The sequence below is a fragment of the Mercenaria mercenaria genome, chromosome 8 (genome assembly GCF_021730395.1).
Source record: "Mercenaria mercenaria strain notata chromosome 8, MADL_Memer_1, whole genome shotgun sequence".
Lineage (NCBI taxonomy): Eukaryota > Metazoa > Mollusca > Bivalvia > Venerida > Veneridae > Mercenaria > Mercenaria mercenaria.
Window position 1 is genome coordinate 23985896 of NC_069368.1, and position 119262 is coordinate 24105157.

Below are 119262 nucleotides of genomic sequence, written 5' to 3' on the forward strand. Positions count from 1 at the left end.
GGGGGGGCGTTTCATTGTATGTTCTAAGATTTTCTCTGTCTAATTCTAACTCCGAAAATACGCACCTGCAGCCATAAGGTTCTGCATCTGAAATTCAAATTTTTCATCTGGTTCTTCTTTACTATATTTATTTAAATTACAGTACACTTCTTTAAATCTTGGTAACCTCTTCCTGGTTTTTATCAATAGTCATTATCTTTGTTTATTGCTAACTCTGATAATGTGGGTAATTCCCATTCTGATAATACATCTTTATCGATATTTACATTTAAATTTGCATCTTTTGATTCATCAGTTGTTTCAGTTATTCCCATCTTTTTTCTTCCATAATTTTCTAATCTTTTAAGTTCATCTTGAGGAACCCATCCACAGATTTCATCTCCCCATCGATCGGTATATAATGAAGCTGATTTTTAAAGCTTTGTTCTTTTTCATAAATTTACCAGTGTTTTTCAACTCTTCTTCAGTAGTTCTCATGTTTATTCCTGTATTTTTTATATTCCTCGCCAGTTTTCAGGAGACCATTTTATATGATGGTGGTTCTGAATAGCTGCGGTAAACCCTGGTACGTTTGTATGTCTTTCATTTCATCACCTAGTAACGCTAATTGCTCCCTTAATTCCAGGTAAATGTTTTAACTGACTTGATATTTTTACTTTTTGACTTTCTATTCCCTTCAGTAATTGGTTTATAAATTTCAGTGTACATATCACGATTTTTTAGCTACTTTCTAATTTTTCTTTCATTATTTCTTCTCTAAGAGCCCTCATACTTTTGCCCGACTAAGTTTTTTCTTATACTATTTCATTAAGTATTTATGGATTGCATTTATATAATAATCTAAGATCATGTAAAATAATGTAAATAATTAAATAATGTATTATTATTATATATATAATATACAAATGGAAATTCAAATTATGATACACAAAGTATAAATCCAATAACTTTAAACAACATATAGTCCTTTTATGCCGGATTCATGTTTTTAGAATGTTTTATATGTGGGTCTTCTTCTGGATCTGTAAAAACAATACATAATGCATATACGACGAAAACCTCTTATATATATGATAATTATACCTATATTTAAAAATTTAGAACAATTTAAATCAAGATTTAATTAACCACTTAAGGCCCAATTGCAAAAAAAAATTAAAGAAGATCCAAATGAAATACTTGAATATTCATCTGATCCCCAGCCAAATTTGAACCATGTGAGATCTTGAATCAGACAAACAGAAAGTAGTAATATTTTGATGATTTTGTATGGTAAGATAAAAAGGTTCAAGAACGAAATAACAAAATCCGTTCATTTCAAGGACGTCACAAAAACTGTTGTGTTATTTATTTAAGTCAGTATTATTATAAAACACACAAAAGATATTCGGATAACTGTTCACGATTATAGTTTATTTGAAAGTCCCAAGTAAACGAGAAAATGATATGATTTGTAATGAACAAAATATAACCCTAACTCTTTTGCTAATGCAACATATTCAAAAAATAAGATTTCTTATATATTTACAAACCAAGAAGTTTTTAGGAAAAAACTTTACAGGAATTATATAGATGGGAGTTTTTTATGATGTAAAACAAATTAATCAACCAGACAGTATTAGTAAAGTTAAATTTTGATATTGAATTTAAGTGATTATGCTACTAAAAAACATTAAAAAACTTCAAAAAGAATCGAATCATATCTATCTTCACAGAAATATGGAACTTGATAACACAATGAACAGAGCCCTGGATTATGGGAGGTAATAACCTTTTAACCTAGAAATCCAGATAAACCCAACGATGCAGTATCAAGAACGGTTATGTTTAAAAAAGTTCAGGGTGTAATAGATGACTATAACCTTGAAGATGTTAAAAGTATAAAACCAGACACCTAGAAACGGAAGTAAAGAATATTAAGAATTAACAAAAGATTTTTAAAAAGAATTCGTTATAAATAGTTGAATTACCAAGATACATTGGGAAAAGAAATGAAAGCATGGTTGAATTCAAATAAAGAACTTGAAGAGAAATCTGATTTAACAGACAAAACATAAAAGAAGGTATTTAAAAAACAATTTTGAAAAAGTTCTACACTCAAAATCAAGAATTAAAAGATAGTAGATTAACATGAGAACTAAAAGACAAAGATTATTGAAGCCGAGACAAGTACAAAATTATGTTCAGTTAGAAATCCAGAACAGAAATAAATAAACCTAAATACTGGCTTTACAGAAGAAACACCAAGATTTACTCGATACATTTTTCAAATAATTTTGCGAATATAAATCCTGAATTGGCAAAGGCAGCTTCACAAAGGTGATTATCATGACACAGCATTAGATAAACCATAAAGAAGAGCTTAATTCCTAAAATAGAAGAGTTTTTTAAAAAACAAATTCGAATTTGGATAGTACTGTTGACATCGTGTCCATAATTTAAAAATATGCAGACTTAAGTAAAATTACAAAAAAATTACAAGAAGTAAACGCAGTTTAATGTTAAAGTTGCGGAAGAACATAAAATGAACAGACCCTGTAGTTGAAAATCAGTTAAACCAGGAGAATCAATTAATCACAATTATGGTCAGCTAGAAAATTTTAAAGAACAACTCCGATCTTCATTAGTAACTGTTTGACAGACGTCTCATCATTTAAAGTATGCGGTATTTAAGTAAACTTACAGTTTATACAAGAAGATACAACGAATTTAATGATAAAATTAAAAAATAATAAATGATCTGGACTCTGTAAGGTGAAATATCAGCTAAACAGGAGAATCAATTACTGCTAATACCCAAGTAATTACCACCAATGCAGAATAAAATTACAGAGGTAAAAAATGTATTCTAAAACAAGAAACACAATTAAGCTAGAACAAAGAATACTCTTGACAATTTGTCCTGCTTCTGAAGTTGGCACAACAACACGAGTTTTGATGATTTAGCTGAAGTAATTCTCGAACAGAAAATAAATTACAGAATATAAATCTGAACGGGAAAATAAAAAACGTGAAAGTGTTTTCTTTTTTGAATATAACAGTGTTATAAATAATGGAGAACTAACTACAGTTCCTGGGAACACATTCATATTTAAATATGAAAAGTATTTTGATCGCCACAGTGTCTGGATATATTCATTATATGAAAATATAATAATAGTGGTGCGGGGCTAAATTTATTGCATTTAATATTTAAAATCGGTATTGTCGTAGGATTATAAAGATTTTATAAACACAAACCCAAGAATATAAACTAGCTGTACCGGATGTGCTATTAAAAAATTGTTTCAGTCAAAAAGACTGGAATTTAAAAAGATATTAGGTTTTATTTAATTGCCGTTTATCAGGTGGAAAAATGTCAAATATCAACATTTTCTTTTTATGTGGTGGCAAGATGGTTTTACAGGTAAATTTTCCCGGTGGGAATGTAGGATATAACAACCCGAGATATTGCAACTAATGCCTTCCAAAACATTTATGTAGATTCAAAAAAAAATTAAAATTTATTTAACAGAAAGGATCAAAGGTTGACATTTCCTCCTTATGACGACTCATCAATCTACAGAAGTATCATTTAATCTTATGACGGAGAGTCATGACAAATTCTACATAATTGGAGGAATATGGTAAGATATATAGAAAGTAAACTTTGAATAAAAAAACTTAAATAATGTACTGTATTTATATTAACTAGGAATAATTAATATAAAGGAATATTCCAATAATATACAATGAAAAAGTAAGTAAAATAGAAAGACAAATAATAAGAAGAAAACCTCCGTTTCTAACATGTTATACCGAAGATACTGATAGTGGATTATTTAATGGAAAACTGTAAATCTAGTCCTGGTTTAGTTCAAAAATGGTAATAAGTAACCAAGTAAAATTAATTTGTAATTTTAATTATTTTTTCTTTTTGGGGGGGTTTTTGGGATGCAATTAAATTAGTAAGGAGAAGCTAAATTACAACAAAAAAACAAAGAAAATAAAATTCTTCAAAGTGACGGATGAAAAAAATAAACAAAAAAATGAATCTATTTCTATTAATTAGCTAATATATTTACATGAATGAGATATTATTTCTATACTGTTTAAATGTTAAAAATATCAATTAACAATTTATGGTTCTATCATTAAGTAGAAACTTATGTTCTCCTAAAACAATTATAAAAAATCACATCATAAAATGTTTTAAAAATAAAAACTATGTTTCATTTTCCTAAAATTAAAATTAAATCATAAAATGTTTTGAAAAAATCAAAATGTCACATCATAAGATGTTTTAAAAAATAAGAAACTATGTTCTTTCTAAAAATCACAACATAAAGATGTTTTAAAAAATAAGAAATCCACATCATAAAGACGTTCAAAATTAAAAACTAATGTTCTTTCTAAAAACACATCATAAGATGTTTTAAAAAATAAGAAAACTATGTTCTTTCTCAAATAAAATTAAATCATAAAGATGCTTAAAAAATCAAAAATCACATCATAAAGATGCTTAAAAAAATTACATCGTAATGAATTTATAAATCTTTTATTTATTGTAGGCTTGGGTAAGTAATCCCATCCGTAAGAATAAACTTGTTATCGTACGTACATGATAACGACGTTTTATTTAACCATAACTAGAAACGTATATGTTTTTTTGATCTTATTGACTTTAAATTTATGAATTCTTTGTGTTGAGTTAAACCAAAGTATCTTATAGAATTTTTGTGGGTACGGTGTTTTTCACAACACATCTTTATTTTATACCCTTACATATTTTTTATCTTAATCGAACAGCTTTAATGCTCACATGAGTCCTCTATAAATAAGAAATACATTTACTCCGCAATCCAACAAATCGGTTATCGAGTACCGCAGGCACTCATCTTTAATTTTTCCAATGACTTTTTATTTTCATTGAAAAAAATTTTGAATTTAATTGATAATCACTGTTACAAACAGCTCTTTATCTTTATAAAAGTCCTTTGTAGACAATCTTTTTAGTTTTTATTCAAAACACAATGAATCAGTATCATAAATAATAACTTCGCTGATTCATGATATTTTTCTATTTATAATAATTGTGTAATGGAAACTCGTACATTAGATATGTAGATAAATCTATATACACTCCAACATAAAAAAGGGTCTGTTTAATAACAAACTTTCTTTTATTCTATGAATACCAAATAAATTCTTGTAACATCGTGACTAATAAATGAAGGTTTTGCTATATACTATCCATAAAATATTTTCATCATGGTCAGTTTAATATTAACACCTCTGCGTAAATTCTCCATAGTCTTACGAATACAGAGTTGTTCCATTAACTTAAAAAAGTCCTTTTTCAAAAGAATTTTTTGACTCAGATCTTTTCTGATGTATTGAATCTATATATTTTTTCAACCAAGACTTTTCATCAAAGGTATAAAATTTTATGTATTTTGGTTACTTTTTAAACCTAACTGAGTTACCATTCTAGGTTTTCTGTAATGTAACCGTAATAATTTTTTTTTCTTAACGTTTTGGAACTAGTTTTTTTTAAACATCCTATGTCCTGTTTCCAAATTTTTCTTTAATAATTTTTACTGTAATTAGATAACCATTCATCTGGTATAATAATTTTTTCTGGAGCTAGTGGAGGTACGTGTATCATTATGTAAAGCAGTAATTCTTTCTGGATAATCTAAATCACACTCTACTATAAATTACTTATTACCCTTTGCTATTAATTTCTTAAATTGTTTTTCGGTTGTCCATTTAAAGTTACCTGTGGGTAAAGACTGAGACATGCCCAACCAATATAATTATTAGCATCGAGATACATAATATATTTATTTTCATCTTGGATTATAATTTTTTCATATATTTATTATTAGCTTTACTTATAGCGATTGCTATATAGCTAATTCCGCACCTAAAACCTTTTTCAATAAATAGATTACATATCAATATCTGTTATCAAATCATATTAGTTTTGTCATTTTAACATAGCACCAGGCTAATCCAGGACTACTAAATAATGACAGGTGTCTAATTTGTAATATTCCAGACATATTTCCTAAAATTTTTAAACAAAAACGTCAGTCAAAAGTAAGACAATCAGTTTTTAAATATAAATTCATGGTTATTCGCCAAGATTTTTAATTTAAATTTTTTCCAAATATTTACCCAGCGAGTTCATATTCTTGTATCATACAATGTAGAATAACATTCTTCATTTGGAAGGTAATTTTTGTATTATTAAAATTATTCAAATGAATCCATATAATCATACGGATAAACACCCTTTGTTTTTAATAAATTAGATTTTACTTTGGGAAATTCTTTCCCGAAGATATTTAAATCTGTAAAAAAAAAAATCTGGTTGTGTTTTTTCCTAAGTTATCTAACGACTGAGAACATAAATTGAAACGAATAAATAATACTAAATCGCTAATCATAAAAGCCATATAATTTCCATTTATAAGAATAACATTGACTTCTTTTTTAAATTACCCCTATTTGCTGCATAATAAAATGGCTTGTCATAACTCTTAAATTATGAAAACCAACAGGAATTTTAGCGTTAGTCTAAAATTAATATTACACTCTGAGTGAGCGCTTCCTCTTAATTTTCCAGTTATATGACAACTGGTCCCGGACTTTTATTGAATCTTTTGTGTATTCTTTTCCACAGATGTGGCAAGATTCTGCTTTTTAAATACAGATTTCGTCTATTTTTAGACATATCTAATTCTTTGTTAAAGTGCTCTTTAAATATTTTCTTCCAATATTCCTCTTCCCTCGAGCATTTTTTCTATAAAATTTATATACTGCATTAGTCCTCAGTAGAACCTGGGTTTGGTTAGTATATTGTCATCATAAGCACAGACGACTTGATATCCATACCCGCAGTCTATATGTCTTTGATATTCTCAGTAAATGAAGAATCTGGGTTGGCTGAGCACCTGACACGTTTTTAGTTATTGCTTCAAAATCAGCATAAATTACAAAAGGTCTCTAAACCTTTATGAAAATTTTTAAATACCACTTTACTACCTTCTGGTGCATTTTTAAACACCTTGAACACCATTGGATAGCTAAACAATTTGAATATGTCATTAATATTCTTTCTTGTGAAAAATTTTGTAAACAACTTTTACAGAAGTGTTTTTTATTTGCATGGTTTTGTTTTGTTAAACATTAATCTATAAAATTCTTATTATCCAAACATTAATGTGAATTTTTTATTGACTTTCATCAGCTCCCAGGGACTCGCGTCCATCATTATTAATTAACAACATATCACATCTTTCAGAATAATGAATTTTTGATAGATACAATGGATAAACTCCACCGGGTTCTTCGAACCAATACATTAAAATTGAAATGCCATTTAAATTTCTATTTAGGTATTTGAGTTAATGTAACAGGAAGACTTTATTCCTTTATAATAAGATCGTTTTACCTGTTTTTTATATTTTGAAACTCTTCAGGGTTTTGTATTATAGACAATTATAAGCCAAATGGCACCACCTAAACTTCATTGTCTTATTTTTTATATTTATTAAATCCTTTCTTGGATTATGTAATTTCTTTGGTAATTTTAAATAGCTTGAAGCTTTTAAAGGATTATATTGGGGGTGAGCTATTTATATAATGAAATCGACTGACTCTATTCTCCAGCCGCTTCTACGGAAATCCCACCAATTACCGATTCTATTTATTATATCGTCAAAGGCTTGACGCAAAGTTTTTTATTTTCGTTTTTTATTTTTGTTAATAACATTCTAAGCATTTGATTTGAAATAGGCTGATTTATATATAGTATCAGCCTTATCCATTTTTGCAAAAGTTAATTTTTAAAACAACGTTTATTTTTATTAACCTTTTAAAAGATTTTAAGTTCGAATTAAGTATTCATAAGATCGTTTTTAGTTAAATATAAGTGTTCTTTGGATACTTGTCTATATTCAAATTTTTATTTCAAATTGTCTTATAATATCCTTTGTGAGTCTCTCGAATTCCATCATATATTAAATTAGAAAAAAATCTCTAAGGAAAAACGCACATAAAAAGAAATAAAAAAATAAAATTTAAGAAGACATAAAATATTTAAACTATTATATCTTTTTTTCCCATTATTTTTTGATGTTCCACATTTTACTCGTCGGTTTTTTTTGCTTGTCAGCACATTGTTATTAACCCAACTAATTACTAAGTCTTTAGAACACTGCATAATTGCTATATATGTTTTTTCTTCATTAGTATCACAATCGGTTACAATAACTTTTTTAGGAGTGGTGGTCGATAATTATTGGTCTGGGGCAATCACCATAACTTTTTAAAACAGAGTTTTAGTATACCCGAGGGTACAGTATTTCTTCTTCAGTTACATAGACAACCAATCATTCCCATCAAATAAATTCCTTTCTAATAGATATGACCTATAACATTTGGTAAGTTTATCAATATACGTGATTTTTATATTCATCGCTAATTATTTATGAAACAAGTTTTGATTTAATAACATTTCTTCTTTTAAGATCTTTTTTATATGAAGTTTTTGTCTGGATTCATTATTTCTCCTAAAGTGCTTAGATAATTTTGGTATTAATCATTCTTATCTACCTTTCTATTAACCACTATATTAATATACTTATAGGAAAAAAATCTTTTAAAATACACCTAAAATTTAATACTACTCTTCTTCTTTTTTACATTTCTATCCGGGAAGTTTAAATTCTTTCATATATCTTTTCAAGGGCATTAAATAATTGTTTCTCTTTCTGCATTTCTAACAGTATTGAAAAAATAACTTGAAAACTTTTTTCTCCTTCTTTTCTAGGATCAATAGGATATGAACACAAAAGCCGCAATCCGTGCTTTTGTTATTAGTTGTTTTATTTTGTGGGTGATTGTAATTTTAAAATAGTTATCTTGTTGTTAAGTTTTAGTCTATTAATAAATATTGTAATTACTGATGGGAGAATAACACAATATCTGCTACAAATATAGGAATAGCTGGAACAAGTGCTAAGCAGCTGCACAACAAAAGATATTTGTTTGATAATATATAGACCAGATACTTACTCTCCCACAAATTTATAACTTTTTCTGTAAGCACAACTAGTTAGTTAGGTAATAAGTAATTGATCTATTGTTTCTATTCCATTATTAGAAATTAAAATTTTTATTACTCATTTATATAATATATTATTCAATTTAAATTCTTCCATTCACTAAATGGAACCCAGCTATTTAAATTTTTTCATTGTAACCTTTGTCCCATTTACTAAAGCTTGTTTTTCTTATAATCTCGTCTGATAACTTTTTCTATTCTAAAAACTTCTTGTGTAGTAGGTAAAAGTTCTTGTTCGTAAAATGAACCTGAACAATTTCATTATTTAAATCTTTAATAGAGAATGTTCTTGGATTTAGTATTAGTAATTTTATAAATTATAAATATTTCCACTGTCCAGTTGGGTGTATATCCTTTTACAAAATGTCTTTTAATTTGCTAAACCGAACTCGATCACCAATTTTAAATTTGCTTTGCCTTTGGTACCTTTTAAATTACCATACAACAGTAAAGTAAACAGTACCTTTTATTTAGCTTTTACTGGCTTTGGTTGGTGTCATTTTATACTAGAGTGTTTTGATTTGTTATATTTTATCAACCTATCCTGCAAATTATCCTAAATAAGTAAAGGTATTATTTGCTGTAAAAATATTTCCACATTATTCTTTTTAAACTTCTATTAAATCCTTTCGTTACTACACAGCTTACCTTCATTAAATTGTATGGTAAATGATAATTTTATATTTTATTCCAAATATGTTTCAATTTTTTATTTATAAAACTTCATTTCCTTACACTACCCATACATATTGTGGAATCCTTGCAGTCTTCGGGACTTTTGTCCCCTGAATTTCTTACCTTCTGAAACTATTTTAATTAAATGCTTCAAGTAACAATTCACCAGTTTTATTCGTTAATGGAATAACCAAGCATATTTACTGAATATATCAATAACGGTTAACAAGTACTTTACTCCTTGATTATATTTTGAAAAAGCTTGCATTCACTAAATCGCAGACCAGTACATCAATATCATTGACAATCACGCTTTCGTTTCCTAAATTTTCTTTTACTGGTTTGTGTAATTCTTCTGCTAATTCATCACTCCAAATTATTTCGGTGGCAGAAGTATAATCCCCTTTTCCCCTTTTTTGACTTTCGTTTTTTGTCCGAGACAAAGTTTGTATTTCGTTTTGATTGGGGGGTTTTTACAATAAAATGTTTTGCAATCTTTCCTCCAAATGTTTTTGATTTAGTATTCTTTAAATTTGATAGCATTTCTGTCACATTTCTTTTTTACTTAGTCACTATCATAACAAATTAATCATGTTCCATACATACTGCATCCATTTCGTTGATAGGAGGTCCATTATCTAAAGGATTTCCTGCCCACAAATAGTTATATCCCTGGAAGTGTTAACCGCCTTTTTTAGTAAATTAAAGGTTAACATTCTTATGGATATCTAAATTCCCCCCTGTAATTTTAACAAACTTTGATTTTTTCATCTTTCCACAAGACGCACAAGTAGCCATTTAACATTTTCTCCCGTTTTTTGTGTAACATAATGAGGATTTATATTATCAGTAAATCTTCTTTCATTCAAACAATATATTTTTTATTTTGTAAACTCATCTATATTATATGTATTTACAATTTAATTCACACAATGTCAAGCCAAAACAGTACACTTTGTGGTTAATATTGTTATTTTTCATAAAAATGTTACAAAGATAAAGTACCGTTGTATAATTTAGTGTATAAAAAAATAAAGTTAACGATCAAGAGCAAACAACAAACATTATAAAATTATTTTAATAGGTTTTAAATTGTTGTTTAAAAAAATATATGTTTTAATTAAAAAGTTGTTGTTTTAAATTAAAAAGTTGTTTTTAAAAAATATATATATATTTTAAAAATTGTTGATTTTAAATTAAAAAAGTTGTTTTAAAAAAAATATAATTTTTAAAAATTGTTGATTTTAAATTAAAAAGTTGTTGTTTAAAAAAAATATACGTTTTATTTAAATAATTTATAAAAATTGTTGATTTTTATAAATTATATTTTTTTTAATTAAATTTAAAAATTGCACCAGAACCATCCTTTTATATACTACTTTTACTCGAGGTAAATTACCTTTGTATTTAACGGTCGTTAAGTTTTTATTACCGTGGCTCTCTAGGTTCGAATCTCGACTCGGGCATTTTTTTCTCTTGATTATAAAATTTTAAGACAGTGTAGAAAAAGAACTCATGTTCGTAATACGACTAAACTTCAGTTTTAAAGAAAGACCAGTTTAGCAAAAAAAAAAAAAAGAAAAAAAAAAAAGGACATTAGAATGATAGGATTATTTTGTGTTCTTTATTTTGCCGGAAATTTGTACAATTTGGACAAACCATTGAAGAAATTTCTTAATTGCTTAAATTAACTCATCGCCGCCATGTTTGCCTTGAATAACATTTTTCTGCGCGTGATTTAAACATAATAATTTTTAAAACAGCATAGAATTAGATGACAGAAAACCTCTAAACTGAAGATGTGAAAACAAAACAAACTCTTAGATTAGCATTATCTATTATACGTTTTTTGGTTCTGACAAGGATAATATTCATGAAAGAAATAATTGAAACAAGGTAGTAAAAATGTAAGTATTTAAATGTGGTAAACATCGTTATTATGAGGAAGTGTGGATGAGGTGCGTTAAATTCAGTAGGGCATATTTTACAATAATATACATTGTACCGACAGTCTGTCATATAGGATAATGATTTTAGTTCACATAGCATGTAAACACTATGTCGCATACGAACATTTGACGTTGCTCCGCTTCCGTGTTACTAAAGTAGAGCGTTATACAAATATCGTTACGTCTTTCGTTTAAGTATGTTTTAACTTCGAATTTTATAGTTTTGTACATTACATAGTTAGATATGCTACTAAAGTTTCGTGTGTAGATATTGAACCGTTTTTGATTTACAGACGTCTTCCGTGTAATTCTTCATTCGAACATTAGTATGTATAACACAATCAAGTGGACGTGAATAGTGATACTTCACAGAAAGCAACAATGTCATAAATTACATTTCTTTACCGCTGCTTTCAGGTATTAATGATATCATTTTATGATTTAATAGCTGAAAAAATCGGTCCATTAAATATTTAATGCACTGAAAAAGATCTTTATTGTGACATCCAAAGTATAAAATGAGTAAATGTATATAAAATGTATTTTGATCTTTGTTTGTGAAATTGAATACAACTGCTCCAATGAAATCAAAATTGATTTTACAGATAATTTAGCTCAAGAATAAAAATGTCGGATCATATGCGTTAAATTTTGAAATTCCGTAACATTAAAAGTATTTTATTTTTTAGACTTCCTAGCTCTTGTAGATAATGGCCATTTTAGCAAATCACTTTCACTTCCGAAAGATTTTTTTTTAATCAAACCTCTATCGAAAAAGTTGTGGTTGCTTGAAATTTAAGAAAATGACTGATCACGGAATCGGCCATTCTAGTACGTTTGTCACGTCATCTACATGTATAAAATGCCGAATGATTTATTTAGCAAATAATCTTTCTAATATAGGCCTATTATTTTTTATGAAGTTTCAGTTCAATATGTAAAACATTGTAATTTCTTCAATAAACCTGGAAAATGAGGAGAAATTATAATACAGAAATAGGGAATTAAAGTTAGGAAATTGATGAATCCGCCATTTTCCATTTTGCTTATTTGTTGTCAGGGAAAAAATTGCTACAATATTGATCAAATTTTGAAATGTTGTAATTTTCTCATTTTAGGCCGAGTTTGAAAATACTTTCACTTTCTTAAATAATTCAAGAAATCATAACAGATCTCAACAGATTTAACGTTAGAACAACGATGCCTTACCCTTTAAGAAGGACTAAAGGTCCTTGTTTCGATTTCAGGATAGACCGAAATAATAGCTTAGTAGTTTTATGTGTCTAATATTCAACATGCTACAACATATTTGTATAGCTATTTATATCACATGAACATTTGTATAATAAACAGTAATAGAGGTAAATAGTACTTACCTAAATATACAGTCTTATTTCCTTATTCCAGGGCTCATTTCAGCCATGTCTACCTTGGGGGAAATACAATATTGTTTACGCATGTTTATAATTTGAAGTCCTGCAGTTGTATTATGTATAATGTGCTTTTATGCTTGATAATTCATGTGCTTTTCTATGTGCTTATTTGTTTGTATTGTAATGTGACTGTTATTTGTTAAGTCGGCTAATAGCTATTCATAGCTAATGTTATTATTGTTTACAACCCGACTATAAATAAAAATTTGTATCTTGTATCTTGTATCTTGTATGCGCGGGTGTCTCACTGCGCATGTCAATATTAATATATCAATATGTAATAGATACAGTACGAGTTTTTCTTCAAAAGTGTCCTCTTACAGACGTAAGAAGCCGTTTCGCTGGGACGAACACCAATATTGTCCGAGGCGAAGCCGAGGATAAAATTGGTGTTCGTCCTAGCGAAACGGCTTCTTATGTCTGTAAGAGGACACTTCTGAAGAAAAACGAGTGACTGTATCTGACTTATACGACGATAAGTGTAATGAATATATTATTGAATGAATGAATGAATGAATGGATGGATTAATGAATGAATGAATGAATGAATGAATGAATAAATTTTATTTTTCGAAAGATAAACATTAAATTATTATCGTGTGCCTTTCTAGATATCTTGTATCAGCTAGTGGTTTTACCCGAAATTTTCGTGTATTCAAATTTCAAACAGGTGGCTGTAAATTTGTTTGTACATCACTACATGATACAAATTGTTAAAATGACAATTAAATGCTTTTTTACGAGGAAACGAACGAACAACACGAAATCCTAGATCTCTTAATACCATCCTTTACTGTTTACATTGAGGCTTCGGAGCTCCGTTGCTGGATGTCAATGTGTCATTTTGTAATGTAGGTACGATATCTTTTACTTGTTTATATATCATTATTACGTTTTATAATAACAGTTAAATAGAGGTTTGTTGTAAATTTGATTTTGGACTTTGTAAAATGTGTCTATAATATCTGTTAGCAATACACTCGCCTTAAATGTTTTTAAAACAGACAGTTAAACGGAAAAAGGTCACAAGAGGTCAAGTGAGCTATGTATGCTTACAAAAAGAATGATAACTAAGCTTACCTGAACACATAATGCTCTTTAAGGATCGATGAATGCCTTGTTCACCTTAACCAAAAAAGAGCGCTGCTAAATTTTTCATTTTATCTACTGTTTTAGATTAAGGGGACGCATATTGCTACATTCACAGCTCATACAGAAATGAGGAAGGGGTGCATATTCAAGAAATCGATGGTGGTAAGATAAAAAACATATTCCTAAAGTGATATAATACTGATGGACACCTGTAATATTCAGTAGTTTGTGGATAAGGATGTGGTACTATGAATGTAATAAGAAAACGGAGGTCTTTGTGGAAGTACATTCAACACAAAATATTAAGCTTTTGTATAAGGAAAAAACAGGTTTTTTACAATAACAGTGTTACAAATAATGTTGAAGGGATGAAATTTTCTTTCTAACACACCAGGTTTGCTTAAACATGTAAAAATTTAACGCCACGTCATTTCAGCTCGGGATGGACGCCATATTTCTCATTGATAAAAAATGTAAACAAAAAAATCAGAGTGGGATTAGCATTGCAAGGGTATAACATGACATTCTACACAATGAATACTTTAGAACAGATATTTAAGATGCTACACAGGTCAGGCGGGTTAAATGCATAATGTCGATCACTTGAAATTCATCTTGAAAAGGTGGTTAATTTTAGTTTATTTACATGGTTTTTAATTTTCCCACGACTTCTCGGCGATTCACTGCAAAAGTATTACTGCGCCGGACGAAAGGTAACTCTAATAAACAACGGGAGACAACTTAGGTGTCAGCACGTGTATGATTTTTAAAAAAAACCATGTCGATGATTATAATTTCTTATCAAATAATGAATCCTATTCAAATATTCGTCTTTAATATTAGAAAATTATTAATTTCTGTGGACATTTATCAAAAAATATTACTTACAGTGGACTACTTTGCGCATCAAACTGGTTTCCGCTTCAGTTGTGAGGCACTTCCGTTATACTTTTTGACAACAATAACAAAACACAAAATGAATCAATAAAGTCACTTATAAACCGACTGCTACTTACATCAGTGTAAGTATAGTTGTTGTTACAACAATATACTTGTTCATTACGTTATGAGATAAAGTTTATCTTGAACTGCATAATCAATTAATTACGTTTACATGATATTGCATTTACAACTTATCTGACCCCGTTTTTTTACGTGAATGACAGTATTCTCGTGCAACTCGTGCAAACAGAGTTATGATAAGTATGGTGGAGAATTCAAGGACAAATTATAAATGACATTAAAGTGAGGATAACTGTATATTCGTCCAGTTTTGATCATTGACATTCCTGCTGTGTGTTAGAAAGTTTTGTGAACAAGATTAGAATGTTACTTTTGCACATATACACACTGATTCGACCTCTCAACCAAATTTCATACCTTATTTTAGGGATTTTTAAGACAATACATTTTCAAAAGTTTGTTGAATGTGTTTTGATATTTAAGTGCATTGTAGTTCATGAATACCAAGTTGAAAATTAATAATGGCAACATTTCTAGGCCCTTATTGTAAGCCACTCGACTTCTGTAACGATAAATGTTTAATGTATTAAGGGGAATATACTCTTTTAGTTTTGGAATGTGGCATTCCTTGACCACCGTATCTTTTCTTATGCACTACTTTGTAAACAAACTAAATAACGTGTTTTAGCTTACATATGCAAAATGAAAAGCAAGACAGTGAACTTATTTCATTTTTTTTCTTTAAATTAGAATCTGTAGGAGATTGATAAATGTTTGGACAAGGTGAAGCACCATTATTTTCGCATAAAAAAAGTATTAATTGTTGACTTTGAATGTACACAATAAGTCTTATGTAATTCAACAATAACTTTCTTGTTTCAGTTTTTCTCATTTTTATTTTAGTGAGCAATCCTTTGTGTACTTATAACAGTTGAAACAGTATCCATTGCATGTACCAAAACCTTGTACTTTTTTGCAGGTAAATTTTATCATACCCCACCCACTTTTTTTCTAATTTCAAAGTATGCGTTCCCTTAGGGGCATATTAGAATCGAAATAATAAAATATATAGCGAACCGTGTTTTAACACTGTTCATGCACTTGGGCGGTAATAGGCCATACAAATAAGTTCTGCACAAGATTGACAGAAAGGCAACAGTACGATTGTGAAGAACGAAGATGCGATGGCGAAGCGCGACAGTACACGTACACAACAAGTGTACGTGTGTGATGGACTGTCACCATCGCGCTTCGCCATCGGACTGTTGTGTTATTGCCATCGCACTGTCGCGCTTCGTCATCGTTCACTCGTACATTCGCTTTCATAGGTAGGGAGCTGGCCCAAACGAAACACCGTAGTTTTCACATGGCGCGGCCCATAAATTTTTAATTTGTCAGGTATTGCAGATGTTTTATGATGACTGTGGTATAAAGCTATCATTTCCGTTCTGTTTATAAGTGGAAATTAATATTTCTTTGTGTTGTTTAAAAAGCTTTATTTATATTGCAATTCTAAAATACTGATATACCTTCAACAGAAGATAGCCACAAATTAATTCACCTTGTAAACGGACATTCTTTACATCAGGCACAGTTTATGACTTTGTATAATAATTACAGGCAGTGGTAAACGTGTTAAAGGTGCAAAATAAAGACAAATGAATAGACATAAATCTTAAAAAAAGACTACATATTTTGTAATATGGTACTAAACCTTATGATAGCCGTGCAATATTCCCTTGAAATCAACACAAGAACAGAGAAACAAATGATTGTTTCTGTATTTTCTTAGACTGACATGGGGGGTCATTTTGTCCTACTTTCATGTTTATCGTTTTTCCGTAATCGGTCTGAAATTCTTCGGGATCACGTGATTTTAAAATTGTTTCAAACGAATATCCGTTTAAAGACGCGCGACAAAATAACTGTATTTCCATGATGGTAAATATACACGACTTGCACGAAAAATATGAAATGTACAAAAATTATGTTTAAAATTGACAGTGACATATATTAGGCCAAGACAATGTGTTTAATGTCTAAAATCTTATTAAATTAATGTAGCCATATGTACATAAATCAGTGTATTTAGGTAAATTTCAATCACATTTTGTTTCGGCAGTGTAAGACAGTTATTCATTTATATTCTTAAAACTATACTGAAAAGAGCTTAACTGAAAAAGTTTGCAGACGAAGTTGTAAAAACACGTTTATTCGGGAAGGGCCTGAATTGTCCTCCCGCAAACTTGTAGTATAGCTGTTTATTACCTGTATTATAAGAATGATTTTCATGAAGGTTTTGTGAGTTACAAAATTGTTGAATTCCATGTGCTAAGTTTGTAAAAATCACGTTATCGTTTGGGCATATAATATATTTTGCATCTATTTATAAATTATAGCCTCGTTTCGGAGGATTCTTCCGAAAAAATCCGAAGATGCTCGACGGGTTCGTAAGCAGTCGGAAAACATACTTTCGGTTTGACATAGGCAACATTTTTTGTTTATTTGTTAGTTATTCGTGAACATATTCATGACTATTTGGTCAGATCTGATGCAGTGGGCCATATTTTCAGTAAATAGGAAGGCTCAGCTACAAACTCTGGTTTTCATATAATACTAGTTCGGGTTTTAGTAATGGTCCTTTAAATAAACTGAGTCATTGGTGTTTAATATATATTTGAAATATATAAATACAAAGGGGCGTAACAAGGGATAAAAGCAATTTTAAGTAAACCGAATTGTTTACCATTATCGGTGTACATGGCGAAGTTGTATGTTATCCATACTAGGACCATACTAGGGTCATCCGACAGGGGTATTTGCACATTTGGAGTTAACGTTGCACCGACACAACTATCGGCCATAAATCGACTTTGGAGGAAGACCCCAGGTGCCTCTCCGTGTATTATTTCATCATGAGGGCACCAGAGTAGAGCCAACATCCTTTCCACAAGCCAGCTTGATGGCTTCCTCACATAAAAAATTCAACGCCCCAAGTGAGTTTCACATCCACATCCGTGAGGGGCAAGTGATTTAAAGTCAGCAACCTTAACCACTCGACCAAGGAGGCCCATGATAACACTTATCTGCTGGATAAAACAAATATGCGAACACCATTACACTCTTTGAGGCATAGAATATAGAACTTGAGATGACATTTGATACCCCTCCCACTAGTTATTTTTTTACACTTATTTTCTGAAAATACATACCTAGAGGTATCTTTACTTGAATTTTGCCTTCTTTGTCTATTTATACGTTACCAATAACATGTCTAAGAAAATACTGACATGAACTGTTGTTTGTCATCAGTGTTTTACAAATTACAGAATATGTTACATATACATGGTATATAGGGAATCGTATAAATTATATTTAATCACAAAAGTTAAAAAGCAGGAAGAAATTCGGCGGGGCGATGTTCGGCGGAGCGTCATTCGACGGGGCGACATTAGGCGGGGTGGCCTTTAGTTTAAACATACTTATTTTATAATGTACATTTATGCATGACAACTGACAAATATACATACAATAGGAAAAGGAACTGAACGATAGAATTAACTAAAATAACTCCTCGCTTTTCAGATGAATTTACATACAATGACGACAGGCATTGAATATACGATCTTAAAGACATTACATTGAAATAAGCTATTTTATTAAACTATGAAATTAAACAAGAGGGCCCTGAAGGCTCTGTATCGCTCACCTGAAGAAAGTAGGTAAGTAGGTCACATTCATGGTCACTGAAGTCAGTTTTAAGATCGATGTGCAAAACTGTACATGTCATCCAAATTTAAATGCTGTGTCTTAAAAAACAAAACAAGTAGGTCAGTAGGTCACATTCCACATCAACCAGATTCGAACTTGACCTAAAGACATTATGGTTAAATTCTGACCAAGTTTCATGAAGATACATTCATAAATATGGCATCTAGAGTGTTAACAAGCTTTTCCTTTGAGTTGGCATGGTGACCTAGTTTTTTTACCCCACCTAACCAAGATTTGAAATTGACCTAAAGATCATCAAGATTAACATCCTGACTAAGTTCCATTAAGATATAGTCAAAAGTGTGGTCTCCAGAGTGTTAACTAGCTTTACATTTGATTTGACCTTGTGACCTAGTTTTTGACCCCACCTGACCCAGATTTGCACTTGACCTAATGATCACCAAAGTTAACATTCGGACCAAGTTTCAATAAGGTATGGTCATAAATGTGACCTCTAGAGTGTTAACTAGCGTATGCTTTGATTTGACCTTGTGACCTAGTTTTTGACCCCACCTGATCAAGATTTGATACTGACCTAAAGATCATCAAGGTTAACATTCGGACCAAGTTTCAATAAGGTATGGTCATAAATGTGACCTCTAGAGTGTTAACTAGCGTTTGCTTTGATTTGACCTGGTGACCTAGTTTTGATCCCATCTGCCCCATATTTGAACATGACCTAAACATCATCAGGGTAAGTATTCTGACCAAGTTTCATTAGGATATAGTTATAAATGTGACATCTGAGTGTTAACATCCTTACCTTTGATTTGACCTGGTGACATAGTTTCTGACTCAACTTAATCTAGTTTTGAACTTGACCTAAAGATCATCAAGTTTAACATTCTGACCAAGTTTCATTAAAATATGTGATCAATGTGGCCTCCAGAGAGTTAACTAGCTTTTCCTTTGATTTCACCTGGTGACCTAGTTTTTGACCCAACCTGACCCAGTTTTGAACTTGACCTTAAGATTATCAAGGTTAACATTCTGACCAAGTTTCATTATGGTAAGTCATAAATGTGGCCTCTAGGGTGCTAACTAGCTTTTCCTTTGATTTGACCAGGTTACCTAGTTTTGACCACAACTGACCAATATTTGCCCATGACCTAAAGATCATCAAGATTAACATCCTGACTAAGTTTCGTTAAGATATAGTCAAAAATGTGGTCTCCAGTGTGTTAACTAGCTTTTCCTTTGATTTGACCTTGTGACCTAGTTTTTTACCCCACCTGACCCAGATTTGCACTTGACCTAATGATCACCAAAGTTAACATTCGGACCAAGTTTCAATAAGGTATGGTCATAAACGTGACCTCTAGAGTGTTAACTAGCGTTTGCTTTGATTTGACCTGGTGACCTAGTTTTTTACCACACCTGATCCAGATTTGAAATTGACCTAAAGATCATCAAGGTTAACATTCGGACCAAGTTTCAATAAGGTATGGTCATAAATGTGACCTCTAGAGTGTTAACTAGCGTTTGCTTTGATTTGACCTGGTGACCTAGATTTGATCCCACCTGCCCCATATTTGACCATGACCTAAACATCATCAGGGTAAGCATTCTGACCAAGTTTCATTAGGATATAGTTATAAATGTAACATCTGAGTGTTAACATCCTTACCTTTGATTTGACCTGGTGACATAGTTTTTGACTCAACTTAATCTAGTTTTGAACTTGACCTAAAGATCATCAAGTTTAACATTCTGACCAAGTTTCATTAAGATATGTGATCAATGTGGCCTCCAGAGAGTTAACTAGCTTTCCCTTTGATTTGACCTGGTGACCTAGTTTTTTACCCAACCTGACCCAGTTTTGAACTTGACCTTAAGATTATCAAGGTTAACATTCTGACCAAATTTCATTATGGTAAGTCATAAATGTGGCCTCTAGGGTGTTAACTAGCTTTTCCTTTGATTTGACCAGGTTACCTAGTTTTGACCACACCTGACCAATATTTGCCCATGACCTAAAGATCATCTAGGCTAACATTCTGACCAAGTTTCATTAAGACAAAGTTATAAATGTGGCCTGGTGAGTGTTAACAAACCTAACCTTTGATTAAACCTGTTGACCTAGTTTTTGACTCCACTTGACCTAGTTTTGAATTTATGCAAAGGAAAATCAAGATTAATATTCTTACTAAGTTTCATAAAGATACAGTCATAATTGTAGACTTACACAGTCTGTTGAGATTAAACATTTCCCATTTTATTTATTTATTTATTTTTTTTAAATATATATCAAATTTTCTGTAGCTCCCTTTTACTGTGGCTTATCTCAACACAGTCTGTTGAGATTAAACATTTCCCATTTTATTTATTTATTTATTTTTTTTAAATATATATCAAATTTTCTGTAGCTCCCTTTTACTGTGGCTTATAGAGACAGAGGCTAGAGATATTGTAAATTTTATGAGAAAGTGGTATCAGAGAGGATTTTATGGCCAAGTGCTTTACAGGTAATGACTCTAACGACTGATGCCAGTCTATCATAATTGTGGCCTCCAGAGTGTTAACACGTGTTTCCTTTGACCTGGTGACCTAGTTTCTTACCCTACCTAATCCAGATTTTAACTTGACCTAAAGATCGCCAAGGTAATATTCTGACCAAGTTTCATTATGGTATGGTCATAAATGTGGCCTCTAGAATGTTAACTAGCTTTTCCTTTGATTTGACCTGGTGACCTAGTTTTTAACCCCACCTAACCCAGATTTCCAGTTGACCTAAAGATCATCAAGATTAACATCCTGACCAAGTTTCATACAGATATGTCATAAATGTGGCCTCTGGGGTGTTTACTAGCTTTTCCTTTGATCTGACGTGATGACCTACCTTTTACTCCACCTGACCAATATTTGACCAAATTACATTAAGATAAAATCGTAAATGTTGCCTATATAGTTCAAACAAACCTTAGCTTTGATTTGACCTTGTGACCTAGTTTCTGACTCAACTTAACCTAGTTTTGAACTTGACCTAAAGATCATCAAGTTTAACATTCTGACTAAGTTTCATGAAGATAAGTCATAAATGTGGCCTCTAGAGTGTTAAAGGTTAACAAGCTTTTCCTTTGATTTGACCTGGTGAACTAGTTTAGACCCGTCCTGATTCAGATTCAGACTTGACCTAAACATCATCAAGATTACATTCTGACCAAGATTCATAAAGATATGTCATATATGTGGCCTTCAGAGTGTTAAATAACTTTTCCTTTGATTTGACATTGTGACCTAGTTTTGGACCCCACCTGACCCAGATTTGGACTTGGCGTAAAGATCATCAAGATTAACATTCTGACCTAGTTTCATTATGGTATGGTCATAAATGTGGCCTCTAGAGTGTTAACTTGTTTTTCCTTTGATTTGACCGTGCAAACTAGTTTTGATCCCACCTGACCCATATTTGACCATGACCTAAACATCGTCAAGGTCAACATTCTGACCAAGTTTCGTTGAGATAAAGTCATAAATGTGGCCTCTAGGGTGTTAACAAACCTTCCTTTGATTTGACCTGGTGACCTAGTTTTTGACCCCACCTGACCCATATTTGAACTTGGTGTACAGATCATCAAGGTTAACATTCTGACCAAGTTTCATTATGGTATGGTCATAAATGTGGCCTCTAGAGTGTTAAAGGTTAACAAGCTTTTCCTTTGATTTGACCTGGTGAACTAGTTTAGACCCGTCCTGATTCAGATTCAGACTTGACCTAAACATCATCAAGATTACATTCTGGCCAAGGTTCATAAAGATATGTCATAAATGTGGCCTTCAGAGTGTTAAATAACTTTTCCTTTGATTTGACATTGTGACCTAGTTTTGGACCCCACCTGACCCAGATTTGGACTTGGCGTAAAGATCATCAAGGTTAACATTCTGACCTAGTTTCATTATGGTATGGTCATAAATGTGGCCTCTAGAGTGTTAACTTGTTTTTCCTTTGATTTGACCGTGCAAACTAGTTTTGATCCCACCTGACCCATATTTGACCATGACCTAAACATCGTCAAGGTCAACATTCTGACCAAGTTTCGTTGAGATAAAGTCATAAATGTGGCCTCTAGGGTGTTAACAAACCTTCCTTTGATTTGACCTGGTGACCTAGTTTTTGACCCCACCTGACCCATATTTGAACTTGGTGTACAGATCATCAAGGTTAACATTCTGACCAAGTTTCATTATGGTATGGTCATAAATGTGGCTACTAGATTGTTAACAAGCTTTTCCTTTGATTTGACCTGGTGACCTAGTTTTGACCCGTCCTGACCCAGTTTCAAACTTGACCTAAAAATCATAAAGATTAACATTCTGACCAAGTTTCATGAAGATAGGTCATAAATGTGGCCTCTAGAGTGTTAACTTTTTTTCCTTTGATTTGACCTGGTGACCAAGTTTTTGACCCCAGATGACCCAATATCGAACTCGTCCAAGATTTTATTGAGAGTAACATTCTGACCAAACATGTGACCCCGCTTTTTATTTTTTAAATGCTTTCCCAGGGACGTATATGTGTTTCTGCGCAGATTGACATCTGGTATCTGCGTCTTGTTTCTTTCATAAAAACCTCTTCTTGGAGCATAAAAGATGCAATCTAAACCATAGAATGTTTTGCTGTATCAGTAACTAACGCCAAATGCGCTGCCCCCAACAATGTTCGTACTCGTTTCTTCCCTTGTTTATTCCTCTTTTAGAACTCGGCGTCGATTCAGATTTTTTAGACAACCGTGAATATTAAAGAATTGCGTGTAACCTGTGCGATTCTTTGTTTTTAGGAATCATATTTATGATTTTGGTAAGTATCAGTCGGTATGTTTTTTTTATTCAATTTCTCGAAAAATTTATATAAACAAGTTTCAAGTTTGTTTTTGTTTGGCCCATATGTGCATCAACATTTACAATGTTCACAAAATACATGAAATACAATGCTAAAAGTAGTCAGTCTATCATAAAGCACATTATACAATGTAAAACAGCTTCATACTTTCTTATATTGTGAGATGAAGTATCATTATAGAATATTGCCCAATGGTAGTTAAAGCATATCATATAATGTAATATACGTTGGAACTTTCTAATACAGTATGGAAAAATGAAATGTCATTATAGAATTTTGCACAATGACAGTAACATTTAACAAGAACATTTAAACATTCTGAGACTCATGTTCGTAAAAAGACACATTGTCAAACTTTCAAAATATCTTTATTATTTGATTAAAACAGTTAAAAAAAATTAAAAAAAATAGGGAAAATTGAGGGAAAGTGGTAGATCATTTTATTTTCGACATTATTAACTTGACAAATACTGCAAGCTTGTAAAAAGTTTTTCAAAATTAAACATATTGGGTCTCCTATGAATTAAGGGAAGGTATTTTTACGACCAGCCTTGAATAATTCACACTCATATAAATAATGAAATTCATCTCCTAATCTATCGTAGGAACACTGTTCACAGACTCTCATGTTACGGTTCAAACCGATAGAACTCCCCTTTTCTATAGGAAGTTTATGACTACTGCATCTAAAATGACCTTGGTAAAACTTTTAAATAGTGTTCAAGCTCATAAGAAGATTTAAATACCTTATAAGTGGAACATTTACTTGAATTTGCCAGTTGCTCATTCCAAGTTTGCACATACTGATCTTTTATCCTATTTTTAATAACATTTTTATAAAACGGACTGATCTTCCCAATAGTTAGCAAAACCTGTCATTATCATATTTTCCAACAAGAATGTTTGCTTTAACACGTTCAATATCTCAGATGTTATTATGGCTTTGATGGCGGGTAACAAGATCGCTGCCATTTCTTTTGCAAGACATTTCATATCTTCACTTGCCTGACTAGTGTCCGAGTCATTCATCGAATCTAATATATCCTGCAAGAGATCGTCTTTATAATTATCAGCTTTTTGAGATGCATTCTGGACAGATTTACCTCCACTGGGATGCAATTTTTGGCAATTTCTACTGTTTTTAGGTGGTCTCGTGCTTAATCACCACTATAACTTGAGTAAATATGATTACGGTAAGTTATCTGCAGTCGAGGCTTTTGTTTCGAAACACTTTCAGCACAGTATTTCCTGAATTTATGTTTAAAGTTCAAATTTCGGACACGTTTTTTTCAACCGAAGTTGCGGAAACAGCTTAGAAGCTTGATACTACGTTCGTACTCATCCGTACTCCAAACTGTGTCCGTACTCAATATAACTCGAATGTAAAGTTATAATTCTTGAAATTATGCTCGAGTGCACCAAATTGTGAAGTGATATGAACAATCATTAGTAATTTTATATTTGTAATAACGGGAGATAAAAAATTCGTTTAAAAACCTTCAGGATGCGCTTTTGATAGTGTTGTTTATGTACCATCTTAAAGAAAAGTACAAGTTAATGATTGTGATGCATTATATGCCTTTTTCCATAGGGGGCTCCCATCTTGTTTAGTTTTGAATTGTTTCCAGATCATCTTTCACGTATTGACTACAGTTGTCTCAAACTACAACTGCATATTTTATAATTTGGCGAATAAATGAAAGATAAATGATTCAAAATGATTTTCTATTAATTAGGTATTTCAGCCGTTTCATGATGTTGTTTCTAGTCCAGGCCTTAGATTTGATCAAATCAAATGAAAGGATGAAATGATTTTCTCTTTATACGAGAGATTCCGATTTAGCATGCCCTTTTTATTTCTATATAGAAATTATGACCGCTGTCGATTATTGTTGGGAGGGATATTCTTAGGTATGTAAAGTTCACAGGCCATGTTTCAGCCCCTTCCGTAATTCCTGTTAACATCGAATTTTAGTTGAGTAGCTACTACAAGAGGAAATTCCACAGCCATAAGCAGACTGGTGTCGTCTGCGAAAAGGTTCGTATCGGATTCAATTTCGGTGACTATGTCGTTGATATATACCTGGAAACCAGTATAGTTAAGCCTTATGGGCGCTGGCTTATATCTTAGCGATGTTTGAAGACGCTCTAGGAATTACGGCCCGTTGACACCTGTGTCAGAGATATATAGAAAATCAATGCAGCAGATTCCCGCGGATACTAGCGCTCTTGAGCTTGTAGAGAAGACCCCGGTACCAAACCTTATCAAAAGTCTTGCTTATGACAAAACTATAACCCTTTCTGCGCCTAGCACGAAACCAAACATGTAACAAGTGAAAATAGTAGTGTCTCGGAAGAAATTAAACAGATGTTAGAACATGTTTTTTCAGAGACTTTCACAATACCATAAGTGAAATGGGGTAATAGTTGGATTTTATAGACGGAGGCGGGTGTGTGCGAATAGATAAACAAGAAAGAAATAAATACGCATGTAAAATGATAGAATGGAATGAATGAATTTTAATGTGTTTAACTTTGTTCGTGTATTAATTTAAGGCAGCAAGAAACAGTAAATTTGGAAATTCCACATTTCTGGGTTGATACCAGTGTGAAAAAAATCATAAAAAGACCAATTTTGAGAAATGCCAGAGGAGTGTAGAATGGATGTATACTTAACACTAGCACTTCATCATGTAACTCTTCCAACCTGCCAATTTCGTTGTCTCTTTGATAAAGACGAGGAAAGCTCCGGTGTTAGGACACTAAATATTGAGGCAAAAATGACCGTAAATGCACACCTTACGCTACCTGTGCTTTATTCATCGCCAATGTCTGACATAAAACATGTGTGTATTTTTAAAGTATGTGACCAGACGAAAATAATGGTGGTAAGAAATGCGTCTCATTACAGGTTTTTTTTTTTCGCAAATTTGAGTTGAATCTAGATGGATTGATGACCGTTTCCGTTTCGTCCTACTTCTGTTACCTCAAACTCCCCGCAGCGATTACTGCATCTTACGGTACATTAATCACTGCTATTACGAGTTGTTTAAATCAGATTTGGTTAAAAAAACAGAACAGAAAAATGGTGAATAATAATAATTTAAAAATCACAACCAGATGTCCAGATAACTTTTGAATCTAAAGGGTACAGTGTTCCTGTTTTTTCGGGAAGTTACTCATTAATATGTTTTTTTTATTATTTATTTGCCGTGTAGTCTGTTACACTGATCTTATCAAATACAGATAATATGTAGTATTTAACGCGTGGAAAAGTCTACAGTTTTATGTACCTTTCTCATCGTCACGTGGTATCTCGTGAATGCAGCGGTTAATCATCATCATCATCATCATTTTCATCTTCAGTAATCGCCTCACTCTAGAAGAGTCATAATGAACACAATGTAGGTAACCGCTGTGGGGAGCTTGCTGTTATAACTCAGGGAAGATTTTAGACCTGACCGTCTGCACGGAGCTAGGAAAATCGATTGAAGCACTTATTATTTTTACACAATAACGAGTTAAACCTTTACTAAAATTAAACATTTGCTGCAAATTTGCATTTATGTTGTGTTAAATTTGCCACAAACATTTTAGTTTACCAGAACAGAGTAATAAATGCTTGCAGATGTCTGTCGTTAGCGGCGATCTTTCAGCAAACGTTTCGGTAACTTTGCAAACTCACCAGAGACTTTACTGAATAAATAGTTTGCCATAACATCGCCCGAAACTTGATCACATGATTTTGATCACCAAAACGTCACCAGAATCTTTTATCTATATTTTCTTCTTCAAAACATTCTGACCAGATGTAAACGTTCGCCTGAGGATAGTCAGAACAGCATGAACAGTATCACATGACTTCTTTATTTCTATTGGCTGTGTAGAGTTTGGCCCCATTTTCAAACTGCCAAACAGTAGTTGAACATAGATGCAAAATGCATCAACATGGATTATTTCTGTTTCTATACTTAAATTACAAAATGATGGATAAATCACGGAAGAATACCGTGTTTAATTCCATGGATAAATGTTGCGGTGTAAGGTTAGATTTGACATTTTTACGCATGCAAACAACTGAATGATTTTTAACGGTTTTTTGTTTATTTTAGACTTTTTTTATCTGAAGACCACTTGATACAATAGATTGCAATGAATAATTATGTGAATCTGTAAATTAATTAAGACATTTGCACACAAAGGAAATTTTTGCAAATCAGTTATCGGCGTTCATAACCTTTAAAATATTTAAAGAGTTTCAAACCCATGTAAACATAAAACATATTTACTAAGGACACACTGTATAATTCTGTATTTCTTTCTGTATGATTATTTAGAAAAGATACATCATTATCAGCAGACGATATATTTTGCCAATTTAAGAAACAAATATGCCTTTTCTTACTTTTCTTGAAATTTTTATGCTGAACCCAGTTTTTGTTTTTGTTTTCTAAAAAAGTGCCTATTACTTTAGCGCCAAAAGTTTACAAGAAATAGCAGTCCAGATATATCTTTTTGACCAGACACCTATAGCCACAGTCAATTGACGTTTAAAAGGCACCACAGATGTTTGCGACCAGACATGCAACTATGGCTACAGTCAGTTGACCTTTGAAAGGCACCATATACCTTTTTGACCGGTTACTTATAGCCACAGTAAAGTGAGCTTTGAAAGGCACCATACAATGTATAACTACTTCACATTCACCTATGGTCGCAGGCATTTGACCTTGAAAAGTCACTATATAGAGCTATATGACTGGTCACCTATGGCCACAATCGGTTGACCTTTAAAAGGCACCATGTATCTTTTTGACCAGACACCTATAGCCACAGTCAATTAACATTTGAAAGGCACCATAGACCCTAGATGTTTTTGACCAGACATGCAACTATGGCTACAGTCAGTTCACCTTTGACGAGCACCACATACATTTCTGACCAGTTACTTACAGCCATAGACAATTGAGCTTTGAAAGGCAGCATAAAAAGTATATCTACTTCACAATTCATCTATGGTCACAGGCATTTGACCTTGAAAAGTCAACATATAGAGCTATAGGACTGGTCACCTATGGCCACAGTCGGTTGACCTTCGAAAAGCATCATGTATTTTTGATCAGACACCTATAGCCACAGTCAATCGAGCTTTGAAAGGCAAGTAGATGTTTGGGACAAGGCATGCAACTATAGCCACATGCAGTTGACCCTTCATAGGCACCATATATATTTTTGACCAGTCACCTATTGTCACAGTCGTTTGAACTTTGAAAGGCACCATATAGAGCTTTAAGACAAGACACCTATGACCGCAGTCAGTTGACCTTTGGAATTTACCACAGATGTTTACGAGCAGACATGCAACTATAGCCATAGTCATTTGACGTTCAGATAGGCACTATATATCTTTTTGACCGGACACCTATAGCCACAGTCCATTGAACTACAGTGAATATCTACAATTGACAATTTACCTACAGTCACAGTCAGGTGACGTTTGAAAGACACCACATACCTTTTTAACCGGTTACTTATAGCCACAGTCAATTGTTCTTTGAAAGACACCATACAATGTATATCTTCTTGACAATTCACCTATGGTCACAGGTATTTGATCTTTGAAAGGCACCATATAGAGCTTTATGACTTTCACCTATGACCACAGTCAGTAGACCTTTAAAAGGCACCATATATCGTTTTGACCAGACACCTATAGCCACAGTCACTTGATCTTTGAAATGCATCATATATTATTACGAGCAGTCAATAATGGCCACAGTTAATTTACCTTTGACAGGCAACAGTTATCTTTATTACAAATCACCTAGGTCACGGTGTGTTAACCTTTCAAAGGCATCATCTTTATGACCATTCATATATGGAGAAAGTTAATTGACCTTTGAAAGGCATCATAGATGTTTGCGACCAGGCATGCAACAATTGACCTTTTAAAGGCACCGTATACACGTATCTTTTTACCGGATACTAATAGTTACAGTAAATTGAACTTTGAAAGGCACCATACATTGTATATCCACTTGACAATTCACCTGCGGTGACAGTCACTTGACCTTTGAAAGGTACCATATAGAGCTTTCTGACTAGTCACTTATGGCCATAGTCAGTTGACCTTTGCAAGGCACCATATATGTTTTTGACCAGACACCTATAGCCAGTCAATTGACCTTCGAAAGTCACCATAGATGTTTGCGACCAGACATATAATTATGGCAAGAGTCAATTGACCTTTCGAAGGCACCGTATATCGTTTTGATCGGATACTTACAGCCACAGTCAATTCAACTTTGAAATGCACCATACAAGGTACATCTACTTGACAATTCCCTATGGTCACGGGCATTTGACCTTTGAAGGGCACCATTAAGAGTTTAATAACTAGTCACCTATGGCCACAGTCAGTTGATCTTTGAAAGGCATCATATATATTTTTTGACTAAACACTTATAGCCACTGTCATTTGAGCTTTGAAAGGCACCCTAGATGTTTGGGACAAGGTATGCAACAATAGCCACAGTCAATTGACCCTTTATAGGCACCATATACATTTTTGACCAGTCACCTATGGTCACAGTCGTTTGACCTTTGAAAGGCATCGTATAGAGTTTTATGACCAAGTCAACTTTGAAAGGCACCATACATTGTATATTTACTTGACAATTCACCTATTGTGACAGGCACTTAACCTTTGAAAGGCACCATATACAATGTAGAGCTTTATGACTAGTCATTTATGGGCATGGTCAGTTGACCTTTGCAAAGCACCATATATCTTTTAGACCAGACCCCTATAGCCAGTCAATTGACCTTTCAAATGCACCATAGATGTTTGCGACCAGACATGTAATTATGGCCAAATTATGAACTTTGGAAGGCACCATATATAGTTTTGACCACACACCTATAGCCACAGGCAATTGGCATTTGAAAGGTACCATATATGTTTACAAGCAGACATGCAACTATGGCCACTGTCAGTTGACCTGGAGAAAGGCACCGTATATCTTTTTGACCGGACACCTAACCACAAGTCAATTGAACTTTAAAAGTCACCATTTATCTTTACGAGGTGTCAATAATGCCCACAGTTACTTACCTCTGACAGGCAACAGTAATCTTTATGACTAATGACTAAGGCCACAGTCTGTTGACCTTGTCATCATATATCTTTATGACCAGTATATGGCCAAAGTTAATTGACCTTTGAAAGGCACAATAAACTTTTATGACCAGTCATTTATTGGCATAGTCTCTCGGACTTTGTAAGGTGCTCGTGATCTTTATAACCAGTCAGCTATGGGCACAGTCAACTGATTTTTGAAAGGCATCATATATTTCTATTACCATGTTGCTATGGGCAGAATCACTTGACATTGGAAAAACATAGATTAATCCGATTTCAACTATGGTCAAAGGCAGATTACATTAGAGAATCAATATAGCTCTTAACATTTTTTAACATTTGAAAGGTTACCTAGAAATTCACTGTGAATAAATCATGATGACTAGTCGCCCATTTCCGCAATCAGTTGACCCGTAAAAGTCACCATTGATGGGTATGACTTTTGATCTATGGCCATGGGATAACAAATCTCAGAAAATTACTTGAGATCTTCGTAACCAGACACACAGTCAATTATCAGCAAATCAGACTATTTCAACATCTCTTCAGGCTGGTCTATAACCAATTGATTCACAGGTTATACAAAAATATAAGAGAGGATGGTCTTAAATTGCATCTCGGATCTTCTATATTATCATTATTATACCAGATGTATATCTTCTTGTTCTTAACTTACAACTGTATACCATGTAAAGACAGTCCAAATTCCTCATCCAGCAAACAAGCGGTAAATCAGAGTAATATGACAACCAGGGACAACAATTACAAGGCCTGTTTTTGCCTAAACGAAATTCAAGAATGAATGACCCTTTATTTCTGTTGTTGAACAATTTAGTCATGAAGAATAGGTGGACTTACTATGCTGAAGCTGATTTTTCTTCTGTATGTTGTTGGTGAGGTGACCTATATTAGACGAATTGACATAAAAGTAAAACCAGTGCTTAGAATATCTAGAATGTCATGTGACTGCGGCAAGAAAAGCTTCTAAGAATGTCATTAAACACCAGCATGTTATACCAATTATGAAAGCCTGCTTAATGATCGGTTGTCACCTCTACAAGCTGGTATTTCTCATTATCTTTCGTTTTTATGATGCAGAAGCTGGCATCCCCTTTACTTTTCCAAGCAATTCTATGAATACAGATCTATATCTGTACCGTTTTATAGCAAGTAAAACTCAAGGGAAAGCCATCCTTGTATTATACATTTTTTTCGGAACCAAGAAAGTGTCTTTGGGATCATGAAGTCCTATGGTGTCAACGAAAGGCCATTTAATGGTTAAATTGACTGTAGCTGTAAGTAAGTAGTCTAAAAGACCTAGAGTGCTTATCAGAAGTCAAATAACTGTGACTATAGCCGATATCCCTTGAAAATATATCATGCATTTCAAAGGTCAAATGACTGTAGTCATGGACAAAGTTTCATGAAGATGTAAGTTGATAAGTAATAAAGATACCTAATCCCTTTCAAAGGTCGATTGACAATGACTACCGGAGACTGATCATAAAGATTCCTGGTGTCTTTCAAAGGCCGATTGACAGTGGCCATATGTGACATTTTACAGCTCGATTAACTGTGGCTATAGGTCACTGGTCATGCAGATCTACGTTGCCTTTCCAAGGTGGATTGACTGTGGCCATAGGTGACTGGTCATCAACATCAATGCTGTGCCTTTCAAATGTCGATTGACTGTGGCAACAGACGACCAGTCATCAAGATATCTGATGCCTCTAAAAGGTTGACTGACTGATTATTCGTGGTTGCGCAATATATGCATGACGCATGCGCATAGGTGAAAAGTTATAAATGCGCATATAATGCTAAATTAAAGCAAACGAAATTAATCTGTTTTTTTTTTTTACTTATGGATGATTCTTATATTGTTAAACTTTAGCCCATGAGGTGCTCGGGCACCAGTCAATCACAAGGCATGTTATGTGCAGCACGATGTTCGATGTTATGTCAGTGACGCACGAACAACCTTTTAAAATTAAAGGTTGTTTTCTTTATGAAATCAGTTAAGTAAAAGGTGAAATACGTAGTCGAAGGTCGTGATTACAGACTGAGACAAGGAAACATTCTTTAAGATTGCACATGTTCTGGACTTAACTGGAGGCTGTACCTTTAAAAGCAAAACAGAATGTCAGCAGGTCAAGGTCAAAGTCAATTGATCCTAATTACTTAGGGTCATAAGGTAATTATAATTAAACCCCAAGGGTATGGCCTCGTTTCACACCAGGGATATTATTTGACCAATCTTGTTAGAGAACCATTATAGGCAATGCTATATCAAGTATCAAAGGCCCAGGCCTTTGACTCACAGACAAGAAGAATCTTAAAGTTATTATCTATATAAGTCTACGTAAAACTTGGGACCCATGGGTGGAGCCTCTTTTAACCCCTTGATAATAATTTGAGCAATATTTGGAGAGGAACATTAGGCAACGCTATATGTATACCAGGTCTTATGTTTTTAGATAAGAATGTTTGTAAAAAAGATTTCCTACATAAGTCTTTGTAAAACTTGGGACCACAAGCGTGGAGCTTCATTTCACCCAGGGGCATGAAAAATCTTGGTAGGCAGTGCGGACGGATGGACAGACGGACACCGGACGGTGAGCGATCACAATTGTTTACCCCGAGCACTTTGTGCAACATTCTGAATAATGAAAGGCCTAGGTCTTGAACTTTCAGACACGAAGAATTTTATTTTTTCCCTACATAAGCCTATGTAAATCCTTCGGGCGAGGCCTCTTTGACCCCAGGGTAATAATTGAAACGATCTTGGTATAGGACCACAAGGCAATGCTACATAACAAATATCAAAGGCCTAGTCCTTATGGTTTTGGCAAGACATATTTTTGTAAAACTTGTGACTCCTGGGTGGGGCCTCTTTTCATCTCAGAAGCATAATTCGAAAAATCTTTGTAGAGGATCACTAGGCAATGCAACACACCAAATCAAAGCCTAGGCGTTGCAGTTTCAGAAAAGATGATTTTTAAAGTTTTTATTCCTATATAAATCTGCGTAAAACTTGTGATCCATGGGTGGGGCCTCTTTTCATCTCAGAGGCATAATTAAAAAAAAATTGGTAGAGGGTCATTAGGTAATGTAACACACCAAATATCAAAAGCCTAGGCCTTGCAGTTTCAGACAAGAAGCTTTTTAAAGTTTTTATTCCAATATAAGTCTTTGTAAAACTTCGGATCCTCAGGACTGGGCATCTTTTCATCACAGGGTAACAATTAACCAATTTTGGCCACCAGACGGCGCTTTTTTCACCATAGGGACATAATTTGAACAATCTTTATAGAGGACCATTAGATTATGTCACATGCCAAATATCTAAGTCTTACGCCTTGCGGATTTTGAAAAGAACATTTAAAAATATTTGCTTTCGGTTGCCATGGCAAACATAGTTCTGTGTGGATTTCATTTCTTTAAACAATATTTTAAGAAAGTCATCCAAGAAACATTCCTGTGAAGTTTCATCAAAATTGGCCTGGTGGTTTAGAAGGAGATATTGTTCAAAATGAAAGTGTGGACGGATGCCGGACGGTGAGCGATCACAACAGCTCACCCTGAGCACACAGGGAGCTAAAAATTGATATGAAAAGAAACTAAATCAATGTTAGTTTTCTGTTACTTTATTCAAATGCTCAAAATATTATCACGTGATTTTCTAAATCGCAACAATGTTGATAGTTACCACTGATATAATCAATACTTGTCCTTTAAAACTTTAGAAACCCTAATGTTACAATTTCAAGTCACTTTTTAGTTGCATATACATTGACCACTGACGACTAAATTAAGTGGATATTTATTGTTTTCATGGTGGAAATATAAGCTAGTACAGAAAACATATTTTGTATCTTGATTAATATAAGTATTATCATTCAAACTGCGTTCACATTTTCAAATTAAACGTGTATTTAGTACTTTGTAAAAAAGTGAAACGTTAATGATTATTTCTACATCGTTTAAAACAAAGTATGTGGTACTGTAAACTACATTTATTTAATCTACTGTCCTACTTTTCCTCCTACATGAACTTCGTGCAAATCAATGTGATATTACTGGTATAATACAGCTACATGTATTCTACAAGATCACAGGTGGGCAATTTATGTATAATTACCATCAAGGAAATACGAAAGAATACAGTTATTTTGTGGTGCATCTTTAAAGACCAATATACATGCATATATCGACTGATTTCGCATATAAATTTATAATATACACGTTTCATTTGAAAATGAAATTTGTCAACATTTCACACATTCAATATAAATAAACATTCACCTCAATCTAAATCATTACGCTATAATGGTTGTTCGTCTCTTGCATGATTCTTGACGTTTTTATCACAGAAACTATGCTTTAAAGGCTCATATCAAATTCCTTTTCACTTTCATTTCCTATGCAATAGTTTCTTGAAGAAACACACATTTAGAAAATTCACCAAAGCGTGAGTCGCGCATCATAATCATCAAATATCAACGACATAAATAATAAGTATTTACATATCTTTTAAAAATTATGATGCTCTGATTTGAATACAGGATGTGGTGTATGTTTGCCATGATTTGAATACCAGATGAGGTGTATGTTCGCCGTGATTTGAATACCGGATGTGGTGTATGTTCGTCGTGATTTGAATACCGGATGTGGTGTATGTTCGCCGTGATTTGAATACCAGATGAGTGTATGTTCGCCGTGATTTGAATACCAGATGAGGTGTATGTTACAATATACATTAAAGAGCTGTTCTTTATTCTATGTAAAACTGCCATATTTCTAATGACTGCAGCACACATCATGACACATTTTATTTAAAGATCTGTAACTTACATTTTCTTGAAGAATAAATATTTTCAGTGCTAAATGAAAACCAAAAGAAAAGTGGCGGTTACGTTTGATGCAAGAAAAATATTTTCTGTCAAACACACAAACTGCAAAATCAGCTAAAAATGAGACCCGAAATTGTAGTGGTGGTATATGATCCAAGTTTCCAAGACACATTCTTTCAAGTTTTTATTTCATTAAGAAAATGCTACCTACATAAATAACAAGCATAGATCTGCAGTGTGATTTCAGAAGAAAAATGCAAAAAAATAACGAAAATAGGTCTACAAAACAAAAAACAAACAAACAAACAAATTGACTATTTTAATCCACCATTATGTGGCTACCTATTTTTCGCCGTGAAAATACCAGAAGAGGTTATATTTGCCGTGATTTGAGTGAGGAGGCGTATGTTCGCCATGATTGGAATACCGAATGAGGAGCATACTCACCGTGATTTGAATGTCGAATGAGGCGCATTATTTCGTGATTTGAATGCTGAGCGAGGAGGCGATTTGAATGCCGGATAAAGCACATTTTCTCATGATTTGAATACCGAATGAGGGGTATGTTCGCTATGATTTGAATGCCAGCTAAAGCTATGTTCGCCGTTATTTAACTAACGGATGAGGCTATGTTCTCTTTAAATTGAATAACGGATGATGCGTATGTCTCCAGGTTGAATGGCTAAATATTGTTACAGACACTGGCCTCCAGATCGAACGACAACAAAAAAGAGAAAATGTTTAGGTATCATGAAATTAATGCTATATTTCGTAAGAGAGCTTTGAAATTCAATTACAGGCAGACTATTTGTTATGGTACACATGAGAATTAATTGTTGGAAGTTCACATTGAAAATGGAAAAAAAAAACGTTTGTAACGCTTTACTGGAGCTAAAAAGCTTTAATCAAATATATAGTATAAATATCTATATTTAACGCTCGGTTATACATAATCCTCTGCAGATTTTTTCCAAACTTAAATTTTTAAAGAAGATAATTATTTAGTCAAAATCTGGAGGTCAGTGCCTTTAACAAGTTATAAAATGTTTTACATACCAAAGTGAGCAAAAAGTGACACAGGTATTCAAAATAGAAAAACAACATAACATATACACAAAACATAAAATATGTACAGTTTTCAGAAAATCCTAATTTCTACACTTTTATTACTTTAACAAACTTGCCAGTACAACTGAACCTGCCTTAACGGCCATCTGCATTTAAGGAGCCACTTGCTTAATTAAAAACCTCATCTTGAGCAGTGACTAAATGTAGTTGTTTCAGAGGATGAACTGGTGCCATCTTTTTGTATGTCAGCCTTCTTATTAAGTCAAAAGTTAAGTAAATGTTAAGTTACACACTTTGATAATGTCTACACAATGGCAAATCAAATGTTTAACAATGTTTTCTCCTTTTCTCCTTTTATTATAAAACACTGATTTGTAAAAGACTACATGAGAGCTGGTTTTAAAAAGATCTAATTATATTTCTGAGTTCAACGTTTACAGTGTATTTAGTTTAAGTATACTCTAATCATGTCTTTTATGTGCAGGTTTGACTGTATATCTGTTCCACTCATTTTTTTTCACTGTCAGAACAATTCAAGAAAATCACTAATAACTTATGCAGGTTGATACATTGTATCACTAATTTGTTAAAAAATATAACTGAATATTAACCTTCATATGTCACATTAAACAACGCATCATGTTTGGTATAAAATAACTTTGATATTTTTACTGTGAAATATTTATATCTCATTATGATATTTCAATTATCACATGAAAACACGTAATTAAATAGTTTAGCAAATTGAACATAAAATCTTTATTACCTGACATGATTATTTTACTCTTCTAAAACAAACATTTCATTGGAAACTGGTTACATGTATATCTACAACTTTGATAATCTGTCCTTATTTCAACCATCAGTACAACATAAGGAAATCAGCAGTATAACAACAGTAATAATTTATACAGATGGATATTACTTCCTTGTTGAAAAAGAAATTGAATCATTTTCTTCTCGTTCCACAATGAACAACTTCTCCTGTTCTCTAACATACTTACATGCAGCTGCTTCCTCTTCTCCTTCTCCTCTACCAGGCTTATATTCCTCTCCATCTCGTGTTATAGACCTCAAGCTTGCTCTCACCTTAACAGGTATCGGTATGATAGGAAGACTATCAACAAACCGCCGCCATGTTGTCAAGCTCATTGTGACTCTACAAAGCTCAATGAACTTCATATTCTTCATCTCAGAGGGACGTTTCATTATATTGTCAGTAAATGTAAACTTACTTAAAGTAAGTTTACGGAGCTGGTTCAATAATGGTAACAATGTGATCAATATGTCTGTTACAGTATGCCATGAAAGAATATTGTCAAAATCAAAATGATACCCACACGTCAAGTCAAGTTCTGTTAAATTGTAAGCTGTACTAAGATTATCAAATACTTTCACACACTTTGTGCTCTCCAATGAACATTTAAATATTTCTAGATTTGATGTGTTTACACAAATCACAGTGAAATGTGTACCGTACTTCAGGCACTGTAGTTTATGATGCTTGGATAAATCTACTTCATGCTGGCCAAATCCAATGAACCCACAGTCTGCATCATCAATCACTATCTGTTCAAGTTGACTGCTACCTGATAGGAAAGTGCATAGTGAGATAAAGTCTTTAAGTGACACAGACACAGGGTAATATTTTATCTGTAATGTGACAAGACGACTCATCTCAGGCAGACGACGGACAATTGTTCTAAATATACGTTTCCCTTCAGCTTCTTTTAAAAGGCCTACACAGAGTGTTTTCAATGTTGAAGTATTACCTTCAATTACATCACAGATAGACTTAGTATCTTTACCATTAATCTTCGCGTGGAAATCACCGATATTAATTGCTTTAAGTCGCTGATATTTCGTAAAGTATTTCAATACTCTCATTATATTCATGAAGTCAAATGCACCTGTATAAAAGTTACACGAAATGACACTGTCAGGGGAAATAACATTTGTACATAAAAGATGATAATCTGTCTGAATGTAGTGTCTATTACCGACAATAATGTCACCTAAATAAAAGTTAGACTGTATACGAGTTTGACATGCTTGTACTTCTTCTATACAGTTAATAATACATTTCTGGATATTTGTTATAAGATGAATATGTCCAAAGTCAACATATATTTCTCTTCTGTACTCTTGAACGCGTTTGTCTACCGTAACGATATCGTATATATACTTTGAAATGAATGTAGCAATTCTAGGCTCTAGACCGCATAGCATAATGAATACATTTGCTTGTTCTAATACTTCATCCAAAGTCGTGCACTTACTGAAAATGTCTTTAATACGTTGTGCACAATGATCAGATAAATCTGCGTTTCCTGAATCTGCCGACGGCGCGGTATGTTTTTCACAACGGATAGCAATATATACAGCAGCCAAATATTCTTGAAGTGACTTGTGAACAAATGCAATGGCCGACCTTCTACTTTTACTTGCAGAGAAACTTATACATTTATCTTCAGACAAGATTCCCAATTTCAGACAACAGGATTTTACTTCTTTTGATATTTTCAGTCGTTCAAATGTAGAACTATCAAATGACAAAGACGTTTCTTTCGTGTTATTGAACAGTGTTTCATACGCAAGCTGCGATACGTCTTGAATGATATAACTATATGATTTACAGACTTCAGTATCTCTCAAATACCGAGGAAGTTCTACATTTTTCAGGTCTTCTGATTTCTTCATCATTTCTGTGAAAAGGGGATCGTCGGGGTATTTCTTCTCATGCCAGTCAAAGAACAGGTCAAGCATTTCAGAGTATAAGGCACATCTGGAGGTTTCACTACGAAGTTTGTCATCAAACCACAAGCATATCAACTGTTGCAGCATAATCGCTGTATGTTTTAAATTTTCCACAGACTGGTTTTCAAGCGCCATTTCACAATCACTAGAAACTTTGTCTTTCTCAAACGTTTTGTTTAATATCGGAACCGTCTTTCCAATCATATTCTTTAAAGATGCTTTATCATCAAACCCTTTAATGATAATCTTTTGCCGTATCTCATTATCGCTTATTCCTAATGTTGCAATTTTCCAGGGTCGTGACGTAATTAGGACGGTATATTGCTTCAATGCATCGCGTTCAGGAGGACGCTTTGATGGTGTAGAAGCCCATTCATCAAGACCATCAAGAATGAAGAGACAAGTTCGAGACTCGATTTCAAGAAGCTTCGTAAGAGCAGGGTGCTCGTACTTTTCCTCCAACATTTCTTTAATCCTCGTTTTCTCTGTATAATGACGGAGAGGAAGGTGAAACAAAAAATTAAATTTCTTCATTTCCCTGACACCACTAAACTCATCTTCAATACTTTGTTCTTCTTCAGAATGTGCCAAACACCAGTAATTAATCAAACTTTTACAGAAACTACTTTTACCGGAGCCCGCTTCACCAAGAACGTAAATTGATTTTATTGTTTTGTTGTCTTTTGTAAAAATATCAGACATTGATAGAACATCAGCCTCGTTACCCTTTGATTCAATCACCATTCGTGGTCTAACATACACGTCTTTAAAGTCACATAGATTACCCTCTTGTTGTTGTGGAAGTGCAGACATGCGTAGTATATCTTCTCTGTAAAACTCTATCAAACTTTTCTGTAACTCTGTAACGGTAAAAAAAACCTAAAGAATAAACAAGCACGCCGGCTTAGCTCAATAGGAAGAGCGCATACCTATGGATCTTGGGGTCTTGAGTACGAGCCCTGGGTGTGACGCATGTTCTACGTGAGGATTGGATAAAAGACATTAAATCTGAAATCATTCGTCCTCCACATCTGATAGGTTTACTTAGACGGATTTTCAAACATATTGTTATGAACAGTTTTAAAGTCATTTATCCAACATATGTTAGACCATTAATGGAATATGCTGTACAATCATGGAATCCCTACTTTGTGAAAGATATTGAATGTCTTGAGAGAGTACAGAAATATGCAACAAGGTTAGTGCCCGAGTTTGCGGATTTAAATTATGAAGAACGTTTAGATCTTTTGAATATGTACAGTTTGAAAGAAAGGCGTTTAAGAGGTGACTTGGAAGAGCGCATACCTATGGATCTTGGGGTCTTGAGTACGAGCCCTGGGTGTGACGCATGTTCTACGTGAGGATTGGATAAAAGACATTAAATCTGAAATCATTCGTCCTCCACATCTGATTCATGTGGGGAAGTTGGCAGTTACTTGCGGAGAACAGGTTTGTACTGGTACAATATCCAGGAACAGTATCAGTTAAGTTTACTGACCGCAATTACATAACTGAAATACTGTTGATAAAACAAACAAACAGCAGTGAGAAACCAGCGTATAACAGGTTTGTTATGGTGGCATATTTCTGCCATGTATTTGTAATAATAAGGGACTATTAACTACCTTACTGGGTTATGTCCAAGATGATAAAATTGTAAGAAGGTCCATGATCATTTGGAATCCTCTGACTTTATCGCTTTTTTGTCTATAAGATATCTCAGTCTAATGTGTGAGATCTCTTGCATATTTGTTAATTTGAATGTATGGAATGTCAAAATTAAGACACTTCTGTGTTTGTAGAATATGTAGCTGAAAGTATTATTAAATTCATAGTCATGATTATCAATATCTTAGATTCATTTACACACATGACCATCTAGATAAATGCAGTCTTCAAAAAGTATAAAATGTATTCTAGTATGAAAAGAAGCGTGCCATCTCCATTAAAAAGATGGACGCAAGTTTGATATCGTTTTTGATACCTGACAGGCGCCGAGAATGAGTGATACCACATTTGATTCCTAACTTTATAAAAAAAAAGATGTTTCAGAACAAAAAATTGATATAACAGGTACGAAAGACCCGTGGTGACATTTCCTATTCATTATTTCACGCTTTCTGCATCGCGATTTCCACGTCACAAATTCACGATTTCTGCCTGCTGATTTTAAGATTTCCACTTCACGAATTCACGATTAAACTTCACAATTTCACGATTTTCACTTCCCGAATTCACGATTAAACTTCACGATTTCCACTTTGCGAATTCATGATTTCACCATTAAACTTCACTATTTAACACTTTTAATCATTACATGTAGTAGCCGGGTATCCGCAGATACGGTAGAAAATCCGTACATCCGTACCCGGGTACATACTTGTCAGAAACTTGGCTTCTGAAATTCAATGAACAAAAGTGTAAAACAATACAATTTGGTTTTAATAACCCAAGGAAGTCATACTTTTTAAATAATGTTGAAATATCTTCTTCTGAAAAAGAATCTGATCTTGGGATTATGATAACTGAAGACTGTAAACCAAGTGAACAATGTGCAAAAGTTGCCAAGCAAGCATTAAGACGATTAGGTTTACTTAGACGGATTTTCAAACATATTGTTATGAACAGTTTTAAGGTCATTTATCCAACATATGTTAGACCATTAATGGAATATGCTGTACAATCATGGAATCCCTACTTTGTGAAAGATATTGAATGTCTTGAGAGAGTACAGAAATATGCAACAAGGTTAGTGCCCGAGTTTGCGGATATAAATTATGAAGAACGTTTAGATCTTTTGAATATGTACAGTTTGAAAGAAAGGCGTTTAAGGTGGAATGCGCCCCAAATTTTTTTTCCGAATTTCGTCCTGAAATTTATACTGTAAAAAATTCAGGATATATGCAATTGAATACCGATTTTATTTTGATGCCATTTTGTTTGAGGTTTTTCCTATTGTGTCACAAACATGGCCCCTGACGTCGCTTTTCGTGCAACGCCCTGCTCCGAGTGCTCACGGCATTTTTCCTTTCCTGCGCTCTGAATGTCAAATAAATGAAAAATACAAAATAGTTGTCACTTTGCATGCAGAAAATGCCACTCGATGGTATAAAATTTAGCGAAAAAAGATTGACGCTTAAGACGTCAGAGGCGAAATTGTCACGTCAAAACGGAAAAACTCGCATCGAGTTTTGCTGCAAATTTTGCCTTAAAATCCAATTTGTGAAAAATTGGCTCGATAAAAATACGTATTACTTTGGTATGTTGTTTAACGGTATTTGTACTTTTAGCCAACACAAAGATAATTAGGGGTCACCGACTTACATTTTTCAATATTTGACAATGTTTTACCCCTACCCCTACATGGTTTGAGGCTATGCGACGTTAGCGTTTAAAACTATGTTTTCAGCTTTCACAAGTCACGTTCGTTAATCTTAGAGACAGTATTTTTAGTTAAGACTGTGACTCAGTCCAGACTTGAAGCACCGGCATAAACTACAGACTCCGGTATATACCGGGTTAACTAAATTTGAACGAAAAATATCTTAAATGTATATATTTTGTAACCATGGTGATACTAACCCTAACTTTTAGTCAGTATTTTATGCTTATTACACTAAATGCGTGCGGACATGCAAAATTATGCATATTTTTGCCGTGAGCTACAATTAATGATACCATTAATGGTGAAAGGAAAACACTTGACACAATATATGTTTTGTACTACCCACTATTTATTTCCTATTGATGTTTTCAAAATGCAGATTCAAAGCTCGAATAATAGTTGTCATTTCGGTTACTCTCGCTTTACCGTTAACCTTTTCTCCTAAAACATACCGCATAAAACATAAAACAGTCCCTTGCAAATGCTAGCTGTAAATGATCATAAGAAAGTCCGGTGACAGCTATTTTCCTTGCTAAATACTTGGAAATTATTTTGTTCTCCACGCAGAGTTTACGCTCAATTTGGTTGCGATTTCTTTTAACAACACTTACATTTTTTAAATATTTCAAAGCATGATCAAATTTTATGAAAGAAGATGATGCTCTTTGTTCGAGATTTTTGTGATAAAACAAATGCATAAGTGCTTGCGTATCTTCACATGAGTCATGTGCGTTGTATTTACAACCGAACTCCCTCTGATATATATTTACTAGCGATGCTGAAACTCCCTTTTCTGATATAGATCTAAACAGTGGTAAAGTGTCAACAAATCCATAAATCTGTTCAGATAGCTCGTCCAGACATCCGGCTTTAATACAACTTTTTACCAAGATTCTCATGTCGAATTGTTTTCCATTATGGGCAACTAAAATGTTATGTTTTTCATCCAACAACCGAATCCATTCAATAAAACTTTTCAAATCATCACAAATGGTGCGCCCGGGGAGCGGTTTTCCTTCTTTGTATAAAATCTTTTTATCGTTTATTACAGAAATCGTAATTCCGGTAACTGCCGACGTTTGTTTAGTGATGTACCCGTCGGGAACGACATACTGGTTGAATTTTGTGCCGTTCCTGGACATCGCAAAAAGTTGCACAATTTCAGCTTCGTTCCCTAGTGACGTAGTTTCAATGTCGTAAAATATGAAATTTCCGCCAATGGTTCCTGCATTTTCGTTTGCTTGGCAAAAGTCTGTAGCATCCGGTTCTTATTTACATATATCAGTTTTCTTCATTAAGAGGGAAGTAACTCCAGAAGGTAGTTTCTACATTGAGATTTTTTATTCCCCTGGCTCCGAACATAGGTATGTATGGTTCAGCCATCAGATAAAATTGTGCTATTTTAGAGGCGTAAAATTTTCTTACAAAATGTTTCCAGTATTTATATAAAAATAACCATGCAGCCAGGGAGCCAGGCTAGGGATAAACAGGAGACAGGGAAGTTCCCGCACGTACGCGCTATAACTCGCTTAACCAGTGCGCGTGATTATAGCACGTGGTCGAAAACCATACAGCTGATATATTGATTTCGGTGATGCTTTAAGTTAAAATATTGTTTGCTTTTTTTTTTAAATGAAAGACAGTTTTAACACATTTTTTAAGCTTAAGCATTTGCATAGCATCTGGTATATTAGGAATAAGGTCAGTAATTCGGTCAAAAATGTGCTTCCTCGATGTAATCGAAAGAAGTCCATAATAAATAAATCCTAGTTTTCCCAATGTTTGCGCAAAGTCGTGTAGAATGAGTGCTTTAATCACACTTTTCAGTGCTAGAATACATTCTGCATGAAATGAGACGGTGTAGGCAAATCGTACACTAGCTCCTAGACTATGATGTACCTTTTTACACTTTTTATGATTGAATGAATTGGACAGAGCCAGTCTATATCACATGTCTAATATCATAGTCTGAAATTTCAACAACATTGTGAAAATATCTAACATAGACTGGCTCTTGTCTCTATGAAATGGAATTAGAAAAATAAAAAGGAGAAAATGTAGGAAGTATGTTAACTGTCAGTCTAGGGGGCAAGTGTATGCAATTCGTAGACATTCGTCTCATATAACAGAGATAATAATGATTTATTACCATATTCTTCTAACATAGCCATTGCCTCATCAAAAGTTATTTGATCAGTGTCGGTGTCATCTGCTGCACAGATCTCTTTGTCGTCTGCTGCAACCTGATCAGTATTTGGTTCATGCAGGAACGTGTCTCTTATGTTATCGCCATCACATCGTTCTGTGACAGTCGCTGGTAACATACAAGCTTGTGATGCCGCCTTTTCCTCTTCGCACGCATGGGCACATGAATCTCGTGTATTTTCCTCCATAACTTTTCCAACTTTCCGTTCATGTTTTTTCAATGTTTTATGGTGTATGGTGGTATCCCTAATGTCACAAGGAAGCCATTCATGTGTGTTTCTCCTATACCTGCGTGGATCATGCCTGTTCAAATTAATTACAATAATGGTGAATTAACGTACTCTTTGTGTACCTACGGAAAGATCGGGAACTGTTAATTTCAATAAATACTCTTTTTAATTTTCTTAATTTCATTTGTTTTACATAATCAAATTTGCTCCAAAAATCACGAATTTAACTCAAACTTCCTACACAAAAATCTAAAACATTTTGGGAAGCGCAGTGGTGTAGAGATAGAGCTTCTGACTCCTAAATCGAAGGTTGCGGATTTATATCCTGTCAGCGGAATTTGACCGTAATTTCCACATTTCCTTCTCTCGGTGCGAATCCTGGTCAGTGTGTCATTATTGGTTATTCAGGGTTTACTTCATGGTAAGTCAGGGTTTCCTTTATAGCCATACGATTCAAAGTAGTACAACTATCAGAGCCTTCGGGTGAGACAGGAAGTACAATTACAAAGATGTACAAATGATAGGTAAATAAACTATTAATGAAGTCATAAATATTAGAAAAGATGTTATAAAACTCTCACCGATTGCAGCTTTCAGATTAACTGAGTACGGAGATTTTGTCAAAGTCTTATCAGTTTCTCCGGAAGCCCTCGATGTAGAAATTGTAGTTTCCTGTCGACATTTTGAACACTTAAATTTCACTAATGAACAAAGTCCATAAATGTTTTCTGCGATCCTTGAATAAGAAATGTCGTTTACATGATTTACACCCTTTATCAAATATCTCGCCAAAATGTTTCATATCTACAATTCTTCTTTCCGGAACATGTCCGTAATCACATGAATGTTTCAGTTTATTACTTGTTTTTAAAAAATCTGACTTTTTCTTCAACACTTTCTTAACAAATCTCCCCTTATGTCTCTCAATACTTCCATGTGGATCCATTTTATCAATCCGTTAAATGTTTACGTGTGAAGGAAATTTGACATCAAATGACGTAAGATGGAGAAAATGACGACATATGCAGTTTCGCGGATTTTTTTAGATTAATTTGTCAGATAAAACAAGATTTAGCGTGTCATTTCTTAATGGGGGTAGGGGTAAAACATTGTCAAATATTGAAAAATGTAAGTCGGTGACCCCTAATTATCTTTGTGTCGGCTAAAAGTACTAATACCGTTAAACAACATACCAAAGTTATACGTTTTTTTATCGAGCCAATTTTTCACAAATTGGATTTTAAGGCAAAATTTGCAGCAAAACTCGATGCGAGTTTTTCCGTTTTGACGTGACCATTTCGCCTCTGACGTCTTAAGCGTCAATCTTTTTTCGCTAAATTTTATACCATCGAGTGGCATTTTCTGCATGCAAAGTGGCAACTATTTTGTATTTTTCATTTATGTGACATTCAGAGCGCAGGAAAGGAAAAATGCCGTGAGCACTCGCAGCTGGGCGTTGCACGAAAAGCGACGTCAGGGGCCATGTTTGTGACAAAATAGGAAAAACCTCAAACAAAATGGCATCAAAATAAAATCGGTATTCAATCGCATATATCCTGAATTTTTTACAATATAAATTTCAGGACGAAATTCGGAAAAAAAATTTGGGGCGCATTCCACCTTAAGAGGTGACTTGACTGAAACCTATAAGTTTTTGACTGGTAAATACAATTCTTATCCTGACAAGTTTTTTCAAGTTATCAGATATTTCATCTAACAGAGGACATTCACTCAAGCTCTATAAACCAACTCTTAAGAAAGGACTCCTTCTTCAGAAAAAAATTTTCTCCATCAGAACAGTAAATGCATGGAATGGATTGCCCGAAAGGGTTGTAAGTGCTCAGACAGTTGAAACATTCAAAAAAAGATTAGACCGCCACTGGAATGTAACTAAGAGACATGGGACACATGAGGCTTTGCCTAAACCTTAAACTCCAATCAAAACTGTAAATGTAAATGTAAATACTTATTACCTGCTTCTCGATGTATACATTTGTTCTTATAGTATATTAAATAATCATTAAATGGATAACAAACATGAAAATATGTTCGTTTATATGGCTGATCTATTTACATGGGCGAGGTCTGCATCCTGCTGCCTCCTATACAGAATAATTTTATGCCATCTAAGTTGACATTTTTATGGTGTTTATTTGGAAGAAATATAAACTACTCCCAAACATGGCTGTCTGCTACATGTACAAATATCCTCATAAATAAGGATGACAATCAATGATTATAAGGCACATATGTCGTATTTTCAATATTAGCCCTGGTACCCGGGTACCCGTGAGTAATTGTTCAATGGGTACCCGGGTACAAAATCTGTACTCGTTTCGGCCCTAATTACATGGAGTTGACCTAGAAAACTTTAACAATAGGGCCTTGTTTGTAGATACTAAAAGACTTGATTTTTCAAAAGTGTCGATATGTAATTTGTTATAAAATCAAAGATTAGATAGTGGTGAAGAAGTGGAGTTCTTATTTTGTGCAGCTGAAGTTTAGTTTTTTTAGTGCATGACACATTCATAAAGTACATTGATACCTTGGTGATCCAAGCTACACTGAAAAGTATCCCAGGAATATCTTGCACGGGCGTGATTAGAACCCGCATCACCAGATTACTAGTTCTAGGCATTCCCACTGCACCAGCGTGCCATGCTGGAGAGTTTAATAACAAAACAAACTAGAGCTATCACTAAAGGTGATGAATGTACCCCCGAATGCACTGACACAGTACATTGCAATTTGACGCACACAAAATTGCATAATTATGTGGACTGTATGTATATAGTAACAAAAACAAATTCCAATAATTATGCAGAATATTTACCTAAAAGAACGTAACATGCACCATGCACAACTAGGGTTGGTACTGATCACTTGTTTGAAGTTTCATTTAATTGTGTGCAGGGGTTCGGAAGATTAGGCGCGCACAAGTTTACAAATGCAGACTGTATGTACATAATATGTTAACAAGATACAAAGTCCCATAACTCTGCAATTTTTGTTGTTGAAAGAACATAACATGCCCCATGCACAACTACTGTTATTACTGATCACTTGTGTGAAGTTTCACTAAACTGTGTCAAGGGGATGAGGAGAGATGGTGCGCACAAGATTGTGTCTATGTATATATAGTAAAGTAACAAAAAACAAAGTCCCGTAACTCTGCAATTTTTTTTTCTGAAAGAACCTAACATGCCCCATGCACAACTACTGTTGTTACTGATCACTTGTGTAAAGTTTCATTAAATTGTGTCAAGGCGATGAGGAGAGATGGTGCGCACAAGATTGTGTCTATGTATATACTATAGTTACAAAAAACAAAGTCCCGTAACTCTGCAACTTTTTTCTGAAAGAACCTAACATGCCCCATGCACAACTACTGTTGTTACTGATCACTTGTGTGAAGTTTCATTGAATTGTGTCAAGGGGATGAGGAGAGATGGTGCGCGCAAGATTGTGTCTACGGACAGACAGACAGACAACCTGAAACAAGTATACCCCCCTCGTTACAATTCTTTGTAGCTGCCAGGATAATTTTACCTCCAGGACCACTTTAATAATATTCATAACCCAAAAGCTTTCAAAATTCAAAATTCAAAAACAAAACACGGAAGCTCTAGTTTTTAGCCACACTGACTATAATTCTGCTTCCTTCTTTCCCACATCTGAACACGTTCTGCACCCTGCCTTCTCCCTGAAAATGCACCCATTCTCAAATTTGAAATCGTGAATTCGTGAAGTGGAAATCGCAAAATCAAGAAATTGTGAAGTTTAATCGTGAATTCGTGATTGGAATTCTTGACGATCAGGAGGCAGAAATCGTGAATTCATGAAGTGGAAATCGTGAAATCAGGAAGCTGAAAGCGTAAAATAATAAGGGTGAAATGTCACTATGGGTCTTTCGTAAACAGGCCAGTGTCACACTTAAGTCACAAATGTTGTACCTGTTATTAGGCGCACAGACCCTTTGCACTCCTGAATTATTTTTTTGACGAGTAACTTACCTCCGGTGGTGGCATAAAACTGCCACAACTTAACTATTAGTTTTCATGAAAACTAAAATATACACGTATCTTGAAAAGAGATGTTTTTTCATGAATGCAAGATAAATATCTTGACATGAAAATTTGCTAGTTAATGCTTTAAACTGTCACAACATACCAGATAAAATTTCATGATAGCAGCTAACATTTCATGAATGTAAACTTTTATGGAGATAAATTTAGCATGAGCAGATATATATTCGTAAGGGAAGAGAGCGGTCCAGTGGTAACACTGTCTGACTACGAAAAACGTGTTCGCGAGTTCGAGCCCCAGCTCTAACTAAATTTACTGTTATATTTTAGGTGAAAACACGTGCCCAGTGGAGGAATCAAACTACACCTCCTGCTTACAAGTCGGGTGCTCTACCAACTGAGCTTATCGGGCTCCTGATTACCCAGAAGCCTCGAATCACTTTACTTCTCATTACTTTAACTGTGAAGGCTTAACCTTAAGCTTCCAACAGAGTATAGCCCTGCAAACCGCATGCTCTTTCATAACCCTACCACTCCCTTACAGTGAAATCGCAGAGCAAGGCATCAACTGTTCAGCTTCTAACATGCCAATGTAGCCCGCATTTTCCAATTTAACTCGTCACTAAAAGTTGAGTTTTCGGAGAAAACATCTGCCAAGTGCAGCTCTCGAACTCACGACCCTTGCTTGCTAGTTAGGTGCTCCACCAACTGAGCTAATCGAGTAAATATAATTTTGTTTTTATGACTAGATGCCCACGGGCAACATGTCGATCCCGCCAGCTGTCAAAAGGACTGACAGTTATGATACTATTTAAAGAGTGCTTTCGAGTGGAATCCTATGATTTGTCAGATGTCAACACCGATGCCGACGGGAGTATAATAGCCCAAACTCCAACACAGTGTTACTTCCCCTTATCGGTACAGTATGATTCTTTGACAATATTCCTGCGCGGAGGTTGATAATAGCTCTCCTTAAAATTCAAACAGTTAAGCTATAAATGGCATTTCTGAAATTGTCCAACCACATTTGACCTTAAACTCCAAGTGTGACCTTAACCTTTAAGATATTTACACGGGTTTGCGCGCGACACGCCGTCTCATGATCATGATCAATTACCCTAAGTTACTTTAAAATTCCACAATCAATGACAAACTTATACCCTATTTTTGACTTTTGACCTCTAAACGTGACCTTGACATTTGAGACATTAACACTGTTGTTGCACGCCACACACAGTCTCATGGTGGTAGCCTAAACAATTGTGCCAGATTATTTTAGAATCCCACAATCAATGACAAAGTTATTGTCCGTACAATGTCAATTATAGCCATATTTGAGCTTTAAACTCGAAGTGTGACCTTGACCTTTAAGTTATTGACGCCGGTGTTGCATGCGACACACCATCTCAAACAATTGTGCCAGGTCATTTTTGTAACCCCCACATTCAATGACGAAGTTATTGTCCGGACAAGGTCAATTATAGCCATATAATATATAAAATTATATATATTACAATCGTGACTTATTATTTAATATTAAACCGCGATGCACGATAGTACGATGACGAAAGCAACAATTGCGCGATGGCACGATGATGAAACAACATACGATGGTGAAAACGCAAGGGCACGATGATGAAATCGCAATTGTACGATGGTGAAATGTCAGTGTAATATCGCGTTTTCATCATCGTGCCATCGCGTTTTCACCATCGTATCATCGTACCTTCGCGTTTTTATCATCGTACCATCGCTTTTTCACATCGTGTTATCACCATCGTACCACCGCATTTTCACCATCGTACCATCGCTTTTCTGTGGTCATGCGCAGTGGTACAGTATATGTGTCAGTAAAGTACAGGCTTGATGCAATCTCATTTTCACATTGCACTATTCCTTCTACATACCATGTGACTATTAAACCAAGCTTTTTATTTACTTTCATGCATATTGAAAATACAAAGGACGTGGCCTTGAAGATTTCACAGTTTAAATGAACTGAGCACTGAACATTTTGTTTTGCAAAATAGCAGAATCTAAATGGTAAAATTCTTCTCACAAATTAAATTGAGAAACATTCATCTATTGTTGACAAAAACACAAGTGTACGGGACTACGCATTTCTAACCGATGGGGATGGTACGACGGTGAAAACGCGATGGTATGATGGTAAAAACACGATAGTACGATGATGATAACGCGGTGGCACGATGATGAAAACGCGATGGCACGATAGTACGATGATGAAAACGCGATGGCATGATGGTTTGATGTTGAAAACGCGATGATACGTTCATAAAAACGCTATATCACATCGACATTTCACCATCGTACCATCGCGTTTTCATCATCGTTCTATCGAGTTTTCATCATAGTACCAATGCGCTATCGCGTTTCCGTTATCGTGCCATCATGTATCGCGGTTTAGTATTAAATAAAATGTCACGATTGTCCAAATGGAACACCGTAGATACGCCAGATGGCACAATGGTAAACGCGTAATGTCACGATGGTGAGAACGTGATGACGCGATGGTACGATGATGAAAACGTGATGACACGATGGTGAAAACCTGATTGTACGATGACGAAAACGTGATGGCGCTATGGTACGATTATGAAAACGCGATGGCAGGATAGTGAAAACGCGATGGTACAATAATGAACAAGATGGTCATGATGACCCTGGATCGCTCACCCGAGTAATAATTATGAGTCATGTTTTTTTTTCAACAATTTTATAGCCGTTTTTCGGCTATGTTCCCAATGCCAAAAGTATATTTTTTCCTAAAATGAGTGCAAAATTCCCAATCTATATCCTGAAACAAATCATCAAAATTGCACAAACGATACAAACGTTAAAGATGTTGTACAATGTGAAACAAGTGTATGAGAAAGTGCTTAAACACATCCTTAATATATCCTATGGGACTACATATTTCCCAATTTGGAACATTTACGCGTCAAAATTCCCAATTTTTGGGGTAAGACTATGTTCTCAAAATAGCAAGAAAAAAAACTGTGAGCTACAGGGGTCATAATTTGAACAAAGTTTGTAGAAATCTACTAGACAATGTTACATATCAAATAGCTAAGGTCTAGGCCTTCTGGTTTATTTTAAGAATTTTTTTGAAGATTTTCCTATATAAAATCAAGTGAACCCTGGGATGGGGGTCAATTTTGACTCCGGGGGTCATGATTTGAACAAAGTTTGTAGAGGTCCACTAGGCAATGCTAAATATCAAATATCTAAGCTCTAGGCCTTCTGGTTTATTTTTAGTAAATTTTGAAGATTTTTCTATGTACAATCAAGTAACGTCATGGGACGGGGGTCAATTTGACTCCGGTGGTCATGATTTGAACAAATTTTGTAAAAGTCTACTAGGCAATGCTACATGTCAAATATCTAAGATCTAGACCTTTTGGTTTATTTTTAGAAATTTTTTGAAGATTTTCCTCTATAAAATCAAGTGACCCGTGGGGCGGGGTCAATTTTGACCCCAGTGGTCATGATTTGAACACATTTTGTAGAGGTTCACTAGGCAATGCTACATATCAAATATCTAAACTCTAGGTCTTCTGGTTTATTATTTTTTTTTTGAAGATTTTCCTATAGATATCTATGTAAAATCAAGTGACCCCTGGAGCGGCGTCCATTTTGACCCCGGCGTCATGATTTGAACAACAAGTAGAGGTCCACTAGACGATGCTTCATGTCAAATAACTAAGCTCTAGAGCTTCTGGTTTCTGAGAAGATTTTTTTTTTTTTTTAGATTTTCCATATATCTAATTATTACCAGTATCATTTGATTAATATTACCTAATTTGGACTTTTCATATTCTGATTGTTCCTTTTGAGCAGAATCATCTGTCTTGAGTCGTTTTATCTCCTTAAAAGAAAAAGTAATTGTTGCACCAGTTTTATACACATACACGTATGAAAATATTGTTAATTTGCAGATTTCAATACACTGTAGACTGATATTCGGTACATCCTCATATCTATGGAAGGGGATCGCCGCCAAAATTATTGATCAACATTAATGCTGCATGTGGTGAATTTTCATCCAAAATGTTCGACATGCATACTATAAAATGCAAACATACAAACATTACAAATGTCTGTCTATCAAAATCCTAAAATGCATTCTGTAATTCTTTAGGTTAGTACTGCAATGCGTATTGTATATAAATGCAAATGTCACAGACGTCTCCTGTATAATAGTTTTGAAATTCAAGACCGATGTTCATTATTGACATTAATGTAATCCATAAAAGTTATTAGGCCTCTTAATATACAAAGTTTTAAATCAGGATAAGAGTTATACAGATCTAATTCAAAAAGTTAAAACCCTGATTGATAACATGTTGCAATGGTGAACATTCCAAGCTGAAAATGTTGCTTAAATTATGCTAATGCAAAAAAAAAAAAAAAATGCAATGCTCTAACTAGATACATATGTATCTAGATTTAGAAGTCTCTCTTTGGATGATTTGTTTAAAATAATATTTTTTTTAGACTTGATGCAAAAAACATGAGAATTTTCCGCTCATTCATTTCAGTGTTTGTAAAAACTGACATGTAAACATGTTGCGAGTTGTCGTTTCACAATTCAACATTATACTGAAAACAAGCTGGCGAACATTAAGCTAGCGAACGTTAACAGCGAAAATTTATTTCTCCAGCCAACATTAATAATTTCAGCGAACATTAATAACTTCCCTTTATTTCTTTGAGAAAACAATTGCAAGACATGTTGACATGCGTTTTAGGTGTTTTAATTCTGTATTCCAATACGCATGTCTACTGTATCATGTTCATAAAAAGTATTACTAAATTCTGTAATCTTTATGAGAAATAGTTGTTTTAATGTAGAATAATTGACAGCACTAAACTGCAGCCGTGCAGCAGCTTATACCGTCCGCAAAGATACTTTGATAAACACTACTTTCCGACAAAACAATCCTATCATTTATCAAATAAACAAACAAACAAACAAAATGCATTAGAAAGCATTATTTAACATTAAAAATTGTAAAGATATTCATTTTGCTCCAGTGGGTACCATTTTTCTGGTTTTAGCTAAGTTTTATTTTCAAAAAAATCTTTCAGTGTTTATTTTTTTTTTCTTTTCATTTTCGTGTGTGTGCCCGAAGAATGGTCTAAAGTGGTGCATTTTTGCATTAAAAAAAAAGTGTATAGTGATTCTGATGGTAGAATTTTATCATCTACTTGCGAATTTACTCTGATGGAATTCTGCAAACAGTGAAAATATTTTTATTTTTCACTGGTATGCAACTACACTTGTCAGAATGCTAAACAGATCTAATATGAATTATAAATGACAAAAAATTCCTTACAAAATATTCTTCAGTAACGGTATAAATGCATACAAATAATAACAGGATCATAAATATTTATATTCCATCATAAATAAAGGTAAAATCAGGAAACATAATAGAAATAGTTATATTTTTCTACAAAGGTATTCTGACGTCACGATATTATAAATGACGTCGTGATGCGACGCAGACGGTTAATCGGCCGCCATTTTGACGCTGTTTTCTTTCCTGACGACTGTACCAAGGAACTCCCAGCAACTGATTACATTAGGAACTTGCGGAGTTTATCGTTTACAAGCAGTGTGATGCAAGCAGTGTGATAATTAATAATTCATATTTTAGTGCATTTTATTCTAAACATATCACGACAAGCAAATCCGAGACTATTGACTATGCTGAATTTGTTTTAGCGGAAATATACTGCGGGTCTATGTGCTAGTCAAAGAAATGTATAAAGATAAAGTACAATTCGCGATGTTTATTGTTTAAGAGCGATAAGCGGTTTTGTAAAATCGAAACCGGTTTCTACTAGTAATCAAATCGGATCCGATTACCCGAGTAATTGTCCCAGTCCTACTTATGTTTATCTGTCATCACTTTCTGTGTGACGTCACAAAGTTGGTTCCTGGTGCATAGGAATGGTAATTCTGTCACGCATTGGTTCCTGGCCGAAGCGAAATGAATTTTTTTCTGCTACGCTATTCATTTATTTCTTTGCAAAGTATGTCAAAACGAGACATTGTTGCAACCAACGCGTTTGAAACTGATGTGCTGTTTATCTTATAATTATGACGTTGTTGAAATGAACGTCTTGGAAATAACGTACACACACAATTTATCTAGATCTATATCAACTTGTAATTTTGGCATTAGCACAAGTACTGCAATGAATAAATTTTTCCGAAAGAAACTATTTTTTCAGTAGTTGCTAAACACACTTTTATAGGTTGCACGTGTATACATTGATGATTCCTGCATAGGCATGTCTATCATTCAAATTATCAGCGAAAACGTAAAACAGAAGGCCCTGTCATGTTGGCATTTTTTTTAATTTCGGTCAAATAACATGCTTTAAGTTGATTTTCTACACATAAGACCTTTGTGAAACATTATTTCTGTATTACGTATGTTCCATTTCTGTGCACACTGGTATTTAAAACTTCTGCGTTTTGAAATTTTGTAGACTGTAGACAGACATTTGTAAAGTTTGTATATATGCATTTTATAATATGCACCGTCGATATCGACTGAAAATTTACCAAGTGCAACATTAGTGTTGATCAATATCTAAAGCAGTGACCCCCTTCAATACATATCGAGCTACCGGCCTCTCTAAATGGTAATAATTGTATGATATTCGATAATTCATAATTATAGAGCTACAGTATAACATATTTCATCAAGCGCAGACCTGCTTTTGTTCATCCATGAACACCATTTTGAACGGTTGGTTATAAAGCAGGTACCTCCGTATGTTCAGACATTTAAAAGTAATAAAGCATATGTCTCTGTTTAGCCATGAACAGCATTTAAAAGTTACAAGAGGGCCTAGATGGCCCTACGTTGCTCACCTGAGTAACACACCATAACAGCGTAAACATGGTTTACCCAGTGATTTCATGGAGACAAATATTCTGACCAATTTTCATTAAGACTGGATCTAAAAACATGGTCTCTTGAATGTAAACAAGCATTTTCTTTAATTTGACCTAGTGGCCTAGTTTTTTGCCCCATGTGACCCAGATTTGAAATCCTCTGAGACTTCTTGATAACAAACATTTTGACCAAGTTTTATGAAAATAGAATAAACTAGAATGCGTCTGTAGGACACAGGGTGTGCCCCCCACTGGTACATTTGTCACAAATAAGGAGAAATAATTCAATGTTTGCAGTCTTAATGGGGTATAGCCTCAACAAACATTTTATGAAAAGGATTCATTATTCTAGGCCATATACTTCTTGAGCTATGAGCATCACAATAAAAAAATCCACTGTTTTGGCTATTTCAAGGGCCATAACTTTGTAATAAATGCAAAGATTCTCAGGAAGAATGCCAAGTGTGCAAAGACACATCATGATAAAGACCCAAGCAAGGTTTCATAAATTTACATCAAGTACTTTTTGAGCTAGGCACATAATTAGCTGAAAATGTGCATTTTTTTCAGGGGCCATAACTTTAAAAAATAGGTGGTGGAGCCAGCCAAAAAATAAGAGGTTATAAGTTTATATCATGATCAAGACTTATGCATGTTTTCAATCATTTATATCAAAATACTTTTTGAACTAGGTGCATCACAAAGGTGAAAATGTACATTTTTGACTACTTCAGGGGCCATAACTCTGAAAATAGGGGGCGGAGCCAGAAAAAAAATAGGAGGTGCGCAAGTTCATATCATGATAAAGACTCAAGCAAGGTTTCATCAATTTACATCAAATACTTTTTGAGCTAGGCGCGTCACAAGGTGAAAATGTGCATTTTTGACTATTTCAGGGGCCATAACTCAAAAAATAGGGGGCGGAGCCAGATGAAAAATAAGAGGTGCGCAAGTTCATATCATGATAAAGACTCATGCAAGGTATCATCAATTTATATCAAATACTTTTTGAGCTAGGCGCGTCACGAACTTCGGACGGACAAGACCAAATCTATATGCTCCCACCACTCATGGGGTGGGGGGACAAAAATGTGCTCCCTAGAGTGTAAACACCCTTATTCTTTGATTTTACTTGGTGATCTAAATTATGACCCCACATGACCTAGATATAAATTCATATATATTTCATGCAGACAAACATTTTGACTAATTTTCATGCACATCAAATGAACAAGAGTGTTAACAAACTTTTTCTTTGATTTGACCGTATGACCTAGTTTTTGACCCCATACAACCCAGTTTCAAACTTGGCCTAGAAATCATCAAGATAAACATTCTGACTAAGTTTCATGAAGACTGGGTCACAAAAGTGCCATAGCCTCTATGTTGTAAACAAGCTTTCCCTTTGATTTGACTGAATGACCTTGTTTATGAAGCGATATGACCCAGTTTCAACCCAAGCCTAGAGATCATCAAGATAACTAATCTGTGCAAGTTTGTATCTAATCAAAGTATAAATGAAACTTCAACATGGCTGAAAGGGCCAAAATAACTCTAGCACCCATGATGGAATCTAGCTGGATTTCTAAAGGAACCGAGATCTTACTGTGACTAAAGTTCTGTGCAAGTGTAGTTAAAATCAAATATAAAATGTCACTTCAATCGTGTTCACAATGTAAAAAATAACAAATTTGGCTCTTTCAGGGGTCATTCAGGGACTGTTACTCCAGAACCTTTGATTGGATCAGACAGATTCATTATGGAACCAAACATTTATTGTTGTTGAAGATACATTTGTATTTTGCAAGTTTATATCAAATCAATTCTCTAAATGGATGCAAAAGCCAAAAAAGCTAATTTTGGTCCTTCAAGGGGCTATAACTCTAGAACCCATGATGGGATCTGGTCAGTTTTCAAATGAAACCGAGATATTATGCCAATACAAGCTGTGTGCAAGTTTGACTGAATTTGATTGCAAAATGTGGTTTCTATTGTGTTCAAAAGCCAAAAATAGCAAATTTTGGCCCTTTTAGGTGCTATCACTCTGGAACCCATGATGGGATATGGCCAGTTTTCAAAAGGAACTGAGATATTATGCAAATACAATTTGTATGTACGTCTGATTGAAGTTGTTTGCAAAATGTGGTCTCTATCCTGTTCACAAGCCAAACATAGCAAATTTAAGGGTCCATAACTCTGGAACCCATAAAGGGATCTGGCCAGATTTCAAAAGGAACCAAGATATAATGCCAATACAAGTTGTGTGCAAGTTTGATTAAAACTGAGTGCAAAATGTGGTCTCTATTGTGTTCACAAGAAACTAAGGACAGACGAACAACGGAAGAACGGACGACAAAGGGTGATCACAAAAGCTTACCGTGTCACTATGTGACAGGTGAGCTAATAAAGCGTATACCTCCGTATCTTCAGACATGAACAACAATTTAATGTTAAGACAAGGCAGTCTGAAAGACAGCTGAATTGCCTGCCACTGTTATGGATAGTGGAAGGTAAACTTTTGACTTTGAGCTGTGACCTTGGATCTTACACTGACATGACTGACTCGTGAATTTTGCACATCATGAAAATTCTTCAAGAGGTTTAGGAGATACAGAGCTCAAACCTTTGACCTTGAGTTGTGACTTTGACCTTGAGTTGACATAGCTGAATCATAACTTCTTGATGAGGTGATCATTTGACTCACGTTTACTGAAAATCCTTTAAGGGGTTTAGGAGATACAGAGTGGACACAAAATAGAAGGCTCAACCTTTGACATTGACCTTGAACCGACATGGCTGACTCATGAGTTCTGCACATTGTGCTTATGAGGTGATCATTTGACCCAGGTTTCATACGAATCCTTCAATGGGATTAGGAGATACAGATCAGACACAAAATGAAAACTCAAACCTTTGACCCCGAGTAGTGACTTTTTGACCTTGAGCCAACATGGCATACTTATAAGTTCTGCACATCACCTTGATGATATGATCATTTGACCCAAGTTTCATAAAAATCTTTCAACGAGTTTAGGATATACAGAGCAGTCACAAAATGGAAGGCTCAAACTTTTAACCCTAAGTTGTGACCTTGACCTTGAGCAGGCATGGCTGATTCATCTCATAAGTTCTGCACATCCTCTTGATGAGGTGATCATTTGACCCAATTTCATAAAATTCCTTTAAGGGGTTTAGAAAATACAGAGCGGACACAAAATGGAAGGCTTAAACCTTTGTCCTTGAGTTGTGACCTTGACCTTAAGCCGACATGGCTGTCTCATGACTTTTGCACATCATCTTGATGGGGTGATTATTTGACCTAAGTTTCATGACAAGAGCACCGCCTTGCAGGTGCTGCATGACGCTCATCTGATTTTTTGTATAATAGAAACATTCTTATACCCATGATTTTCTAAGTCTAAAAAAGGCCATCATTCTTGCAAAAAGCAGGATAGAGTTATGTTTCTTGATGTACAACCTCCGCTTATGATGTTGAAAAACTGTTGCAAGTTTTAAAGCAATAGCTTTGATAGTTTATGAGAAAAATTGACTTAAACATAATACTCAACCAAGAAAATGATTTTCTAAGTCCAAAAGGGGCAATAATTATTGCAAAAAGCAGGATGGAGTTATGTTGCTTGCTGTACAGGGTCAGCCTATGATGGTGAGCAAGTGTTGCAAGTTTCAAAGCAATAGCTTTGATAGTTTAAGAGAAAAAGTTGAAATAAACATAAAACTTAACCAAGAAATCTGGTATTTTCTAAGTCAAAAAGGGCCAAAAATCTTGCAAAAAGCAGGATGGAGTTATGTTTCTTGCTGTATAGGGTCAGCTTATGATGGTGAACAAGTGTTGCAAGTTTTAAAGCAGTAGCTTTGATAGTTTAGGAGAAAAGCTGACCTAAACATAAAACTTAACCAAGAAAACTGATTTTCTAAGTCCAAAAGGGGCAATAATTCTTGCAAAAAGCAGGATGGAGTTATGTTTCTTGATGTACATGGTCAGCTTATGATGGTGAACAAGTGTTGCAACTTTCAAAGCAATAGCTTTGATAGTTTAGGAGAAAAGTTGACCTAAACATAAAACGTAACCAAGAAATCTGATATTTTCTAAGTACAAAAGGGGCGATAATTCTTGCAAAAAGCAGAATGGAGTTATGTTTCTTGCTGTACAAGGTCAGCTTATGATGGTAAACAAGTGTTTCAAGTTTCAAAGCAATAGCTTTGATAGTTTAGGAGAAAAACTGACCTAAACATAAAACTTAACCAGGCAACGCCGACACCACTCAAGTGATTACTCATCTTTTTTTTCAAAAAATCAGATGAGCTCAAACTCCTTCAAGCAGTTTAAGAGATATGAAGCAGACACAAACATGTTACGGACTGACGGAAGGACAGACGGGGGCCATTCCTATACCCCCTCCCCTGGCCACGACTCTCCCACCACTCATTGCGGGGGATTAAAAAGTTATAACTCCATTTGTTCAGGCATGACAAACATTTTAATGTTATAAAGCGTCTCCGTTTTTTTCGGACATGAACTTCATTGAAATGGTTTTTATAGGTTACTAGATTTGTATCGAGAAATATGCACAAGTTCTGCAGCAGTATCATTCCGCGAAGAACAAGTGCATATTTCTCGATGCAAATCTAATCTTTTTATCACATACTTATACTAAACAAGTCAACTTGACTAACGTCTTCTATACTAGTATAAACGACGCTGACATCAAAGCTTTAATACACACAAGTTTAATGTATTATCATTGAAAAAAATTATGTAATGGTTTTATTACACTCCCACGACGTCAAACATGTGATAAAAGATAAAAGTGTATACCTTCGTTTGTTCATTTATGAGAGATTCCAGTGAAATCATTTTCATTTCCAGTGCAGATATCTTCATGTTAACTTCATCACAACTGTCCTTAGTCGCCAGACCTTCTGTTGATCTTTTTAAATCGCCCTTAGTCGCCAGACCTTCTGTTGATTTTTTTAAATCGCCCTTAGTCGCCAGACCTTCTGTTGATTGTTTTAAATCGTCCTTAGTCGCCAGACCTTCTGCTGATTTTTTAAATCGTCCTTAGTCGCCAGACCTTCTGTTGAATTTTTCAAATCGCCCTTAGTCGCCAGACCTTCTGTTGATTTTGTCAAATCGTCCTTAGTGGCAAGACCTTCTGTTGATTTTTTCAAATCGTCCTTAGTCGCTAGACCTTCTGTTGATTTTTTCAAATCGTCCTTAGTCGCTAGACCTTCTGTTGATCTTTTTATATTCTCGAATTCTTCTCTGATATCTCCAAGAACCTTCTTCATATTTTCAGTGGTTACAATGAAATCTTCATTCTTCAGCTGTTCAGATATATATAATTTTATGTTAAATTCTGTTAACAAGGGATGCTTTTTTTTCAAAATTGGCGGCGCTATAATTGGCAAACATTTAACGCGAATACTAAAGCAAAATAGTCATATAGAAAACAATCCTTTAAGTTTCTTTTACTTTTTCTGGCAAGCCAATTGTTGCATATTTATTCTTTATTATTTGACTCAAATTTGCCGCCAGATCTTTGTAGAACGTACAGGACCTGATAATTACATTAGCTATTTAGCATAAACTAACTGGCACATATTGATATATTGGATCAATATCGGTAAACTGATATCTGTTTATGATATTGGTTCCATGAGCCCGTATCAAAATCTTTTTATTTTGGTGGACAATGGCCTACATGTACCTTATAATAATACAACTGAAAGTTCACAAATTTACAACCATCTTAAAACCCAACATGTTTTGCAATTCCATCCCAAATCAAAAACACACTTATTTTGTAATGAAGAATATTCATGTATCCAACTCCTCCCCCATCCCCTCTCCTCCCTCCTCTCCCTCAAAAAAGGAGTTTGAGTTTGTTACAGGTCCCTGCGATCAGGATATCAGACATCAACATCTTAAGATGTCTGTCGGGAATACTTGCAAAACTTATATTTGCCAAGTAGTTATTGGAGGTAAACTAAAATAACAACAGAAGTTAAGAACACAAGTTTGTATCAACACTTTCATCAAATTTAGTTCGGACTGTTATAAATACGAATACAGTTTACATTTACTTATTTTTTAATCTTAATATAAAAATGAGAACACATATTTCACAAGGTCAGACAGTTGCAAAATGAATTGTACCAACCGCTTCAAGTTTCTTTACGGCGTCCTGGGCATCTTTTCGGTTGATGAGTTCCTTACCATCTTGCAGCACAGCAATCATATCATCTATGTAAGTATTTGCATCTGCCTCTTCTAGTTCCATGGTACTCGAGTGGAATATCTCGTTTCTGTATTGCCTCACCTGTTTCATTGAAACATGAGAAAGAACATTTATTTCGGTACTGGAATCTGTTGAAATTCTTCAAGAACACAGCTGTGTAAGTCCGTATGATGCGACTTTCCTCTCAAATACGTTTTACAGATGTAAGAGACATGTATTAAATGTTGCCAGAATCTTAGCTTGTACACAAAGCTAACAAAACAACAATTAACATGGATCTACACGTGTATATCTTTGTAAAAGTGCCTGCTTCAAATTTGTTATAATACAGGGACCACTATCTCGAACAATGTTGGTAAAGGACCCTCGTAGCAGATCTTACCTTCATCTCGAAAACCCCGTTAGTTAAGACCCCATATGTTAAGCCTCTTGACAGTTCTTGCAGCTTATAAAAACCTATCTATTTATATCTTTCAAAAGGTAAAAGTGTTAGTTTCTTATTTTTCCAAGCCAATATATGCGCAAAAGTAATTTTGAAGTTGTCTGTTCGCGCGTCCGTCCCTCGTCCGTCCGTTCCAACGAACATAATGTAACTAGTACATATTGTTGAATTTAGAATTTTTGTCAGTTATTGCTAGATAATATATACAAAAGTTTCATTTGTATCACCTGAACATTTAAGTAAATACAATTCAAAACATATTAATAACTGTTTGTGTGTTCGTCTGGGTCAGGTCATCGTTTCAGCAGTTCGTTTCGTATTTGTATGTATCGGCCTACGACGCCGTCTGAATAAAGTTATTATTACGTTGGGTATTTGATTGAAATCAAGTTTAATCAAAGGCCTGAAGGGTCTGAGAGTCGGCTAATGATTGATGTACTGGTAGTAGTCTACCAGTGTCAGTTTGTTTTTAGCTGTTTTTCCAAACTGAACAGAGATTTTGTTACAATAAATATCAATGAAGTGGACATTCAATCGATGCATAGTAAAACTTTGATTGCCATTATACAAGTATTTAAATCAAATATATTTCTCTTAAATTGAAGAGTGGTTCGCAAAAATAAAAATGCTGAAAGTACACAGAGGACATTTGTTTGTTTATCGTGAATATGGAATATATCTCACTGAGAAGTGAGAAAATTTCAAATATTTTCACGAGCGCGTAGCGCGAGTGAAAATGTGAAAAAAATTAATATGCAGCTTTTATTTGAATTTGTGAACATCATATTTGTTATTCTGTGACAAAAGGACATAAAATTAGTCACCTTAAACATATGCGCAAATGTATTACCAAATTCCCGCAGAATCGTTATTCGTGTTTATGCTTAATGGGTTACCGCTGAAGAATATACGTGGCTTTATTCGAGTATTGCACAATTACACTTCATAAATTTGACAGCTTACATCGTATATTGGTCATAGCAAATGGGATTGATGTAACTGAACTTCATCCGATCAATGCACTCTTTGAAATTAGAGACAATCTAATGAAACTACATCAATTCGCTGTGTTGTGAGGCCATTTAATGAGAATGAGAAATCGGGCGATAGCAAGGACTCGTCAAACGCTTTCAGCGTTTAGCCGACTAAAAAAAGTTGTCTTTTTACAACTGCTTATTTGAATAAATGTCAAAATTTGACGGGGATGTAATTCATCCAATGATCTCGAAATATTCCTGAATGCTGGAGATAATTTTCTCAATATGATCCTAAAATTAATTATATACTCCTGAAATGGTACACATTACTTTGATTCAAAAACATATAATATATCCGTTGATCTATATAAATTTCACAAACTGTGGTGGAACTATAATGCATAATTATTATAGAATTTCTATGAAATATACATATTTAGCCATGATCTGGTTTTAATTATATATCTAGGTAACCGTTTACGCACTAATAAACAAACAGAAAAATATTTCACAGCGAAAGCTATAGTTACAAAGAATTACTTTTACCCGACTATCATTAGCTGGACTTGCTTGAAAATGTATTAATTCGTTGAAGTAAATTCAACCACAAGAGTCGCCTCTAGATAATATATTTTACTTTATACGAGTGAACAGATGAAAACATGAAATATATGTTGTAACCAACATGTATTACTGCGGAGCATGACCATTTTATTCAAGATAGAGCCCCAAACTTGAAAAAGTTCGAATGATTTTCTTCTAAGAGATAAGAGTTATACGTGATTTGGAACAGATCAATTATAGTTACACAAAGGTTATAAGTGAACATATTCCTTACAATGCATGCATTACATGGTGTTGATACACGCACTATTGTGCCAGTGTTTGCTGGGACGCATATGTAAAAGTATTACAGGGATAACCGGCCGTCCGGTGTAACAATTCTAACAAAATTAGGTAAACATAACATACACCTTTACCTTAGAAAATACATTAGCAGCAACGAAGTTACATTGAACGTGCTTATGAAAATATTTGTTGTTGATGATCACATGCAGTAATCCCGTGCAGTCAGTGTCGGCTGCTGATGTCTTCTGATCATATCCCGGGGCGTTGATGAAACATTTAGCTATACTCCATGGATCTACAGTCCACTGCTGAGTTTTGGTGTTTTTCCAGGTAGGAGCTGGTGGTGCGGACGCATGGTTAGTTACAATATAGTCATAGATGGCGCTACATACGTTGTTTGGACAAGCAATTTTACCCTTCGTATAGCAGCAGTTACAGTTAGCTTGACCTAACGGACATTGATTCTTTCCTGTTTTTACATGGTCTGGTTTGAGAGTTTTTAGACCGCAATGACCACATGCCACAGTCGGTAGATTCTTTGTCTGTTTAATGTTATCTAAGATGTCTTTGTGCTGCTGTTTGGCGATGTCGTCACAAAAAGGCGCTAATCCTTCTTTTAAGTACCCCAAGCCAAGTCCGGCCTTCACCCATTGTCTGTACTCTTCTTTCTCTAATTGGCGTTTATGTGCCATCCCTATACAGCATAGACAAAACAAGTAATTGTTACTAAGTAATTACAACACACAAAGTATACAAGGTTTTGATAACATCATACGCAGTTTACCGGTCACGATCAGTCTACATACATGTACCAACTCTGAGCTATTTTCAGTTATTAATTAATCGGAAACCAATGTTCAGCTCAAGGTCACTGCGACCTTGACTTTTGAGGAACTAACCTCAAAATCAATAGGGGTCATTTGTCAGTCATGAACAGCCTAGCTAGGATATTTGAGGTACCTTAGATAAAGATTTCTTGGGTTATTGATCGGAAATATCCTGCTCAAGATAACTGCGGCACTGACCTTCAGGCAGCCAACCTCAAAGTCAATACAGATTGTTAACCGGGAAGATTGATGTCCCTACGCCGAAGCATTCTTCAGTTATCGACCGGAAATCAATTTTCTGCTTAAGATCATCACAATCATGACCTTAGAGCACAACCGGCCGCTATATGCATTGTTTTACTTGTATTTATGGCGTATAATTTTTATGTATATGTGCGTCCTTGCACATAATGTGCGGTGTATGTGAATTTCTTTAAATTTACACGCAGTATTTTCAACTGCACAGTCGGTGCTTTTGATCTTATATGTGGCGCATTGTAATGTACATATCCGGTGCTTTCAACTATATATGTGATGCATTTAAAATTATGAGCAAACTGCATTTTGAGCTTGAAATGTTACGAAAGTATTTTACGAAGTTTGCCGTTAACACTCGACATAGGATATTATTTGAGGGCATTCTGCCTCTTCAACGCCATTTTCTTAGCCCTATACATTCAAAGGCATGCAATGCCAGTACACAAACAGTCTCTGTGCTATTTTTTCCGCCGGTGCAAACATTTGAAAAATACTCTTGTAATCTATGCCAGATGTTTTCGGAAATGCTCGTTATTTTTTTAAATAAACTTGCTCTCATATTGTTGTTTTACCATAATGAAATAAGAACCACATTGAAATCACCGCAAATACAGTTGAAAGTACTGAGTATGAAAATCGAACCACTACGACTGATGCTGTTGAAACAATCGCATATAAAGGGTACAAGGAAAGTTCGTTCCAATAGCAAAAACATTGTAAGTATTAAATGTTGATATGTTAACGTAATTCTGCTATAGAAACTTGATTAAGTTCAGACTTTCTCTGGAGAAAAAAATTATTCTACGTAGTTCAGTAATGTTCAAATTTTGAAAATAAACCAGCATTTTTTTTCTTTCTGAATTTCGTTGACTCTAACACAAACATTTTATGTCAGATTTTCATATAGTATTGGTACAATGCCAATTTATAACTACTATAATGTACAACCAAACAAAAAGCTTCTAAACATTTTGTAACATACACATGTACATGTATATATTGTTAGTATGGAATTGGCCTACCCACGTAAAGATTAGTGAAAATGCCATTTTCTACAAAAAAATAAATATTAAAGGGCAATTTTTCACCGAATGTCGTACTGAATTTACTCAAAAGCAGAACCTAAAACATGGTCATTTGTAGTCTTTTAGTTAATAGTACGTACCTTTCCTGTTATCTGTAACGCACATTATTTACACCCTTTACACGTACCTTTAAATACATACACACAACAGAAACCACCACATTTAATTTAGGCCTAACTAAACTAAAGGAACCAGCGTTGGAGCCATCTGATCTAATCGCGTAATGGCTGCCAGGTATTTGGACACTAATTTTTCACTTGGCATGGCAACAAAGGTCTAAATTGATGCTAGTTTTTGTTTAAATTTCATTGTGGATGTATTGTTGACATTTTGGTAGGAAAAATGGGAGAGCAGGTTGTATTTAGTGAAGTCAAGCTCCATTTTAGTATGAGTAGTACTTCCAGGTCACAGCAGTGTGATTTTGATGTCAGTTTACAGTAAGTAAATGTGATCAGAGAAATCTCTCTTAGAAGATATATGACCCCTACTTTTCTCTTCTTTTTATATCAGTTTTATCATAACTCTTTAAAATGAGGTAAGGATTTGTTCTCTGAAATGGGTCTAGCTATGTTTGGTAGCTCTTTGAAAAAGGTCAGTTTTATATAGAATATATACTGGTTGGGAACCATTTTCCGGACACATTTTCATATTTCGGCTCCATTATTCCCTAAATAAGATATCTGACACAAATGAAGCCCATACTGCACATACTTCAGCTCCTCCCACATCCGATGTTGTAATCAGCATCGCGTTGTGACGTAAAATATGGGTTCCATGGGCCCTCAAATGGGGTCACTAAAATGAGTTATTTTTCCCGTCAGGTAAACCAGTTTCCGGACAAATATTTTGACGGTGTTTTGTTGTTAATTTGATATCAAAATAAGTAATTAAACTATTTCTACACATTTCTTTATCATTCAACTCTTCAAAATTACACATGAAACATAACCCGACTTTCAATAGCAGCTATGAAAGCAAACCGAGGTTGACTATAAAAAACTCGAATTTCGTCTTATACGAATTCTTGCTAATTCCAATAGATATAGAATAAAATTAGTGCAAAAATCGACAGACCTGCATCTTACGTAACTTTTAGCGTGAAATTAAAAGTAGAACATGTTATCAGCAGACAATCATTATGTAGTTTGAATATTTCTTGATACCTCGGCATGTGTGAACTACTGCGCATGCGCAATGCTATCTTCATGCCCCGTTAAGACAGAAAGTTGTTTTGTAAACGCAGGTGAGTTATCACCAAAAACCCTAACATTACATAGCCTTATAAAATAGTGGTTTGTTGTAGACATAAAGACTAAACATCTAAATTATCTAGAGGAAACAATTCCATGAATAACAACGAAATAAAGCGGATATTACACGTGTCCGGAAACTGGTCCTGTCCGGAAAATGATTCCCAACCAGTAGGGAAAACTATTTAGGCTATTGTGACCTTTAAGCTGAGATGACTGCATATGTAGCTCAATCCCACCGTATGAAAACCAGCCGATATACAGTTGCAAGTACCTCGTATACAACAGGATGCATGTCGTATAAAGTTAGAATTAGTATAAATATAGATGATAGCTATCCATATACAGAAAGCATCACATATACACCTGAAAGCACTGCATATCAAGTTCAAAACATCGCAAATATTGAAAAATAAAACACCACATAAACAGCGCATTGTTTTGCGAGGCACTGTAAATACTCATACTACATAAAGTGTTAAATCAATATCAGAAGACCGCTATGTCTTTCCATAAGGAAATAATGCTATTATACCATTGTACCTAGCCCGATCGATAAACTTTTTGTGTGACAGGTAAAATATAAATCAATTCAGTATTCATTACATGTTATTTGATACATAACTACGTGCGATTTTGTTCAGAGATCTCAATATTTTGAATAAGAAATATAACAACTAAAGGGAGCACAAAGCCAAGTTAAAAGCAATGGCCTACAGATCGTGCGACAAGAAAAAGAAAAAAATAAGGTATCAGGAAACTAATGCTATATTTCTTAACATGGCATTGAAACTTAACAACTGACATACTATATGTTAAGGAAACATGCGAATCTGTTGTTTTACTAAGTTTTACTTTGAAACTTTTGTAACGCTTTACTCGCGGTACCGAAGTATTTAATTTGTATTGCTGTGGCGCCCAAGGTTCGACTCCCGAACTAGGCATTTTTCGTCTTGATTTGAAAATTTTAAGAGAGTGTAGAAACAAAACACTCATTTTCTAATGTTCTAATGTTCGTAATATGACCAAACTTCAATTCTATATAAAGACCATTTAAGCCAAAAACAGAAAAAGGACACACATGAGAATTTGTTGTTTTTACTAAGTTTTACTCTGAAACATTTGCAACGCTTTACTATTATCGTGGCTCTCTAGGTTCGAATCCCGACTCAGGCATCTTTTTCTCTTGATTATAAAATTTTAAGAGAGTATAGAAAAAAAACTCATGTTCTAATGTTTGTAATATGACTAAACTTCAATTTTAAAGAAAGACCATTTTTCGCCAAGAAACAAAAAAAGGACATTAGAATGATAGGATTATTTTGTATTCTTTATTTTGCCGGAAATTTGTACAATTTGGACGAACCATTGAAGAAATTTCTTAATTGCTTAAATAAACTCAGCGCCGCCATGATTGCCTTGAATCACATTTTTCCTGCGCGTGCTTTAAACATTAATTTTCATGACATCATAGATTTAGATGACAGAAAACCTTTAAACTGAAGAAGTGAAAACAAAACAAACTCATAGACAGGTTTTATTCGTTTTTAGCGCTGACAGAAATTATTGAAACAATTTAGTATATAGTATTTTAGTAATATGTAAGTATGTTAATGTGGTAAACATCGTTATTATGAAGAAATACCGACAGTCCTTCATATTGGATAATGATTTTAGTTCACATATAGCATGTAAAATTACGTCGCATACGAACATTTGACGTTGCACCGCCTCCGTGTTACTAGCGATATACAAATATCGTTACCTTTTGAAGTATGTTTTAACTTCGAAATTTATATATATATATATATTATTTAACGTCGCACCGATACATGATAGGTCATATGGCGACTTTCCAGCTTTAATGGTGGAGGAAGACCCCAGGTGCCCCTCGTTCATTATTTCATCACGAGCGGGCACCTGGGTAGAACCACCGACCTTCCGTAAGCCAGCTGGATCTGCAAATAAAATTTCGTTTGTAGATATTGAAAAGTGTTTGATTTGCAGACGTTTTCTGTGTAATTCTACATCCGATGTATGTTTGACACAATTATGTGGACATGAGTAGTGATCCGCCATTTTCCATTTTGTTTATTTGTTGCCAGGGAAAAACATGGTTACCATATTGATTAAATGTTTAAATGTTCATATATTTTTTCATTAAAGGCCGAGTTTGAAAATACTTGCACTTTCTTAAATAATTCAAAAAAATCATAACAGACAGATTTAATGTTAGAGCAACGATGTCTTTCCCCGCTTTAAGGAGGGCTAAAGTCTTTGTTTCGATTTCAGGTAGGCCAAAATAATAGCTTTGCAGTTTTATGTATTAAATATTCAACATTCTACAACTTATTTGTATAGCTACTAACATCACATGAACATTTTTATTATAATTAGTAAAGGTAAATAGTACTTACCTAAATATACAGTCTTATATTTTTTTATCCAGGGCTCATTTCAGCCATGTCTACCTTGGGGAAAATACAACATTGTTTACGCATGCGCTAATGTCTCACTGCGCATGTCAATATCAATATATCAACTGATTTTAATCATATTAATTACAGGCACCGTATGCATGTGAAATGAACTGTTTCATTGGTGTATAATAAATTCTACAAAAAAAAAAAAGATTTTAAAGTATAATGTAAATATAAGGGAACGTAACAAGGGATAAAATAAGTTTTTAAGTAATTCGAGTTGTTTACCATTGCCCTTGTCCATAGAGAAGTTTTATGTTCTCCATACTTGGACCATCCGAAAGGGGTATGTACACATTTGTTTTGCTTTTGTTTTGGTTTAACGTTGCACCGACAAAATTATAGGTCACAAAGCGACTTTACAGCCTAATGGTGGAGTAAGAACACATGTGCCGCTCCGTGCATTATTTCATCACGAGGGATCACTAACCTTTCCGTAAGCCAGCTGGATGGCTTCCTCACATGAACACTCCGACGCCCGTAGTCAGGTTCGAACCAACACCTGTGAGAGGCTAGTGATTTGAAGCTAGAAACCTTAATCACTCGGCTGAGACCCCTGATAACACTTTTCTGCTGGATTAAACAAATACGCTAACACCCTTACACTTGTTGAGGCATTGAATATAGACATTGAGCTGACAATTGACACCCCATCCATCCCATTAGTAATACTTCTTCACTTATCTTCTAAAAATACATACCTAGAAATACGTATCTTTCCTTGAGATTTGCCATCTGGTGGCTTTTTTTACGTTACCTATAACGTGTGTAAGAAATTATTGACATACACTGTTGTTTGTCTTCAATGCTTTACAAATTACAGAATATGTTACGTATATAGGGAATTGTATAAATGTAAATTTAGTTATAAAAATTGAAAAGTCGGGCGAAATTCAGCGGGCAGATGTAAGGCGGAGCGACATTCTGCGGCGCGACATTAGGTCTTAAACATATTTATTTCATAATCTACATTTATGCATGACAACTGACAAATATACATACAATAGCAAAAGGAAGTGAACGATAGAATTAAACTAAAATAGCTCCTCTTTTCGCAGATGAATTAAATACAATGAATGCATTGAATATACGATCTAAAATACATTACATTGGAAAAAGCTATTTTATTAAACTATGAAATTAAAAAAAAGGGGTAGACAAAACAATTTTGAAATGTTGTGGCAATGAGTACGGAATGATTAGCTAATAATCTGAAATTTATTCAGCATTCCTATTGAGCAGTAGTAGTTAAAAGTAGTAACTATGTATGGTGTAAAAATGTCACTAGTTGACTGCATACAGAATTATGAAATAACTACCGCAAATGCCAACTAGCAGGAGATAATAGCAAACATTGAAGAATTGTGGCGTGTATATTGAGTATAGAAGGGAGGTAATTTCAAGAAAGAAGATTGAAAAGTCGAGGAATGGTTAGGGTTTGTGTGACTTATTAGAATGAAAATGTACTATTTATTGTCACCTCGCCATTACGCTTTATAAAGTGATGTACAGCATCAAATATCAGCTTGTTTTGTTGCAAACTTAAGTTATCATCGCCGTAGAGTAGATTCTTAGCGAGATGTCCGCTAGAGGTCTTATGCTGTCAAAGGGTACTGTTCTGATATCGTTGAAGTTGGAACAAAGGCATAGATAATGGTATATTGTTTCAATACCTCAAAATGTATAGAGAGGCGATCCGAAAATAAGTCTTGGTTGAGACCCAAAACTCAGTCCTAAGACAAGTGTGAATAACTGCTCACCAGGCACCATAAAGAACAGGGTATGTTGGTATTCTTGTAGGGTTAGCAAGAGTCTAAACTTTTGACCTGTTTGTCCTCGTAGGATAGAGCAGCCTTGCTGTCAACTGCGGATCGAAGAAAGGAATTTATATGTTGGACGGTTCTACCACGGTTATTGAGGAGATTGTCGCATCATTTCATTATCACGTTTGTGTAGCCTGTCGTACAGTATCAGGGACAAGGAACCACAGGTGCCATCTTAAAGAAAAGTGCAAGTTTATGTTTGCGTTGCCTTTTCCCATAGGGGCTCCCATCCTGTTTCGTGCTGTAAATTTCGAAGATGGAGCATAGTTTGGTACAACCAGTGACAATACGGGCAACCGTGTTTTGAATTGTTCCCAGATCATCTGTCACGTATTCACTACAGTTGTCCCAAACTACAACTGCATATTATATAATTGGGCGAATAAATAAATGAAAGATAAATGACTCCAAGTGAGTTTCTATCAATTTGGTTTCTCAGCAGTTTCATGATGTTGTTTCTAGTCCAGGCCTTAGATTTTATCAAATCAAACGAAAGGATGAAATGGTTTTCTCTTAATACGAGAGATTCCGATTTTGCATGCAGTTCTTATTTCTATATAGAAATTATGACCGCTGTCGATTATTGTCAAGGGGGGGGGGCGTATTCTTAGGTATGTAAAGTTCACAAGCCATGTTTCACCCCATTCCGTAATCATGTTAACATCAGATTTTAGTTGAGTAGCTACTACAATAGGAAATTCCACGATCATAAGCTGACTGGTGTCTTTTGCGAAAAGGTTTAAATTGATTCAATTTCGGTGACAATGTCATTGTAAATATATCCAGAAACCAAATAGTTGAGACTTGAGGGCTTTGTCTTAGCGATGCTTGAAGACGCTCTAGGAATACCAACAGCAGTAAACCAGTTCCAGGAGGCTTGTCGCATTCTATCAAAAGCCTATGGTGAAACTGCAAAAGAATGTGCAAATGCATACTTCTGTTATGGACAAGCTTTGTTAGATTTGGCTCGAATGGAGAATGGAGTGCTGGGAAACGCCATCCTCTCAAACCTGTTTGAGAGATGCAGCAGATTCACGCGGGTACTAGCTGTCTTAAGCACGGTGACAAACCCTATCAAAATTCTTGCAGATGACAAAAAATATAACCCTTTCTTCGCCAAACACAAAAGCAGATTAGTAACAAGTGAAAATAGTAGTGTCTCGGAAGAAATTAAACAGACGTTAGAATTTTTTTTCCAAAGACTTTCACAATACCATAAGTGAAATGGGGCTATAATTGGATTGTATAGAATCTGATGGAGGCGTGTGTGTGTGCATAGATGAACAAGAAAGAAATAAATGCGCATATAAAGTAATAAGCTGGAATGAAAGAATTTTAATGTGTTTACCTTTGTTCGTGTATTAATTTATGAGAGCAAGGGACAGTAAAATTTGAAATTCTACAATTCTGCGTTGATATCAGTGCGAATAAAGTCATAAAAAGTCCAATTTAGAGAAATACCAGAAGAGTGTAGAATGGATGTATTGCATATACTTAGCACTTCATCATGTAACATTTCCAACCTGCCAATTCCGTTTCCTCTTTTATAAAGACGAGAAAAGCTCCGGTGTTAGGACACTAAATTTCAAGGCAAAAATGACCCAAAATGCACACCTTACGCTACCTGTACCTTATTCAGCGCAAATGTCTGACATAAAACATATGTGTACTTTAAAGTACGTGACCAGGCGAAAATAATGGCGGTAAGAAAAGTGTCTCGTGACCGTTTTCTTTGCAAATTTGAGTTGAATCTAGATGGACTGATGACCGTTTCCGTTTCGTCCGTTACCTCAAACTCCCCGCAGCGATTACTTCCCCTTACTGTTCATTAATCACTGCTATTACGAGTTGTTTAAACCAGATTTCGTTATAAGAACAGAACAGAAAAATGGTGAATAATAATAATAATAATATAAAACAAAAATCACAACCCAGAGGTCCAGATATAACTTTTGAATCTAAAGGGTACAGTATTCCTTTTTTTTTCGGAAAGTTACGCATTGATGTGTTTTTAGCTCACCTGAGCCAAAGGCTCATGGTGAGCTTTTGTGACCGCTCAATGTCCGTCGTCCGTCGTGTCTCGTCCGTCCGTCAACATTTTCTAAAAAAATCTTATTCTTTAAAACCACTGAGCAGAACAATACCAAGCTTCACAGGAATGATCCTTGGGTGGCCCCGTTCAAAATTATTCAAAGAATTGAATTTCATGCAGAACTCTGGTTGCCATGGCAACCGAAATGAAAAACTTTAAAAAATCTTCTCATCCAAAACCTCAGGGCTTAGGGCTTTCATATCTGGTATGTAGTATCATCTAATGGTTCTCTACCAAGATTATTCAAATTATCTCCCTAGGGACAAATATGGTCCCGTCCCAGGGGTCACATGGTTTACATAAGAGTTATATAGGGAAAACTTTGAAAATCTTCTTGTACAAAACCGCATGGCCTAGGGCTTTTATATTTGGTATGTACCATCATCTTGTGGTTTTCTACCAAGAATATTCAAATTATCCCCCTTGGGTCAAATATGGCCCCGCCCCAAAGGTCCCAAGTTTTACATAGACTGATATTGGGGAAAAAAGTTTAAAAATCTTCTTGTCTGAAGCCACAAGACATAGGCCTTTGATATTTGGTTTGTGGCATTGTCTTATGGTCCTCAACCAAAATTGTTCAAATTGTACCCCTGGGGTTAAAAGAGGCCCTACCCCGGGGTCACTTAGTTATTATATGAGTTATATAGGAAAAATACTTAAGAAATTATCTGATCCTGTTTCAAAGACTGTTTAATTATAATTACCTGATGACTCCAAGTAATATGATGTCACTTGACTGTGACCTTGACCTGCTGACTTGCTTTCTTGTTTTTCAAGATACAGCCTTAAAATTTGGATGACATACACAGTTTTGCACACCTATCTTAAAACTGACTTTCATTGACCATGAATTTAACCTACTGACTACTGACTTTCTTAATATTTTAGCATCAGTTTGACATTTGAAACATGTAGCTCATATTTCTCAGGTGAGCGATCCAGGGTCATCATGACCCTCTTGTTTTTATTTATTTGCAGTGTAGTCTGTTACACAGATCTGTCTTATCGAATACAGATAATATGTAGTATTTAACACGTGGAAGAGTCTGTTTGCAGTTTCATGTGCCTTTCTCACTCGTCTCGTGGTATCTCGTGAATGCAGCGGTTCATCATCATCATTTTCATCTTCAGTAATCGCCTCACTCTAGAAGAGTCATAATGAACACAATGTAGGTAACCGCTCTGGGGAGCTTGCTGTAAACTCAGGTAAAAGTTTAGACCTGACGATAGAAGCACTTATACTTTTTGCACAATAACGAATCAAACCCTCACCCTTACCAAAATTAAATATTTGCTGCAAATTTGCCTTAATGTTGTGGTAAATTTGCCGCAAACATTTTAGTTTACCAGAACAGAGTGATAAATGTTTGCAGGAGTCTGACGTTAGCGGCGATCTTTCGGCAAGCGTTTCAGTGACTTTGCAGCAAACTCACCACAGACTTTACAAAATAAATAGTCTGCTATAACATCGCCAGAAACTTTATCACATGATTTTGCATGACTTCTTTATTTGTATTGGCTGCGTCGGGTTTGACTCCATTTTCAAACTGCCAAACAGTAGTTGAACATAGATGCATCAACAAGGATTATATCTGCTTCTATACTAAAATAAACACAACAAAATAATGGATAAATCACGGAAGTATACTGTGTTTAATTCCGTAGATAAATGTTGCGGTGTAAGGTTAGTTTTGACATTTTTACGCATGCAAAAAAAAAAAACTGAATGATTTTTCACGGTTATGCATTAGCTTTTGTTTATTTTAGACTTTTATTATCTGAAGACCACTTAATTGATACAACAGATTGCAATAAATAATTTTGTGAATTTGTAAATTAATTTAGACTTTTGCACACAGAGGAATATTTTTGCAAATCAGTTATCGGCTTTCATAACCTTTAAAATATTTAAAGAGTTTCAAACCCATGTAAGCATGAAACATATTTACTAAGGACATACTGTATAATACCGATCTCGTACATTTGTATTTCTTTCTGTATAATTATTTAGAAAAGATAAATCATGATCAGCAGATGATAAATTTTGCTAAATTAAGAGACAAATATGCCTTTTCTTACTTTTCTTTTTAAGGCCGAACCCAGATTCTTTTGTTCTCTAAAAACAAAGCGCCTGTTACTTTAGCGCGAAAAGTTTGCAGCAAATGTAGTCCAGATATAAATAGTTCTAAACTTTCTCCCTTTCTTCGTCACCTTTCGCAATAGTATCGTGTTTTTTTAATTCTACTACGTTTTAGTATGTATGTATAGCATTCTATCGAAATCGGTATGTTCCTATCGCATGCACGGTAAATATGGCAGCGTAAGAATTTAATGTCTCGAAACAAAGCGAAAAGAAGTCAATTCAGAGGATTGTATATCAGGAACTGTAAGTTTCTTATATAAAAGTTAACACCCCTTTTTCTTTTTCTTTTTCTATAATGGTGATATAGTTCTTTATGCCAAAATGGGAACTTAGGTCTATGGAAATATGAATTGCTACAAAATGCCGAAAGTTTATTCCATATCAAGGCTTTAATAAGAATAAGAAATACACAAAATGAAAAACAGTAGCAAGATGTGCGTGTGTTAAAGTAAGTTAGCCGGGTACACTTCGAGTTTTTGGCCCCCGTCAATATTTGTAATAATTAGAACTTCGTGATTTTGGATGTCTGTAAATTAAAGTGAGAGGTAATGATTGTAAATTCTTTAGAAAATTTGAACAGCTGATACATGTAGAATGCTGATGTCAGTTGTAAAACTAATTGCTGCTAGCTTTGTATGAATCGATGAGTCACCTTGGCGCGGGAAATTCAAATTATAAAAGGGTTCCATGCTTGGTGATTGATACTCAGGAACATTTTTGCTATTTTGTGAAAAAGAAAAACGAGATAGATCATGGGCCCCCATTCCATTATTATCCTGTACTTCAGTAAGGACTATTAAATTGAGAAATTCAATAAAATTGGATCTTGTTCCTGCAAGGGATCATTGCAGGTTGTTCAAAAAGTGAAAAATTGATGATTTTAGCATGGTATTTTAATAGATTGTGTAAAACTTTCGTTTTTGATCACTTTCTTTAGTTATTCTTGTATGAGAGTCCTAAACTGTCATTGATTAAAAGCACAATACATGCACACAATTTATAAGATGGCCACCCAAATTCTGCTCATTAAGGAAGTGCAATATTACGACTCGCTACATGTAAGTCTGGTCTTGTACAAACTTTTCGAATCTAAGGGGATTTAATAGCCGGATTTAGTGGTGTATGGCCTTACGGCTTTTTTCTTCTTTTAATTATTATGACTGTGCGAAAATAATGCCGTACACCGATTAAAATCCATCATGGCTTCCATGTGGAGGGTCACGCCAAAAAATTTTCATTCGAGAGAAAGTACCAAGGCAAGTACTAAAAACTGATATCATGAATGGAGTTTAAAGTGAAGTATTTAAACATAGTGTAATACGGTAATTCAGTCTTATGCCATTCAGTATTTACCGTGAAATTCGCGATTATTTCATCATATTGGCATATTCAAGGACGTTTCACCCTGTTCACAAATCGTGCGTAACGACACGCTTGTGGTATGCAGATCATTGAAAGTTTTGTTTCCAACGGTTATTACGTTTTGATGATCTATTCACGTCTGTGTGAACAAGTATAACAATTACGATTCTCAAAACTTGCAGTTTTGTCGTTTTTTTATTGGAAGCACAGACACTTGGGGGTCAGAACCTGTCCCCTCTCCCAATCCGCCCCTGCCAACCTTCAACCAATATATTTCGCTTTTTAAATCAAACTGAGCACATGTCTCGATCATACAACAACTTCTGTTACCATTTCAATATGTTTAAAAAATCTCCCATATGCTATCAATGCTCAGAAAAACTAAAGACAACTTACTCCGAGCGTTTTCAACACAAACTAGCTTGTCCAAGGAATAGGAGAATAGATCCCAGCTTGATGTCAAATTTACTACACAGAGCCGGGACACAGACAATATCGTTAGTGGTTAAAATAAAAATAATTGCCCATGATGTCAACTGCCGCGGTGGCCGAGAGAGTACAGACGCTGGTTCTGTGAACTTATTTTTGGGCAGGGCCGCGGGTTCGCTCCGCGCTATGGGCGATCTTTTTTTCCTTTTTTAGGTATTTTTTTTTATATCTTGAGAATATATTGTTTAAAAAGAAAATGAAAATATTATATTAGAAAAAGAAAAAAAGAATGCCCGAAGCGCGGAGCGAACCCGTGGCCCTGCCCAAAAAACTTCTTTCAAATCCAGCGTCTGTACTATCTCGGCCATCACGGTTGTTGACTTTTTGAGCAAGTATTTTTATTTTAACCGCTAACGATATCGTCTGTGTCCCGGCTCTGTGTAGTAAGTCTGACTGCGCAACATCAAGCTGGGATCTATTCTCCTATTCCTTGGACAAGAAAATCGTGTTTACATTGCGAAGTAAGTTGTCTTTAGTTTTTTTGAGCATTGATAGAGTATGGGAAATTTTCAAACATGTTGAAATGGTAACAAAAGTCGTTGGATGATCAAGACATGTGCTCAGTTTGTTTTGAAAAACAAAAATGTATTGACTGAAGGTTGTCAGGGGCGGCATGGGAGGGGGAGGGGTGCTGACCCCCAAGTGTCTGTGATTGGAAGTGGCTATTCCTACGGTCCCGTTAGAATAGCCTCACAGGCTATTCCTACGGCTCTCCCGTAAGAGTATTGAAATAGCCCACAGGTGGCTATTCCTACGGCTCTAAAGACAGTTTTGTATGTCCATCTTGAACTGCATTGTACGGAATTAATTTAAATGATATATTTTCGAACAAATTGTTTACCTTTAAGTAGCACATCAAGAGAGAACTTTGCATGTCAATTTTCAAGAAAAAATAGTTATATATAAGGTGGTTTTGAAACGAAAAACGTATACGGGTGTTGATTTCGCCAGATTCTACTGTATACGCAGAAATTTTAAATGACAGGCAAAATCAAGATATAAAATTTAAAGTGATGATTTTTTAAAGGGTCACACATTAAACCGGAATCCACCTAAAAAACGGAATACACCGGAATACACGTTGAATAACCGGAATACACCTGTATATTTTAATTTAAAGGTATTTTTGAAGTGTTTTTGATATAATTCAATCATATATATCATAAATAATTAACATACGAAAGGAAAATAAAATACGTTCACGCAAAATGATTTTATACGAGATTGAAAATTGGCGACCGCGCAGGAAATTTTCATAACCGAAATACACCCGTATTTTATTAATAAATGGTATTTTCGTAGAGATTTTTTGCAGAAATCATTCCTGTGTAATATAAATAATAATATTAAAAAAGGAAAATAAAATACTTTAACGCAAAACTATTTTATACCAGGTCGAAATCTGGCGACCGCTCGGGAAATTACCTTAACCGAAATACACCCGTATTTCTTCAACAAATGGTATTTTTGAAGTGGTTTATGACTGAACTCAAACATATATATCATAAATAATTTATTTTCAAGAGGAAGTTAAAATAATTTGCGCATTACGTCTTGTACACGATTGAAAATCTGCGAGGGCACTGTAAATTTGCGCATTCGTGAATAAATTTCCATGTCCTAAAATTCTCTAATATACACCAGTATTTCTGTAATAAATCGCATTTTTAGGGTTTATGACAGAATTCAGTCATATCTAAAATGAATAATTAATTTAAAAAAGCAAATTTATTAAAACACGCAAAACGTTTTTATACGAGGTTGAAAATTTGTTGAGCGCACGTGAAATTTGCGCACTCGTGGATGAACTACAATCGTTATTATTTTGTTAGCTTTTAACCTAGGTAGGTAAATTTCTTTAAAATTTTGATTTTTTTGGTTTAAATTATTTCAAAATAGTCTTTAAATGGTATTATATAATAATAATTGAGCGCAGATGTACTTATAATTAAATTTCATATTTCAGATAACGGGAATTATTTTAATGCCAAGAATGAATAAATAATGATACTTACATAAATACTGAGTTGTTAAAATCCTTGTTCTTACACCATCATCCAAAGTGCATGTAGACCCATGACCCTTGCTGCAGAGTGGTTAAGAATGCTTGCTTGAAACAGCTGTAACCACTCACTGATTGATATCAGACATTGGTTCGAGACTCACTACCGACCATGATACCATAATTGATGGAAGTTGGACAGTACCATAAGAAGCATATGATAATTAGTACAAGTATCATTGTACTGATTTCGTCAGTTTTTTACAAATGAAGAAACAAACTGCCTCTCTTAACATTTTTATTTCACACATTTAACAAGTAACATTTTCATTTTATTTCGTCAAACATACTTTCAACAGAAATAGTATTTCTACAGTACATAATATTTACATAATTAACAAATCAATATGGAGTGAAGTATTGAATATGAATATAAATATATTAAATAAATAATAAATAAATAATAATAATAATAATAAAATGTTGTAAAGAGTCGGTGTGTACAACACCCGGCGAAGTTATATAACTCCCCTTCCCGACTACAGTACATAACATTTACATAATTAACAAACATAAACATAGTAAATAAATAATAAATAAATAATAATAATAAAATGTTGTAACGGTGTGTACAACACCCGGTGAAGTTATGTAACTCCCCTTCCCGACTACAGTACATAACACTAGGGTAAATCATTAAAATCATGGAGAATCAATATGTGGTTCTGGTTCATGTTTTTTCCTTTTTTAGCTAAGAGTTACTGTTTTTGGTTTCCTCTTTCTCTGACCTGGCTTGCGCCCATTTGTCCTTGGGGCCAACACTGTTGTCTTGCCGTCCGTCGACGTCACTTGTGTGCTGTCTATTGGGACGTGATGTCGAACACGATTGTAAGTATTGACCTTTTGTTTGTCAGTCAAGGAAATCCAGTCAGTCTTTGACCTCTCGAAATGTCGGTACATGTCCGTAAGCCGATAGTCACCAACTCTGACAATTGCGCTGCGAATGCGCTTGAACTGTCCATTGACCAAGTTCACAAGTTCGGGCAGGGGCTTGGACTTCCAGTCAACAGTCTGTTTCAGGACATGATTCATACTTTCACAATTGTTGTTGGTCCAATGTTGTATAACCTTATTTTGACGCTGTGGGTCATTAACCTTCTCTTTCAGTACGGGTATCAGTTGTCTTTGGAAGTATGTCAGGAATTTGCTTGAAACCTCTGTCAGTTCTGTCTCAATCTCCTTAACCTGTTCGTCGTAACAAATACTGTCATCTGCGTCAATGAGTCCGTCTTGTCCGAAAATTTTGTCGAGCATGTTTACCCTCTGTGTCTTTGATACCGTGTCGTCCGTCAGTATATGTCTAGCATTCTCCTCGAGATGTCTCGTACAAAGAACATGAGTTGCCTCTGGGAAAACAGTTGTAATGGCTTTAACTAAAGCCTTTTCGTCATCTGAGCCAATCACTAATTTTGATAGAGGGGTGTCATGCAATTTCAGCTTCAAATGATAAAAAAAATGACTGAAAGTTTCAAAGTCACTGTTATCGTGAATGAAAAGGGGCCCCAGAAAAATAGGATTTTGGTTTGTCCTTACATGTTCAATAGAAAGTTGTTTGTAACAAGTAACAGTGACATGCATTTTACATAACATGAACGTTTTATCAATTCCTAAAACTGTTTTTCCAGTGCAACACATGTTCTTCAAGTCCGTCAGTTGCTCGTCGGTATAACATATAAATGCGGGGGGCTTTCCACTAGTCCTTATTACAGATCTAACAAAGGGATTGTTGTCCGCCACAAGATTTTCTAAATGTCGTACTTGGTCCGCGAAATTGTCATTGTGTCCGTCTACTGTTTTGTCTTTCTTCCGTTGTCTATACTGTCTGTCTAAAACTTGCCTGTGGGAGGGTAAATCTAGTACGTCATATTTGTCAGCGAGATGGTTTGCAATCTGATGAGGTTTCATCTTTTTACCGTTAGGTCGTCTATCTCCGTCATTACTTTTGGTGGTATCCTGTGGTATTCAGTCGTACGGTCATTCGCTTTACCATGGGGGGCAAGTCCAGGGAATTTACCTATATATTCCACAAGAGCGTTGTTGCTATGGATACCACCATCTGCAAGCCAGGTCACTTTTTTCTTATACGTTGAGTCTTTTTTAAGAACTGTGTAGTACCTGTGAACCCCAATGATTACCGACTTATCGGGCTGCTGTTCAATGGGGTGATACTCGGGCTTGCCTTTGACTTGTTTTTTTATGCAGTAAATATCATTCCGTAAACATATCTGCCTTAAGCCATTGTCTGTTTTCAAGTAATAACCTTTTGGGGATGATCCCTTTGAGGTGTCCCAAACACCACAGTCATCTTTAAAATTACTCCGTTTGCCAGTTTTGCGGCTTTCCATGTTGCCTGTATTGTCCAGTATAATGTAAACATTTTCTTTAATACCAGACGGAATGCAATCTCTGCCTGAAACACCATTAGTCAGTAGATGCACTATTGCCTCAATGCTTAAGAAACCATCTGATAGATTGCCTGTTGTTGGATCAGACTCATTACTACAGACTCGGAATCATAACTGGCAGACAAGGAATCATGACTGGCAGACGCAGACTCATTACAGGCAGACATGGAATCATTACTGGCAGACACAGACTCGTTACAGGCAGACAAGGAATCATGACTGGCAGACGCAGACTCATTACAGGCAGACATGGAATCATTACTGGCAGACACAGACTCGTTGCAGGCAGACATGGAATCATGACTGGCAGACGCAGACTCATTACAGGCAGACATGGAATCATTACTGGCAGACACAGACTCGTTACAGGCAGACATGGAATCATGACTGGCAGGCACAGACTCATGATTATCAGACACGGACTCAGGACTAGCAGACACGGAATCATTACAATCAGACATGGACCGATGACTAGCAGACACGGACTCAGACTCATGACCAACAGACATTGGTTTGAAACTTGACACGGGTACTGCACAGTTCTCAAAAGGTTCCTGATCAACGAATTGTAAAATGGATATGAACTCTCCCAGGTAATTAATTTTGAGGGGTTCAAAGTTTTTCAGTTAACATTATATGGGTATAACGGAGCATTTCATGCGTAATCCAATTTATTACCTTAGTAAGCTGAAAGATAAATGAAACAATAACTTACCGAACTAGAGCAGCACTGACATCGTACTTGTCGCCATTAAATCCACATGATTTGCACACAAATTTCAAAGAGGCAGGAGACCAAGATTTGGCATCCTCCTTGGACATACCGCAACAAGTGTGGTGTGTCCACCTTTGACAATAGTCACATTTGATTCTATTAGTTTCACAAGTTTTATTACATAAAGTACATAGATCCATATTTCTGAATATTTTAGCAACAAGAACAATTATAGTTTTATACACAGACGTATGGTTTACCAAAATGGTAAATTGCATGGAGAAATGCTAGGTATAAATACAGGTTTAGCTGAGAAATTATAAGGGGGTGTTAATACTCATTTAAGGTAACTTTTTACCATATCAAAGACCCGCAGTTTCGTGTGACAAACAGCAGTCGGCAATTCAAAGACTGCCGTGTCAACACTTTTTTATTACAAGACAGCAATTAGCAGCCGTGCGTCGGTATTTAAAAAAACACATTTGAACTTATTATGTCGGTATTTCGTCATGGACTTCAAACCAAAAGTTTTTAAATCATAAATAAAAAGATAATTGTTTTCAGAAAAATCTAAGGGCATTTATTACAAACTACCAACTATTGCAAACGAGGTGTCAATTATTTTGCAAACAACTTTCGCTTTATGAATTTACTTTTTTAATTTACATCCCGGTTGCAATTACTGGTAATTGAATTGATTGTAACGGATTTGTTTATGACGGACGATTAATTACAATGATCAACTAAAATGGTTTAGAATAAAAAAGAATCAGTGCATCAAATTTTTCTAAAAATATGCCGATTTGGAATCGGTCTTGCAGTCAATATGAATGCATGACAACGTTTATTATTTACCTAAAAAGCATTTGACCGGTTTAAAAAATCTTTCAGAAAAAACCCGATTAGGCCAGATGATTATCATAAATAAATAAACTTTATTTCTTGGAGATATGTATACTCTAGATTAGGGTCATTCTCGTAAGCGTACATTATTTCCGTAAGATCGAGAGTTATAATCTCGTATACAGAATTAACTTTTAATTAACTTCTCTCATTCATGTTTAATCTGATTGAGCATCGTTCTACATCTTACAAAAATTATAAAAATTGTTCATATAATAAAATACTATTTACTTTAAAAAGAAAGGCCGAGTGCATTTCAGTTATGGAAATTTCCCGTGCGCTAGCCGAATTTCGATCTCGTATAAATTCGTTTTGCGTTAATAAAGTACGGTAAATAAGTAAGTTAATAAAAAAAAAATATTTTCCATTTGTAAACTTATTATTCATAATATATACGAATGAGTTCTGCATTAAACCCTACAAAATACCATTTATTAATATAATACGCGTGTATTTCGGTTATGATAATTTTCCGCGCGATTGCCGCATTTCAGTCTCTTATAAAATCGTTTTTCGTGAACGTATTTTATTTTCCTTTCGTATATTAATTATTTAGGATATATTTGATTGAATTATATCAAAAAACTTACATAAATACCATTTTTTAATAAAATACGGGTGTATTTCGGTTACGATAATTTCCCGCGTGGTCGCCGAATTTCATTCTCTTATAAAATCATTTTGTGTGAACGTATTTTATTTTCCTTTTGTATGTTAATTATTTATGATATATATGATTGAATTATATCAAAAACACTTCAAAAATACCTTTAAATTAAAAAATACAGGTGTATTCCGGTTATTCAACGTGTATTCCGGTTTTTAGGTGGATTCCGGTTCAATGTGTGACCGTTTTTAAAGAATCATTTTAAGCTTTAATTCACGAAAAACGTTTGAGGGTGTTGATTTGGACAGAATTTATATGCGAAGAAATCTCAAGTAAAAGGCAAAATCAAGACATAAAATCTAAAGTGTTGAATACTTTTTAAAATCCTTTTAAGCTTTTATTAAGTATATATTTCTACGTGTGCATGCCAATTTTCAAGAAAAAAATACTTATACTAAGTATTAATTAGAAACGAAAAGTATATACGGGTGTTGATTTTGCCAGATGGTCATCGACATGCAAAATCAAGTCATAAAGTCATAAAGATTTAACAGGGAGCACTTTGGTAAAAATTATTATCATTTCATTTCAAACCACAGTTTGTGGTTCCCATATCTTGCCATCCAAATTAATTGCCTTATTTTTTCAGTCACTTAGAGATAATCGTCTTTAAGATATGTAAGTGCTATTTTACATTGTAGTAATATTCAAATCACTGAACTTAGCGCAAATATCGGTTAAAAACCAATAATTACCGGTATGTTGTTAGTACCAGGTAGATAAATGGTTTATAGCAGTGGAAGAACAATTCATCAAATAATAGTTTGTACTGTTTTTCAAGGAATTTGTTTAATTTTTCAAAGTTTCTTTTTAAGAGTTTTATTTCAGTTTAGACCACAGTTACTGCCTGTGCTTGTGAACATGTAGAAAATATTATAAGTCTTCTTATAAAACAATGCATTAGATAAGGGGTTTCACATTCTGAGTACATTTTCATGTTTTTATTGAAAAGGGGAAAATCTGGGTGAATTCGCCAATTCACAATAGATACTTATTTGGCAGATGTGAAATAAGTACATGCACTTGTTAAAGGACGTGGCTTAAAGAAGCTGCATAAAAATTTGATCTTTTCAAGGAAAAATAAGTTTTCTAATACCACTTGCATTTGGCCTCCATTACATGTTCATTATCATTAAGTCACTGGAAGGTAGGTGCATTTTCTTTCGGGTGGTGATCAAATATTCATGCATTAAGGCTTTCATTGCCGGACAGCTACATATTGTGTGTGAAAATGCTTAACATAACATTGACAGGAAAATGTGTCATTTGATGATTTTCCAGTCTTTCTGGTACTAGAGGAAGAATCCAGGCGTTTACCAGGCATTTTTAGAGTGGGGAGCTAGGGCGGCGTACATTTTGAAAGTCAGCCGACCTATAACAAACCCAGTTCCATAAAATGTTAAACAACGTTTTTTAGCTCACCTGTCACATAGTGACAAGGTGAGCTTTTGTGATCACCCTTTGTCCGTCCGTCCGTGCGTCCGTCCGCCAACAATTTCATGTCTGCACGATAGTGGTTTCATTTATGATTTTATTTTAACCAAACTTGCACACAACTTGTATCACCATAAGATCTTGGTTCATTTCTTGAACTGGCCAGATCCCATTATGGGTTCCAGAGTTATGGCCCCTGAAAGGGCCAAAATTAGCTATTTTGACCTTGTCTGCACAATAGCAGCTTTATTTATGATTTGATTTTTACCAAACTTGCACACAACTTGTATCACCATAAGATCTTGGTTCCTTTCTTGAACTGGCCAGATTCCATTATGGGTTCCAGAGTTATGGCCCCTGAAAGGGCCAAAATTAGCTATTTTGACCTTGTCTGCACAATAGCAGCTTCATTTATGATTTGATTTTAACCAAACTTGCACACAACTTGTATCACCACAAGATCTTGCTTCCTTTCTTGAACTGGCCAGATTCCATCATGGGTTCCAGAGTTATGGCCCCTTAAAGGTCCAAAATTGGCTATTTTGGCTTTTGCAGCCATATAGGGACTTCATTTATGGTTTTATTTGATACAAACTTCCAAAATATCTTCAAGAACAATAAATCTTGGATTCCATGACAAATTAGATCCAATCGTAGGTTCCAGAGTTATTTTATATCTGATTACCTCCCCTGATTATAATCAAAATGGATTTATATCAGTAAGTACTTATAGGACTTATTTGAAATTTCATTATTGTAATGAGTTGGACTGAGACAATCAGGGTAGATAACTATGGACTGATTTTATGTCAAATTACCTCCCTTTATTTCATATTAAAATGGGTATATCACCGTAACTAATGAAGATACTGATCTGAAATTTCATTTATGTCAGCAGATTTATTTGGCAGATCCTTCTTTTGTTCACTTACAATATATTTTTTTTTTATTACTTCCCTTTTACGTTACTATAAATAGCTTATTTTTAGTAACTTTTTTATTATTGGCCGTAGGGAGAAACCGAGACCACTTTTCTGTGGTACAACATGGATGATACCTCCAATTTTTAGGTGTATTTTGACAAATCTATACCTTGTAAGAATTTTTTTTTTCTTTTTGGTTAAATTTCTTCCCTTTTTAGCTCACCTGTCACATAGTGACAAGGTGAGCTTTTGTGATCACGCAGCGTCCGTCGTCCGTGCGTCCGTTCGTGCGTCCGTCCGTCCGTAAACTTTTGCTTGTGACCACTCTAGAGGTCACATTTTTCTTGGGATCTTTATGAAAATTGGTCAGAATGTTCATCTTGATGATATCTAGGTCAAGTTCGAAACTTGGTCACGTGCCGTCAAAAACTAGGTCAGTAGGTCTAAAAATAGAAAAACCTTGTGACCTCTCTAGAGGCTATATATTTCACAAGGTCTTCATGAAAATTGGTCAGAATGTTCACCTTGATGATATTTAGGTCAAGTTCAAAACTGGGTCACATGCCATCAAAAACTAGGTCAGTAGGTCTAAAAATAGAAAAACCTTGTGACCTCTCTAGAGGCCATATATTTCACAAGATCTTCATGAAAATTGGTCAGAACGTTCACCTTGATGATATCTAGGTCAAGTTCGAAACTGGGTCACGTGCCGTCAAAAACTAGGTCAGTAGGTCAAATAATAGAAAAACCTTGTGACCTCTCTAAAGGCCATATTTTTCATGGGATCTGTATGAAAGTTGGTCTGAATGTTCATCTTGATGATATCTAGGTCAGGTTCGAAACTGGGTCACGTGCCATCAAAAACTAGGTCAGTAGGTCTAAAAATAGAAAAACCTTGTGACCTCTCTAGAGGCCATATATTTCATGAGATCTTCATGAAAATTGGTCAGAATGTTCACCTGGATGATATCTAAGTCAAGTTCGAAAGTGGGTCACGTGCCTTCAAAAACTAGGTCAGTAGGTCAAATAATAGAAAACCCTTGGGACCTCTCTAGAGGCTATATTTTTCATGGGATCTGTATGAAAGTTGGTCTGAATGTTCATCTTGATGATATCTAGGTCAAGTTCGAAAGTGGGTTACGTGCTATCAAAAACTAGGTCAGTAGGTTAAATAATAGAAAAACCTTGTGACCTCTCTAAAGGCCATATTTTATATGGGATCTGTATGAAAGTTGGTCTGAATGTTCATCTTGATGATATCTAGGTCAAGTTCGAAACAGGGTCATGTGCGGTCAAAAACTAGGTCAGTAGGTCTAAAAATAGAAAAACCTTGTGACATCTCTAGAGGCCATATTTGTAAATGGATCTTCATGAAAATTGGTCAGAATGTTCATTTTGATGATATCTAGGTCAAATTCGAAAGTGGGTCACGTGCCTTCAAAAAGTAGGTCAGTAGGTCAAATAATGAAAAAACGTTGTGACCTCTCTAGAGGCCATATTTTTCATGGGATCTGTATGAAAGTTGGTCTGAATGTTTATCAACTGGGTCATGTGGAAATAGGTGAGCGATTCAGGACCATCATGGTCCTCTTGTTTGTTCCTGTCCTTTGGACTGAGATATCTTTTCTGAGGACCGTCTTGTCCTCAAGTGCAATGATAACAGGTGAGCGATATAGGGCCATCATGGCCCTCTTGTTTTTTTTGTTAACCAGGTTTTCAACGAAAACCTGAGTTATTAGATTGGGGTAGATGTCGGTCGGGCGGGCGGGCGGCGGCGGCGGCGGCGGCGGCGGCGTCAAACTGGTGTTTCCGGTCAATAACTTTTGTTTCGGTAAAGATATTTGAATAAAACTTGGTATGTATGTAGCTTATATCAAGACAAAGGCAGGGATTGATTTTGGGGTTTCTTGGGTCAAGGTCAAGGTCACTGTTACTAAAAATAGAAAAAGGGTTTCCGGTCAATAACTTTTGTTTCGGTAAAGATATTTGAATAAAACTTGGTATGTATGTAGCTTATATCAAGACAAAGGCTGGGATTGATTTTGGGGTTTCTGGGGTCAAGGTCAAGGTCACTGTTACTAAAAATAGAAAAAGGGTTTCCGGTCAATAACTTTTGTTTCGGTAAAGATATTTGAATAAAACTTGGTATGTATGTAGCTTATATCAAGACAAAGGCTGGGATTGATTTTGGGGTTTCTGGGGTCAAGGTCAAGGTCACTGTTACTAAAAATAGAAAAAGGGTTTCCAGTCAATAACTTTTGTTTCGGTAAAGATATTTGAATAAAACTTGGTATGTATGTAGCTTATATCAAGACAAAGGCTGGGATTGATTTTGGGGTTTCTGGGGTCAAGGTCAAGGTCACTGTTACTTTAAATAGAAAAAGGGTTTCCGGTCAATAACTTTTGTTTCGGTAAAGATATTTGAATAAAACTTGGTATGTATGTAGCTTATATCAAGACAAAGGCAGGGATTGATTTTGGGGTTTCTGGGGTCAAGGTCAAGGTCACTGTTACTTAAAATAGAAAAAGGGTTTCCGGTCAATAACTTAACTTAGGAATGAGCTATCATGATGAAACTTGGTGTATAGAAAACTATATAAAGTTGTAGCTTGGGATTGATTTTGGGTTTCTGGGATCAAGGTCAAGGTCATTGTTACTAAAAATAGGGTTAGGGTTAGGTTAGGTTAGGGTTAGCATATCTTCTACATGCATGGAGGGATTTTGATGAAAGTTGGCACAATTGTTCACCATCATGAGACGGAGTGTCATGCACAAGAACCAGGTCCCTAGGTCTAAGGTCAAGGTCACACTTAGAGGTCAAAGGATACAAGAATGAAAACTTTGTCCGGAGCATATCTTCTTCATGCATAGAGGGATTTTGATGTAACTTGGCACAATTATACACCATCATGAGACGAAGTGTCTTGCGCAGTTCCCTTCTTTAGAATTACTTCCCTTGTTGTTACTATAAAAGCTTATATTGTAACTTTTTCATTACTAGACGTAGGGAAAAATCGAGACCACTTTTCCGTAGTACAACATGCATGTTACATCCAATTTGAGGTGTATTTTGACCAATCTCTACCTGGTAAGGATTTCTGTGTGGACTTACAATTTTTCTTTTTGTATTTTTTTTTTTTTTTTTTTAAGATTAACTTCCCTTAGTTGTTACAATAAATAACTTATATTGTAACTTTTTTATAATTGACCGTAGGGAAAAACCAAGACCACTTTTCTGTGGTACAACATAGTTGTTACTTTCTAATTTTAGGTGTATTTTAAGGTATCTCTACCTGTAAGGAGTTTTTTTGTGGACTTAGAAAACAAAAGAATTACAATAATAAACAACCACAAAATTAAAATTACATCTGCAAATACAGGTGCTAGAGTAAAGAAATTTGCTGTGACGGGCGTATATTGTGACATTCTGGCACTCTTGTTTATTCTTATGAAAAGTGTTGAAAACCTGGTTTCGTGGCATTGCCGCGTTTCTTGTTTTGTTTTTTTCTTTTTTTAAAAAAAGTGGTTGTTAAAACCTCAAAAACAACTACAAAACTGCAGGACACAGCTAAAATTGACTCGTTGTCAAAAGATTGTTAAGAGAATTAGCTTAATTGGTCAAATTATTGGGAGGGGGCGCCCTGGGTGTGAAACTGAAAAGTAAACAATTTGTTCGAAAATATACCAGTTGAATTAATTCAGTACAATGCAATACAAGGTGGACATACAAACTGTCTTTAGAGCCGTAGGAATAGCCACCTGCGGGCTATTTCACTATTCTTACGGGAGAGCCGTAGGAATAGCCTGTGAGGCTATTCTTACGGGACCGTAGGAATAGCCACTTCCTTTTTAGCTCACCTGTCACAAAGTGACAAGGTGAGCTTTTGTGATCGTGCGGTGTCCGTCGTCCGTCGTCCGTCCGTGCGTACGTGCGTCCGTGCGTCCGTAAACTTTTGCTTGTGACCACTCTAGAGGTCACATTTTTTGTGGGATCTTTATGAAAGTTGGTCAGAATGTTCATCTTGATGATATCTAGGTCAAGTTCGAAACTGGGTCACGTGTGTTCAAAAACTAGGTCAGTAGGTCTAAAAATAGAAAAACCTTGTGACCTCTCTAGAGGCCATATATTTCACAAGATCTTCATGAAAATTGGTCAGAATGTTCATCTTGATGATACCTAGGTCAAGTTTGAAACTGGGTCACGTCCCATCAAAAACTAGGTCAGTAGGTCTAAAAATAGAAAAACCTTGTGACCTCTCTAGAGGCCATATATTTCACAAGATCTTCATGAAAATTGGTCAGAATGTTCACCTTGATGATATCTAGGTCAAGTTCGAAACTGGGTCACGTCCCTTCAAAAACTAGGTCAGTAGGTCTAAAAATAGAAAAACCTTGTGACCTCTCTAGAGGCCATATATTTCACAAGATCTTCATGAAAATTGGTCAGAATGTTCACCTTGATGATATCTAGGTCAAGTTCAAAACTGGGTCACGTGCCTTCAAAAACTAGGTCAGTAGGTCTAAAAATAGAAAAACCTTGTGACCTCTCTAGAGGCCATATATTTCAGAAGATCTTCATGAAAATTGGTCAGAACGTTCACCTTGATGATATCTAGGTCAAGTTCGAAACAGGGTCACGTGCCTTCAAAAACTAGGTCAGTAGGTCAAATAATAGAAAAACCTTGTGACCTCTCTAAAGGCCATATTTCTCATGGGATCTGTATGAAAGTTGGTCTGAATGTTCATCTTGATGATATCTAGGTCAAGTTCGAAACCGGGTCACGTGTGTTCAAAAACTAGGTCAGTAGGTCTAAAAATAGAAAAACCTTGTGACCTCTCTAGAGGCCATATATTTCACAAGATCTTCATGAAAATTGGTCAGAATGTTCATCTTGATGATATCTAGGTCAAGTTTGAAACTGGGTCACGTGCCATCAAAAACTAGGTCAGTAGGTCTAAAAATAGAAAAACCTTGTGACCTCTCTAGAGGCCATATATTTCACAAGATCTTCATGAAAATTGGTCAGAATGTTCACCTTGATGATATCTAGGTCAAGTTCGAAACTGGGTCACGTGCCAACAAAAAATAGGTCAGTAGGTCTAAATATAGAAAAACCTTGTGACCTCTCCAGAGGCCATATATTTCACAAGATCTTCATGAAAATTGGTCAGAACGTTCACCTTGATGATATCTAGGTCAAGTTCAAAACTGGGTCACGTGCCTTCAAAAACTAGGTCAGTAGGTCAAATAATAGAAAAACCTTGTGACCTCTCTAAAGGCCATATTTTTCATGGGATCTGTATGAAAGTTGGTCTGAATGTTCATCTTGATGATATCTAGGTCAAGTTCGAAACTGGGTCACGTGCGTTCAAAAACTAGGTCAGTAGGTCTAAAAATAGAAAAACCTTGTGACCTCTGTAGAGGCCATATATTTCATGAGATCTTCATGAAATTTGGTCAGAATGTTCACCTTGATGATATCTAGTTCAAGTTCGAAAGTGGGTCACGTGCCTTCAAAAACTAGGTCAGTAGATCAAATAATAGAAAAACCTTGTGACCTCTCTAGAGGCCATATTTTTCATGGGATCTATATGAAAGTTGGTCTGAATGTTCATCTTGATGATATCTAGGTCAGGTTCGAAAGTGGTTCACGTGCCTTCAAAAACTAGGTCAGTAGGTCAAATAATAGAAAAACCTTATGACCTCTCTAAAGGCCATATTTTTCATGGGATCTGTATGAAAGTTGGTCTGAATGTTCATCTTGATGATATCTAGGTAAAGTTCAAAACAGGGTCATGTACCTTCGAAAACTAGGTCAATAGGTCAAATAATAGAAAAACCTTGTGACCTCTCTAGAGACCATATTTTTCAGTGGATCTTCATGAAAATTGGTCAGCATTTTTATCTTGATAATATCTAGGTCAAGTTCAAAACTGGGTCACATGAGCTCAAAAACTAGGTCACTATGTCAAATAATAGAAAAAACAACGTCATACTCAAAACTGGGTCATGTGGGAAGAGGTGAGCGATTCAGGACCATCATGGTCCTCTTGTTTATTCTAGTTCCGCCCCGAGTCCTGACACTGTCGCCTCAGCTGGTCCATATTAGGTTCATGTTTGTTTCAATTGATATTTTACATTTTTTCGGTAGGTCAATATTCCTTTTTTTTTACATTATACTATCAAGTAAATGCAGCCTACTATCGCAATACAGGGAGCATGCCTTTTTAAAGGCTTTAAGCTGTGTATTTGCCCTCCCTTACTACAATTGCCAAAGCCACATGTCATATTAGCAGCCCGCCCACTTAGCTCGGTAGGGAGAGCATTGGTCAAAGGATCGCGGGGTTGTGAGTTTGATCCTCGGGCAGTGCGTATGTTCTCGGTGACGAATTGATAAAAGACGTTGTGTCTTTCATCATTCGTCCTCCATCTCTGATAATTCATGTGGGGAAGTTGGCAGTTACTTGCGAAGATTGTACTGGTACAGAATCCAGGAACACTGGTTAGGTTAACTGCCCACCGTTATATGACTGAAATCACAGGGTACATCACATGAAGGTTTTGGGGTGGTCTAGGGTATAGTAACCCCTACTCTACCCCAGACCACCCCAAAACCTTTATGTGATATACCCCTGTGACTGAAATATTGTTGAAAAATGGCATTAAACCCATTTAGCAAACAAACACAAGTCATAAGCAACCCATTATACAATTCAGTTAGTCCAATTGTGTATTCAGTAGAATTTAAAAAATCCAAGCAAGATATTTGAAAATAAGTTTCAACTGTTTTTCCTTGCGCTATCATGGAAACAATTTTAGAATCAAGAGTTTATCAATTATTCTATCTACAAGTCTAAATTAATTCTGCATTTGAAGTTAATTATGTCTCAGACATATTGTTTTTGCCCTGTCCGTCCGTATGTCACACTTCATTTCCGAGCAATAACTGGAGAACCATTTGACCTAGAACCTTCAAACTTCATAGGATTGTAGGGCTGCTGGAGTAGACGACCCCTATTGTTTTTGGGGTCACTCCGTCAAAGGTCAAGGTCACAGGGGCCTGAACATTGAAAACCATTTCCGATCAATAACTAGAGAACCACTTGACCCAGAATGTTGAAACTTCATAGGATGATTGGTCATGAAGAGTAGATGACCCCTGTTGATCTTGGGGTCACTCTGTCAAAGGTCAAGGTCACAGGGGCCTGAACATTAAAAACCATTTCCGATCAATAACTAGAGAACCACTTGACCAAGAATGTTGAAACTTCATAGGATGATTGGTCATGAAGAGTAGATGACCCCTATTGATCTTGGGGTCACTCCATCAAAGGTCAAGGTCACAGGGGCCTGAACATTAAAAACCATTTCTGATCAATAACTAGAGAACCACTTGACCCAGAATGTTGAAACGTCATAGGATGATTGGTCATGAAGAGTAGATGACCCCTATTGATTTTGGGGTCACTCCATCAAAGGTCAAGGTCACAGGGGCCTGAACATTGAAAACCATTTCCAGTCAGTAACTTGAGAACCACTTGACCCAGAATGATGAAACTTCATAGGATGATTGGTCATGCAGAGTAGATGACCCCTAACGATTTTAGGGTCACTCTATTAAAGGTCAAGGCCACAGGGGCCTGAACATAGAAAACCATTTCCAATCAGTAACTTGAGAACCTCTCGACCCAGAATGTTGAAACTTCATAGGATGATTGTTCATGCAGAGTAAATGACCCGTATTGTTTTTGGGGTCACTCCGTTAAAGGTCAAGGTCACAGGGGCCTGAACATTGATAACCAGTTCCGATCAATAACTTGTTGAAACTTAATATGATGATTGGACATGCAGAGCAGATGACCCCTATTTATTTTGAGGTCATTTGATCAAAGGTCAAGGTCACAGGAGCCTGAACAGTGAATTGAGAACCACTAGGCCAAGAGTGTTGAAATTTAGCGGGATGACTGGACATGCCAGGTAGATGATCCCTATTGCAGCCAACCATCAGTGTCTCTTTGACTTTCGCTCCTGACCCCTATTGACTTCTTGCCTATAGGACTTTGCATTGGGGGAGACATGCGCTTTTTTACAAAAGCATTTTCTACTTTATTTTGTATATTACTTACAGATTTTATACCAGATATTCTGCAGAGAATGTTCTTATAACAGGCAAGTGACGGCGGCTAGTTGTGTAGTGTGTAAGCCATGGAGACACCAGGATAGTTTTACATGTCAGGTAAGAATTATTTTTGTTGACATGAAAAAAATATGCTTTAGAAAAGTGAATTACAACCTTGTTAAGAGCATGTATAAAAAAATCTACTGTTAAAGTCCTTGGAAACTTGTAAGTCCCTAGATGTTTTGGTTCCGCACAGTAAGGTGATAAAACTCCAGCAAAGAAACCATTTTCTGATTCGCAGCCTTGCCATTGGTGACTTCAAAATGTCAGACTGCTTTGGCCTTTGTTCTATATAATCTAGGCAGAAATTACCAGCCAGACTTTGTTTGCATCAGAAAGAGCTCGAAATGCTGTTTTAGAAAGTTAGGCATTTTATTAGCAATTTGACTAGTTATGAAAATGATAGGATATACATTTTTATTTTATGCTAACTAATGAAATACTGTATTCTATCAGTTAAATATTTTCATATCTCATCGCTCACACTGTGAAAATATGAAATCTATATTTTCACACTGTGAGAGATATGAGCTCCGCCCCCTCATACATTGTGTATGAATTTTAAATTATTTGCTTAAAACAGGATGAAAATTATAGTCGAACTTTGTGCTTTATAGTATATTTCTCGATTCAAATTATTTTACTTAAAGAGAATTTCATACCGTTATGCAGCAAAATATAAAACAAAATGGAACTTTATGTTACATGAGTCTTTATAACTTCACAGCACGTCTGACGTCATGTCTGTTTACGCGCGTCTGTTTCCCGCGCTGAGATTAAAACAGTAACTGTTGCAAAATGCATTTCTCAACGTAATTGAGCATAAAATAAAAAGAAAATTTGTTTGTTTTTCGTGAATATGGAATATATCTCACCTCGAAGTGAGAAAATTTTCTCAGTTCTCAGTGAGATTTATTCCATATTCACGAAAAACAAACAAATATCCTCTATGTATTTAAAATTGTGATATACAAGTGCTTCTGTTATTGTCATTTGGATTCTGTTATGTGAACATCTCAATGTTTTCAGGTGAGAAGCTATTCTGATGGACGGAAAGGTTTCTTTGAGAATATATATGAAAATCTTAAGGAAGGATTTTCAAAAGACAAACATTTAAATGTAAGTTTGTTGAATTTGCTGAAATGAGCCGTGCCATGAGAAAACCAACATAGTGGGTTTGCGACCAGCATGGATCCAGACCAGCCTGCGCATCCGCGCAGTCTGGTCAGGATCCATGCTGTTCGCTAACAGTTTCTCCAATTCCAATAGGCTTTAAAAGCGAACAGCATGGAGCCTGACCAGACTGCGCGGATGCGCAGGCTGGTCTGGATCCATGCTGGTCGCAAACCCACTATGTTGGTTTTCTCATGGCACGGCTCAAATGTTGTTGATTAGCTGCACAATATGGCCACTACAGCTGTAGATATACCTAGGGCGGAGATGTGTGTTTTAACTTTTTGTAACAAAAACCGCTTCTAGTTTATGCCTCTTTTATTGCACAGTCTTGGAGATGTCAGGTGTCAGAGTCAGAAAAATGTGTTTTAGCTGTGCCTGACATATTTGTTAGTTTGCTTTTTAACAGTATTCCAGTTATGTCGAAGTTGTTTGCTGACCATATCAGTTTTCCTAGATTGTGTGCTATTTATGACTTGTTTACTGCAAGTAACATATTTCTTTGTAAATTATAAATTAGAAAGAAAAATATCCCATATAGTTTGTATGTTTTGGGCTTAACGCCATTTTTCAACAGTATTTCAGTCATGTAACAGCGGGCAGTTAACCTACATGTAACCAATGTTCCTGGTTTCCAGAACAAACCTGTTCTCTGCAAATAACTGCCAACTTCCCCACATGAATCAGAGGTGGAGGACTAATGATTTCAGACACAATGTTGTTTATCAAATAGTCACGGAGAACATACATCCGAACTCACGATACTGCAATCAGTGGACCAGCGCTGTACCTACTGAGCTAAGAGGGTGAGCTATATCTCATATAATATAATAATGTTGAATGACAGGAGTGTTTAAAAGAGTGTGCAGGGAGAGAAAAAAAGTCAACATAACATTCTTTTTTAATATTATTAACTTATATTGTCAGGAAAATTTGAAGAAATTTCGACAAGAAAAAGAGAAGTTAGAAAGTTCAGATGCCATAAAGAAAGCAAGACAAAAGTTTGTAAGTATTTGTGCATTATATTGCTGTTTTAGAATGGAAGGGTTCAATTTCAAATACAAACCTTCCAAGTTTAAGCTTAAATGTGTTGAACAATTTATGAAGGGAATTCATTTTACTGAGGGGTTTGTAGGGTAATTTTGCATTGAAAGATTTAAACTACTCTTTAATCACTTTAGAAAATATCTTTTGAAAAATGGTGTACGTGATGGGTATTAAATACTGTGAAATCATATTTTTACGCATAGTATGAATTTCGCATATTTCGCGCTAAGGCCGATGCGCGAATTTAAGACCGCGCTATTATTACTTTTTAGCTCACCCTGAGCACAAAGTGCTCAGGGTGAGGTATTGTGATCGCTCACCGTCCGGCGTCCGTCCGTCCGTCCGGCATCCGTCCACACTTTCCTTTAAACAACATCTCCTCCTAAACAGGCCAATTTTGATAAAACTTCACAGGGATGTTCCTTGAATGGTCTTCTTTAAAAATTATTCAAAGAATTGAATTCCATACAGAATTCTGGTTGCCATGGCAACCAAAAGGAAAAACTTTAAAAATCTTCTTCTCAAAAACCAGAAGCCCTAGAGCTTAGATATTTGGTGTGAAGCATTGCCTAGTGGACCTCTATCAAGTTTATTCAAATCATGACCCCAGGGTCAAAATTGACCCCGCCCCAGGGGTCACTTGATTTTACATAGGAAAATCTTAAAAAATCTTCTTCTCAAAAACCAGAAGCCCTAGAGCTTAGATATTTGACATGTAGCATTGCCTAGTGGACCTCTACTAAAATTGTTCAAATCATACCCCGGGGTCAAACTGACCTCACCCCAGGGGTCACTTGATTTTACATAGGAAAACCTTCAAAAAAATTCTAAAAATAAACCAGAAGGCCTAGAGCTTAGATATTTCACATGTAGCATTGCCAAGTGGACCTCTACAAAATTTGTTCAAATCATGAACCCCAGGGTCAAAATTGACCATGCCCCAGGGGTCACTTGATTTTACATAGGAAAATCTTCAAAAAATTTCTAAAAATAAACCAGAAGTCCTAGATCTTAGATATATGACATGTAGCATTGCCTAGTAGACTTCTACAAAATTTGTTCAAATCATACCCCCGGGGTCAAATTGACCCCGCCTCATGGGGTTACTTGATTGTACATAGAAAAATCTTCAAAATAAACCAGAAGGCCTAGAGCTTAGATATTTCATTTGTAGCATTGCCTAGTGGACCCCTAGAAAATTCGTTCAAATCATGACCCCCGTGGTTAAAATTGACCCCACCCTAGGGGTCACTTGGTTTTATGTAGGAAAATCTTCAAAAAATTTCTAAAAATAAACCAGAAGGCGTAGAGCTTAGATATTTCACATGTAGCATTGCCTAGTGGACCTCTACAAATTTGTTCAAATCATGACCCCCGGGGTCAAAATTGACCCCGCCGCAGGGGTCACTTGATTTTACATAGAAAAATCTACAAAAATTTTCTAAAAATAAACCAGAAGGCCTAGGTCTTAGATATTTGACATGTAGCATTGCCTAATAGACTTCTACAAAATTTGTTCAAATCATGACCTCCGGGGTCAAATTGACCCCACCCCATGGGGTTACTTGTTTAGCTTTAGCGAAGAATATTTTTCAAGAAAGCAATTAAATTCAGGTGAGCGATATAGGGCCATCATGGCCCTCTTGTTTATTTTATTTTTTCATTTCTTAATTTGAAAATGCGCGAATAAAAGCCCGCACGAAAACAGTCCTTTTTCTCATTTAAATGATTTCACGGTAGATGTTAAAAGAAATGGGGAAATAAAATAAGTGAATATATGTTAAAAAAATACAAATTGTAGTGTTTGCTGTTTTTGTTTTTGTTTTTTTAGATTATTAAAAATTTTAAGTTTATTCTCAAAATTATGTAGCATGTGTGAAGTGATAAAGGGTATTTGTTATTTTGGTTTCTGATAATTAATTTGTTATATAAGACATGCCGAAATGTCCTATTTTGTAGGAGAAGCCTTTGGTTTTGCCCATTTCGAAGTTTTAACCTTTAAAGGTAGAAGACATTGTCATAATTATATTTCTTAAGCTACTTCTGCATCATAACATGTATTGTATTTTACAGGAAAATATTGGTATGGAGTCAGACACAACAGAAACTTTTAAAAAAGGAATAAAAGATGTGAAAAGTAAAGTTTCAGAGGTAAATTTACTTCTACTGTTCTCGTTTTTGCTGCTTTAGAGCATAAATTTTATGATCCTCCCACTTGTAATAAAGCAACCAATGAAATTCATCGATACAAAATATTTAGTTCCTGTAATTATCATAGTTGCTTTCGAAGAATTTGTTGATCTCCTAACTGTAACTAGTCAGCTGGTAAAATTCAGCGATACAAGTACCTTGTTCCTGTAATGCTTTTCACATAGCATTAGGCCAGGAACAGGCAAACTGTCGTCTGACTGTGTTTTTGAATACTGTTGAATTCTCATAGATAAAGAGTCTTTGAGCACACACACTTAATTGCTACAACTAGTATAATGTGTGTGTACTTTCGAGAATTAGGACGTTTGACCTTTCAGGGTCAGATACTTACCTTCATGCTTTCATTACATCGGCACAGCTGGCAAAACACATGATTGAAATTCTTAGATATTTTTATGATTTTGAACTTTTGAGGTTATAAGGCACTACTTAGAATTTTATTTGAGGGAAGAAAATTGCTATCAGGCAGATATATAGAACTTTAAAACTTCATTTGGTTTTTGGGCATACATTATTAGTGCAATGTGTATTTAACTTACAGACACTAGAAGAAGTTCAGAAGTCAGATTTTGTGAAAAAGGGTATGGAAGTGACAGGAGAACTGGGTAAAACTGTTGGCAAGGCTGGCGAAACTGTGATAGAACAAGGAAAGAAGTTAGGTGAAAGTGCTACAGTGCAGACCGTTTCAAAGGTAAAATCTTCGGGCATTATGTTTAATTTTGTCAAGATTTTAATTGGGGTTTTTAGCTCACCTGAGCCAAAGGCTCATGTTGAGCTTTTGTTACCGCTCAATGTCTGGCGTCCGTCGTCCATCCATCAACATTTCTTAAAAAATCTTCTTCTTGAAAACCACTGGGCAGAATTACACCAAACTTCACAGGAATGATCCTTGGGTGGCCCCCTTTCGAAATTGTTCAAAGAATTGAATTCCATGTAGAACTCTGGTTGCCATGGCAACCGAAAGGAAAAACTTTAAAAATCTTCTTGTCCAAATCCACAGGGCCTAGGGTTTGATATCTGGTATGTAGCATCATCTAGTGGTCCTCTACCAAAATTGTTCAAATTATCCCCCTAGGGTCAAATATGGCCCCGCCCCGGGGGTCACATGGTTTATATAGACTTATATAGGGAAAACTTTGAAAATCTTCTTGTACAAAACCACATGGCCTAGGGCTTTGATATTTGGTATGTACCAAGCCCCGGGGGTCACATGGTTTATATAGAGTTATATAGGGAAAACTTTGAAAATCTTCTTGTACAAAACCACATGGCCTAGGGCTTTGATATTTGGTATGTAACATCATCTAATGGTCCTCTACCAAGATTGTTCAAATTATCCCCCTAGGGTCAAATACGGCCCCGCCCCAGGGGTCCCAAGTTTTACAAGACTTATATAGGAAAAAAAAGTTTAAAAATCTTCTTGTCTGAACCCACAACTCTTAAACCTTTGATATTTGGTTTGTAGCATTGTCTTATGGTCCTCAACCAAAATTATTCAAATTGTACCCCTGGGGTGAAAAGAGGCCCTGCCTTGGGGGTCCCAAGTTTCATATAGACTTATATAGGAAAAAGCTTTAAAAATCTTCTTGTCAGAAACCATATGGCCTATGCTTTTGATATTTGGTATGATGCATTGTCTAGTAGTCCTCTATCAAAATTGTTCAAATTATGCCCCTGGGGTTAAAAGAGGCCTCGCCCTGGGGTCACTTAGTTATTATGTGAGTTATATAGGAAAAATACTTAAAAAATCATCTGATCCTATTTCCAAGACTATTTGATTATAATTACCTGATGACCCCAAGTAATATGGTGTCACTTGATTGTGACCTTGACCTACTGAACTACTTTCTTGTTTTTTTAAGATGCAGCCTTGAAATATTGATGACTTACACAGTTTTGCACACAAATCTTAAAACTGAATTTCATTGACCATGAATGTGACCCACTGACTTCCCTGTTGTTTGAATTATGCCCCTGGGGTGAAAAGAGGCCCCGTCCCAGGGGTCACTTGATATATGAGTTATATAGGAAAAATACTTCAAAAATTATCAGATCATGTTTCCTGGACTGTTTAATTATAATTACCCGATGACGCCAAACGATAAGGGTCACCTGACTATGACCTTGACCTACTGACCTAATTTCTTGTTTTTTAAGATACAGCCTTGAAATTTGGATGATATGTACAGTTTTATACACTAATCTTAGAACTGACTTTCAGTGACCATGAATATGACCTACTTACCTACTTTCTTGTTTTTGAAGCTTTAGCAAAGAAATTTGTTCAAGTGAGCAACTTAACTCAGGTGAGCGATATAGGGCCATCATGGCCCTCTTGTTTTTGGAATTACGGGTATTTGTAAGTTTCACATGTTAGAACAAAATGATTTACTACATCTATTCCTGTAGAAATTTTAAAAAAAATCTTCAAAAATTTAAAATCCACAAATTTATGTCTCCAGGAAACAGCCGTTTTGGCCAAAACCAGAAATTTTGTGCCGACAAAAAAAAACATGTTTCATTTAAACATGTTTCAAAATATTCATATGGTGACTGTTTAATACATAGTTTTCATCAAATCTGATTGTCTATTTGTAGGGAGTTAAAGCTGTAAAAAAAGAATTTGATGAAACTGCATTATCAAAAGCCAAGCACTATAAACCACCAGGTACAATTTTTTTTTTACAGTAAAGTCTAGTCCAGGGTTTGTCCTATTATAATAATAAGACATAAGATACATATTTCAGATCATGGAATAAACTATAGAAATTTTGATTTAAGAAATGATATATCCCAAACAGTGATTTGTCATTGAATAAAATCATTGTTTGCAGTTCAGATTCAAAGGAATTGTTTCAGGCGAGCACAGCCTGAGTGACAGTAGTATGCATCTTAAAAACAAACAATGATTTCGTTCAAGAGCAAATGGTGAAATCCCGTTTTGAGATGTATTATTTTGATGCTAAGTCATTATGAAGGATTATTATGCATGAATTTGTCAACTTTCATCATATAATTGCCTGTTTTGTGTTGGGTTCTTTTCCAGTGTGCCACTGTGGTGTTTGACACTGTGACATGATAATTGTGACACTCAAAAACTGAGTTGTTCAGTTTGATATAAAAAAGTTTGGAAATCAAAAGGCCCTATACATACTGAAGGAGTTTTATAAAAGGGATTTTGTGAGCATATCTTGAAAACTGTCCTAGGAATTTTGGGCTTTGATGCATTTCTTTAGTTGCTGTTAGTAGTTAATAATTGGGAAGTAAGAATATTTTGGTAGCTTATTGAAATTCAGTTACATTGAAATTCTATGTCCATAGGGTGTACTTAATCTTATCTTACATAATGACATTAAATGAGATTCACTTTCAATTGTAGAAAAATTACGCATGAGGTCAGATAGACTGGATCCATCAGAACGAGACTCGCGGATCTTTGAACCAGACAAGTGAGTAACATTTTGGCATTGTTAATAATCAGTATAAAAATTAAAGATAGTTTAAAAATCATAGATCAGATAGAAAGAAAAGGACTTAGAGTGCATGCAAGGCCCTCTGTGACCGTCGGAGTGGTAATGGTCATTTGCAGAGTTGTTAAGACTGCAGACTTAGAATCACTTGTTTAACTGTGTTGGCTTAAGCTGTGATTAATTTTTTTAACAGGTCTAACTTTCTAAAATTTTAGTGTCCATCATATTTAAGTATACCTGTAATACCAGGTCATAATTATGCTCTTTTCAAAAAGAAAATTTGTAAGAGAGCTCTTATAAATGGAAGCAGTTTAATGATTTTCGAGACAAATGAATGAAAGTATAATTATGATGATAAGCTTAACACTTAGCGTGCTGGCTGCAAGTGATTCTGCCTTTGTGACCAGTGCAAATGAAGATCAGCCTGCACATCCATGTAGGCTGATCATGTTCTACACTGTTCAATATTTAGTAAATTTTCAGAGAACACCCCTTTGAGTAATGGTATTACCTAAATTGAATGATAGACCAGTTCATTTTAGAAATTTAGCAGGGTAAAGTTGAAGAAGTGAAGAATTTTACTTTCTTAAAATCTTGAAATTTTATCTTTACAGTGAGACAGTTGGTGTAGTTTTACATAAAGATTCTAAATGGCATGAAAGTTGGCAGAATTTCAAAGACAACAATGAATTTGTAAATAGTAAGTTTCCAAGTCTTTTTCCTTAACAGTAAGTAAATAATCGATGATTGCTATATACATGTACTATGAAATTATTTAATTTTGCTGACATGAAATTTCGAGGTTTTGGTAATAGGTTTTTAGCTCACCTGAGTTTTTCCGATCGCTCGATGTATGTCGTCTGTCGTCTGTCTGTCGTCTATCAACATTTAGCTTGTGTATGCGATAGATGCTGTATTTTTCAACTGATCCTCATGAAATTTGGTCAGAATGATTACCTTAATGAAATCTAGGCCTAATTCGAAAATGGGTCATCTGGGGTCAAAAACTAGGTCACTAGGTCAAATCAAAGAAAAACCTTGTGTATGCGATAGAGGCTGTATTTTTCAATTAATCTTAATGAATTTTGGTCAGAATGATAACCTTGATAAAATCAAGGCCGAGTTCGAAAATGGGTTATCTATGGTCAAAAACTAGGTCACTAGATCAAATCAAAGAAAAACCTTGTGTAAGCGATAGAGGCTGTATTTTTCAATTAATCTTCATGAAATTTGGTCAGGATAATAGCCTTGATGAAATCTAAGCCGAGTTCGAATATGGGTCATCTGGGGTCAAAAACTAGGTCAAATCAAAAATAAAAACCTTTTGTATGCGATAGAGGCTGTATTTTTCAATTAATCTTCATGAATTTTGGTCAGAATGATTGCCTTGATGAAATCTAGGTCAAGTTTGAATATGGGTCATCTGCGATCAAAAAGTAGGTCATTAGGTCAAATCAAAGGAAAAGCATGTATATGCGATAGAGGCTGTATTTTTCAATTGATCTTACTGAAATTAAATAAAAATGATAACATTAATGAAATCTAGGCCAAGTTCGAATATGGGTCATCTGGGATCAAAAACTAGGTCAAATCAAAGAAAAACCTTGTGTATGCGATAGAGGCTGTATTTTTTAATTGATCTTCATGAAATTTGGTCAGAATGATTGCCTTGATAAAGTCTGTGTTAAGTTTGATTATGGGTCATCTTGGGTCAAAACGTAGGTCAATAGGTCAAATCAAAGGAAACCCTTCTGTATGCAATAGAGGCTGTATTTCTTGATTGATCTTCATGAAATTTGGTCAGAATGATTGCCTTGATGAAATCTAGGTCAAGGTTGAATATGGGTCATCTGGGTCAAAAAGTAGGTCACTAGGTTAAATCAAAGGAAAACATTGTGTATGCGATAGAGGCTAATTTTTTCAACTGATCTTCATGAAATTTTTTCAGAGTGATAGCCTTGATGAAATCTAGGTCAAGTTCGAATATGAGTCATCTGGGTTTAGAAACTAGGTCACTAGGTCAAATCAAGGAAAAACCATGTGTATGCAATAGGGGCTGCATTTTACTCTGGATTTTCATAAAATCTGGTCAGAATGGTTGCCTTGATGAAATCTAGGTCAAGTTGGAATATGGGTAGTCTGGGGTCAAAAACTAAGTCAATAGGTCAAATCAAAGAAAAACCTTGTGTATGCGATAGAGGCTGTATTTTTCAATTGATCTTCATGAAATTTGGTCAGAATGATAGCCTTGATGAAATCTAGGTCAAGTTCGAAAATGGGTCATCTGAGTTTAAAAACTAGGTCACTAGGTCAAATCAAAGGAAATACTTATTTATACTCAAAATTTTTGCTCCAATTTTAATGATAATTGGTCAGAATATTTTTTTCCATGAAATCACTAGGTCAAACATGTTTACACTGTTATGGTGTGTTTCTCAGGTGAGCGACCTAGGGCCATCATGGCCCTCTTGTTTATTTTTTGGGACATGGATTTATGGATTTCTGAAATAAGTTACCCATGAATATTGATGATTTCATGATATGTATAAATGGATAAAGCTACAGATCACTGAATTTTACTAGATTTCAGAATGTACATAATCAAAATATTATAAAAACACTTCTGCAAGAACTTTTTGGCTTCTACTCCCCATCTTGTGAATCCTAAGTTTTAGTATAGAAATTGACATACATGTAATTTAATTAGAATGTACATATTTTATATATCATATTAATGCATTTCTGGTTTCAATATTTACATGGTCAGGACTTGAACATTTTCAAATTAATGTACATATTTAATATGACTAATACAAGCAAGTGTTTGAAAGAAAGTTCTTGCGAATGTTAAGTATATTACGACATGTGCTATTTGCTGCTACTTTAAAAAATGAAAGGTTTTATTGCCAGTATTGTCAATGATTAATTAGTAGGAAACTTTTGTGCCCTTACTGAAAAGGAGATGCAGGAATCTGTAGAGAAAGTGTTACATGCCATATATCCCATTCTGTGGCAGAATTGGTTCAGAGTTTTACCAGGATTTCTCCTGCTGTCTTACTTGATATCTATTTCAATAATTCTTGCATCTAATTATAATCTGGTGTTTAATGCTGTTCCTCATCTCTGGCACTGTGCCAGACATTCTTAGAATGAAAATATGTTCAGTCAGCACATGTCTTCTTTAAACATTGTTGTGATAAAATAGTCTTATGCAGCCAACAATCTATTGTATTCATGACAATTTATATTTCAGAGGTTTTTGATTTAAAGATGAAGTATGATGAAAGTGATAACATAGTGGTACGAGGGACACGATTCTTCACAGATAAAATATCTAGTTTATTTGGTAAGAAAATTGTTCTCTGTAAAGTCTTTGAAACAAATAAGGCAGTAATATTCAAGGAAGCAAGCTTTAGGAGTGAATGTCACTATGACAGCTAATAAAATTACAGCTCAATAATTTGTGTTTTTCTGCCTCAGAATATGAATATATAACTTTATATTTTGCACTTAATGACAGTTCTTCAGCAGATTTCAAAAGCTTAGATTTAGTTTGTTCATGCTTTGTTGTTGACCATGACTAATTTAATATCAACACTTTCAGCCTGATATTTTGAAATTTTAAATATACACATTTTTAATCCCCTGCCACAAGTGGTGGGGTTATAGGAAGTCTCCATCTGTTCTTCCTTCCATCCATCTGTCCGTAACACTTCGTATCTGCTCCATATCTCCTAAACCCCTTGAAGGATTTTCCTGAAACTGGGGTCAAATGATCACCTCATCAATAGATATGCAGAACTCATGAGTCACACATGTCAGGTCAAGGTCACAACTCGAAGTCAAAGGTTTGAGCCTTCCATTTTGTGTCCACTCTGTATCTCCTAAACCTCTTGAATTTTATAAAACTTTTGTCAGATGATCATCTCATTAAGATGATGTGCAGAACTCATGAGACGGCCATTCTTACTAAAGGTCAAGGTCACAACTTAGGATCAAAGGTTTAAGCCTTCCATTTTGTGTCCACTCTGTATCTCCTAAACCCCTTGAAGGATTTTTTTGAAGCTTAGGTCAAATGATCACCTCATCAAGACAATGTGCAGAACTCTGACATGAGTCAGCCATGTTGGCTCAAGGTAAAGTTTTGAGCCTTCTGTTTTGTGTCTGCTCTGTATCTCCTAAACGGTTAAAACCCCTTGAAAGAATTTGATAAAACTTGGGTCAAGTGATCACCTCATCAGGATGATGTGCAGAACTCATGAGTCAGCCATGCCCAATCAATGTCAAGCATACAACTTAGGGTTGAAGTTTTGAGCCTTCCATTTTGTGTCCCCTTTGTATCTCTTGAACCCCTTGAAGGATTTTCATGAAACTTGGGTCAAATGATCACCTCATCAAGAGGATGTGCAGAACTCATGAATCAGCCATGTTGGTTCAAGGTCAAGGTCACAACTCTGGGTCATAGGTTTGAGCTCTCAATTTTGTGTCTACTCTGTATCTCCTAAAACCCTTCAAGGATTTTCATCAAACTTGGGTCTCATGATCACCTCATCAAGAACTCATGAGTCAGCCATGTCAAATCAAGGTCAAGGACACAACGCAAGGTCAAAAGTTTGAGCTCTGTATCTTCTAAACCCCTTGAAGGATTTTCAAGAAACTTGGGTCAAATAATCACCTCATCAAGATGATGTGCATATTTTATGAGTCAGCCATGTCAGTTCAAGGTCAAAGGTTTACCCTTTCACCATCCATAACAGTGGCGGGGGATTTAGCTGTCTTTCAGACTGCCTTTTTCCATGAGTTGTGAACAATGCATGTACATTGAAACTACAATTAAGTGACAATTTAGTTGTTAAGGTGTAAGCGACCCAATTTTGGGTTTTAGCCCAGCTTATATCATGTCTGCAAGCTTCTTGGCCTATGGTTTGATCTTCTAATCCGCATTTATACCCTGTGTACTACTTTATATATTTGTATTTTGTTTTCAGATAAATTTGTATATTTGTAGGTATTTCAATATAAATACAGTTTTTGTAAGCTTCTGGTATGGAAGCTTGGACAATATTTGCAATGATTTTAGTTTCCCCAATATCCATGGGTAATGCCAATTGCGAAATTATAATGAGCCGTGCCATGGGAAAACCAACATAGTGGGTTTGCGACCAGCATGGATCCAGACCAGACTGCGCGGATGCATGCTGTTCGCTAACAGTTTCTCTAATTACAATAGGCTTTGAAAGCGAACAGCAAGGATCCTGACCAGACTGCACGGATGCGCAGGCTGGTCTAGATCCATGCTGGTCGCAAAGCCACTATGTTGGTTTTCTCATGGCGCGGCTCTAATACAGCTGCAACTCTTTATCTAGAATTCACTTATCTCAAACAGAGTACTTATACCATTAGATTGTCCATGTAATATTTCCATAGTTGTGTTTTTCTGATTATAGGTGGAATGTTTTCAAAAACAGAGATGTCAGAAGTGTTGACAGAAGTTTGTAAAATGGATCCAGATTTTGAGCCAGAAAAATTTGTACGATGGTGTCAGTATGATGTAATTCCAAATCTTTTAGAGGTAACTAAATTTTGGAGTAGTATTTGAAAACAATGATTTAGGTTTAAAACTTAGATGTTACTGTATAATGTAAAATCATTTAATTTTGTGGCCATGAAATTTCTTGATTTTGTTCAAAACGGCAGTTTTGTTATTCCCCGCAAAAGTCGGAGGGATATAGTTTTGGCGTTGTCCGTCCGTCCGTCCGGAGCCATATCTAGGAAATGGTTGGGAATATTTATTTAAAACTTCATATACATGTTCACCACAATGAGTTCTTGCGGCCCGTCAAGTGTCAGTCAGATTGCCCAAGTAACACCAGAGTTATGGCCCTTAGAAGTTTCTAGTGTTAACTATATAGGGTACTATAAATATGGCAATTTCTGCACCATAACTTTTGATATATTTGACCTAGAACTATGAAACTTAAACAGGATTTAGATCACCATAATGTGGTTGTGTACACACAATTTCATTTGGATTTATTTGTAAATTAAGAGTTATTGCCCTTTAATTGTATAAAAATCCACATATTTGTACATAACAAACTTACCATTTGGTAGAATTTCATTAAATTTCTTTCATTCTTTTCCATGAACATTTATTGTAAACATGTGAAGTTGTGTACCCACACCTGGTCACCCCCTTACCTTGATCACACACCTCCCCCCCCCCCCCCCCCCCCCCCCCCCCCCCCCCCCCCAAAAAAAAAAAAAAAATTCATTCCTTACTTTAGATTTTTTTCAAACAAACTTCATATACATGTTCACCACTATGAGGTTATGGGGCCCATCAAGTTTCAGACAGATTGCCCAAGTAACACCAGAGTTATGGCCCTTAGAAGTTTAGGGTACTATAGATCTATAGATATGCCAATTTCTGCATTATAACTTTTGATATATTTGACCTAGAACTATGAAACTTTAACAGAATTTAGAGCACTATAATGTGGTTGTGCACAGACAATTTTGGACGGATTTCTTTTTGTAACTTCAGAGTTATTGCCCTTTAATTGTCTAAAAATCAACATATTTGTACATAACAAACTTACCATTTGGCAGAATTTCATTAAATTTCTTTCATTCTTTTCTGTGAACATTTATTATAAACATGTAAAGTTGCGCACCCACACCTGGTCACCCACTTGCCTTAATCACACCACCCCCCCTCCCAAATTTTTTTTTTTTTTCATTCCTTATTTTAGATTTTTTTTCAAACCTTCCAAGTTGTACCATTCCCCCACCTCACTTCTCCACCCAGTCATGCCCACCCCTGATCATGCATCCTCTGCCCCCCCCCCCCCCCCCTTCTCCAACTTCACCCTTTTACCTTTTCTTTTTTTTTTCATTTTTAATTTTCAATCAATATTTATAATCACATGTGAAATTTTGTTTCCTCTCCCGTTCCCCTGCACCCCCACCCCCTAAAAAAATATATATTTCCATTCCTTTTTTTTTTTTAAATGTTCAAACCTTCAACATGTTAAGTTGTGACTGCACAAACCTTGCCCTCAGCCATGTTCAAGATATCTTACCTGTGTTCTCTTAAGGACATCTGATCTTTTAAGTTCAAATGTACATGAACTTGTAAAACAGCAACACCTGGTGCCAAACCACTCAAAGACAATATTTCATTCCAGTTAAACTTCAAGCTCACATTTCAATTAACTGCATTTAATTTTAAAAGCTAACCTTATTACAGTAAGCATATCCCATTCAAAATAAATTCTTTAGTCAGGATCAAAGTATCATACATTTATTATGTACTCTTTAATTAAACATTTGTTTTCTGTTAAATTGATTTTGACTAATGAAATTATTTGCTTCTTATTAACATCCTTAACTTTTTGCCGGATATATCTTTTTGCCATTCCTCACCACAAACCCTTTCGGCGGGGGATACCAATTCATCGAATTTGCTTGTTGGGATATGAATTCATGCATGTCAACTTTTGAACTTAAAATGAATGAGAATTTTACTTGTTCGTTGGGATAAAATTTCGTGGATTGACTTAACTACAAAATCCACGAAATTAGTTGTCCATGAACATTAATGATTTCACAGTATATGTTTTAATTAGATGTTTAATTATTGTGGAGGACAGTTACCATGAACAGCAAAAGTTAGCGGTTTTGGGGAGGGGTGGAATCAAGATTAAGGAAAACAGGGAAGAGTATTTTCTTTGCTTAGGTCAAACCCTGAAAGAATTACGGATCATGGTTCTATGGTTCATTAACTGTTCAAGTATGAAACCTATTCTGGTATGTAGAATACTTCCAGTTAGTGACTTGTGATGTTGTTGTTCCATTCCTGAAAATTTCTGAAGGCGCACACTGGATCCTTCTTCACTATTAAAAGAATGCTGATGTGAAGCCCAAGAGAACAAATAAACTGTGATGTGAACATCTGATGTATTTTTGTAAAAAGGATTCTTTTGTTGTTATAATAGACTAATGTATTTTGCAAGTTTGGCATATTTAGTTTTCATTCTATGCAAGTTCGACACAACCTGTCAAATACAGGGAAACCCAGCTGTTGCAAGCATTGATTGCTCAAGAACCAGGGCTAACAGAAGTTAGTCATAATGATCTCTTCTGTTTAATTTAGAAATAATTTTTAGCAAGAGAGTGCTTTAACACTGTTTATGCACGATGGGTGGTCATACATTGGGCGTAATAATTTCACGAGGGCGCAGCCCGAGTGAAATTATTTGAACGACGTATTACCACCCGAGTGCATAAATAGTGTTAAAACATGCTTGTGCTATAAATTATTTTTATTCTCATATGCCCTTAATATAAAACTGTAGATAATATATGGAAGCGCTCTTTCTTGGTCGCAACAAAACTATGACGTAACCCTGCGTTAACATGACGTCATTATAGGGTAAAAGTGTTTTAACAGAGACAAAAATATTAGAATGATATTTTATGTATTTAGATTGTTCAAAACCCTGGATAATTCCAGAATAATGCTCATCTCATTGCAGCTTCATGTGATTGATGTTTAAAAGTATTTGATAATATCTTCATACATTAAGCAGTCAGGGGTGTAACTGTTTCAAGTTATCGCAGTTCATAACCAATTTGAGTTACTGCTTATACTTTCATAACTTGTTTCAGTTATCATAAGATATTACAAAGCCCTCCTGTTCCAATTCCTCATTGTGAATGAGACTAATGTAATTATTTCTTGAATCCTTGAACTTTTATCTTTCCAGCTATCCATTGAAATTTTTTACGCAAGGCTGATAAAGTTTTACGCAGATATTTCAAAGCTATAAAACTCTTAACATCCCATTATGCCTATCAGGTCATAATCAGACTAAAAGAGAATTTGATTAACCACAGTTTGTTACTAATTACACTTTAAAGGTCACTTTGTGAGAACAGCAAAAATACTTTTTTTGAATAACTTACCTGAGTTAACTATATTTTTATAACTAATACAGGTTATAAAATGCTTGAAAAAATAACTGAAATAAGTTACATAACTTGAAACAGTTACACCCTTGACTGTTAAGTGAGTGATATACATTTTTAGGCAATGGCTCATGGTGAAGAAGAAGTTTTAAAAGACTGGTGTTATGAAGCTGTAAGTAAAAGCATTTGAAGTTGTGAGACATTACAAATCAATGATTAATGCTTCATAATTATTTGTCCAACATTTGACCACAAATTTCTTTTTAAAAAATGTCTCCAGTATTATTAAATTTTCTTATCCAGTAGGATGTATCATTCCTAATTATGGTGGCATAGAAAATAAGTAAATTTAGCATTAATTACAAAAAAAAAAAAATGACACACTTTGCAAAATGCACTGACTGAATCTTTTTCCAGCCACCTTGGTGTGAAACTAAATTGCACAAAATTTTACATGAAGAAACCATCTAGCTGGTTATTTGAATATCAGTGGTGCTACCAAACCTATTCATGCGTGAAAAAAAATGCCTTTAAGTGTTCCACCGCCTTATTTTAAAAGCTGGAAAGTCACCATATGTCTTTCATAGTGTTGAGGTGACTTACACCCGACAAAACAAAAAAAATCTGAAGGACATCTGCACTGTCCTTAACTTTGCTACTCTCTAATTGATTGTAGATGATGTTTGTTTAGAATGCCTTTCAATATTGAATTATAATTTCAGCCATTCAATGTTCTTATGCATCCAATCAAGACTGCAAAAAGTAACGGCCTCCGGATTGACAATAAAATATTGGATGTTAGTAATGTAGATGTGAGTATAAATTCTTATTCAGACTTGTAGTAGCCCGAACAGTACAGAGAGCAAAATACTGCCAGTCTAGGTAGTGAAAATGAGTCATGTACATGGTATATCTATGCATGTCCTGTTTGCTGAGATTACATTTTGAGGAAGATGCAATTTACAAAATCCACAAGAATTAGTCCTGAGCTCACAATATGTCTTAAAGACTTAATGACTTCAGTCGTTTGGCCTCCATTTATGAATTTGGAGTACAATGTAACTGTAAAGTCTCTGATAATTTCTGTGGGGAAGTTGGCAGTTACTTGCAGAAAAAAAAAAGGTTTGTACTGGTAAAGAATCCAGGAACACTGGTTAGGTTAACTGCCCGCCATTACATGACGGAAATACTGTTGAAAAACAGCGTTAAACCCAAAACAAACAAATTAGATATGCCTGGTCAAGATCTTGTATTTTACATTGTAGGCCTGAAATGATGACAATAGGCTTTTTCCATGCTTATATATTCTTGTGTGTTATTTTAGCATTCTTGTACCTGTAGATGAAGCTTATTTATTGTTATCGAATAAAATACATGTATTTGTACGTAAATTGCCCATTGTTGTGATATTTTTCTCAATGTTAAGGGGGTAATTAGATTCTTTGGAATGTAACCAGTCTACACTGTGGTAGATACCTTACTTCTCTGCAGTTCAGCAGTATAGTTATGATAATTTTGTTTCTTTAAATCTGTTCATTTTACATTTATTGTAGAAAAAATTCCCACACTTAAGGTTTATGCTGGATGACTGGTTCTGTTTTTCTGATCAGTACTCAGTCCATGTAGTGGTAAGAGATTATTGAGTCTGCAGTCAAATCCCGCTCTTGCAGGTATTATAACACATGGCCTGTGTGACCACTTCTTCAACACTTTACTTTCATAAATATGTTACAATATTTTCAATGTTGTTTTGTAGATTGCTGCTGGTAAAATGATGGAACAGGGGCCAGTTCTTGTGATAAGCTTCAATGCTCAACAAACAATGGTAGTCAGAAATGCCAAGGGGGAGGTAGTAGAGGGAGATGATGTGAGTCTGCTTCTTATTGTTTAAATAATTTGATATGAAATGGGAACTTAATGGCATAGTGGTTCCGTCATGTTTTAACCACACTAAGAACGAAATCCTCCATGTGCAGAGCCAGTCAGCTTGGATTGCAGGAATTCTTGGAGTGGTCTTTGGCATCACCATCCGTTACAACATTATCAAAAATTGAAAAGTTGCCGTATTTCCCATTTTTTTAGCTCATCTGATTTTTTGAAAGAAAAAAACGATGAGTTATTGTCATCACTTGATCGGTGTCGGCATCAGCATTGCATGGTTAAGTTTTATGTTTAGGTCAGCTTTTCTCCTAAACTATCAAAGTGTAGAAAATGGCACACTTTCTTGATTCACAACAAGGAGTTGCAGAAATTGAATATTTCTAGAATTTGAACAGAGATGGACCTGCCCGCTTAGCTCAGTAGGTGAAGCGTCGGTCTACGGATCACGGGGTCGCGAGTTCGATCCTTGGGCTGGGCGTATGTCCTCCGTGACTATTTGATAAACGACATTGTGTCTAAATTAAATTAGTCCACCACCTCTGATTTATGTGGGGAAGTTGGCAGTTACTTGCAAAGAACAGGTTTGTACTGGTACAGAATCCAGGAACACTGGTTAGGTTAACTGGCCGCCTTTACATGACTGAAATACTGTTGAAAAACGGCATTAAACCCAAAACAAACAAACAAAAATGAACAGAGAAGCTATAAAATGATGTTTATAATAAATTAAAATGAAAACCTGACATGAAATGTATAACTTACACAACAGCTGATGCATCTTGAACATGGTCCAGTCCTTTTAATTTTTGGATTCTTCTAAATTCAGATATAGATTGCATATAAAGTTGTGTTTGTATAATTTCAATGTTGAAGTTATAGGAATAGGTATTAAATGTATTTGAAACTCAGAGGTTGCAGATAGGAACTCCACTGGGGTCACAATATTATTTCCCCATATTACAAGTAAGAGTGCTATTTAGACCAAGATTATTAAAGTTGAGTTTGAATACTAGTCTTGGATTGCAACTTTTACTATTGGTCAATTTCAAATGTGTAGTCTTAAAACATCCAATCAGATGCTTTGGTTTTTAGACTTGTCTTCAAACAGATCTATAATCACAGACATTGATTTTCCCCAGGATGCTGACTGGAAAAACATATGCAAGAGAAAGAAAATATGTCCTATTTCCTTTTTCAGGATAAAATCATGTGGGTAACGTATGTGTGGGCTCTGTGTCGGGACATGGAAGAATTAAACCCAGATGCTGCCTGGAAATTACTTGACATCTCCATGCATTCTCAGGAACAGTGGTTATAACCAGAACAAAAACATAAGCATCATACTTCATCAGTAATTTATATCAACATCATCTGTATTTTCTGTATTGACTAGAGGCAAGCCTGTGATTGGAGCATGTGAAACACAGAAGTCTATTTTAGACTGAGGGAGTTATGACCGACTGACTGTTGTGAATTGAAGACCGAGTCTTCAGTAAAGCTGTTTGAAAACCAAGGACAGAAGTAACTTAAAATCATGCAAGAAGTGAAAATGGGATTTGTTTGCATAAAAAATTATTTGAGTAAAGTTATAAATTGTTAAGGTCTTTATTGTCTACATTTACTGCTTAGATGCTGATAAGTGATGGCATTGAGGAAACATGATTAAATGTGCTGTAACTTCAATAGAAATTTTCATTGGGAAATTGTAACATTATGATGAGGCACTAGAATGAGCTGAGTCAAGTGTGACTTGTCCATTCCATTGACAGAATTGACACAAATGTTGGTACATACGTAAAATGGTGTTTATTAAACAGAATTATTAAGAACTGACTAGTGTTACGTTCCAGATCAGTGAAATACCAGAGTTATATCGTTACTGTATCCAAAGTATGGATGCAATGGAACATGAAATATAGAAAGATTCCATAGGCATTGAAAGTAAAATTAGCAACTGACTTAAAAAAAAATACATAGATGGGATAACATGTCTTCTGTTTTTAGCAAAGCCTTCCATTTATTAATGTTCTGGCTTAGATCTGACATTTTTACTGCAACAGTTGCGACAAGGGCGAGCATGTTCATTATATTCAGCATTATCATTGGAAGAATGGACTCGTGCCTCATTTGATATGAGGGGGAAAAGTGTGTCAGAGAATTATAATTGATTTTATGTGTGTTTTAGCTGAGTATAATAAGATTAATTTTGTTATGGCTGAAACTGATTATCAGTAAAAGAATATTGATTACAAGAACTTATTGAAGAGTCTTCCAGTTCTGCTTTAAGCAAGCAGTGGAAATATGAGGCTGACTTTGATTTCGCTTTTATTATGTCTCCAAGCACACAGTGGTGTGAGAGACATACTGATTTACTCCTATCTGTGTGTGTGTCTGTCTGTCACATATCTTGTCCGCACTCTAAGTTGAACATTTCTCATTCGATCTTCACCAGACTCGAACAAAATGTCTTTGCCAATAAGTCCTCGACCAAGTTCGATAAGGAGCCAAATCGCCCCAGGCACTTTGGAATTATGGCCCTTGAAACTTGTTATTTGATAATCAAAGCACTGAAAGTCTGATAAGGCAGTTGAGGTCTTGGTGCATGGTTGACTCATATACTACTATTCAGATGATTAGGCAGTTCTGGGAGATATGTGCTTTTCTCAAAAGCAGCTCTAGTTAACATTATTGATATGCTGTAATACATGCATATACATATGTATCTGTATTCCTCATCTATGTGGCAGAGTGTTCTAAATAAAATGTCAGTAGGAGACATTCTTTTCTCACTTCACTTGTCTCGTGCTAGTCACTGACAACTTTACTATGGTACATCTTTATAATTTAAATGTATCTTTTTCAATTTTTTCTGGGTATATGCTGTGCCAAATAGCATTTCAAAGAAATGGCGTTTCTACATGCATTTTATGACATTATTATGTCTTTGATGTCCCTGTTAAAGTTGCTTTGCAGTATGTTTCTAGTTGAATAATGCAGTTTTCCAGAGTAGTTGTTACGTTAAAAAAGTACTCTATCAACAACTCAGTTACTGCACCATTTGAGTTGTGGTAAAAAGGAAATCTCGTCCTTGGTGTGAGAAAAGCTGTAAAAAGACGTATTTAACCATTTTTTTATTTAAAAAAAAAAAGATTTGGTCCTTAACCATTTTTATTTTTTTCAGTTATCATTTTCAGAGTCTAGAATTGGCATTTATTTTTGTACTTGAAAATAAATTGCATGAACAAAATTATATTACACTATGAAATTGTATTTCTCAAGATCTGTACAGTTTTGGTTTAAACAGAATTCACAGAAAATGTCCCTTTTTCATATATGTACAATCATGCATACCAAATCTAAAGAAGACAGTTTTCGTTAAACTCTTGCCGTGCTAAATTTCTATAATGAACTTGTCCATCTTTCAATTCAGACAGTGCCATTTACTGTTAAAGGGAATGATTACCATAAAAGATAATGGCAGACAGTGCAGGTCTTGATCAGACTGACGGATATGGAGGCTGATCAAGATCTACACTGGTCGCAAAGGTAAAATCACTTGCCAGTAGCAGGCTAAAGGTTAAATAAATAAATAAAATGCCCCCTCTATAGTGCTGCATAATCCAAACATCATAACTGATAGTTTGTGATAATTTCTTGAATCCACTATGCGCAAGATCAATTGTGCAAATCAAATTTGACAAATTTTCTTTTACTTTTTTTTTTTTTTGAATGAGGTTCATTTCTATAAATTTCTGTAATTGCCTGATAGTAGACAAAAGAAGAACATTGAAGGCTATCATGAAAGGTTCTGAAGCCATTGAAATATAGAGTTTCTACTATGTCTCCTATTGAAAGTTTAGGCCGCATGCGTCAGTTTTGGGTAAAAAAAGTTCCCAATAATAGCATTTGTTTAAATGAACACATTGTCATGTTAGAAACAGAATTATGGAGAAAAAAATCGAAGGTCACCATACTTGTTCAGGAATTATCTGCCCTTGAATACGCAAATTTTAAGAAAAACCCAGTTTAAGGGCAGATAACTCCTAAACAAGAATGGTGACCTATGATTGTTATTGCATATTTCTGTTTCAAACATGACACTTTGTTCATATACAAAGTTGAACAAACTCTATTATTAAGAAATTTTTACCCCATCTCTCATACAAGAAACAGCAGCAAGTGTCTCTAAATGCCAGTACTTGGGCTGATCATGCTAAACACATCTTGAACATATTATTGAGGTCAAAGCATTTTCTCGGCTGAATTGTTGTTGTTACTTTACTTTTAATGTTTGTTTGTTGAAAGAGTACAGTAGATTATAAGAAGGAAATAAATAATAAAGTTATCTGAAGTATACCAGTGTTTAGTATATTGGGCAAATGTGTTTATAAGTTATGGACTTAAAGAAGCAGGAGCCTGCATGCTTTGCTGAAGAGGAGGAG

At 35.0% G+C, this 119262-nt stretch overlaps 3 protein-coding genes across 4 annotated transcripts; 1 reads left to right on the top strand and 2 right to left on the bottom strand.

Moving 5' to 3' along the window:
* Window positions 1-37489: 37489 nt before the first annotated feature.
* LOC128545985 (uncharacterized) lies at window positions 37490-61485 on the bottom strand. Its single transcript, XM_045300310.2, has 3 exons — window positions 61277-61485; window positions 53322-53391; window positions 37490-40517 (listed from the first exon to the last, which is right to left on the bottom strand). Exons 1-3 carry the CDS (start codon window positions 61340-61342, stop codon window positions 37822-37824), a joined length of 2832 nt encoding a protein of 943 aa, XP_045156245.2. The 5' UTR covers window positions 61343-61485; the 3' UTR covers window positions 37490-37821.
* On the bottom strand, window positions 61162-70916 carry LOC123566657 (uncharacterized). Of its 2 annotated transcripts, XM_053549547.1 has the most exons (4): window positions 70805-70916; window positions 65099-65661; window positions 62622-62780; window positions 61162-61785 (listed from the first exon to the last, which is right to left on the bottom strand). In XM_053549547.1, exons 2-4 carry the CDS (start codon window positions 65657-65659, stop codon window positions 61471-61473), a joined length of 1035 nt encoding a protein of 344 aa, XP_053405522.1. In that variant the 5' UTR covers window positions 65660-65661; window positions 70805-70916; the 3' UTR covers window positions 61162-61470. The 2 variants fall into 2 exon arrangements, with proteins under 2 accessions (XP_053405522.1, XP_053405523.1); XM_053549548.1 differs by lacking the exon at window positions 70805-70916 and having other exon boundaries at window positions 65099-65671.
* A 7199-nt stretch (window positions 70917-78115) lies between these two features.
* LOC123522843 (mitochondrial import inner membrane translocase subunit TIM44-like) lies at window positions 78116-117943 on the top strand. The gene is made up of 15 exons (XM_053549546.1): window positions 78116-78181; window positions 96015-96122; window positions 97095-97184; window positions 98166-98243; window positions 100359-100436; window positions 101038-101187; window positions 103095-103164; window positions 103876-103945; window positions 104581-104666; window positions 107220-107312; window positions 109414-109538; window positions 113061-113111; window positions 113662-113751; window positions 114696-114806; window positions 116019-117943. Exons 1-15 carry the CDS (start codon window positions 78125-78127, stop codon window positions 116136-116138), a joined length of 1377 nt encoding a protein of 458 aa, XP_053405521.1. The 5' UTR covers window positions 78116-78124; the 3' UTR covers window positions 116139-117943.
* The last annotated feature ends 1319 nt before the right edge of the window (window positions 117944-119262 follow it).

Bases quoted from the DNA above. Each gene is read 5' to 3' on its own strand.
- LOC128545985 (XM_045300310.2), bottom strand. From the start codon at position 61,342: ATGAAGATATCTGCACTGGAAATGAAAATGATTTCACTGGAATCTCTC. The intron at 53,392-61,276 runs GTATACACTTTT...TTTTCTTTTAAG, and splicing joins TCATAAATGAACAAACGAAG to GAGATAAAACGACTCAAGAC. The intron at 40,518-53,321 runs GTAATATTAATC...TTACCGTTACAG, and splicing joins ATATGAAAAGTCCAAATTAG to AGTTACAGAAAAGTTTGATA.
- LOC123566657 (XM_053549547.1), bottom strand. From the start codon at position 65,659: ATGGCACATAAACGCCAATTAGAGAAAGAAGAGTACAGACAATGGGTG. The intron at 62,781-65,098 runs GTAAAGGTGTAT...TCAATGAAACAG, and splicing joins CTGCTAATGTATTTTCTAAG to GTGAGGCAATACAGAAACGA. The intron at 61,786-62,621 runs GTTGGTACAATT...ATATCTGAACAG, and splicing joins CCGTAAAGAAACTTGAAGCG to CTGAAGAATGAAGATTTCAT.
- LOC123522843 (XM_053549546.1), top strand. From the start codon at position 78,125: ATGGCTTCCATGTGGAGGGTCACGCCAAAAAATTTTCATTCGAGAGAA. The intron at 100,437-101,037 runs GTAAATTTACTT...TTTAACTTACAG, and splicing joins TGAAAAGTAAAGTTTCAGAG to ACACTAGAAGAAGTTCAGAA. The intron at 107,313-109,413 runs GTAAGAAAATTG...TTCTGATTATAG, and splicing joins TAAAATATCTAGTTTATTTG to GTGGAATGTTTTCAAAAACA.